Source organism: Aotus nancymaae, unplaced genomic scaffold (assembly GCF_030222135.1).
Source record: "Aotus nancymaae isolate 86718 unplaced genomic scaffold, 86718_ANA_hifiasm-v0.15.2.pri h1tg000025l, whole genome shotgun sequence".
In the NCBI taxonomy this organism is placed as follows: Eukaryota; Metazoa; Chordata; class Mammalia; order Primates; family Aotidae; genus Aotus; species Aotus nancymaae.
In genome coordinates this window covers 6,937,056-7,081,234 of record NW_026988438.1, presented here as the reverse complement: position 1 = coordinate 7,081,234, position 144,179 = coordinate 6,937,056, and the positions used below count along the sequence as shown (strand labels likewise).

Sequence of the window (144,179 nt, the reverse complement as noted above, 5' to 3'; positions counted from 1 at the left end):
ATTTGTGCAATTATAACCAATAAGAAACAAACAAGCAGCTCTCTATGCATGGGAGACACCAGGTCATAATATCAATAAAGTATCTCCTAATTTCCCAACTGATTTATGGACATTATCTCACCATGTGAGAATCAGAAAATTCTGTTACCACTTTGTTTAAAGCAAACACAAAAAACTTTCTACTGGAAGCATGCCAATTCTCAAGTATCATGTAAGCATTCAGAAGAATATATATTGATTGGAAGGTGATTAAGCTAAAATTAGTTTAATGAACTATAAATATTCAGTGCCTCTGATAGATATTATTTTTCTTCAAAAAGAAATATGTTATTTTAGCAAAACTTTCAAACATTGCTTAATTTGAAAAACATCTATCTTCATTTGGCTACTGCCTTTCCCAAATCTCTATCAAGTCTATGAATTAGTAACTTCAAGACTGTATAACTCACCATCAAATTTCCTATATCTGAGAAAGAGCTCTTCATTAAAACTCTGCTTCCAAAATGAGATTCAATCATGGCAAATGCAAAACAGTCCACATATGACAGGAAAATCACAAATGCAAATACAAACTAACTAAATTGTAGTTACTCTCCATTATACTTTTAGAATAGTTCTTGGAAAAGTCAAGCTTTTTCTTCAATTAAATGATGTATACAGGGAGGCAAATGAGAGCCAGAATCTAGGGTTTCAGAATGAAATAAGTTCTAGATAAATTCAAATCTCATCACAGAATCATTTAGCCAACAGCCCATATGGCCAGCTGCACCTTTATGAGTGTGACAAAGGCAGAGAGGTTTGAAACAGCTCAGCAAAAATTTTTTAAAGCACTTGGACATTCAATGTGGATAAATTACAGCTTATAAATTACATATTTATCTAAGAAGTAAAATTCAAAAAGAATTGCTTGAAAATTACATTCATAGCATATATGCATTCTGAGGTAGCTGTCATAAGAAAATGCAATTTAAACAATAAAATGTTTCTTGTAAAGTATTATTTTCAGAGAAATTAATCTTAATTATAATCAACATGTGGGAGGGTTGGGGTTGGGGGGTTGGCTGACAAGGGTTTCCGTATATTTGCCTACCTTTTATTGTCCTAGTTTGCCCTGGAAAATGGAAAGAAAAGACCATAGAAAAAGAATACCCAGATACTGGTTCTTATGGTGAAGATATTTGCAATATAAAAGGATTCTCATTGTTGCACTAGAATAAGAAGTATTGGGGGCATATAAAATATCATTTTCATAATGGCCTGTAATAGTGTAGACAAAAAGCAATGGACATCTGTCATGAAAAAGATTACTCCAATAGTCAGTATACATTTCAAGATTTTTAGTCTAACATTACACTGTTATTGATAATTAGGCATGTATATATCATCTGGCTGGTCATTTATATGCCATTGTTGTCCCTCATTTACTCAAGTCTCTTTAATTCAGCAAGTTTATTTAGTGAAACACATTCATAATAAAATATTAATGAAAACAGAATTTTTGAAAAATGGAAGACTGAGATTGATTGAACTTTTAACTAAGAAGCAGAATTCTGTATAGGTCTACAGTATTTGAAAACTCAGCAGATCCTTTTAAATGTAAACACTAAATGTATATAACTTAGTCTCAGAGAGGTAACTTAGGACATTAAGTTATAAACTGTGCAGATCCCATTTATTTTTCATTTACCCCATGATCATGACACTGGTCTACGGTTTGGTTTGGAGCTGAAGTTTCTTCACCTGTATCTAGAATTGGGAATGCCTTTGGGAGGCCAGTGGGCAAGACAAATACCATTTGCTGGGCAAAGTCGGGGTTTATCAACCAGAAAAGCCAAGATCAAAAACCACAGGCAAAATTGATACGTAGGTCATAAAACCAGAATTTTAGAAGAGATAGGGACAGGAGCAATCCTGCTGCATTTTGGACAGCAGTGATGTGTAGAAGATGGGTGGGGAAATAATGAAGCTGGCAGGAGAATGTAACAGGTGGCATGGACATCTGCTTTCAATGGCTACTGGATGTATCCTTCATGGAAGACCCTGGGGGTCTCTCAAAACCGTGATGGATGTAGACAGTGGGTGGTAAGTCTAGTTCTTTCTTTTTTAAAATTTTCCATACTGTCTCAATCTTAGATTTAGCCTTTTTGTTGAAAATATTCATAGAATTGTTATTTTCTTGCTGTGGTAAGCACAACATGAGGACAGACATTTAATAATATTAATAGCTAACATTTGTTGAGTGGTTAGTATCATTCAGCCAGGGAACTGAGCACTTTGAACACCATGCCTTATTTTACAAAGTAGCAATCTATTTACATTTTATTTCTGATGTAACTAAAGTTCAGTAAGGTTATGTGAACACCTGTTTGTAATTGTAATAGACAAACGAAACTCACTTTAACATGGTAAGTATGCCCTCTGCTGGTGGTTAATAGCTTCTACACCATCTACTTTTTGAAATGATGCTGGTAAACAAGAGCCCAGGACAATGTCTTCATGTGAATTAATTACTACACACTACTTTTATAACTCTGGTTTGCTATTCCTAAGGTCAACATTGCATCAAGAAGGCCATGAAAACAGGATATATTTCAGGAGAAGGAAATTTTTTATTAAAAAGTTATATTCCAGGACTGGTTTTCAAGTCTGGAAAGGAAATTGCCTTTAGTGGGGGTAGGATATGGGGACGGAACATTTTATTAAAGTGTCTTGAAATTATTATAAGTCGAAATGTGTTCTGGGGAAAGAGCTACATTTGAGACAGGATATTTGTGGCAATAATAGGAAAAAAGTATCTGTCTTCGGGATGCAGCATTTAGCATTAGGAAAAAATAAAAGACAGAAACAAAATGTCAATAACCAAAGCAAAACATACTTGTAATCAGATTTTTTTTGTTGTTGTTGCAAAACTGAGCAAGAGTGAGAATGAAATGGTGCCAAGGAAGCAATTTTTCCCACGACGTAATTGGAAGACCCAGCCATCATTCAAATCTTCAGATTTGCATTCCTCCAGTTTCATCTGAAGAGCACCAGATTCAAAAAGTAGTCTCTCATTTTCTTCCTTAGAGGAAAAGCTAGTGTAAGACTCTACCCATGACACAGGAGCTGACAGAAGATCAGATTTCTCGGTGCTGTGTGTTTCCATCAGCGAGATCGTCTGGAGGGAGTATTTAGGACCATCTACAAGGAAAAGCCAAGACTCGTCCTAGGAAATATGGCCTTCTCTTTTTCAGCTATTCCTCATGTTATCATCATGTCAGCAGAATTCTTCACAGGGATCACAGTAAATGGATTTCTTATGATTGTTAACTGCAATGAATTGATCAAACATAGAAAGCTAATGCCAATGCAGATTCTCCTAATGTGCATAGGGATGTCTAGATTTGGTCTGCTGATGGTGTTAATGGTACAAAGTTTCTTCTCTGTGTTCTTTCCAAACTTTTATGTCACAAAAATTTATGGTGCAGCAATGATGTTTTTTTGGATGTTTTTTAGCTCTATCAGCCTCTGGTTTGCCACCTGCCTTTCTGTATTTTACTGCCTCAAGATTTCAGGCTTCACTCAGTCCTGTTTTCTTTGGCTGAAATTCAGGATCCCAAAGTTGATACCTTGGCTACTTCTGGGAAGCCTTCTGGCCTCTGTGATCACTGCATTTCTGTGTGTCGAGGTAGATTACCCTAAAAATGCAGAAGAGGATACTCTCAGAAATACCACGCTAAAAAAGAGTAAAACAAAGATAAAGAAAGTTAGTGAAGTGCTTCTTGTCAACTTGGCATTAATATTTCCTCTTGCCATATTTGTGATGTGCACTTCTATGTTACTCATCTCTCTTTACAAGCACACTCATCGGATGAAACGTGGACCTCATGGCTTTAGAAATGCCAGCACAGAAGCCCATATAAATGCATTAAAAACAGTGATAACATTCTTTTGCTTCTTTATATCTTATTTTGCTGCCTTCATGACAAATATGACATTTAGTTTACCTTACAGAAGTCACCAGTTCTTTCTGCTGAAGGACATAATGGCAGCCTATCCCTCTGGCCACTCAGTTACAATAATCTTGAGTAATTCTAAGTTCCAACAGCCGTTTAGAAGAATTCTCTGCCCCAAAAAGAAACGATGAAGAGGAGGACCAGTGTGAACTATTTCTTTCCTTGATATAGATTCAATGGACTTACCTGGGTTTTGTGTGCTGACTCTCCCTCTCTCTGGTAATTTTCTGCCAGTGTCTGTCCCCCAGGACAAGTGAGGCACTAATACTCATGTTGGATGGGTGGGATATGTTGCTATTTCAGGACTTACCTACTTAAATCCATTGTGTTGGTGATACATGTAAGTAACAAGTACTTGCGCTGGAGTATACTTATATTCTAGAAATAAAAACATACTAAGACTTTATTTTGCTGACCAAGGTAGTTCTTTTAATCTCTTTCCAAGTCATTGGGAAACACCTGGCTTAAACAAGAAAAAGCGTCTTGATTTAGTTCAAGAATTGAAACAATAAAATAATTTGGTTTTAGGGGCACTTAACTATTTTTCAAAGAGATTCAAATTTTATGTTGAAACTGTCTGTCATAGCAATGTCCCCAGCAATCCTGGTTATGGTCTTATTTTGCTTTTGATTTCAGACTGGTAGATGATAAGATGCGAACTGAGCTGGCATGCATGTGCACGCATAAACATAATCCAAAGTCTCCATTTTTTTTTTTTTTTTTTTTTTTTTACAAAACAGAAATGTTTTTCAACTGTCAGGAGTACTAAACTCACTCCCAGAGAGAATGTTGAGGAGGTTGCTAACAGCGAAATCCCAGTGAACAAACGTTCCACAATAGGGGCCTTAACTTCTTTCCAACTGAGAATTTTGTCTGGAGTATGGCGGCAGCAAATGCATTGGAGGTCTAAAAAAGCAGGTCTCTGTTCACTATCAAAATCTATTGCCAGATTTGAAATGATTCTGCTTTTTGAGGATCTTGAATAGTCTTACTGTAGGAAAGAAAAATATGTTTTGCAATATCTGACATCACTTAGGATATCTGTTTAAATCTACAAAATCCATGCTAGATGTGGTGGCTCATGCCTATAATCCCAGCATTTTGGGAGGCCAAGGTGGGTGGATAAATTGAGCCCAGTAGTTGGAGACCAGCCTAGGCAACATGGCAAAACCCCGTCTCTACAAAAAATACAAAAACTAGCCGGATATGGTGGTGCATGCCTGTAATCCCAGGTACTTGAGGGGCTGAGGTGAGAGAATTGCTTGAAGCCAGGAGACGGAGCTTGGAGTGAGCCAAGATTGTGCTACCACACTCCAGCCTGGGTGATAGAATAAGACCCTGTGTCAAATAAATAAGTAAATAGACCTATAAAATCCTTATTGGGTCTTGAAGAGAAATGTACTGTTTTAATTGTAAAAAAATTTGCTATTAAAGTAGATTAAAAGTTGCTGGGGTGAGGAAAAAAAACTAAATATGTGTAGGAATACATGCGATGATTTGCTCTCAGATAAAATAAAATTTAGAATCTGTATTAGCAACTCCTTGACTGAACTCTGAGGGAGAGGTTCTGAAAGTTGACCAGACATGAGAATCCCCTGGAAGGCTTATTAAAACACAGACTGTTGAGCCCCACCTCCAAAGTTTCTGGTCAAGCAGGTTTGAGATTGGGCCTAAGAATTAGCCTTTCTCATGAGTTTCCATTTATACTCATGCCCTTGGTCTGGGGCCATACTTTGAGAACTGGTTTAGAGTCTCTATACTACAGAGATTAAGAACCTGGCTTCAGGCCAAATTGGATGGATTTGCCTCTTAACCCAGCTGGTTACTAGCTGTATAACCTTGGGCAAGTTGTTAGACTCTCTTTTTCTGTTTTTTCATCTGTAAAGTGAGATAATAAAAGTAACTACTCCCAGAGATTGCTGTGAGATTTTGTTAGGAAGTGTAAAATACCTAGAACAGTGCCTGGTCCACAGCAAAAATCAGTTAAGACAAAATATCACTTGGTCCAAAAACTTTCAGTCACCACCCTCAGGAAGGCGTGAAGATTATTTCTAAAACTTCTCCAGTGTTTTGAAATTGGACAAAGAGAACTAAAATTCTACATTAGTACTTTGAGAAAAAGAGGCAAAGTCTACTTCAGTTTGGAAAGGTATACAGGGTTAGTATTGGATGAGTCATAAAAGAGAATAAATGAGTATTTTAGAATGCTGTAAGAGGCAACTGACTAAATAAGGCGGTGAAACAGGAATTATGAATCACTGGAGGATGACAAATGGACAATAAGCATCTTAGGATGGGAGTGAATGAAGGCATCAAGAGGCAAGGGTGTGATAAAAGAAAGGAGAGAAGGCAAAGTGACCATTTGTCTGAGTCCTTTGGAAAAGTCACTGATGGTGGGATCCACACAGGTCTCAGCTGTGATGCACCGTGGTGTACATGGTGTGTGATAGATGCTTGAGCTGGTCAGTAAATATGGAACAAGATAATTCCTTCTTTGAAGTATCACTCACACTTAGTCAAAGGAGCATATTTTAATCTGTGTGACTTGAACACAGATCATTGAGGAAGAAGGTGTCTAACCATAATAAATTTAAGAGGCTCCTTAGGAAAACAAAAAGGGTGGAAACCCCCCACAAATTAAGAAGCAAGCTTTGAACATCAGAAGCAGTGACACAGACAACCTCAGACTTGAAAAGCAGCCAAATTTAGTATAGGTACGATATGATAGCATCACACATCATTAGGTGTATTTCACTCATGCATAGCCCTGCTTTGTAAACAAATCTACCATGAATTGATCTCTACTTCTGAAAGTGATCAGAAAGTCCCACTTCCCTATAGCAATCACTGATCATCTGTTAAGAAACATATATTCCAGAATTTATTGAGGTTCTGTGGTGCAATAAGCATGACTGTCCTAAAATGACACTGAGCGCTCACCTTGGGCTGCCTGAACACTGAGAAAATTAGAATTCAGGGCTGCTCCCTCCTCCTAGTGGTAAGGCTGCTTTCAAATTCAACCTACCACTGAATTGTTAGCCCTTTCCATTGAAAAAGAGGAATGCAACTTCACACAGGTCCCCAAAGTCACCAGGTACCAATAGACAACTTTCCCAAACAGCTCCTGTGAACAACTGGCATCCAAACTCAGTAAAGATGGTGCCCAGATAACCTGTCAGTCGGCCTGTTCTGTCTGCCTTCTCCCATTCATAAAACTGCTCTCAGGCTTGCTCTGTGGTAAAGGAGAATGACAAGAGGAGAAATTCTTAAACCCAAAATGTTCACCCACCATGTGTCCAACAGAGTGTCCTGGGCCTGGTTATTTACCCAGGGGATATTAAAATAATTCGACCACACAAACACACTTACTTTTTCCTCTTCTTTGGTTGCATATTTGTTACCCGTGAAAGCCTATTCCGTATCCCATGCTGTGTGACATGCCAGATGGTGGCCAAAAAGTGGCTGCTTTGCACAGCTGTTTCAAGGATAAACTCAGGCATGTCTAATCTCCAACATCCAGTCTTAAAGCACCTCACCTTCCCAACAGCTTTCCAAAGGGTGCCAGCTCATTTACCACTGCCAGTTCTCTTATTGTGCTGATATGTAATTAATATGGCTTAAAGAATCTGAATTTATGTAAATAACTATGTCATTTTATGATCTTCTCACTTTTCTTAAGCTTCAATTCTTTCCTATTTGTATGATTATTTCCAGTTTGGAAATCCCCTTTGATAGAGAAAGAGACAAAATAGGAGTTAGACTGTTTAGCTACATTACGGCATTAGTTAATATTATTTTTTCTTTCCAAGTAAAGAAGGTCTCTTGTTTTTATTTTCTTTCTTTGAACATTATTTAAAGCCCATTTTACTTCTTTTATAACTTAGAGAGTATTTCAAGTTACAATTATCTGTTATATGAAAAAATTACTACAATAAATTTTAACTTATTTCATTTGTACGAATATATGTCATTTAAATAACTTACTCAAAAACATTCATGTTCCTTAATGCCTAAAAATATAGAAATCAGAATGTCGAGATTTTCATTTGCCACAGCTTGATGTCTTCCCAAAGTTGTGCAACTGAGAAACTCGAAATTTCTGACTCTAAATTTCTAGTTTGGAAATTCAGAAATACATATTCAGGAATTACCTAAGAGGAGAGTTTTGGATGGTTCTATATAATTGAAGTCACTTAGCTACAAAACAATGTTTTCGTATCAGAAAATTCCAAGAATGCATTCATGAGAGCATTAAACAAAATTCCAGAATGTTGCTTATGCTGTTCATCCATTCAAACTCCTTTCCCTTCTTCTCCCCTTTTATTAAGTATTCCACTGCCATCAAGGGTCAGTAATGATCTCAGATGTTCTAACAAATCTTCTGAGACATTCTCAAGCTTCAGAGACCTTCTTCTCACTAATTTCTCATGAGAGTAACTGTCAGGACAAATCACTTGGCATTTAGCAATTTATCTTGTGATGTATTCTTTTAGGTTTGTATCTTTTCTAGTCAATTACTTATAATTTATTTGAAATCTGGAGTCATAATGTATTTTTGCACCCCAAACAACTAATAATAGTCAACTAAACATAAGTAAGTATTTGTATATATGCTTTGGATAAAGAACCATGTGTATCTCTATGCAAAAAAACAATGAGGCATAAATCAGATAGCATAAAGATAGGTTAATTCTATTTGGAAAGAATTAAGAAATGTAGTCAATTCAACTTTGCCGCCATTTGCATTAGGAAAAAAAACACCACCTTAAAATTGAACATCAGGGAAAATAATACAGAAAAAATTTATTTTGGCTTCTCACTTTATAAACTAGGACAAAATTATAAGTAATGCACTGCCACCTGGTGGCCAACTTTCACTTTAAATAAAATGAACAGATAAAAGAGAGACCAGCCAGTATGGATCTCTGTCTAGGAAATTTTATATTCTGTTAGAAAAATATTAGAAGAGAAACTAATACCCAGGTCATAGGAAATGCTGGGCCAAAGAAGAGTAAATAACTAGCCCAATTCAAATAAACTGTACAGAAAAAAATCAAAATTATTTATGGCATTTATAATTGGAAACTTGAATTGTGGATATTGATATCAATGAATTGATGTTCATTTTTTTAGACGTCATAATGTGCATATGTTTTAAAAATAAAAGAGTTCTTATATTTTGGGGGAAACATTCTGAAATAATTACTAATATGATGCTTCAAAACAATATGGGAAGGGAGAAGAGTTGGAGATATATTCGAGGCAAGTGTGTGAAACAAGATTAGCCGTGAACTGGTAAATTTTTAAACTGGATGATGGTTACAGGAGGATTCATTACACAATTTTATCTACTTTTGTACATATTTGAAATTTTCTATTTAAAAAAGCTTTTTAAAAACTTACCAAGAGATATGTATCTATTGAGTGTAGGATTTGATTAATAAAAATAAGGAGGAATCTTCCCCATAAATTATATTTGATTAATAAAAATAAGGAGGAATCTTCCCCATAAATTGTATGGCAGAGTCTGAGTGTGGCAGCTCACACCTGTAATCCCATCAATTTGGGGGGCAAAGTCAGAAGGATTGCTTGAAGCCAGATGTTTGAGACCAGCCTGGGTGACAGAGCAAGACTGTTTCTGAAAAAAAGAAAAAGGAAGCAAAAAGAAAATTATGTTACAATAATCAGTAGGTTGAGCCATAGATTGGAAGGAAGAACTTGTAATCTTCATTTGTTTTAAAAAATGTCCTTTGAAGAAATTAACTCAACCTTCTTAAACCCAAGTTGAAAACTGCCTCTCAGAATCATGTACCATATCAAATGTCAAACTCATATATGTTGTAAAGCAGATTACTAAACAATTACAAAATGTGAGTTGTCAAGACTTACTTCGTAAAACTGGATTGGAGTTCAATGATTCACATGCTCTCTTTCTGTGTACTTACTGAGTATTGAGCTTGTTATTGTGCTGCTTTTCAAACTTTGGAAATAAAAGGCTGAGATTTATTGCTTTGTTGCTAGGTTTTAGGCAACAACCAGAGGCCCTAGTTTTACTTTTCTTTTTCTACTCTGACTTGAGCTCTGTAGAAAATTAATTCGGTTTCTTAGCAACCCAGATGAGTAAAACTTAAATATACTTTGGCTTCTTTTGTAAAGCAAAGGATAATGTTTCCACTAAAAATTGTTAGTCTCTCTTGGCTTTACAGAAAAGATTTGCAGAGATATATTACTCTGAAACATTTATGAAAAGCTATCTTTCAGATGGTAAGGGAAGTAACTGGTTTGCTAATGAATGTTCCTGCCTTTTGTTTTTATTTTGAATTTTTGTAGTTGTCAAACTGACTAGATCTTTGGAGCCTATACGTTGTATAAGTTAAGGTATATAAAATGAATTCACTTATGAGTAAAGCAATTCATTTATCCATGATATAATAAATAAATAAGAAATTATGAAAAGAATGTAAGTAAAAGAAAGCCCTGCTAAAAGACAGTGCTGAGATTCCCTTTATACAAGTTTACAAATATGCATGAATTTGTGGTCTAAGAATTTTACTGTGAGCATGCTAGCAGATTATATTACATCTTTTATATTGGCAACATTAAGACATCAAGTGTATCTGTATCTATTTATTTTCCTATCTATCTCTACCTATCTACCTAACTCTCAAATATAATGTCATAAAATTAAACTCGGGTATGTAAGCAAAGGAACTTTAAATTTGCATATATTTGCTAACTAAAGAAATCTGTTTCTTTTTTTATTAGAAAATTATAAAAGCAGACAACAAAAATATTTAGTAAGTTTCCTGGAGAAAATATTCGAGAAAGAAATTCAAATGAATGTTTTTTGTATTGTCACTATTATGGTGAAGTTTTTCTATATTTAGAAAAAAATATGATTAGATGTTTCGGTTTTACAAACAATTTTCAAAAGGTGAATATAAATTCACAATTTGGCAAACATAGTTATTATGATTGAACTATATAAAATTTGCATTTTTGTAAGGTTGAAAATGATTGAATGACAATTTCACACAGCTCTAACTAAAACATGCAGAACTATGGGTAAAGTTTGTAGAGATAGAAATCCTTGTCCTAATAATTTTATAATCTAATTAGGGGTTTACATAAATAAATTATCCAGGTACAAGTCAAAATGTAGATTTGAGTTCCATTGTTGTATTCAGAAAAAGAAAACATGAATCCTATATGGAGATCTGAAAATGCCGGTGATTGGAGGCAGCATTTAAACTGATCCTTGAGGTATAAATATACTATCTTAGGTGGAGAATAACTCTGCTTATTGAATACAGATAAAGTCATTCTTTTATTTTCAATGAAACGTCTTGAACAAAATATAGCTTTTATAAAAGCAACATTTACTATTAAATCTTTAACTAAACGGGAATATTACTAATTTATTTTTTCCTTAATTTGTCAATCATATATTTCGTAACCTTGGATTTTCTATGCTTTAATTTTTTCCATGTAAAATGAAGATTGTGGTGCACTCTTCTATGACAGTCTGGACTGTCTTATTCAGCTGGACCTCCCAGTTGATTTATTTCTGCCTGGGAACTACAAACACATTTGTGATTCTGTGATTTATACATAATAGAAGCTTAATTTTACATACATATTATTCAAAAGGATAATATGTATTAATAAATTCATAATTTAAGGACAAAATAAGGTAGCATACAGAATTGAAACAAATTTTTTCTCTTTTAAAATGTGGCATAGTACGTTGAGGCCTTGAATGTACTTGCTTCACTTCAGATCACAATGCACCAGCTCAGAAACAGCGATGATTATGGCGCTGAAAAAATACAGCGATTCCAAGTTTGTCAGGCTATGGTGGAAAAGTCTACAATGTTGTATAACAAGTTTAAGAACATGTTTTTGGTTGGTGAAGGAGATTCCATAATCACACCAATGCTGAATAAATCTCTTGCTGAACAAAGACAATATGAGGAAGCAAATAAAATCAAAGATTAAGGGAAGAAAGTGACAAACAAAAAGTTAGAAAAGGAATGGATGCAAGGACTGAGTGAAAGATCTGATACTCAGGACAGTAATTACCCACAACACAATGGAGCCAGCAATGAAGAAAGCAGACAACCATGAGGCCAGCACTAAGAAAAAGCCATCCAGTGATGAGAGAGAGACGAAAATACGGCCGATGGATTCTACATTACATAGCAAGGCTGACATATCTGGAATGTAGAGAGCATATCAGAAGTTTGTGAAGTTCTCGTCTGTCATATTTAGACTGCTGAAAGTTTTAAAATTTTTATCAGCATAGGTTTTGATGTTGAAAACTTGTTTTGAGGGAGAAAATCTCTATATCTTTGTTTAAAAGTAATTAAACATTATCAGTAACTGTTCTTGTGCAGTAGTAACAGCTACATTATATAGTAAATATGGGACAAAATCCCTTTAGAAGATGTTAAACTGCATTTCCAGACATGGTTGTAGTATGTTTTTAATTAGTGCATATGTGTTAATGTGTAATTGCTAGTAGAACAAAGTTATATTTTTAAAACTGTTGCTTGTAGAAAACTTTCCAGTTTTCCCAAATACCATGGGTTTTGTGCATAGTTTCTACAAATCTTGAATTACCAGACTGTCTTTTCAGACCGTGGGTTTTGTGGAAGTTAAGCATTTTTATGTTAGATAAAATGTTACTTCTATATAAGTACTCACTCCTTTCTTTGACCCAAAGTTTTTAATCTCACCATCTACATTGTGCTACATTCTCCTGCTTCTTTGAAACAACGTATGGTCTGTATGCCTTTTTGTATGACCACTATTAAAAGACAATCAACTGACATGAACTGACTGAGAATTCTAAGTATAAAACTCGTGTTAATTTTGGGGAGTCATTTAGTCTTGTGACAGTGCATTCAGTGATCTTATGACTTCCCTTCAGAAAGCAGGCTTAGTATATCTAGGAATAAATCTGGCTTTAGGGCTCAGTCATTTGAGATCTTTTATAGGCAACCACAAGTAACTAAAACTGAAAACTAAATAAGCTTGTTTTTGAGGAATGGCTCAAGTTTCTAAGATTTTTTTTTTAAGCTGTACTCATTAAGGAAGTGACTAGGTAGCATTTCAATGGAAAAAAGCAATCCTTGTTGCTTATGTGTTAAATATGAGAAAATGCTATATAAGGAAACTAACCTATTTGAAAAAATGGTTATATTAGAAGAAAAAATTTATTTTCATTCTATATCATACATGTGGAAGAGTTGCAAAAATACAAACATGAGTCGCTCCATGTACTTTAATAGTTTTTGTATTGGCATGTATGGACTAAATCAGGGTGAAACCAATTAACACAAAATTTAAGGATATATTAACTAAAGCAGAGGCCCCCAATCCAAACCAGGCCACACAGCAGGAGGTGCGTGGCAGACCAGAGAGCAAAGCTTCATCCATATTTACAGCCACTCCCTATCACTGGCATTACCATTTGAGCTCCGCCTCCTGTCAGATCAGTGGTGGCATTAGAGTCTCGTAGGGGTGTGAACTCTATTGTGAACTGCACATGTCGGGGATCTAGGTTGTGTGCTCCTTATGAGAATTGAATGCCTGCTGATCTGTCACTGTCTCCCATCACCCCTAGATGGGAGTCTGGTTGTAGGAAAACAAGCTCAAGGCTCCCGCTGATTCTACGTTATGGTGACTTGTATAACTATTTCATCATATATTGCGTGGTAATAATAATAGAAATAAAGTGCACAGTAAATTTAATGCACTTGAATCATTCTGAAATCACCACCCCACCCCTCCTTAGTCTGGGGAAAAGTTGTCTTCCACAAAACCACTTGCTGGTGCCAAAAAGCTTGGGGACAGCTGAACTAAAGGATGGTGTTTCTAAGGTATTTTTTATATTAGGTCACTTAATATTTTTCAATAAGGAGGATACTTACCATGTTTTGAAACTATATGAATGTGGGAAGATGACTTAAGACTAGTGTTCGGGTGTGACATTGTATGGTTTGACCCTCTAGGGTAATTGTTTTTCTCTACAGATTAGAATTTTTGAATTATTTCAGTAATTAGATTTTTGCTTTGAAAAAGTCTTACAATAGAACTAGGGATTATCGTTTTGAGAGAACCTACATATATACTGTTCCTTATCTATTTGGTCCTAAATACAATTTTAACCTGTACAGATTTATTCTAGTTAATCCATAAGGGTCAACATGTAAACTTGTTTTGATTAAATATGCTAAATATTGTTGCTAAGTATAGTCAACCTAATCTGCTATGAAACATTAGAATTTATTTTTTCCATCTTACCGTATGTTCTTATCTATTAACCAGCTTACCCTCATAACCCCCCTCACCCACCTACTCTTCCCAGTCTCTAATATTCATCATTCTATTCTCTATGTGATCAAGCTTTTTAACTACTACACATGAGTGAGAACATGCAGTGTTCATCTTTCCGTGCCTGGCTTATTTTGCTTAACATAATAACCTCTCTATCTTCATCCATATTACTGCAAAAGACAGGATTTTGGCAGGGCGCGGTGGCTCATGCCTGTAATTCTAACACTTTGGGGGGCTGAGGTGGGTGGATCACCTGAGGTCAGAATTTCAAGACCAGTCTAACCAGCATGGTGAAACCTCATCTCTACTAAAAATACAAAAATACAAAAACTAGCTGTGATGGGCACCTGTAATCCCAGTTGCTTGGAAGGCTGAGGTGTAAGAATAGTTTGAACCCAGGAGGCAGAGGTTACAGGGAGCAGAGACTGTGCCATTGCACTCCAGCTGGGGCAACAAGAGCAAAACTCAAAAAAAAAAAAAAAAGACAGGATTTTATTCTTTGTCTTGTGGTTGACTGGTATTCTGTTGTGTGTGTCTACACATTTTCCAGTGTTCAATTGATGGATACAACTGGATTTTATATCTTTGCTAATTATTTTTGTTTTTTGTTTTTTTTTTTTTTTGAGACAGGATCTTATTCTGTCACCCAGGCTGGGTCACGATCCAGCAGTGGCATGATTATGGCTCACTGCAGCCCCAATCTTCTGAGACTCAGAACATCCTCCTAACTCAGCCTCCTGAGTAGCTGAGATGACAGGCGCATGACACCATGCCTGGCTAATTTTTGTACTTTTCGTAGCGACAGAGTCTCACCATGTTGCCCAGGATTGTCTCAAACTTCTTTTCCATTGGCTAAATATTCCACAGTGGGATTGCTGGATAATATGGTAGTTCTGGTTTTAGTTTTTTGAAAAATCTTCATTCTCTAGTAACTGTACACATTCTCACAACAATGTATACATAGTTTCCTTTTTTCTACACCCTTGCCGACATATGTTACTTGTTGTCTTTCAGATAATAGCCATTCTAACTGTGGTGATTTTGATTGGCATTTCTATGATGATTAGTGATTAAGAGCAAGTTTTCATATATCTGTTGCTCATTCGTATGCCTTCTTTTGAAAACTATCTCATCTTGAATTGTACTCCCAAAATTCCCATATGTTGTGAGAGGGACCTGGTGGAAAATAATTTGAATCATGGTGATGGTTTCCCTCATCTCATGGTAGTGAATAAGTCTCACGAGATCTGATGGTTTTATCAGGGGTTCCCACTTTTGCATCTTCCTCATTTTCTCTTGCCAATGTCACGTAAGAAGTGCCTTTCAACTCCTGCCACAATTCCGAGGCCTCCCCAGTCATGTGGAACTCTAAGTCCAATTAAACCTCTTTTCCTTCTCAGTCTCATGTATGTCTTTATCAGCAGCATGAAAACAAATTAATACAATGTCTAAATTTCTTGCTAGACTCTGGAACTTCTCAGCCATTATTTTACTAAATAGGTTTTTGAATACTTTTTTCCTCTCCTCACCTTCTGAGATACCAAAAATTTATATTTTCTTTGCTTTATAGTGCCCCATATATCATGAAGTCTTCATTCATTCTTTCTCTATTCTTTGTTTTTCATTTTTATCTGACTGGTTTACTTCAAAAGACCTATCTTCAAGTTCTCAGATTCTTTCTTCTACTTGATCTGTCATCGAAGCTTTCAAATGTATTTTGTAATTCACTAAATTAACTCTCCAGTTCTAGAATTTCCATTTGGTCTTTTTTATGATATTTGGTAAATTTCTCATTTATATCCTTAATTGTTTTTTCTGATTTCTTTGTATTTTTTTCAGCATTCTCTTATATCTTGCTGAGCTTATTTAAAAACAATATTTTGAATTCTTTTTCTGGGATTTTTGTGAAATTTTTTTGATTTGAGATCTGTTTCTGGAGAATTATTTTATTCCTTGGGAAGTGTCATATTTCTTGCCCTTTCATGTTTTCTGTGTCCTTACATATCTATGCATCTATTTTTTCTTTGAATTTTTTGAATTTTCTTTTGTAGTTTAGGGCTTTTTCCTGATTATCTATGATGTCGGTTGGGGTCATTTGGCTTTGATTCTGAATGTGTGAGGTAGTATAGTCTCTATATGGTTTCTTTGCCTACAAACAACGTTAGTGGTATCTGTCATTTCCTCAGTGGCTTAGGGTGTGGTCATTAGTGGAGGCTCTGGTGGAGATTTTCTGGGAAGAGAGATTGCAGGTAAGTCCGTCCTCAGGCCCAAGTGGTTGCAGCAACGGTCTGAGTGTACCTGTCCTTTAGCCCCCTGGGGGGTGTATGCTGGCACTGGTGTTAGTTGTCCAGTTGGCCATTTATCAGGCCTCCATGTATCTTGCCCAGATGATGGTAATGGCAGTGGTGGGCCAGGTGGGTGGACTGGTTTTTAGGCTCCTGTGCAGACAGCATGGTGTGAGCCTTGGCAATAGCAGTGGCAAGATGACCCTCTTATTCCTGAGCAGTGCACACTGGTGTTGGCAGTGGCTGGGATTGGCTGGGCAGATCCCTCCCCAAGCTCCTAGATGGCACATGTGAGTGTGTGTTTTTAGTGCTGGCAGTAAGGTGGGTGGGCCCATCTTCAGGTTCCTAGGGAGAGTGAATAGATGGTATAAGTGTTGGAATGGATAGAAGAATCACCAAGTCCTTGGGTGGTGTGCTCAGGCTTAGAGATGTGGTGCCAATCTGGAGTGTCTGTCCTCAGGCCCCTGATGGTGTGCAGGGGGATAGGCTGTAGTAGGCGAGCTGAGACAATATGCGTGGTTGGTATGGATACCTGATCTTAGGGCTCGTGCTAGAAAGCACAGTGGCCCTGCTGTTGGTATGGGTAGGCTGCTATCAGCAGTCTCCTACAAGCAGCGCTCAGGCTCCGGGAAGTGAACCCAGAGCCTGAGAGCTGCTTGTAATCTCTGGTAGCAGCAGTGACTGTAGTGGTGAGTGTGAGGAGCCTGATTTTCAGATGTGCCCTAGAGCACAGAAACTATGCTGTTAGTATGGGCAGGATTGGCACAGGGAGTCTCCAGTTCCAGGTTGCACTTGTTTCAGCTCCCTGCTGCAGTAGTGACTTCAGCATTTTGCAGAGAGTAGAGATGAGGATCGCACCCTCTATTGGTAGCCAGAGCACATAACCATACTGCCAGAGGAGCAGGGTCACCACCCATAGCCCAGACATGCAGCTCACAGCCTTACTTGCTCTTGGAGGCAGCAGCAGCAACAGCACGAAACAGACGTGAGAAAGAACCCCATCCTCTGTGAGCCAGCTTTAACACAGGTCACACTGCTAGTGGGAGCATGGTTGCAACTCACAGCCCCATACAAGCAGCCCTCTCTTGCCCATCCAGCCCCTGGTGGCAGCAAGAGCAGCTGCAACAGGCGTAGACCGTGAGGAGGAAAGAGATCCCATTCTCTATGCTTAAGTCCAAGCACAGAGGCGACTCTGCCAGCAAGGATGTGGTCACTCCTTCCAGCCTCAGTCAGACAACTCTCAGGCCTGCTTGCCTTGGCTCCCGCTGGCAGCAACTGCTATAGCACTGTGCAGGGGTAGAGGAAAAGATCCCACTCTCTGACTGTGAACCGAAGCACAGTATGTGACACAGTTAGACGTGAAGGCACTTATCAAAGCCCCAGACAGAAAGCGCTCCAGCTCTGTAATTTGGCTTTCTTTGTGCCCAGTGGCTGCCTCGTTGGTGTGCTGCACCATTGTTTTTTTCCAAGGAATAGTACTCTGTGGGACAGAAGTACTAGAGAACCCAAGCATCTATGGGCTCAGCCAGTGTTGTGCCTCTGTAGCCCTCTGGGTGGACACCAGGGGATATAAACAGAGGTTCCTAGGATGTGGAGATATGAGAGCTGTTATTCCCAGAGCAGGATCCAGAGTGGTGATGACTAGGCTCTCACAATGGTGCTATGCGGCAGCCACTTAGGTCTCAAGGGTGAGTGCGACCCGGTACATTTTCTATCTGGTACAGTGCCTTCACTGGGTCTCCAGATCAACATCCACACTACTCTTAGACCTAATGTGAGTGGAGAATCGCTCCCATGATTAGGATTGCAACAGTCCGCAGTAAGGATGTAAGCCAATGAGGGTCTTCCACTGACTCTTTCTCTGCAATAAGGACCTCCTATGGGCTCCCAGACAATCTTGGCCAAGCTGGCCACTTGCTTTCTTCTTCTTCTGTGTCTGGAGTATTTCCTGTGATGTCTCTGTTGAACTCCAGGGTTTGCTACTAGATGTTCTATCTGAAGTGTGATTATCTATTTGGTTAAGTTTTGTTTCTTCTGTCTGGAGAACCTGTCTCTACATTTGAGATATTTCTAGTTTCTTGATGAAGATGTTTATTGCTGTAAACCACCTCCTTAGAACTGCTGTTGCTGTATCCCATAGGTTTTGGTTGTATTTCCATTTTCATTTGTTTCAAGAAATTTAATTTTTTCTTTGACTCATTTGTTGTTCAAGAGCATGCTGCTTAATTTGCAGGTATTTGTATAGTTTCCAAAGTTCCTTCTGTTACTGATTTCTAGTTTTATTCCACTGTAGTCAGAAAAGATACTTGCTATGTTTTTAATCTTTTAAAAGTTTGTTTAGACTTGCTTTGTGGCCTAACATATGATCTAGCCTGGAAAGAGTTATATTTGTAAATAAGAAGAACATAAATTCTGTTAGCTGCTGGGTGGAATGTTCTGTAAATGTCTATTAGTTTTGCTCTAGAGTGCAGTTTAACTTTGATACTTCTTCATTGATTTTGTCTAGAAGTTTTGTTCATTTCTAAAAGTGGAGTTTTGGGGTCCCTTACTATTATTGTATTGCTGTCTCTCTCTCCCTTTAGATAAAATAATATTTGTTTTATGTATTTGGGTGCTCCAGTGCTGGGTGCACATCTATTTGCTGTTGTTATATCCTCTTGCTTCATATACTTCTTTATCATTATGTAATGGCCTTCTTTGTCTCTTTTTACATTTTTTAAAAACTATTTTATCTGAAATAAGCATAGTTACTTCTGCTTACTTTCGGTTTCCATTTGCCTGGAATATCATTTTCCATCCCTTGACATTCAGTCTATGTGTGTCTTTACAGGTGAAGTGAGGTTCTTGCAGGAAGCATGTAATTGAGGTTTTTTTAAATCCATTCAGTCTACATTCTTTAATTGGGGAAATTAACTTGTTTACACTGAAAGTTATTATTGACACTTGAAGACATACTCTCTGACTTCATTAACTGTTTTCTGATTGTTTTGTATATTGTTCTTTCTTTCTTCCCTTCTTATTATCTTTGTGGTTTGGTTGTTTTCTATAGTGACAAACTTTGATTCCTTTTTCTTTTTCCTTTTTTGTTTTATTGTTTTGTATGTTATTTTTTATTTTTTTGTGCCTTTACCTTTTTCATTTGTGTATCTGCTGTTATTTTTTTTTCTATGATTAGTATGAAATTTACATCTTATTGAAATCCATTCATTACCTGACCTTCTTCCGTAAACTGTTTCTTCTCCTTTATTTCCTATTTTAGTTAATAAACTGCCATATATTTGAAACAAAGCCCAGGATATTAGATTTGCTAAGCAGCTTATGAGAACAACCTCCCTTTCTCATCTTCATGCTACATTTTTGTTTAGGTTTTTAACTATCTCTCATCTAAATTGTTGCTACGTTGGGTTTGGGATTTTTTTTTCTTTTCTTTTTTTTTTTGCCTTAGCTTTCACTTTTTATCGTGAGGCTGACCTCCATACTGCTACCACGTGGTCTTTCCGAAATACAAATAACTTGCTAACTATTTTCCTGTTGTAATTTTTTTATTTGTTCTCATTTGTCTCTTTGATGAGTTTAAAACTTCTTAGTGTGGCATAAAAGACTTTTGATAATATAACTCCAACTAATTTTTCTAGTTTTTCCCATTATACCATTTTTCACTGTCTCCTCACAGAGAAGCTATACCCTTTGACAGGCTTCTTGCTTTTCTTTCAGTATAGCATACCCCATTATAAAATAAAAAGATGTGTATTAGTATTTGGAAAACAATCCATCATTGCAAAATGTTATAATTTTTTTTAAATGGACATTTTCAAAATATCTGAAGCGTAGTTTCCTTTCATTCGTTTACAACTTTAGTATATTGAAAACTAGCATGTAGAATTTTGACCCTCTATTTTGATGCTATAATGAAACAACACAAAATTATAGCACAAGACAAGGAAATTCATCCTCGCCGCAGGTCCTTATTTCCCAGGAACCAGCATTGTACTATTTCTACTTCACCAAATATATTTTAATTGGTAATTAGCCTTTCCAAGGAGACTTTGAACTCACTGAATCATCCAGTAACATATTGATAGTGTCATTAAATCTGAGAAGTGTAATAATGATTTCCTTGTCACTGGTTAGCTAGTCAGCAAAAAGCAAATCCATGATTCTCATCTATAAGTTTCAATACCAGTAATTACAATGTGCTTGTGATGGTTTAGGCAGCTACAGGTATCCTAAAAATATGTAATGACGAATTTCACATACTTTCTATTTCTAAGTGAAACATTATTGCCTTTCTTTACCACCTGGAATGTTTCTACTTACCTTTCAAGATCAGTCCAAATGACAGCTTTTGACATCACATCTATTTTCTTGATAAAGCTAGCTGACCAATCTCCTTGCTTCTCATAATACTTGTAATATCTATCCTATTTCACAGGTTTTATTTTTGGTTTTTATGTTTGTCTTTTAAGTAGTATCTCAGTTACTCAAGGACATGGATTTTATATCAATCATTTAAAAAATTACCAGCCCTAGTGCAGTGACTGCTGTGACAAAGGTTCTGAATAAATATTTGCAGCAATGATAACTTTTTCCTTCTCCTCCATACACATTTCCTGACATTTCTGAGCTTTTTCCTGCTTCATAAATCTTTCAAAGATTGACTTTGCTTGGAGAGAAAACGTTGAATACACCATTGCTATAGTGACAAGCTTCACCTATTTCCATGTCTGTTGCAGATTCCTCCATGTGAAAACGCCCTCCACATAATGTACCATGAGTCTCAGAGAGGCACAAGAGATAGGGATATTGCAAAAAGGCTGCAATATTCTTCACGACAGGATCTCAACTCCAAATGGAAAAAAAGTGTTCTGCAGCCTCCACAATGTAAAATGAAAGTTAATGTATGGGAAATAAAGCCACCTGATTTTAGCTACAAACTGTATACCTCTTTGGGAATTCCAGAAAGACCATCCAAACCCCTTAAGGAAGAAAAAAGGAGGAAAAAAAGCAGTTTTCCAGAAATAATGCTTCACTTGCCTAGCATAAGGAATCATCCTAAGAAGGTCATAGCTCCTAAATTTATAACTACATTTCCACGTCTGGATTCACAGGAAGCAAAGTTAATGTTTGTGAAGAGTGGACAATATCCAAAGGGTGTATATGTCAATCCCAAACCACATGACTTCCGACAGGTACAACAGAGAATTTGAATAAAAACACTTTAATATAGATAAGGGGAACTATGTATTGTTTTTTATTCATTTCTTAATGAGAAAAACTATTGTATATAGGAAAAAGGTGATAGAATGTGTATAAGGATACATCTTTTTTTTTCTCACAGAACAATGCAATTCAGATTTAGCAATAAATGATAGAAAAGAGAGTAAGAACCTGATTGTTTCTGATGAGGTTTATCTGCCAGGTCGAGTGACCATCTCTGATGCAGACTATCTTAGGTTTCAAGAGAACAGATTGGGTTTAGATCTGAATGGAGAACAGACATCAGTTGCCAAGAGTTTATAATCTAGAAATAATAAAACAAATGTGTAGAGTAAATTAATGAATGAATGAAAATAGTTTTAACTATTCAATAGAATAGGGATATTCTATTACTTTAATGAATCTTTTGGATGATCAATAATTTAAATAATATATGGGCAATAATTAGATTTATAATTTAAAAGGGTGATGAAGAATATGGAGATGCAAATAAGGTCAAATATGATTTATGCAAAATATAATTCCACTAAAATGTGAACATATTACATTCTTAGGTTTCTAATTTAGCACATAAAATGACTCTTGCTAGGCAAAGAGTTAAACAGTAGAACTAATAGTACAGGATCTAGAAATAGTGAGATAAAAGAATAAATGTATTCCAGTGGGAAAGTATAGAATAGTAGTTAAGAGCATGGCTTCTGAGATCAGAGTATCCCTGTTCTTTTACTTTCTAATAACTTTGTACAAGATACTAAGCTTTTTTCATTATTTATAATGTGGGTTAACAATGCTACATATTTTATACGGTTATTTTAAATTATGAATGAAAAATATGCAAAGCCCAACAGAATTTGAAATGTTGAGGTGTTCAATTAATGTTAACTCTATGAGCTATTAGGAGAAAATTTGGAAAATCCAGAAAGCCATAGTCAATAACTATCTTTACGTATTCAGGGCAGCTAAATAATTTGATTCATAGTAAATAACATATGTTGGCTTTTGGAGATGAGGAAAGTCATTTAAATATTAAATGTTACTGGTTTACTTAAATACTTTAGTAAGCCAGTCATGGTGGCTGATGCCAGTAATCCCAGCACTTTGGGAGGTCAAGGCAGGCAGATCATGAGGTCAGGAGTTCGAGACCAGCCTGACCAACATGGTGAAACTGTCTCTACTGAAAATACAAAAATTAGCCAGGCATGGTTGCATGCACCTATAATCTCAGCTACTTGGGAGGCTGAGGCAGGAGAATCACTTGAACCCTGGAGGCAGAGTTTGCAGTGAGTCGAAATCACACCACTACACTCCAGCCTGGGCGACAGAGCAAGACTCTGTCTCAAAATAAATATATTTTTTAAATAAGTACTTTACTAACCACAGACTTACAAAATTTGAGTGAATCAAACTCAAGGAATGGGGGACATTTTTATTTTAGCATAATTAACTTGCTTCTATAAATGAGTGAATTGGAAGCAGAGTGTTATAAATTATGTAACCACCAGATGTCAATATTGTCACAAATTAAACCTCAATGAAGGCTTTTTGAGAGGAACTTGGTTTCGTGTTGAATTCAATTAAGACTCAAAAATCTTGTATTAGAGAATCTCCTTCTTTGGAACTTTTAATACTGTTCTATATGCTTGTAGTAGGTGACACATTAAGAATAGAATCCTGTTTAACTTCTGCTTGATACTTTCTCTGTTTCATGCCACATTTACTTAGCTTTTGAGTAGAGACCTTTGTGATGTTTTATTTAATCAGTTCATGCAGTGTACGAATTCTATTTCAGTTAAAACTGGTTCACTTAAACCACTAAAACTGCTACTTTATGTATAGCTTATAAAAAAAACAAAAAACAATAGTAACTGTATTCAAGTTTGACAAATCATTTAGCTTTGTTCAATATTTTTGCTACATTGCTGAAATAAGTTCAGCTCCAGAAAAATAATATGTAATTCTGTGTGTCATAACTTAAGATCAAGTTTAGGATTAGGTTGCCAAATTTTGAACAGACTCCCTTAATTCCACACTGTTTAAGATAATATTTCTGATCTATACACAAAAGGGTAATTGAAGTACTCCTCTCCACCACAAAATGAATTGTTTGTACACTATTTAAATCTTAGATTATTCTTTCAAATTTTCATAAACAAGTTTTAAATACTACATTTGAATGCCACAACAAAATTGTCAAAATTACATTTTGCCAAGGAAATATTTACAATTAGGAAAAATCAAATTCCAACTACAATAAGAAACAATGTATGTATTGGTAATATTGCAATCTTTTCTTTACATATCTAGTACCAATCTGGTTTACCCGACTTTAAGACAACTTATGAAAAGGACCCCTTTGGATTAAAATTTAAGTCACAATCCTTAAGTACAGGTAAGCTGTTATGATGCTATGAATATTGCAAAAAATAAACTCTCTGCATTATATAATAGTAGTAGTAACTGTAAGAGCTTATAACTAAACAGGTGGATTTTATTATCATCTTTAATAATATGGTAAATTTTTAAATGCCTTTTTAATTATTTGCAACAATATATTTACTTTGCTATCACAACTGTTAATATATTATTGAAGATTATTTTTGTGACTCAATGTGTCACATATAGAGAATAAATGGACGGTAATGCTTAAGAGAATAAACTCTGGAGCCACGCTGTGCGACTCTGAATCTTGGCTTTACTGCCCCAAATCACCTAAACTGTCTATCTATTGTTTTCCCCACCTGGAGATGCAGATGATAACAACCGTATCTACATCATAGAATTAATGTGAGCCTTAAATATGCTAAAGGCACTTAGTAATGTATTAAAAAGCGCATGGAAATAACATACAAACAGGCATGCTGTTATTACTGTTATGGTGCCATTTGTTAAGTATTAATTCAGAGTTAATTTGTATTATTCAGCATTTCTTATTTGGATTACGATGGATAATATCTGAATGCTATATTTATATATTATAATTATATATAAATTAAAACAAAATGTCAACAGTGATTGTCTGTAAATAGTGAGTTCACAGTAACAATTTATTTCCTTTTTCAAAATAAGCAAATAATTTTATACCTGTAAAACTATGATAATTTATTTTAAAATAATGTACAAATTTTAGCATGTGTTATACTTATAAAAGTGTCATCTAGGTGTGTAATTAAAATGGAACATGTCAACTTTCCCAGTATATGCTATGTGTAACTCATTTTGGTAGAAAATGCCAGAGATACTTTATAAGGCCCTCAAGCTTAAAAATATTTTAAGTAAAACCTAAGGTAGAATGTAAATGTGAAATATACCAACCAAAAGGAGAAACTTTAGAAAGACACATCCAGAGAAATAAATGATGGGCTTGGAAGTGGAGTTTGAAGAAAGACAAAATTAATTCTGCCAGAACTGGCAGAAAAAATAAGAAAAGGTTTTTTTAGATTTATATCTATAAATTATTCAGTAACTTACCCCTTCTGGGTCCTGATCTCCAAAAATGGTACATCTGAGAGACATCATGAACAAAGACATGTGTCATTGCTAAGCTTTTCATTTGTCTTCATATCTCTAGTACATAGATGCCATTTATTGAAAGACGATAAACAGAAGAACACTACAGAAAAATTTATCACCCACAAGGGTCGTGAATGCACCTGGGATTCAAAACTAATTTTGACGAAAGCCCCATGGCCTGTTAGATCTGCTTCATATACGGTGAGTTTGACTTTCTCTGTAGCTGTTGGGAAATGCTTCCAGCACTGTTGTCAACAATTGCTTTAGTGCAGGAGTTTTTTATTCCTTGCAGTGTAAAATATATTTATGTCTTTAAAAATAAAGCATATAGTCTCTGCTTTTTTTTTAATGCAAATAGTGGATTATCTAAAATTTTGGATTTTCTTTTCTTATTACAAAGAGAATTGGTATAGTGGAATAAGGTGTTGATGAAAAAAGTCAAACTCTGTAAAATAGGTGAAGGGGTTTTTTTCAGAGCCAAATTGATGATCATGACCTGTAACAGTCTCAGGAGCTCCCGAGAACATGTGGCCCAAGGTGGTTAATTTACAGTGTGATTTTATACATTTTAGGGAGACAGAAGTTATAGGCAAAGATATAAATCAATATATGTAAGGTATACAGTGGTTTGGCCTGGGAATGCAGGACACCTCGAATCTTGGAGGCTTCCAGGTCATAAGTACATTTGAAGCAGGGCAGACAAGCCCAAAAACTGGGCATAGGCTGGGAAGGTTCATGGCTTCATCCAAGAAAGAATTCAAGGGCAGGCCTGTGGTGTTAGACAGCATCTTCTATTGAAGCAGCAGTGTGCATTAAGCAGCAGAAGCGGAGATACCTCATAGGCACAATCCCCGTGTAGCAGCTCAGGGGCACTTCTGCAGTCATATTTACACCCACTTTTAATTACATGCAAATTAAGGGGTGGGTTATCCAGAAATTCCTAGAAAAGTGGTGGTACCTTCCGGATGCTGCCACAACAATGGTCAATGGTCATGACACTGGTGGGGCTGTCTCCTGGAGAGATGCTTTCAATGACTCTTCCCTGTTTCAACCAGTCTTCCATCTGCTCTGGAGTTGAGTCCCACCTCCCACCTCAGATGCAAAGATTCTCCGACTGGCAATTGGTTGAAAGAGTTAGCTTTGTCTAGAGGGGTTAAGTAAGCTTGAGTTAAGGTAAAGAATGGGAATTGTGGAAGCCAAGGTTCTTGTCATGAAGTCGAAGACTCCAGGTAGCAGGCTTCAGAGACAATAGATATGAAGGTCTTATCAGACCTTAAAAGATATGAGACTGTCTGCAAAAGAGCGATAGCTTTGCAGGGCCATTTTGAAATACGCCAAAACATAGTACATTTAGGGGTAAAATACTTTTTTTTTTTTTTTTTTTTTGAGACAGAGACTTGCTCTGTTGCCCAGGCTGGAATGCAGTGGCTTGATCTCAGCTCACTGCAACCTCCACCTCCCAGGTTCAAGCGATCCTCCTGCCTCAGCCTCCCAAGTAGCTGGGATTACAGGCATGCTCCATCATGCCCGGCCAGTTTTTGTATTTTTAGTAGAGACAAGGATTCACCACGTTGGCCAGGCTGGTTTCGAACCCCTGATCTCAGGTGATCTGCCCATCTCAGCCTCCCAAAGTGCTGGGATTACAGGCAGAGCCTGCTATCTGTCATGTAATGCTACACTAGAGTCGGGTTGAAATGGGTATCTTATTGCTACAAAGAGTTGTTTGTCTGTTATTTCAGTCTTAAGGTCTCTGTTTTAATGTTAATGCTGGTGAGTTGCGTCTGAATTCCAAAGGGAGAAGGGTATAATGAGCCATGTCCCACTTTTTCTTCCCATCAGAGCCTGAACTTTCTTTTCCGGTCTCTTTGTGTCCCCTCACTCATGAGAGGGGGCCATTCATTTGGTTGGGGAGTGGAGGGCTTGGAGTTTTATTTTTGTTTTATGAAGGCTTAAATATTGTAAGAAATTTTTCCCAAATTTCCTCTTATGTCATTGGGAATCACCAGAAGTTCAGTGAATGACACTCACATGAGAAAGCCTGAAAAGTCAGCTCTGCGATACAATCATAAAAAAAAATGTTGGGGCATGTAATTTTACCCTGGCTGAAATTCTGCCCTAGTCACATAAGCATGTTTTGTAAGCCCTTTAGGTCTAAGCAGAACAAGATGTGAATCTGGATCACAGATACACTTTTAAAGCAAAGATTATTAAATAGCAAATTTTAACAAATAAACAATTAAAGTTAATACATGTCTGTCTGCTTTTACTCACTTTGTACCATCTTCCTTCAGAGACATAGAATGCGGCGTGAGGCATACAGTGCATTTATGGATCGTGTGGAAGAAAAGTTTACAAAGATATGCAAGAGCAGGTGGGCAAAAGAATTAGGATTTGTTGTTAAATAGTTTTATTAACTCTTTAACATTACTACTCAATTTTTATTTTAATGAAACATATTTTATCCTATAAATGCTCTACCGTCATAGGAACTGTAGGTGAAGTACTTGCATGGTGCTTAACTGTTTTAGGTGGAGCCTAAAAGAATCCAGTCTTTTTATCAAATAATTATTATTTGAGAATTTCATTGCAACCTGTTTTCTAGGTGCATAATCACCTCTTACAGCTCTCTTTATTCACATGTCAATGTCGTCTCTGAGAAGTGGGGAGGAGGGTAGATTAATGTCGTACATAGAGTTTGGGCTTTGAGTTTGATGAAATGAGTTCAAATTAAGAGTAATCCCCCTAAAATTTGTGATCTTGGATGATTTGCTTAAATTTTCTGAACCTATTTTCTCAGGTTTTTGGAGAATTAAATAAGATGACATATATAAACTGCTGGCACAGTCCCTCATATCTTCTTGATTCAATTATTACTATTATTGTGAATGATAATATAGAGATACGGCCTTACATGATCATAGAAAAGAAACATATTGCCTGTGGCTCAGTTTTCTCATCTGTAGGATGAGAGTAATAATAGTACCAACTCTGTAGAGACTAGTGAATGGCTACATTGTCTGGGGAATTACCCGTGGTTTGTTGTCTCATGCTGAGAAAGAATTCAGGGCACGGACACATGTGGGTGGATTAAGAAGCAGAAAATTTAATAGAAAGACAAAAGGAGAGAGGAGAGCAGCCTCTTGCCAGAGAGAACGAGAAACGTCAGAAAAAGAGGAAGGCAGGCCTACTGCAGCAGATTTTATAGGCAAGCTGGAGGAGGCGGTGTCTGATGTACATAGGGCCCACAGATTGGTTTAATCAGATGTCATATTTACATAGCATACAGGAAGCCTGGCCATCCCACCCTAACCTTATTATGCAAATAGACTTTCCACTTGACCAGCACCACCTTCTCTGCTCTTTACTATACAGGTGGCTGGTAAAGGGAAGGGAAGAGGGAGCCCCCATTTTGAAGATGCTTAGTCTCAGGTAGTTATTTTCTACCAGCATTCACTGGTGCCAGCGTCCAGCTTGCTTGTCTGTGTCTGCAGCTGCTTTTTGTTAGAAAATGATTTGGGGCTGCTTTGTATTAAAAAGAAAAACCTTACCAAGGACTTCCATATTCTATCTGCCTAAGTAATTTCCTCTTAACTCCTGTATCGCTATGAATAGTCAAAGTTTGTATTTGGAAACACTTGGAACATGGCACATGACACTTAGTAATTGCTACCTAAGTATTTTATGAACAACAACTCAAAACCATGCATTTTTTGTGTACAAAATAAAATATATAAAATGTCTAGGGACTAATGAAGTCAAGAGCTTTAAGAAAGATGAGAAAGAGAGGCTACTCAGTAAGATTAGTCTTTGGATTTGTATGAGGGACTACACAGAGTGAACAGCCGGCAGACAGCATTCTCCAAGAGGACCACGTGACAGATGAAAAAAGAGTAGACAGGTGGCCAGAAAGCTGTCTCCACATGGGCAAGAAGTTGCTTTAAGTGGTAAGTATGAAGTCGTCCAACTAATGATTTGGGATGTAGACTTGTTCATACAAAGTTTACAAAATGGTTGTCTTAAAATGCAAACATCCTGCCGTTTGGACTTAAAATTCTTAATTCACGTAGCATAGTGGGAGCTTCTCCTATATAGTGGATGTACTAGAGCTTACTAATTGGTGGCTCAACATTAGAAGAAAATGGCATGGTGGTCCATCACCAAACGTTTCTTTTTTAAAGGTTGTTTTTTGTTTTTTTTTTCTTTTTTGAGATGAAGTCTCGCTCTGTCTCCCAGGCTGGGGTGCAGTGGTATGACCTCAGCTCACTGCAACCTCTTCCTCCAAGATTCAAGCGATTCTCCTGGCTCAGCCTCCCAAGTAGCTGGGATTACAGGTGCCTGCCATCACACCTGCCTAATTTTTGTATTTTTAGTAGAGATAGGGCATCACCATGTTGGCCAGGCTGGTCTTGAACTCCAGACCTCAGGTGATCAACCCACCTCAGCCTTCTGAAGTGCTGGGGTTACAGGCATGAGCCACCGCACGCAGTCACTAAAAGTTTCTTAAAGTGGTTGCAGAAAATCATAGATCACTACTGCTGCCTGTAGCACTATGAATTCATAGCCTCTACCCGTTTTGAAAACTTCAACCTTCATAGGTGTCACTAGGAAACATACTTCAAAAGCAACTCTTCCTCAACATTTCACAGGCTTCTCACAATAGAAATGTTTTCATCTGAAGTCACAGTTCCTCTTATTTTTCCATTTTTTAAAAAATATTTAATGTATTTAGCAAACAGATTCCCATGAAGGTTTAAATGAAATGGCTTTATTTTTCTCAAATCATGAATTTTAAATATGCTGTGTTGGATCTCCCTCCCCTCAGCTTGAGAACAACTTTGGCAGAGCCTATAGATTTTCAACACTTCATTTGTACTAGCCCTGTCATTTCTATAATTTAAACGCACATTCAACTATGAAAAAGTTATGTAAGTCAATTTAAAAATATCTGTAATTTAAGATACGTTCAGCCATGAAAATTCAGGATAAGAAATAAATATGACTTCTATTTCACATTGCGCATAAAGAAATAAATACATGTGGATTATAGATCTAAATGTGAAAGGAAAAATAATGACATTTCTGGAATACATTCAGAGAATTTAATGATATCTTAAAAAGAACCACAAAAGCACTAACTGTTAAGAAAAAGTTATTGAACGTTCTTCTTGAACATTCAAACTACAAACTTCCATTGAAAACATCATTAGGAGAGTGAAAAGGCAGACAGAGAGCTTAGAGAGAAGGTATTTGCTACTCATGTAAGCAAGAAAATGGTTTGTATTAATGACATATAAAGAATTCATGCAAATAAGAAATAGGCATATAATCCAATGGAAAATAACAGAAGGCCAGGCATGGTGGCTCACTTCTGTAATTCCAACACTGGTCAGCCAAAGTGGGAGGAACTCTTGAGCCCAGGAGTTTGAGACCAGCATGGACAACTTTGGGAAAACCTGACTCTACAAAAAATTTTAAAAATTAGCCAGGTGTGGTGGTACACACCTGTGTTCCCAGCTACATGAGAGGCTAAGGCCGGAGATTTACTTGAGCCCAGGAAGTTGAGGCTGCAGTGTTTCTTCTGCTGCATTCCAGCCTGGGTAACAGAGCAAGACCCTGTCTCAAAGAAAGGGAGGAAGGAAGGGAGGAAGGGAAGGAAAGAAAAAGGAAGGAAACAGGGATTTCATACAAGAAAATCTCTAGATGACAAAACATGAAAATGGATTCATAAGTAATCAGAGAAATATGCAGTAAGATGCACAATGGAATTCTGTTGCACAGACACCAAAATAGCTAAAATAGAAAGATAGACAACCAGAAGCATAAGATTATTCATTCGTTTTCATGCTGCTGATTAAGACATAACTGAGACTGGGCAATTTATAAAAGAAAGAGATTTATTGGACTTGCAGTTCCAAATGGCTTGGGAGACCTCATAATCATGGCGGAAGGCAAGGAGGAGTAAATCGTATCTTACGTGGATGGCAGCAGGCAAAAAAAGAACTTGTGCAGGGAAACTCTTGTTTTTAAAAACCATCTGATCTCATGAGACCCATTCGCTATCAGTAGAAAAGCATGCAAAAGACCTGTCTCCATGATTCTGTTACCTCCCACTGGGTCCCTCCCACAACACATGGGAATTCAGGATGAGATTTGGGTAGTGACACAGCCAAACGATATCATTCCACCTCTGGCCCCTCCCAAATCTCATGTCCTCACATTTCAAAACCAATCATGCCTTCCCAACACTCTCCCAAAGGTTTAACTCATTTCAGCATTAACTCAAAAGTCCACAGTCCAACATCTCATCTGAAACAAAGCAAGTCCCTTCTGCCTATGAGGCTGTCAAATCAAATGCAAATTAGTTATTTCCTAGATACAATGGGGTACAGGCATTGGGATAATACAGCAGTTCCAAATGGAAGAAATTGGCCAAAACAAGGGGGCCACAGGCCCCATGCAAGTCTGAAATCCAGCACAATAGTCAAACCTTAAAGCTTCAAAATGATCTCCTTTGTCTCCATGTCTCATGTACCAGTCAGACTGATGCAAGAGGTGGGTTCACATGGACTTGGGCAGTCCTGTCCCTGTGGCTGTGCAGGGTACAGCCTCCCTCCCAGCTGCCCTCATGGGCTGGTGTGAAGTGTCTGTGGCTTTTCCAGGTGCACAGTGCAAGCTGAGAGTGAATCTACCATTCTAGCATCTGGAGGACAGTGACCCTCTTCTCACAGCTCCAATAGGTGGTGTCCCAGTAGGGACTCTGTGTGGGAGCTCCCACTCCACATTTCCCTTCTGCACTGCCCTAGCAGAGGTTCTCCATGAGGACCCTATCCCTACAGCAAACCTCTGCTTGGGCATCCAGATGTTTCCCTACATCTTCTGAAATCTAGCCAGAGGTTCCCAAACCTCAATTCTTGACTTCGGTGCATTCCCAGGCTCAACACCATGTGGAAGCTGCCATGGCTTGAGGCTTGCACCCTCTGAAGCCATAGTCTTTTTCCTCTTAGCCCTCTGGGCCTGTGATGGGAGGGGCTGCCACAAAGGTCTCAGACATCCTGGAGACATTTCCCTCATTGTCTTGGGGCTTAACATTCAGCTCATCATTACTTATGCAAACTTCTGCAGCCAGCTTGAATTTCTCCTTAGAAAATGAAATTTTCTTTTCTATCGCAGTGTCAGGCTGCAAATTTTCTGAACTTTTACGCTCTGTGTCCCTTATAAAACTGAATGCCTTTAACAGCAACTGAGTCAACTCTTAAATGCTTGGTTGTTTAGAAATTTCTTCTGCCAAATACCCTAAATTATCTCTCTCAAGTTCAAAGTTCCACAAATCTCTAGGGCAGTGGCAAAATGCTGCCAATCTCTTTGCTAAAACATGACAAGAGTCACCTTTACTCCAATTTTCAACAAGTTCCTCATTTTCATCTGAGATCACCGCAGCCTGTACTTTATTGTCCATATCACTATCAGCATGCTGGTCAAAGCCATTCAACAAGTCTCTAGGAAATTCCAAACTTTTGCACGTTTTCCTATCTTCTTCTGAGCCCTCCAAACTGTTTCAACCCCTGCCTGTTACCCAGTTCCACAGTTGCTTACACATTTTCAGGTATCTGTTCAGCAGTGCCCCACTCTACTGGTACCAACTTACTGGATTAGTTCTTTTTCATGTTGGTGATAAAGACATACCCAAGACTGGGTAATTTACAAAAGAAAGAGGTTTATTGGACTTACAGTTCCACATGGCTGGGGAGGCCTCACAATCATGGTGGATGATGAAAGACCTATCTCACGTGGCAGCAGACAAGAGAAGAGAGCTTGTGCAGGCAAACTCCCACTTTTAAAGCCATCGGATCTGGTGAGACTCATTCACTATTACTAAGGCAGCACAGGTGAGACCTGCCCCCATAAATCAATCACCTCTTACTGGGTTTCTCCCATGACACATGCGAATTGTGGGAGTTGCAATTCAAGATGAGATTTGGGTGGGGATACAACCAAACCATATCTATAGGCAAGGGTGTGGAGCAATTAGAGCTCCTATACACTGCTTGAGTGAGGAGAATTGGGCAAGTACTTTGGAAAAATATTTTGCAATATATTCAGAAGTTGAATGTATACACCCATATAATTTATGACATGAAATTTCATTCTAAATGCTGTAAAATTAACTGATATATATATTTGTATGCACTAAAAGATATATATAGGAATGCTTACAGCAGAATTATCTGTGAAAACCTTTAGAGACAAGGCCAATGCCGATAAATAATAGAACGGATACATAAAGTGTGACATATTTACACAATAGATTAATCAGCAAAGAAAATGAACAAAACGCTGCTATATGCAAGCAATAGGTACGAGTCTCACAAACATACCAAGGAGTTTTTTTAAAGCCAGATGCTATATATATGTACAATGTATACATATATAATATATATGTACAATGTATACATATATATAAATATACACATATATATACACACACATATCTGTATATGCTGTATTATTATTCCATTTATATAAAGGAAAACTCTTGTCCATGTGTAAGAAATCAGGAAATTGGCTTCCTTTGGTTTGAGGGGAAGGAGTACAATAACCTTCTGGGTCTTGGAAATGTAATGTTTTCTGACATTGATGTTGGTTACATAGATATATTCACTTTGTGATACTCTATAGAAATATTTATTTAATATCTATGCACATTCTACATGTATATAAAACTTTAATAATTTTTTTGATTGGGAGATTCTTTGTAATTGCTTTAAATTTCAAAAAGAAAGCAGGTGTCATTCATTCTAAACTAACACTCTAATCTCACATCCAATTCAAAATTTCTTTGCTGTTTTCCACAAAAGCCTGCCCTGTAGGATCTGGGGAAGAGAACATTGTCTCTTGTTTCTCTCTTTCTGTACCTGTCTCAATCACACTCCATTACTTCTTGATCTGCCTTTTATCTCCAAGGTGTTGGTGTCCAGAGGAGAAATGGAAGAAACAGGGGCAAAAAGCTCAGGTAAGAGAGACTACTGTAATCGGCCACGACATCCTCTGTGTGGCTGATGTCCAAATCATGACTGGCTTGTGGAGGACATTTTTGCGCATTATTCTCTGTCCTAGACAGAGACCTCATTCAGCACAGTCCTCTGAGAACCAACATCCAGCAACTTACCCTAAGTCCCTCCCTCAGCCCACTACCTCTTATAGGTCTGATAAGAGACATCTTATCATTGGTGGGATTACTCACAAGACAACTGGACCTCATCTCTTTTATTAATTCATGGTGTTTACAGAACCCTCTATACAGCTCACCAAATAGCGTGAGTACAGAAGACCCCCCTTTTCGTTTCTCCTTTCCTTCACATTGTGAGCCACTCATTTTTTCATCTCTAGATACAAAGTAGGCAGCATGCTCTATGATCAAATGCACATCCCTAAAACCTCTTGGGGACATTTATGAAACCACTTCTCTACCAGGAGCTCCTGAACCACCTTGTACTAAGGGGCCCCACAGGTGGCCCCTGCAGTTCTGTAGCTCAGCAAGCATTCATCTAGAGCAAGCCTGCTGGTTTCCTCCTCTCATATGCACCCTCAATCTTTATAAATGATAATCCTGAGCATCCATTAGTTGGCTTTGCAGAGATTATCTTTTGTTTTTTTCTCACAGAAATCAGAAATGGATATTCCTCAGGGCTTTCCCCCAAGGGTAATGATGCCTACTTTAAAAACAAGGCCTTCAGATGTTTGATTGTTGAATTCCTTAATTTGGATGGAATAGAGCATGTGAGTAGGTGGTCTGTCCTATTAACCTTTTAAAGAGCCCCATAGGGATAGGACTTCTAGCAGTTCCTCTATGGGGTCACCAAAACACCTGGGGTTTAGTCTAGGTCCTGCTGCTCAACACACAGAAAGCCAATCACTGAGACAATGGGTATTGCCAAGAAAGAAGGCTTTAATCAGGTGCTGCAGCCAAGGAGATGACCACTTAGACTCAAATTCATCTCTCCGACCCAACTAAACCTATGGGTTTATATAGCAGGGAAGAAACATAACAATGTGTAAGAAAACAAGAGCTAGGGAGGGGCAAGGATGCAATTATAATGAATGAGGGCTCCAGGCTTCTCACTGTCAGGATGTCACAATCTGGTGAGTTTCAGTTCTTAGATACTTTTTTAAGAGGCATGAAGGTCGTTTCCTGAGGAAGGAGCTCAAGTAAAACAAATGTAAGCTTCAAGCTTTAAGACCAGAAAGGTCAATTTCTATGTTTATCAAAAAGAACAGTTTATGGGATTATTGGGTTGGTTTCAATGGACCATAGGAGTACCTGTCTCCTAGTGTTAGCTTTGAGGCTTTTCCCCCATTTCAAGACAACAGAAAACACATCCCATTTCCACATCCTTTAAAAACTTGTAGTCCTTCCCTAAAGGAGCTCCTACCTCCTCTCACCTAAGTGAGAAGCCTCATTGTAATGCTTCCCTGCACTATTCTACCTTATTGGTGCTAATGGAGAAGGAAAAGTTGAATTGTGTAAGACAATGTATTTAGAAGCCCTGATTTTTGCAGCATTTAATTGGCATTTATATATCAAACTCAGCAATGTGCAATCATTTTCATAGGTATAACCTTTCAGTTGTCTTCTGACCATGCAATGTTTAGTCAGGTATTATAATTATTATTATTGGAGATAATTATTATTGTTGTTATCATTTTATAAGCTGAGAAACTAAAGTTTTCACTGGGAATTTAATGTTAACATCACTTATTCAAATGGCGCTCCACGACACCTTGTACTTGCCCTCAGCTGGATGTACCTGCTTTCTGATAAATACAAAAAATGAATTTGACTCTTTGGCCAACAGACTATATTTCTCCTTCCACATCATAGTTGTAATCATGTGCAACCATTCTTTTTTGTTATCATGCCTTTATGAGCTTCGTTTTAGTTATTTCTATAGTGAATAAGAGGATCAAGCAAATGGCATCTAGCATTTGCAGCCAAGTTTCTGTTCCCAGGAGAGATCTGTCAAGTAAGTCACCCTTTATAGAAGTTGATTCAGTGAGTTCTGCTCACACATTTTTCTTTTGTTCATTTTAATAGCTGATGGACCAAACCAGCATAGGGCTTCCTGAACTCTGGCCTGAATGTTCATCTCCTATGCATTTCCCAGTGAGGAATGAATTTTGGCACCTTCCTGGATTCTACGGAAAACTACACTCTGCTAGAGGCATGAGAAAGTGCTAAAACAACAAATGAAAGTTGCGTAATTTGAAATGCCCTTGTTACAACATAGATCAGAATCCAATCATCAGGCTTTGGATTTAGTCTGTGAAAGTTAGATCTATGAGTGCTGTTAATGTTGTGCTTTCTGTTAATACCCAAGCTTAAAGAGATGCCCCAGTCTCAGGTAAAGCTAACGTGAGACGAATGAACAACAATATGCTTACTAATTTGACCACCATGACCCTCTAAGGCCAGAGATTGCAACTGTTTGCATCCTTCATAGAAATAAGAATTATCTGGATGCAGCATACATTCTACTAAAGGATGACTGTTATGCTGGGTGGGGAAGTAACAGTTAAAAATCAAAGATTTTTACTCAAAAAAATAGAGAACAAGATAGCAACCAGAGCTGAAGTCATTCAAATATAAATGTGGCACTTTCTCAGGAGATATCATCCAAAGACAAAAAAAAAAAAATAGGAAAGTTTAATTCATGACACAGTGAAGTTCTCCTACAGTTTAAGTTGCTCCTAGAAATAGATTTTATGGGAATCACAGAATGCCAGATGGTTAGTGATAGTGTTTATTTCTGGGAAAAAAAAGTCTATGTATGACCTTTGTGTTCATGTATGCAAGGTGGCACAATCAACCTTTATTTAGTAAGTTTATGGTATATTGAAATCAATATTTGGATCTTCATTTTTCAGTTTTTTCAATACACTTTAAGACGCTTATCTGAGACACACAAGTATATCAAGGGAGAAGATCTCCAACTAACAGAAATAATAAATGTCCTTCTTAAAGATTATCAGGCTTGGAGAATTTACAGTTCCAACTAGAGGGAAAGGTCTCTCTTTTAACATGTTAAAACAATTTTCTAAATTTTCGTTTAAATATTTTCAAGGAAAGAAAACAAATGACTTGAAATTTCTTCTTTGTTTCTGATCAAAATTTGATGAATATAATTTCAATTTAATAAAAGGGGAGGGTAGTATTTAATGCTACTGCCAGTTTTATCGAATGGATTATCTTATCACCTTTCCAATTTCACTATGAAAACTACTGAAATAAAGACAAGTAAGTATTTAATAGCTCTGTTTACATAAGCAACATTAAGTGGAAAAATGAGGCAATGAAATTAAATCATTTCCCAAAGGATGTTTTGCATAATTTAAGTTCCCTGGAATTTGAATGTGTAATCCATGAAAAGAAATGTGCTCTTTACAAAAATAAAGGCAGCAAATACTGGATTAAATAAATCAGATACCTGAATTTACTCAGGATAAGTGAGTAGAAAGGTAGAAGTGCCCCAGGACTTAGTCCTTGGCCTGATCTCTCTCCTATCTGTGTATACTCTCTCGGTAATCTCATCCTTTTATTTATTTATTTTTTAGAAACAGAATCTTGCTTTCTTGCCTAGGCTGGAGTGCAGTGACACAGTTATGGCCCACTGTAATCTCAAACTCCTGGTTTTGATTCTCCCCCCTCAGCCTCCTAATGTCATTAATTCTTATTGCTTTAAATGTCATCTTCACACCCAAGACTTCCTAATATGTATACCCAGCTCTGAAATCTCTTCCAAACTCCAGACTTAGATGCTTATCTAGAGCAACCTACTTGACATCTCCTCATGATCTCTTATTAGACATCCTCTCAAACTCACCAGATCCAAAATTTAACTGTGATATTATTTTCCAATCCCTGCACAGTCTTGCTTATCTCAGTTAATAGCAATTCCATTCTTACACTTGCTAAGGCAAAAAATAAAAATAAAATGGAGATATCCTTTTTTTCATTTTTTATCTCACACTCTTTAAGCTGTTATATCATGAACTCAAGTTTCCACTGCCTTTAGTAAATACATTGACCCAAACCCTGTAATCTCTTGCTTTAATTATTATAATAGCTTCCTATCTACAAGTCCCCTGGAGGCAACATCCACCTCAGTCTATCCTCAACACAACAGCAGAGTTGTCTGTCTGACTTTTTAAAATGCAATTTTTATCATATTGTTCTTCTACTTAGAACCCTCCAATGTCTTTACATCTTAAGCCAAAGTTCTTCTAATGTCCTTCGCTCTGTAGTCCTGGTAATTTCTCTGTGCTCATCCTCAACTACCTTTCTCCAATCACTGGGCTCCTCCAACTAATAGAGAAACCTCATGAAGGAAGGAATTTTCTCATGTATTCACTGCTGTGTCCCAGTGCCAAGTAGAGTAGATGATGTACAGTAAGTAGATGCTCCCATATGGTTATCAATGAATTACTTCACTCAAATAGTCTGAGAGTTGTATAAAGTATAGATGACTTAGTTATTGATTCCCACTCTGGGGAGCCCACAAAAATCAGTCATCCACTAGCAGTTGAAGAGAACTAAGTTTGATTTGTAGGTAAGACCTTTTATTTATAAATTAATACCTCTGTGGAGTCATTTGCTCTTCCACTGTTTTGCATCTGTCAGGAATACTAAAATTTTAAGATTCTTGTTCACTGCACTTAAAGTGGAAATACTACCCCATGAGGTAAAAAATGAAACTTTTAGGGAAATGCTTGCACTTAAATTATTGGTAAGTCTATGTCTTTTCAGTAGAGCCAGACAAATAATGGCCTAACTTCAAGGCTTGCTGAGAACATTAATGATTAGCTGCTCAAATCAGCATGAAATAAATAGCCTACATTAACATAAAACTATGGTATCTATGCTCACATCCTTGCAAACAATAGAGAATAGCAATCCATAATGTCTGGTTATATTTATCTTCGTGTACTGTTTGTGAATTCTGGATTACCAAGGGACTTTCAGAACAATATTAGATTATGCCATAGCTGAATTTTAAGGAAAATATGCTGTTAGTTTACAGAAGAAGGGCAGTAAAAGCCAAGCTATATGTTTGTAATATATCAAGGACTTGGCTGCAACAAAGTATAATTTTCAAAGTCCGACAATAACTTGTATGTATATTATTAGTTGAAAATGAAATCTTTCAAGCCTTCTAAAATATCTCTTAAACTGGTTGCGGTGACTCGCGCCTGTAATCCCAGCACTTTAGGAGGCTGAGACAGGCAGATCACTTGAGGTCAGAAGTTCAAGACCAGCCTGGTTAACAAGGTGAAACCCCGTCTCTACTTAAAAATACAAAAATCAGCTCGGCGTGGTGGCCGTCACCTCTAATTCCAGCTACTCAGGAGGCTGAGGAGGAGAATTGCTTGACCCCAGGAGGTGGAGGTTGCAGTGAGCCAAGATCACACCACTGCACTCCAGCATGGGCAACAGAGTGAGACTCTGCCTCAATTAAAAAAAAAAAAAAAAAAAAACTATTAAATCACTAGACTGAACACATAGCAAAGATTTATAACTCTTTACTAAGGGACTCAAGAAGATGAGAAAGGTGGATAAAAGACCATTTTGAAATTCTGGATATTTGTACACGTGTTTAAAAAATATATTTATGGGATTTCTAGGTTATTTACAAAGCTGCTTATCTTTCAGGACAATAAAACCGTAATCGATAGAATTATCCTCTCCACCAGAGAGAAATCATTTGCATTCCTACTGGAATGAAATCTACCACATAATATGTAATTTTACCGTCAGGACCTTAGTTAATGATAAATAGTGAGTCATACAGAGCTGCATTCCTTTAAACCAGTACTCCTTGGATTTTCAATAATCAAACTGATAGCATTATCTGGCCAAAGTCTGAAAAAAATGAAGTCTTATATACAGTTTTTTAGGAGTATAAAGTTGTATGATATACTTGGGGAATACTTTGGGAGAATCTATTAAAATTTAAAATATAAATATAATTTGACCCATCACTTTCACTTCCAGGAATCTGTTCTTCAGAAAGAATGACACTCATATGCTAGGTAACATATAGAAACCTGTATCTTTAAGTATTACTGTAAAACAAAAATCCTGGAGAGAAAAACTAAATGTATGCCAATGTAACAATGGTATAGCTATACAATATAATAGAAGACAGTAATTTTTTTAATGAGATAAATCTGTGTATGCTTGCTTGAAAATGTGGTCCATGACAAGTAAAAACTTAAATAAAACAAAAATGCATACTATTTTGGTGCTATATATGTATGCATACTTATACATATGTACATTCATACAGGCCTATGTGTAAATATATATACATGCATGCACGCACACTTGCCTTAGTCTGTATCTATGTTTATAAAATAATAATAGCTAATATTTACTGTGTCTTTACCTTGTGCTAGGCACTATGCTCCACACTTTACACGAACTGATTCAATCCTCAGAATCATCCTATGAGCTAGAGATCAGTATTCTCCCTTTGTAAAAGCAATTTGCTCAAGTCACACAGTTGGTAATAGAGCTGGAATTTATTTCATACAGTTTGTCTCGAGAGCCTGCACCTCTTAAACTCTCTATTGAAAGTTCTCTAAACAGGATGAGCTTGAAAGCAAAAGCAGACCCCAGAGCCTGGTTAGTGTTGTCAAACTCATAACATCCCAAGGATCTTATTCTTTCCTCTAAGTCATGCATGAGCATTTTGAGGGTTCTTGTTGACTTTTTCAAGGCTTAGGTGCCTTTTGCTCTCTAATTCAGGTTGCTGAATTCTAACTTTGGTCTCTAAATAAATACTTCAATGGAGTAAAATGGAGGGTCTATGAATTTAAAATGTTAAGATTCTATTAGATAAGGAATGCAGCTTTTGGAGAAAATACGGACATTTGATTGACAGAAAAACCTTTCCATTGGAGACACAATAAGATTGATTTAATTCCAGGCTTGCTGATAATATTAATAATTAAGTTTAAAGCAATGAGGAAAAATGACCTGCACTTGCATAAAGCTATACAAAAATGGTGAACTAAAGATGAACCTGTTCCACTCTTTGGTCAAATAATTACATTAGCAATTGGTAAAGGCCAAGGTATAAACTGCTGCTTGTATTTCCCTTTGTAATATTTTTGAGTAAGTGAAAATTTTGAGCAAGTTATGAAAAAGTGACTATCTAAAAAATTAAACAATATTATTGTCCATGTTATATGGAGATTATCAAGCCCTTATTTAGGAAAAAAAATAATAATGTTTTCCAAAGCGAATTCAAATCTGATGCATGTTAAAAACCAAAGGGCTGGATGCGGTGGCTCACGTCTGTAATCCCAGCACTTTGGGAGGCCGAGGCGGGTGGATCACGAAGTCAAGAGATCGAGACCATCCTGGTCAACATGGTGAAACCCCGTCTCTACTAAAAATACAAAAAATTAGCTGGGCATGGTGGCGCGTGCCTGTAATCCCAGCTACTCGGGAGGCTGAGGCAGGAGAATTGCCTGAACCCAGGAGGCGGAGGTTGCAGTGAGCCGAGATCGCGCCATTGCACTCCAGCCTGGGTAACAAGAGCGAAACTCCGTCTCCAAAAAAAAAAAAAAAAAAAAAACCAAAGGAAGTAGTTTTAAAAAACTAAATATATTTTAGTAGATTTCAGGATAACTTTCAGAATCCTTCAGCTGTGTAGCTACATGCTGCATTTTTGCCTTTTTCTATACAGCAAATAATTTTCTAAAACTTGTTTTCAAAGCAATTATTGTACCAAACATATTCATTGCTATATATTTTAAATTAAATGTGAATGCTGTCCCAGAGCAAATAATAACTAATACCTATTGAACATATTTTATGTCTTCTAGTTATTTACATACATTGTATGCACAGTCCAATTGAATCTTTACAACAGTGTATCTATGTTTCATATATATGTGTTTAATATAGATTCATCATCACCATTTTACAGATGGGGAGGTAGAGGAAGTTACTAATTTGCCTAACATCACGCAATTAATAAGTGGAGCATGTGAAAATCAAACCCAGGTAGTTTTTATTTTTTAAATTGCAAAGTCCAGATCCCTAACCACTATACTCCATGTCTCTAGAGTTTACGCATGTTAATGGCAAGAAACAGGTTTCAAGTGTCTTTTCATCTCTAATTTTATAACTGGAAAACTACTATGCTAAATCATAGTTCCTAAACTACTAAGAATCGGACATATTCATTGTTCTACAAACTTTAATGCACAAAGTGAAACATGATTTTTTTTTAGTTGGAGAATACATTTTCTGTGTTTTCTAAGATGGAAGAAAAACTTAAGCAAAGATAATCACTATATTTTTATTGACTATAGAGAAACATTCCATTTTTTTCACAAGTTGACACAGAAGTTAAAATATTCAAATTTTAAACAGTTAACTTTCATTGAAACAGGACTATAAATATTTAAAATTTTCAATTTCATTTGTAAAACTTTTAAACTGCTCTTAACAGATGAGTGGAGAGCTTTCTGCAGAAACCATTCACTTTTAATTTCATAGTCCCAAAAGGGAAAGTTGAAGGCCAAGTTGAAAATCTGCTTAGATCATTCAAATGACACTAAAGAAAATGAAGCTCCTGAAGATGTTTTGAAGAAGTTCCCTTTCCCTAAAACAGGGGCAAAGAAGCTGAAAAGTTACATCCTCACAATAGAAAGCCTGAATGGCAGAGGCCTACAGAATTATTTATTCTCCTCAGCCTATCTACATTCTCTTTCAGATTTTAGCATTCACCGTTCAGAGTGTTTACATTTTCATGAACTTTCATAATAAATGTGGCAATAAATGCTACACTACTAATTTTCAAGTAGTGTTTTAATGTAGAAAACTCTTCCTAACAGTACATAATCATTAATTTAAACATTTCAATAAGATGAGCCAGTTTTACTTACTAATCTCCTTTGGGCAATTGTTCTCTGTGCTTTTATAAATTATTTTTTTCCTTCACAAAGTCACTTGACTATATTAGATACTTATTACATGACAGTTAGTAGTACAATTGCTTGATGAGAGAAGAAGCAACATCTGTAGACAAGATGTGTCCTACACAAACTTGGAAAGGAAGAAAGTTACAGCTGATTTTCTCACATAAGGAAAAGCAACTCACGCTTGACAGTTTAATTGTGCAATTGCTTGATGAGAGGAAAAGCAACATCTGTAGACATGATCTGCCCTACACCAACTTGGAGAGGAAGAAGTTACCAATGATTACATCACATAAGGAAAACCAACTCATATCTGCCCATTGTTTTGGAAAAGGAATACAAATGTCAGCCCTGAACATGGTAGGCCTAGTGGACTGGCGCCTTAAACTCTGACAAATGTATCCAGTCATAAACGCAAAGAGCTTTATTCATTTCATAAATATTTCAGATGGCAATTACAGTTAAATGATTTTTAAAACCACACAAAACCTAAGCTGATTCTTTTATTAAGAGAAACTGTCTACAATGGAGCCTTTTAAACATAAGCAAAAGTTGATCTAGGAGAACAGTGAACCTCTATATGCTCATCACTTAATATCAACAATTATCGGCCGGGCGCGGTGGCTCACACCTGTAATCCCAGCACTTTGGGAGGCCGAGGCGGGTGGATCACGAGGTCAAGAGATCGAGACCATCCTGGTCAACATGGTGAAACCCCGTCTCTACTAACATAAAAAATTAGCTGGGCATGGTGGTGCGTGACTGTAATCCCAGCTACTCAGGAGGCTGAGGCAGGAGAATTGCCTGAACCCAGGAGGCGGAGGTTGCGGTGAGCCGGGATCGCGCCATTGCACTCCAGCCTGGGTAACAAGAGCGAAACTCCATCTCAAAAAAAAAAAAAAAAAAAAAAAAAAAAATTATCATCAGTCACTTTGGCAATGCTGTATCATCTATCCGCCCTCAACTTTCTTCCTGGAATATTTCAAACTAAATCCCAGACATTGTATCATTTTATTCACAAATATTTCATTATATTGCTAGATGAGAAAAAAATGCTTTTTATTTTTTTACCTCTTCTTTGAAGGAATACATTCATACGCTATAATTTTTCATTGTTATTGTTTGAAAAATTAAATACTGCAATCACTTAATAAAGGCCATAAATGCAAGAGGATAGTAATTAAGACAACTAGAAAAAACCGAAACGGAACCATTTTCCTTTATTTTTCTGCCTTCTCTTACTTTAAGTACTTTCCAAACTATTTCCTTCTTGCTGCGTCTTTGATTCAAAAGGTAAATATGCTCAGTGTTTCATTACAAGCTTTGCAATTAGATAAAAAGTAAGACCAAAATAATACAATATAAAACATATTAGCCTTAACAATAAGTTAACTTTTTCTGTGATGTTCAAATGATTTGTGAAGTTTGTAAGGCTACAGGATTTCAGGTCTTAAGAACAAGTATTTTTCTGCATGTTGTTAAACCAGATGGCAATACAATAGTAAATTAATAACCAAGGTTTTACACTTCATGTGAAACCCTTCCTGAGCTAAAGACTATTCTTTGTGTCATATGAGCTAAAGTAATACACAGGAAAAAGTGGACCTAGAACCGGTACACTAATCTCTAATAATTCTTTATATTATTCTTCAGGCTCCCAAGATTTCTTTAAATCCCTAAGAATTTGGGGGGGATTTATAAATTTTGTTTTGCTTTGGGATCCTGGATTTTAAGTACACAGAATTGAACTGGCTTTACTCCTTGGTTCACGACTGACTTTTATTCTAACAGTGCACCTCCCTTCCTTTATATTTCATTTCGAGATTGTTTCCATTCACTATTGCATCATTCATCCCCTTCCCATCTCCACCAGGCATCCACTTACATGCAGACAACGTACACTCTTCCATACCACATTCCACATAGTTCACAGCCATTTGTAAACACATGCTTCCATAAAATTTGTTTTTGCTAATATGGGTGTGCTCTTAATTATGTAAGTGGTATTGTATTCTGTTGCATTACTATTTTATTCAAGTTTTTTTTGGATTTGTCTACATTGCTATTCCTTCCATGCTGTTTATTGCCTCTGACACTGTATGTTATATCTCTCATACATATCCATGTACCACGTTACTTATACATTTACCTGTGTCTTATCTCCTAGTTGCCTTCGACTTATTTGTACATACAGTATGCTCTGGCAGGGATCATTGTGCATGTGTTCTTGTGCATCTGTGAAGAGCATGTCTAGGGTACAAATACAAGAGTGGAATTTGGGAATACAAAGTATGTGCTTCCAGTTTTCACTAAATATTGCCAGATTGCTCTCCAAATGACTACGTCACGTTGGAGCTGCCTCTCTCAATATTGTAAGAGGTTTCTCATTTCCCCACATCCTCACCAGCCTTCGATGATGTATAAATTTTTAATCTTTCTCATTTTTAACAAACTGATAGCTACAAAATAGTGTAACAGAAGAAGTAGAGTCATAGTGGTTGTAGTGGTTAGGTGCATGGGCTCAAAGCAACCCCACCTAGATTCAAATGCTGGGTGTACCGCTTAATACTTGTGTAGCTTTCTGTCCCTATTTTCTAATCTGTAAAATGAGATAATAATAATACATAGCTCAAAAAGTTGCTATAAGTATCTGAACAGTTATATTTTAAAAGAATTTAGAATAATGCCTGGCCATTGTAAACACTCAAATATTGGCTATGGGTGATTCCTCCAATTAATAGGACGCGAGCACTGAGTACTCCTCATGCGTTACTGGCCATTCACATTGCTTGATATTGAAGCGGCATCATCTGGGGTAAATACCTAAGGTTTGTTGTCTCATGCCAAGGGAATCGAAGACGCAGAGTCACAAAAAGTGTGTTTAAGAGAGGAGGTTTAATAGGCGAAAGAAAGAGAAAAAGAAAATAGCTCTCTCTCCTGCAGAGAGAGAGGGGCGCCTGAATGGATCTTCCAGTTCTGTGGTGAAATACCTGGGCTTTTATAGACAAGCTTGAGGAGGTGACATCTGATTTACATGGGGCCCACGAGATTGGTTGGACCAGGTGTGCTGTTTGCATAGTACAGGAAGAAGCTGGCCATCCCACCCTAATCTTTTATTACACAGATAGGGTCTCTACCAGGCTGGCGCCGTGTTGCCTGCTTTTTCACTACACACGTGGGGGCAAAGCAAAGGGAAGAGGGAACCTCCATGCTGAACACACCTGGCTTCCAGGTATTCCTTTTCTATTGGCACAGCTGCTGGCACTTACCTATGCAAGCTTTTAGCTTGTTTATCTAAGCTTGCAGCTTGATTTTTCAGAATGCTTTTTGTTAGGAAAAAAAATGATTTGGGCTGCTTTTTTTCTTTTCTTTTCTTTTGAGATGGAATCTTGCTCTGTCACCCAAGCTGGAGTGCAGTGGCACGATCTTAGCTCACTGCAACCTCTGCCTCCCAAGTTCAAGTGATTCTGATGCCTCAGCCTCCCGGTAGCTGGGATTACAGGTGTGTACCACCATGCCTGGCTAATTTTTGTATTTTTAGTAGAGACGGGGTTTCACCATGTTGGTCAGGCTGGTCTTGAACTCCTGTCCTCAGGTGATCCACCTGCCTTGGCCTCCAAAAGTACTAGAATTACAAGTATGAATCACCACTGAAACTGCTTTTTATTAAAAGGAAACCTTACCAAGGACTCTTACCCTCACTATCTGCCTAGTTTCTTTCTAGCTCCTGTATCAATATTCAAAATTACTGTTCCGTAAAATTTATTGAATTTCTTCTTGCTGAGTTCTTTTTGTTTATGTGTATATTCTTGATATACTTATTTAATAGAAAATAATTTTATTTTTACACAATCTATCAGCCAACATTTTACTTCTTCTTTGTTGTCTTATTTTGAATTTACATCTTTAGTTTGATGTAGTCAAAGTTATCCATTCTTCCCTTTGTACTTCATGCTGTTTTGGGATTTTGTTTAAGAAAGCCCTTTCTTCTCTGAGCTCACAAAGACATTCAATTTTATAGATTTTGGTTCTTTTGAATTTCTATTTTGTTTTATATTACATTATTCTAATCATTTGATAATCACTATAGTTTCTTGTTAGTTCTTTGTATTTGTCAGTACATTGATTTCTTATTTACACAGTTACCATCTACAAAGAATGACTTTTTATTTTTCCTAGTAATTCTTAATAACTTATAAATCTTTTTCCTGTCTTTGAATTGTCAGACTTCTATACCCTGTTGAAAAGTAGTGAGATAGTGGATTTCTTAATGTTTTTTCTTATCATTTTTGCCAACCATAGATAAAATCCTCATAAAGCTTTTTAATATTTTATTAATACAATTTATTATTATGCCATTAGATTGATAAAGTTTCCTTCTATGTAGCCTTCTAAGAATGTTGAAAAAGAGGACTTTTGTTACTTTTTACTCTGGTAGGATAATCTTACTGCTTTTTCTTTAAACAAAACACATTTTTTGCTTGGTTGGGGAAAATTTTATTTATGATATTGGCATTGATATTCATAAATGAAATTGAACCATAATTACATTTTCTTGAATACCTTTATTGGGTTATGTAGCTATTAACAGCCTCATCAAAATGATTTTAGCAGCTTTTCTTTAATTCTGTTTTCTACAGCAACTAGTGTACAATAGGGAATAAAGGTGATTCACATGTAAAGCTTTTTGGGCCTTGTATTTTATAGGATAGAAGTTTTTGTTTTTAAAACAATGTTGTAAATCTAACATGTGTTTAAGATTTTATATTTTTTACTGCGTTAATTTTGGCATTTTATATTTTCTAGAACTATGTTTATTTTACCTTGAATTTCAAATTTATTGACATTTACTTGCCTAGAATATTATAACAAAAATGTCTTATATTTACTTATGGAAAGTCTAGAAATAAGAACTTTAAAAGATTCTGAAGTATTATTGACCACTATAACCTATGATCGAATGCTGAGATTATACAGTGTTCCCAAAGGGTAGATTAAACTAGTGCTAAAGCACAATCTTCAACTGATTTTTAATTTATGTGGAAAAATATGTAAGCGTTGATAAGACAGTTTTGGAAAAAAATAGTGAAGACCTGCCACAGCAAAGATTAAAGGGAAAGAAATAGTGTGACTAAAAAAGCAATCTACAGATAAATGAATAAATAAGTTAATAGATTAAATAGACTATTAAGAAACAAAAATTTTACATTTGATAAATACCTTTCAAATCAGTACATACACATGATATAGCAAATCTTGTTAAGAAATGTGGTTATAAATTTAGATTAAAATTATATCTTTACGTGATAACACAAATACATATTTCAGATGAGGTAAACATCTAAGGAAAAAATTCAAAGTTTCAAAATTATTGCAATAGAGTTTATGAGAATGTTATTTAACATCACATTAGGAAAGGTTTCCTAAGGATAAAACAAAGAGGGAAAATAATGTATTTGCAACCCATGTAAAAGGAAAAACTAATATACTTAACACAAAAACTAACACAAAATATGTTCAGATAATGTAAGGAATTTCCAGAAGAAATTAAAATAGTAACTGTATAGAAAAATGGTAAATTTCACTAATAATCGCAGAAATGCAACTTTTATAAAATGAGATATAATTTTCATGCATTAGACTGGAAATAACTTTTTAAGGAAAATTTGTTACAATTTAGTGCTAAGATAAGGGAAAATGGTCATTTTCATCCACCGACTTAGGAAATTCAGAAATCTATCTTACAGAAATAGTAACATGTATACAAAGAACAATATGTGTGGAAGGTTATTAATATATTATTTGAATTGATCCATGTAAAGCAACTAAAAGTACCAAAATAAGGAAACTGCATATTAATTAATACAATGAAATACAAAGCCATTATTTTTAATGAGGTAAAATCTATACAGATTTACCTGAAAGAATGTTTACAATCTGTTAATATGATGTTGTTTTAAATAAAAAAAAGCTGCATGCCGATATGCACTCCATTTTGGTTGAAGTACATGTGGGTAGATGAGTTTGTGTGTTTATGTGTGAATAACTACAATGTGCTTTTACTGAGCATTTTACTAGCTGGCAAGAACTATTTCAAGAACTTTATTTGTGGCCGGGTGTGGTGGCTCACGCCTGTAATCTCAGCACTTTGGGAGGCTGAGGCGGGCGGATCATGAGGTCAAGAGATCGAGACCATCCTGGCCAACATGGTGAAACCCCGTCTCTACTAAAAAATATAAAAATTAGCTGGGGCGTGGTGGCATGTGCCTGTAGTCCCAGCTACTAGGGAGACTGGGGCAAAAGAATTGCTTGAACCCAGGAGGGGAAGGTTGCAGTGAGCCGAGACTGCGCCACTGTACTCCAGCCTGGCGGCTGGCGACAGAGCAAGACTCTGTCTCAAAAAACAAAACAAAACAAAAAAAAACTTTATTTGTATTGACTCATTTAACCTTCATAACAATCCTATCATACAGGACTCCCATTTTAGAGCCATACAGTATTATATCATCATCTTAACTTTGTGTAAAATGTTATCAGAGCATATTCCTAGATTGTATGATTAGGGATAATTTTAATCTCATTTGTAGTTGGTATTTTCAAAATTGTCTTCAGTAAACATGTGTAATCCTGGTAATCAGAAAAAAAATGCCCTGTCGATACTGAAACAAAGAAACGGTAGAAAAATAAAAAGAATTCTCTTTCATCTTTACTGCCCCAAGTATCCCAGTGCCCTAAGACTTCTTGGGTGAAGCATATTGCCCTCCATCTTTCTTCATTGGGTCTCAGCTAGAAGCATGAGTACCAGCTGTCCAGGTAATACTTGTTAAATGGTTTATTTTAAATTTCTGTCATTTCAGGAGAGGAACTGGGTAGACGTGGAATGAGCCTCCCTTTGCCAAGCCTCAAAATATACTGTTCTCTGAAGTCTAAAATAAAAAATCTTCAGAAATCCTTTCAGTCAATTTGCTTACTCCATAGAGGCCTGTGATTTCAAGGAAGCCTCCAAATACTAAGGGGAAGCCAAGAGTTTAAGGAGTTACAGTCGAATTGCATAATTTCGACTCCTATAAAGGGAGGTTGCATCAAAAAGAGAATTGGCTAAAGGAAGTTGTTACTGGTTAGCAGAAAAATATCTTCAAGCTTTAACTTTGAAAAACAACCTTCTATTTGGTTTAAATGAATTAATTAACCTTATTTTTGTAAATATCTTCACAACAAAATGATAATCTGATTATATCTGACTTCTTCCATCATTTTCTATGGTTACACAGTTCTAACATTCAAGTATTGTTGACATAGCCCTTGAAAATCTGAAGTTATTTTTTACAAAGTGGTAAAGCCAGGGCTACAAATAAGCAAGCAAAACAAAATACATTGTTAATTGTGATTATTAGCAAAATAGAGACATTTAGAAAAATCAGGCAAAAAGAAGTTGACATAAGGCTCAAACACCATTAGCCTCAATTTTCTTATATTTTAGACTATATGATCTCCATTTATAAAAATATAATTTTAAAGGAAAAAAACATTTAAATCATAAATTTTCATGAGTCTTTTATCCTCAACTTTTGTTTTGGTTATAAACATTTTTCAATGTATAAACCCATAAAGTAATGATAATGTCTTCTGTGAATAATCAAACACGGGTTAGAAATTGCTTACATAATAATAAAATATTACATGATAATATTAAGAAGAAATGTCAAACCAGCCAACTATGACATGCTGTAGTAAGTAGGTTTACAAAAATAAACCATGTATCACAGCAGCAGACATTCAACAGCAATAAAACCTTCACCTTAGTACTGAACCTTGGACCATAATAATTCATGGCTCCATATTACTTTATAGTTATAGTGTTATGTGTAGTTTAAAAATAATTGACTCATGAAAGAGAAGGTCTAAACTCCTGACTGAAGCTTTTTTAAGAATGAGTGCATTTTTTTTTAGTTCTAGTGTGTTTAGTATGAGCAGGAAGGATGGAAATACACTTCCCTAGAATGTATTTTCACTTCTAAGTGAAGCTTTGATAGGTACTGGAAAAAAGCGTCCTTGCTGATTATCAACTGTGTTTGTTGATTGTGTGCTCAGGGCTTTGACATATATAATCTCTTTTAATCCTCATAATGCTCAGGTCTCCTGACTCCAGGTTCTATGCTTATATCCTGAAATCATTTGGTAAATCAAACATAAGTTATTACAATTACACAGGACTACCAGTAAAAGAAATGTCTTCTTAATTATATTATTTGATTATTTATAAATAAAAGAAAGCAAATAAATAGCACATTTGAAGGATTTAGCTCTCCTGAAGGAAAATAAAAGTGCAGTTCCTGTCTTTCATACGTTTAGTTTATCAATTCTGGGATCACGATGCAATGATATAAATGAAATGTCGCTAAACTCTGAGATTCTACTCCCTGAGGAATGAAGATCACTTGAAGCTGACCAGTTTTTCATTTTTACCAACCCGTTTTAGTGGATTGCACAATGAATCAATTATATTATTTAACATTGTTTATCATTCAGAGGATTAAGGTATGCAATAGTCCCCTCTAGGTATTGATATTCTAGAACACTTGCCTTGAATCCAGTCACATTGCCCCAAACCTCAAACCTCCTGACTCCTGGTTAAGACTTATTCACATTGGGTGTTTCTTCCTGGACTGAGGTTGGTAAATTGATGAAAATGTAAGTGTAATTTAATCTACAACAAACAATTCAATCATACCTAGTCAGCATGTATTACTACAAAGCCAGTGAATCAAATAGTGAGACATGAATCTCTAGGTGAACCTTCAAACTTGAGAGAGAAAATATCCTTTAGAGTGTGGGAGCTGCTATGATGATCTGCAGTGTTGGGACTGTTGGAAGCACAGAGGATGCTGGAATTTAATGGATCTGGGGGAATCATGACCCTAAAGAAGCAGACTTTAAAGAATTAAAAACTCCAACAGACAGATAAGGAACAAGGGCAATAACACAAATGGAAGGAAACTATTTGCTTTTAGGAAACTAGGGCATGAGAGAGGAAGAGAAAATAAAGGCCAGGAAAGGAAATTGGCACTTGGTTTTGGAGACCATTTTTTGTGTAAAAAGAATGGGTAGTCCTTAACTAGACTCTGGAAACTTTATTCTTTGAGGATCGAATTTGGAGAAATGAATTCATCACTTGTTAGTCTCAATGGAGTTTACTGCCACTTACTATGTACCAGATACTTTTCAAGGCTTATATGTATTTATCCATTTAATCCTCATGACAATTCTACAAGGAAATTTCTATCAGCCTCTCCATTCCACAGGTGAGAAAACCGAGACACATAATGTTTAGTAACTTGCCCCAGCTCAGTGAGCTGAAGGGTGGAAGATCAAGGATTCAACCTAGTTCAAAGCTGTATTGTAAGTTAGGACGCTCAACTTTCACTGCATGTCTCTACTGAAGATCAGGGGTGAGGCAAGAGAGTGGGCTACCAGGAATGGACTGGATTGTTGATTGAATATAAAGAGAGGGTGCTAGATCCAAATTACAATCCTGTTGGTGAAATTAGAAAAAAATAGATGTTTGGATAAAATGATAAGATTGTTGTAAATATGCTGAACTTGACCTGAGCAGGACCAGTCAGGTAGCTATACCTAGCAGAGAGTTGAAAGTTTAGATATAGAGCTCACTTAGCCAGAAGAGGACTAAGGTCAGGGGAGTGAGGCCCTTGCCTCCTGCACAAAATTAAAAGGATGACAAAAAAGAAAAAACAGAAGCCAGTATTTCAGCATATAAAATAGTATTTCAATGCAACACTTTTTAAATATCAAAATTAATGCCAAAACTATTAACTAACTATCAAAGTTTTAAGTAACGGCAGGATCAGTACTTTTCCTTTGTCTCAGCCTATACAGCACTATTTGAAACGTTATCTTTGAATCGTAATTTTTGCATTAATTTCGAGCTTTATCACCTTAAAATAGAATTTACCTTGATCGATGCTTTGTTGTCATTTGTGCCTCCCTACCTTTTGCCACCTAGGCGTGTGTCTTACCTGCCTCACCCTAGCTCTGGCCTAAGCTAGAAGGAATTTCACTTTCATCTATACCAAAGCTTCTTTTTATCTCTCCAAGAAAGGAATGATCCCTGAAATTGAAACCGAACTTGAGACACGTCTAGTTTTTAAATTATCTTAAGTCTAGAGCACCAGTTCTTATATTTTTTTCCCCAGGAGGAAGAGAACACATGATTTCACTGTACAGATAAGGAAACCGAGACATAACGGCTCCACGTTAAAACTAAGTTTTTAGTGCTGCATGGGACACACTAGATCAGAAGCTTCTCTAGGTACAACATGGAGAAAATAAAACTATAAGGTATACTAAAGTGAACAATACCTGGCCAAATAATTCAGACTGAAAGAATAAGTTTTTGGAATGAGCAAGGGCTTTTTAATGAGATAAAGAGCTTGAATTCCCATTCATCAGCTGGGTGACTGACCTGTGGCAAACTCCAAAGCTTCAGTTTCCTCAGTAAAATGAGGCTATCATATCCACCTCTCACTGTTTTGGTCAGGAGAAAAAAAAGAGAATGTAGTTAATAAAATTTATCCATCAGGATCTCAACTTAAAACAGACCATGCATGCAAAATAGGGAAATTCCAGGAGATTTTTTTATGGAAGCTATATACAAAAGTACAGAGGCAGAGAAAATTAAAGAAACATTCGAGGGGAGAGTTGCTATAACCCATCAGGAGAGAAAAGCCAAACACAGTTATTTGCCTTTAAAGGAACAGTGACAGGCCGAGCGCAGTGGCTCACGCCTGTAATCCCAGCACTTTGGGAGGCTGAGGCGGGTGGATCACAAGGTCAAGAGATCGAGACCATCCCGGTCAACATGGTGAAACCCCGTCTCTACTAAAAATACAAAAAATTAGCTAGGCATGGTGGCGCGTGCGTGTAATCCCAGCTACTCAGGAGGCTGAGGCAGGAGAATTGCCTGAACCCAGGAGGCGGAGGTTGCGGTGAGCCGAGATCGCGCCATTGCACTCCAGCCTGGGTAGCAAAAGCGAAACTCCGTCTCAAAAAAAAAAAAAAAAAAAAAAAAAAAAGAACAGTGGCTTTTTGCAGAAGGAGACAAGGACAAGGAAATAAATACTCTGACCTCACTCCTCCTTCTCCCTCTGGTCTCCAACCAAGCCTCAAGCTAGAGGACATCAGAGCCCACTTGATTTAGCTCTTGCAGATCGGCCTCAAGGGAAGATGGACGGATGCAGGATAGAGTAGGTATCTAAAGGAGCAAAAGGACGCTCACCACCACGTAATACATTCACCAGTATTGGAGCCCTTCCTAGATACAGACTGACAATCAGAAGGACTCAGTAAATGTGTCGGTGGCACCTGGGACGGAAAGAGGATTGAGGCACAATCACTCAGGAAGATCCAGGACACAGGCACCAGTAGAGAACAGCGGATGCTGCTCAATGTGAGATTCTGGCGTGGACACCCTGCTTCCTTGTGAACCAACAGCCCTCTTAACCTCTCTGCAATTTAGAATCCTCCTCTACAAAATGGGAATGCTGCTTCCTGGCATACGGTTTTCTGCCATCCAGAATTAAACATCTGCCACATGTTTTTGTCATGTAAAAAAAAAAAAAAAAAAAAAAAACAACTTTTTTTTTTACGTTTTCTGTGTAACAGACACAAATACCTTATTTGTCAACTCATTTAATCCAAATAACCATCTTACAAGGCAAATACTGTTATTTTCCCATCTTATAGATGAGGAACATGAGGCTGGCTGTATGTAGTTAAGTAACTTGCTGAAAGTCTCAGAACTAAAGATAGAGCAAGAATTGAATCAAGGTACTCTGTACCATAGCCTAGTGTCAAAGATCAGTAAGTGGGAGTAACTGGTTTCACAATTATCATCACTATCATGAAAGCTATTTTTTCAGGGGGTTATTTCAATTATAATACTGCATATGCATAATAAAGTATGTTCAATATGCTATTTGTAATACTGTACTGACACAAAATTTAAATGCCTAATGTTGGGGCTCAGAAACCATTACCACAAAATGTGACACTTCGACATGCTGAGATGAAGAAGCCTCAAGTTCCCTTTGACCTTTCTTCACCAGTCCTCTCTTCCCCAAAGCACAGGATGAAGCTGTTCTCTGAAGTTCCCTTATCTGCCTAAAGTCTGGACCCACCAAAGAAGAAAAGAGTTACCTCTGGTTCCTTCCCTGACTTTCCACAAACTGAACTGGTATTGCAGAAAGACTGAAGTCTGTCAACACACATGGACAGACTTTTGTCACAAACCATTGTCTGCTCTGCAGGATTAACAGACTTTGTCTCAGGCCATTGTATGTTCTTCAAGCCCATTGAATTTCCCTAAAAATCATTTACTAACCCCCAAATCACCCAAACATCCCCCATCTGCCTTTCCTCTAGTATGGATATATAACCATCTCTACCTCATTGGGAAGTTGGGCAATCACTCTGTGATTCTCCCCCATGCAGTCTGATAAATTTGTATGCCATTTCTCCTGTTAATCTGCCTTTTGTGAATTGGTTTTTCAGTGAAACTTCAGAAAGTAGAGGGGAACTTTTCCCTTGGCCCATACACTATGAACTGAGATAGACAAAATAAATTAGTGTGTTTATAAGGTGGAATACCATGTAGTCAGTAAAAACTGGCAGCTCTGTGAGTACTGTGTGTTGATACACACAAACACACACACGGGGGGGCGGAATTCAGAAAGGTTTTATGTTACAATTTCTGTTAAAAATTTAAAATAACTACATTACCGATATTCTTGTTGGCAATAGAGTGTCTCTGGAAAAATACATAAGAAACTGGTAATGTAATTGCCTTTGGGGAAAGCAACTGGATGGCAGGGTGAAATGAAGATAAATTTTTATTGCACACATTTTGTACTTTAAAAATTTTTTCCATGGTCATGTAATAACCTACTTAAAAACATACTTTACTTAAGGAAAAAAATCTAATTTTGCATTATTATTGACCTTCCAGGGACTCTTGTAATTTGAGAAATTGAATGAAAAAATTTTGACATGCATGAAATTCAGCTTTCTTACTCTATGCTTCCTGAGTGATTTGCTTTTTCAGTAACAGAATCTTTTGCCATACCAACTTGTTAAATGAATGCCAAATCAAGAGTAAGTCGTCCACTTGTGTTCTACAGTGCTTCACCCAGGCTGCAAAAGCAAAACCGGTAGATAAAACAATGAGAAAATTATCACCTTGAAACTAGGTAACAGGTAACCCAGAAGACAAGCCAAGCATAAAATTACAGCCACAAACAGCCCTGCAGAGAACATCTCAGGAGAAGGGCTACTGGGATTTTGTTGTTGTTTTCACCTTTCTTTGTTAAAGGAAGCAGGTGGTAAGAGAGCTCAACCACAGCTCCTGAACTCTTTGAGATTTACAGAGCTCTGTCCTCTGGGGTAAGACTAACATTCTTTCAGGTTTTCTTCCTTCCCAAGAAAACTGACATGCTGTTTTTCATGGTATTTTCAAACTGGAAGATCAACACAGAGAGAAACTTTGGTCATCAGGAATAGAGAGATTGCCCAGTGAAATTACAGAATCGATCATTAGGATGCTTATTACTAAAAAAGCAATTTTTAAAAGAAGGACGCATTAAAATTTTTGCAGTATGCTAATGTGGCACACTCCTCTGCTGCCTAACGGTAGGTGCTGCTATCAGCACAGGAAGCCTTGTTCTAAGAAAGAATTATTCTAGAAGGCCAGAAAGAACAGGTATTGCTCCACCCGGGTAAACGCTGACTCAACTCTGTATGGCTGGAGTGCTGTTTCCTCACCTTACCCCTCCTGCCAGGCACAACTGAGAACCAGAAATAACAGGATTAGCGAGAGTCGGGGAATACGCAGGACGGTGGTGATGGGTATGCACGGGGAGTGCCAATTGGTTTTAATCGTTAATGTTCTCCGTCTATTGCTAGAGAAAACGTCTTTCCTTGGAGGAGGCATTTGCACGAGTCACTATAAATCCCTCTGAATCTGAAGACTTGCGGGACGCCGATTCCGCTCCTGGCTAGGGGCAGGGCGTGGGAGCTTGGAAGCCAGCGCTGCGTTCCCCGTGGGAAGCGATCACCTCCTCCTCAACTCGCGCCTGGACACTTAGCCCCTCCCGTTTCATGGCGCCTCCTCCCCGGATGTCAAACCCTATAAAGAGACGGGGAATGAGGTTCCTCCTGCTGCTCTCCCTTTAGTCCAACTGCAAGGTCAGCGCTATCCGGCGCCCCCCGAAGCATCGCGTGCAGGAGCCATGGCGCGGGAGCTGTACCACGAGGAGTTCGCCCGGGCTGGCAAGCAGGTGGGGCTGCAGGTCTGGAGGATTGAGAAGCTGCAGCTGGTCCCCGTGCCCCAGAGCGCTCACGGCGACTTCTACGTCGGGGATGCCTACCTGGTGCTGCACACGGCCCAGGCGAGCCGAGGCTTCACGTACCGCCTGCACTTCTGGCTAGGTAAGGGCCGGCGGGCGGCAGGACCCCGACGAAGCCGAGGCGGGCGAGGGGACGACGGAAGGGTCTGGGATTTGCAGGCGTGGGAGCGAAGGGGACCCCAAACCGAGCTAGACTGGAGACCTGTCGCGCCACTCTCTCCGCCACGGGGCTGCGCTTTGGGGCCGGCCACTTTCTCCCCTCCCAAGTCAACTCGCCGGCTGCAAACGCGGGGCTCGGGCGTTGTCCGCAGTGGACTTACACCGTGAGTTTTGACCTTTGCCAGGTTTGGTTCCTGTACTTCGGAGATGGTGACTCTGGCTTCTTCCCCTTTCACCTTCAAGTCTCCAAACGCCTCTCGTCCAGGGGCGCTGTCTCAGCGCGCGCCCGGTGGCCAAGCCCCGCTCAGCTTCCGACAAGTTCAGTCCTGCTTTCCCTATCGGGATGGAGAGGAAGTTATAAAGTTTGGGGTTATCTGCTGCCGCTAGGGAGAAGTATTTTTCTTTTTCTTCACACATTATTTTTATTTGTTGCCTTGGGCAATGGCTTATTTTCTCTGTTATTGCGGGTATTACTGTTCTGGGCCTCTTTAAAACGGGAGTCTACCCGCACCATGCTGCTTGCAGGTCTAGTAGTTCTAATAGAACTCCACACATTTATTTCAGCACAGTAGAGCTCTGTTAAAATGAAATGTCCTAAACACATTATCCATTATTTATTAGGAAGCTGGCGTCCTCAGATGGAAGCAAGAAAAAAATTCAGATTTTTATATGTAAATAAATACTTCTATATGAGTGTTTGATATATATCTTTAGATATACTGCTTTGTTTTTTTAATTATTATTATTTATTTAACAAGAACACAGGATGGAACAGAAACGGCTCCTTCAGCAGTAGTAATTATTTTGAGCTGCATTCGTGCCAGGCTGTCAGGACACTGGGCCTTGTGTGTTCTTTTTCTACCTTCTACTTTTACTCGCAAACATCCTGAATGTCCAGCCTCTCCCCAGGAGGTCTTGTGCCAGTAGGCACACCCTGTCTAACAACGTGCCGATTCTCTGAGCCTTTTTGCCTTCTTTTAAAACTAGCTGGCCTGCCCAGTACTCATGCTTGTTTAGTTTTATCCCTGAGCTTAGGAGGAAAACACCCAAAACCACACACACATACACATTTTTAGGTCCATGAAAGCCAATATTGTAATTTCTAACATTTGAAGATTTTAAGAAACAAAATAGTTGAATAGTGACTGTGTAACCATTGGCAAACACCTGGAACAGGCATTTGAGAAAAGAGAAATGAAAAATACGTAGATGAAGATAGGACTTTTAATTATAACATTTGGAGTCAAAAATTCGTGTTAGCTTGAGGAGGCAGAGAAAGCTCAGGCTGAGTTCTAAATACATTTTGGTTTCTCGTTGCATTGCTATTATTCCTAATATAATGTTGTAATACACAGTCATCTATTTGGATTTTGTGCCAGAATACACTGGAACTTTAATACATAACCCATGTTCAAGAACGAATAATGCCAGATAGAATAATGATGTCCTTACAGAGGACTTTCCATCCAGAACTTAAATCTAGTATGAACACAATTCTTTAATTCTATACACTTTTATCTAAGGTGACGTCTTAACTACTATGTTTTGCATGGTTTACAGATTCACCTTAATTATTCACTTAATTATCTACTTAATTATCCACTTCGTACTCATAAATTGCAAAAATATACTAGAAAATGCTTTGGGGAGAAACATTTAGAATCTTAAAGATTTGCTAAAACTGAAGTCAATAACATGTTAATATCAAGCAAATTCATTTAGTAATTATTCAATAGGTCCAGTACTGTACAGGGCACTTTTGGATATGAATAAGTAATGAAACTTCTCTGCAAGTTCATCACCTCAAAGGCACAAAAAGACAAAAAGTGATATAACGCAGGTAGAATGTGATCGTTAACTGTGAAAGTGCAAAGTGTCTGTGGTTATTGGGAAGCAGAAGCCTTTTGAGAAAAAAAGAACAACGAGAGTAATCGGGAGGGATTTTGTGCCAAGAGAGAATCATGGAGAGAAAAAAAGCTTCAAGAAAAATAGTCAACAGGACCTTCAGATGGGATTGCCCAACAGCTCTTCCTACTTCAGCTCCCTAAGAAAACAGAATTGCCTCCAAAATTTAGGACTTAGTCTAGTCTAAGTCCTAAATTAGGATGAATCCATGAGAATTCACCAGAGAGACAGATTGAGACAAAGTTCCAGGAGGGAGAGCTGAAAATCCAGGAGAAAATTACATTTGGTTAAAGGAAATCAGTTGGAAGGAAGAGAAACTGAAGTTAAACTGAGATGAAAAAAGGTGCATAGCATAGAAATGAAGAAACAGGCCAAGTGGGAGGCAGAAATGAAGAAACAGGCCAAGTGGGAAACAGGAAGAAGTTGGACCTAAAATGAGAGAGAACACAGGGAAAGTCGTCTTTCCAGGTTTCTACCTCAGTGTTTCCATAACACTTGGCATATCTCAGATTATTTTATTGTCTTAACATTATATGCTTAAATGTATTAACATCATATGCTTCAGTGTAATGAAAGTTAACATTTATTGCAAAGAACTTAAACGTTACTGCATTAGTCCTTCTTTAAAAACATTTCAGCTTTGCACCTAGCAGTTTAAATGCATTTACCTTCTGATTCTAGTTCCTTATAGCACCAAATCAATGGACAAGTCTAGATAGTAAAACTGTTCCCTGTCACATCCCTAACCCACGCTACAAGCTCTTAACCTCACTCTTTCTCTTTGCCAGTTTTAAACTTTACATAAATATATTTTAAAGCAGTATACATTTATGTTATAAGTGGGCTGTACCAGGCCCTGTGCAAGGCCTTGGGAATCCATATACAACACAGAGAACTTACATGAAAGACTGGCTAGGATGCTAAGAAACTGGATCACTTACATTGCTGGGGCATGGGTGTGGCTACGTGCAATGGTACAGCACTCTGGAAAGGAGTTTAGTAGTTTCTTACGAAACCAAATATACTGCTATCATATTATCCAGAAATTGCATTCATAGGTATTTATTCCAGAAATATGTTTTTATATGTGTACATATAAAAACCCATACCTGAATGTCCACAGCAGTTTTATTTGAATAAACAAACACTAGAATCAGCCCAGATACTTCTCAACAGGTGACTGGTTAAACAAGTTGTGCATCTGTACCAAGCAATACTACTCAGCAATAAAAAAGAACAAATTATTGATATATCCAACAACTTGGATGAATCTCCAGGGAATCATGCTGAGTGAAGAAAACCTAAGAGGCTTTATACTGTATGATTCCATTTATATAAAATTTTTGAAGTGACAAAATTTTAGATTTGGCATTGCCATAGGTTAGGGATAGGGTAGGGAGGGGTTGATGTGGGCAGGAGAAGAGTGCATCATAAAAGGGCAACATGGAGCATATTTTTGGTAGAACTACGCAGCATCTTGATTGCGATAGCAGATGTATGAATTTACACATGCTGTAAAATTTTATAGAACTAAATGCACATACACACACACACACCAGTACGAGTAAAACTGAGAAAATATGAATAAAGTAGGTGGATTATATAAAAGTCAATATCCTAGTTGTGGTATTCAGTGCTATACTGTACTATATGTTAATATACTAAGCCATACTATAATTTTATAACGCGTCACTACTAGGGAAACTGGGTCTATTGATCGGTGTCTGTCCTTCAACAGTACCATTCTGTTTTAATCATGTTAGGTATAGAGTAAACCTCAGTATCAGAGAGTGATTCCTCCTACTTTATGCTTGTTTGTCAAGATTATTTTAGCTATTCAAGGCTCTGCGCCTAACTATATAAATTTTGCAATAAGCTTGTATATGTCTATTGTAAACCTAACTGTGATTTTGCTTACGTTAGGCCTATAGATCAATTTGTGAAGGATTGACATCATTATTATGTGGAGTCTTAAAATCCATGAACACTAAGCATTTACATTTACTTAGGTCTTCCTTGATATTTCGCATTGCCATTTTGTAATTTTCAGCATACAGATCCTGTACGTGTTTTTAGACTATATGCCTGAGTATTTCAGTTTATTTGGAGTGATGGTAAAAGGTATTGTGCCTTTAATTTCAGTTTCAGCATGTTCATTGTTTCTTTATAGAAATGTGACTGATTTTTGTGTTACTGATGAATCTTGTGTCCTGCTAACTTGCTCAATGCACTTTTTATTTCTAGGAGAGCTTTTTTTCTGGGCGGGGTGGAGGGGTGGGGTATGTCCCTTAGGGTTTACTAGGCAAATAATATTGTTATCTCTAAATAGAGACCTTTTTATTTCTTCATATTCAATTTGTATGCCTTTTTTTCTTTTCCTTACTTTGTTGCAGTGGTTAGAACTTCTTGTACTAGTTGAATAAGAGTGGTGAGCGTGCACACCCATTTTCCTGATTTTATGGGAAAAACGTTCAGTCTTTTACTCTTCAGCATTGTTCTACGTTTTCTGTCGACTCTAAATATCATTCGAAGATATTCCTCTCTATTCCTAATTTGGCTTATTTCATTTTATTATGAATGGCTGTTGGATGAACCTAGTTTTAAACGTCTCTTTTTATCTATGTTTTAGATATAAAATCATTACATCCACAAAATACTTATAGGAATTCGCAGGATGTACTCAAGTCTAATATGATATGAAATAACATGGCACAGCATAGTATAACAGAACATAAAAGACCAGTAAAATCAGTGTAGAGAAACAACAAATGGAAGTCATAAGCAGATTCATAGGGGAAAACTAAATTGATTCTTAAGCAGACTTTATACACAAAGCTCATAAGTTTCTAAATGCTTTCTGTAATTCCATCATGCTACAACTGAATTTGATTATAGTTTTGCATTCAAAGACTGACATTGGTTTAATACCTTAAACTTTTCTCAGGCGTTTATTCATACAAATATTCGCTGGCCAACTCCGTTACATAAGCATCAGCAAATGACAGCATAATTTAATTAACTTACTTTGAGTTCATTCATTAACTTTATGCCTGTTCACTTATATCCACTTAAAGAGATTCGGGTTTCAACTTGTAGTCAGGTGAGGATGTTTATGTCAAATACATCATCTTTAACACCTTTGATGTTAACCTTGATTCCAAGTCCTCTCTTAAAGCATCAAAAAAAATCTACATCTATGTCTTTACGGTATTCTCAGTTAGGGTTCTGACCCTAAATGGCAGAAGAATGACACTAGAGTCCTTGCAGATTGCAAAATTGCCTGTGTGTTAAATACTTAACTTTGATCACAGCACGTTCACAAAATTGTTATCATGTCAAGTAGTCTTCTAGCTACTGAGTTGTTGGTTTATTTTTCCCCTCAGAAGATACCGGTCTCCTTTGAGAGTAAAAGGAGAATTGTAAGGAAATCTGATTCTTTAATATAACTGACTGATTTCCCATCTTCAACTTTGGTGAATACTCTCAGTTAGGGTTGTTCAGGAGAACTATTAAATTATTACAGCTTCTAAGCCTTTATGCATCAGTTATCCATAAAGAAATTAACATACCTTGTCACCATAAAATTGTACTGCCAATGAGAACCTGAGTACAAAAAATACCTACAAGTGTACCGTAGTTTCCAAGAACCTGTGCTTCAGAGTCACACAAACCTACATCTGGTCCTTTTCTGCCAAAAGTTGCTTTATGACTTCAGGAAATTTACCCAGCCTCTCTAAGCCTCCATTTTCCCCATTAATCTGGTAGAAAACAGTTTCTGCCTTATGGGGTTGCTTGAAGATTAAATGAGCTCATCCATGTAAAACATCAGCACAGTGTCTGGCCCATAGGGGTACTATAAAGGTATAATGTTGGCTATTACTGTTTCTAGAATCATTTAAGATTTTTATTACAGCTTGGATGTAGTTAAGTGTTTGCAGTGTTTTCCATAAAATGTAAGTGCCCCTCTGGAATGTCCTTACTGTGACCTTTATGTACACTACAGACACTGGTTCTTAGGAATTGTTTTGACCTTAGTGAAGTTACCTGGATATGATCTGTATTACAATTGTGAAAATTAAATGTATGTTGTATGTCAAATACCTGAAGCAATACCAAGTACATTAACACTTAATGTTAGCATGCTGCTTCTTTTGCTCTTCCTTTATTCCAGAGATCATTATTTCATTCAAACAAAACCAATCAGATGGTGAGGTGGGGAAAAAAGATTTAAAAAGGGGGAGCCGGGAGCGGTGGCTAACACCTGTAATCCCAGCACTTTGGGAGGCCGAGGCGGGTGGAGCACGAGGTCAAGCGATCGAGACCATCCCGGTCAACATGGTGAAACCCCGTCTCTACTAATAATACAAAAAATTAGCTGGGCACGGTGGCGCGTGCCTGTAATCCCAGCTACTCAGGAGGCTGAGGCAGGAGAATTGCCTGAACCCAGGAGGCGGAGGTTGCGGTGAGCCGAGATCGTGCCATTGCACTCTAGCCTGGGTAACAAGAGTGAAACTCCATCTCAAAAAAAAAGATTTAAAAAAGAGGAAAAATTAAATTATATTCATTTTTTCCATTGCAAAAACCACTTATTTAATTATGGCTCATGAGGTTCATATTCCTCACAAACAGTAGTTAACATATTGACATATCATAAGAACAAAGATTTATCCTAACAAAGGCTAAACCAGTTATCAAATGTTTTCATAACTTGATCTTATTGACTGTACCAAATTAATGCTTACTGAAATCTCATTGGAACAGGTTGTTTTTATCTTCCTGAGCAACTTCACACAGCAGTGTTTCTTTTGAAAATTTTTAAAGGAATTGGAAAAAATAGAAACAAAAACAGGCCAAGCACGGTGGCTCACATCTGTAATCCCCAACAATTTAAAGCAAGAGGATTGCTTGAGCTCAGGGTTTGAGACCAGCCTGGGCAACATATGGAGACCTTGTCTCTACAAGACATTTTTTTTTTAATTAGCAAAGCATGGTGGCATGCACCTGTAGTCCAAGCTACTTGTGAGACTGAGGTGGGAGGATCGCTTGAGCCCCGGATTTTGAGGTTACGGTGAGCTCTGATTATGTCATTGCACTCCAGTCTTGGCAACAGAGCAACACTCTCTCTCAAAAGAAAAAAATATATTAAAAAATTGTTAATTATTAGCAAAATTATACATTATACTATTTTAGCTAAATGATCTTTCTGTAGAAGACTGTTTGTTGTATTGACACGTAATTGAAATGCAAATTTCTGGCATCTTTCATATCAGAAATTCTGCCTTAATCCTTTTACTTGCTTGATAATTGAGGTGCTGTTGTTCACTGTCTTAGGAAAGGAGTGTTCCCAGGATGAAAGCACAGCTGCTGCCATCTTCACTGTTCAGATGGATGATTATTTGGGTGGCAAGCCAGTGCAGAATAGAGAACTTCAAGGATATGAGTCTACTGATTTTGTTGGCTATTTCAAAGGTGGTCTGAAATACAAGGTAAGCAGCTCCCTGAGTTTCCATTTTCAACCCCTTTCTCCTCTTGTCCATCCATACCTCCTGTCTTCACAGAATGAAAATTCATTGAGGGCAAGGTTTTTTTGTTTTATTTTGTTTTTATTTTAATCTATTTTGTTCATGGCTATATCCCCAGTACCTGCTGGATACAAAGTAGGTGTTCAGGAAACGTTTGTGGAATGTGTGGTACAATATGTGAAATATCGTGAAAATTTAATTTGATAGGTTAATTTTTTAAAGAGCTTTCAGTTATGTCTTCACAAAATACCTCTTTAATATTTTCTAGCTATTTCAACAATTAAATATTGGTAATTTGGGTATTAATAGTTTTCGTTTTTGCTATTATAGAGAATCTCTGAAGTTTCTGCAAGTAAACTAAACCTTCAAAATCTCAGTTGGTCTGGAATATATTAATACGGTATTTATAATAATTATAATTTTAGTTACTGAAAAGAATTATACATGCACTTCCAAAATAGTGTGGTTGTATCTTAGAAGGGGTGCAGATGAAACTTTTGAGCTGAAAAAGTCTGCAAGTAAACTACACACACGCACATGCACAGTTTATACACACTGGTCTGAAACACTGATCAATTGGCTTTACTTCTGAAAATAAATCATCAAGAACAAATAGTTACATAGTCCTGTCCCTTTATGGCACCCTTCAGTAAAGGACAGTTTTTTTGTTTGTTTGTATTGTATTCTCCCAGTTAGCTTTGCAGACTGGCCCTCCCTTTTCCATTCCTGCCACCCACTACCACACACATTCAGTTAAAGTGTGAGGAATATCCTCCCCAGACTAACATTACAGAAACAAGCCTTTCCAAAATCAAACATGCTCCAGCAACAGTTCTGTACACCCCACTGCCCTGCCCTGTGATCATGCTACCCTAGTGAAGACATGAAACCTTAGAACTTCACTACAATTCTGACTGTTATACTGAGTCCACTTATTAAGATGACAAGGTTTATTTATACGTTTACCTGTTTAGAGTCTTGGTTGAATATTTTGTGATACTATTGAGATCAGAACAAACTTATACATTATAAGTTATCTTATGTCTCTTGAAATCATTATTTTATTCTAGGCTATGAACTACCCTAAATACAAATCTATTACCTCTCACTTTTTTTAATTCACATGAGCTCCTACAGTTTATGTCAAATGATCCTGAAACTTCCTTTATGTCATTGAACCCAACATTTTAAATAATTTGAGTCTTGTAGTTACTAAAAGCAGGTGCTGTGACACCATCCTAGTTATGAACCCATTTCTGCTACATACGACTTGTTTGCTTTAGGGCAAGTACTGAGCTTTCTGTTCTCAGTTTGCCCAAACAAACAATGAATTATTATAACAGCTTCCTCATACAGGTGTTGTATTAAGGAATAAATTAACTAATAAAGTAATTGTGGTTGGGTGTGGTGGCTCACGCCTATAATCTCAACATTTTGGGAGGCCGAAGCAGGCAGATCACCTGAGGTCAGGAGTTTAGATCAGCCTGGCCAATAAGGTGAAACACTGTCTCTACCAATAATACAATTAGCCGGGCATGGTGACATGTGCCTGCAATCTTAGCTACTGGGGCAGGAGAATTGCTTGAACCCAGGAAGCAGAGGTTGCAGTGAGCCTAGGTTGTGTCATTCCACTGTAGCCTAGGAGACAAGAGCAAAACTTTGTTTCAAAACAGTAGCACGTAGATGAAAACTTATATTTATTTAATTACATAATATTAGTTTATTCAACCAAGAACTGTGGCAGTCATTGTAAAATTATGGAATGGGAAATCATTATAGATATATATATATACACACACATTTTTTTTAATTTGAAGTTTTAATTGTCCTGAAATCAATATCTAATCTATACCAACTTTTCTTGGAGAACGGTGGAAATTTAAAGTCAATGGAAATTCAAAGAATGTGCTAATGACAAATTAGCTCTAATTTTCCTTGCCATTAAACGATCTTTCAATGACAGTTTTGTTTATACTGTAGCTCAGTTGTGCACATATAATTAATTATAATTAATTGTGGAAATAAAGATATGATTCGTATCATTTAATTAGAAAAAAATGAAAAGGTAAAAGATGATTTCGAATAAGAAGATGTAGTTGATACAGTTAATATTTTCTCTGAGGGGTTTCTTTAATTCAATGTGATTGTATTTCATTTTGTTTTGTTTAGTTTTCTTGTGGTTGTGGGTGCACAGTCAAGATACTGCATCTCTCCTAGCTTATTGTAAAAGCACTGAGACCTAGCATATTTATTAATAGAAGACCTCTTTACCACAAAATAAATAAGACATTTGATTACTTTAAATCTAAAAACAAGAACCATACGTAAGACCAGCCCACTCGTGGCCAGCATTCAACTCTCTTCTTTGTCCCAGCCCTGTAACAGTATGAACTTTTGGTTGCCTTCTTCTCCGGCTGCTGTCATCTGTACATGTTACCTCTGACCCTCCTCTAGCCACCTGTCACCTTCTTCCCTGAAATCTTTGCCTTCTTGCTTATTAATGATTTGGGGGTCATTAGTGTCCAAAGGGCAAGAGCTGTGGCTTCTTCTTTTTGTTTTTGCAGCAACATTTTATACGCTGACGGTTCTCAGTAAATACTTGCAGTTGTCAATAGAATGTTAAGACAGAAAGAATAAAGAGACAAAACAAGCACAATATGTTGATTACCAAGGAGTTCTCTCTTGTCTTATGCAATAGGCTGATATTTTATCTTGGCTTGACAGGTACAGTTTTGGCACAAACACTGGTGATATAGTTGTGCTTTGCTTTGTCTAGATAGACACCTCGTCAGTTTTCTCTTTGATTTTTTGTGTGTTTCCCTTTGTTGATCAGGCTGGAGGTGTGGCATCTGGATTAAATCATGTTCTGACCAACGACCTGACGGCCAAGAGGCTCCTACATGTGAAGGGTCGTAGAGTGGTGAGAGCCACAGAAGTTCCCCTTAGCTGGAACAGTTTCAACAAGGGTGACTGCTTCATCATTGACCTTGGCACCGTAAGTTTCATATACACACATCAATGTCTAAAGGAAAGTGAATTGCTTTCAGATCAAATCAGATGTACATGTCTTTGAAGAGAATCACTTTTTCTACACACTGGAAAGTGGGCACGTTTATGTGAAATGAATAATTGGCAAGTATTTAAATGACGCATAAAGTGGGACTTCAAAGGTTTTTGTTTTCTTGCATAGGTTTAGAATAATGATTTAGTTCTTCCTACCATAGAACAGAAATTGACTAATTTTTAATACATTTCCCCTTCTCTTTGAACAGAGCTTCCTCTAATTATTTTTGTCTCTAATTGTGCATGGGAAAACATAGCTTGAAGGGGAAACTGGTTCCCCAGCAACAAAAGGCTCTAGAATACAATCTGGACATAAGCTGAATCTAAACAGCCACCTAGAGAATTTTAAAGAAGTATTTTGACATACACATACACACACACCATACCATACCATTTCACACTTTTCAATTATCACAGGGTTTAGAAGAAAAGGCACAAGTACAAATATCAAGTATCATCTTAATGGCATGAGCAATGGTATATTATATCAGACTTACGTTTTCTTCCTGGAAAAGATGCTCCTCTAATAATCAGGTATACTTATTCATCACTATGATCATGACGAAGAAGGATTATTGCAAGACCCTTTGCTGGACCCTAGAAGTTAGGATATAAGTTGTATCTTTAAAACTCTGTAAGGTTTTCATAACAGAAATAAAGAGCATTTCCCTCCACTGAAAAATCATGTGCAGAGCAATGAAAGAAAGAAAGCACAGCTCTTACAAGGATCTCCTCTACCTGCTTTTCGTTATCATTTTCATCACACCATATATCTCAACATCCTAATTATCATTCCTAACATTTCTGGGCCAAAGGTTGTAACAGAATCATGAGCTGGCCTGCATTGCTTCAGTTAGCATGAGGCCTTGTCTATGGAATTTGCTCAAGGTTGCAAAGTTAGTAAATGGTGAAGCCAGGATTAAACTCTTAGCATATCTGATGCCCCACTAAGCATTTTGTTTTATTGCATCACCTGGGCAGTATTTTGGAATAAAGCAGTAGACAGAAGCCAAAAGAGCTTATTCTGTCTGCATAGAGGAGGGACACAAATGATTCTGAAAATAGAGTTACAAAGTTCTGTTTAAGCAATATTAATTTAACAATAGTACAGAGATTAAATGTACAAAGGTTATACATTGTTTGGAAAATGACCCCAAGATATAAACTGCATCAGTTTAAGTGAGCATTCTTCCATAGTTTTATTACTACTTATAGATAATCTTACTGTCTTGGATCATACCAGCTTGTATGCAAAGTTGAGATCACAATAATATAAATGCCCAAAGTACAATGCTTAGTATTACACGTAGACACCTACACTCTAAATGGCACTACTTTTGCTCTGAATCTCACAATAAATTTCATGGGAAAGTCCTCTTTAACGTCAAAAGCTAATTCATTCTCCTAACAGATTTAAGGCCTAACTCTAAGATCTAGGCGGAATACAGATACTGTTCCACCCTTTCATTCTCTCCTACTGCCAACCCCTACCTATACATAAATAAATAAATAAATAAATGGTGCAAATAAACATCCACAGCCACACGGTTCCGAAAGCAATTGCAACATTCAATCTCTCAAACCCTGTGCACAATAATTTTCTATCTCAACTTTCATCTCCACCACTTACACTCTAAAGTACTTTATAATATATAAATGCTTTTAAAAATAAAATGGCATTTTTATTAGAAAAAGGAGACCCCCTTTCTCATTCCAGTTGCTGTACTCTGAGGTTCCGATCTGTGAAAGTAGATATTTGATTAGGTGATTGCAAGGGTCCCTAAACAAGAAGGACACTTCCCAGTGATAATGTAATTAATTACTCCCATTACCTGAAAATATTTTTTTTCTTAAAAACACTTTTTATGTGTAATGTAATTGCTATGTAAATGCAATGATCTATTCAGTTATAATGAATGGCTTCCAATTCAGCTTTCTATGATTTTCGACAAATCATTAATGTCTCTAAGCCTTAACTTCATTTGCTTTTACATCTTGACTCTGATTTCCGATGCCACTTTAATCCTTAGCTGACTGTGATTCAGTCTCATCTGACACATAGTCACATCTGGGAAACAGCAGTTATCATCCCATTCAAAAGGGGAAACGAAAGCCTTAGGCTTTAGAACGTATGTGCAAGTCTCTTCACATTCATGCCAGTGTGTGGTGACCCAGAATGGGGGGTAGGTTTTTCTATTCCTACTTTACATTCTTTTCACCACACTATGCTAACTTGGTAGTATATAAGATAGTATGGCCTGGTAATAGAAAGTCTTGCAGCAGGTTAAGAATCTGCTGAATTCAGAACTGATGATGCCTAATGTGCTGAGATTCCACTGAAAGCGGTAGTATTCACTAAATAATTTATTTTGTGGAACAAATACAGAGTTTCCACAATGGGCCAGGTAGTTGGTTGTGATGGTAGACAGATTGTAGTTCTTGTGTTAATGCCATAGTTAATGCCAGTCTGTGGGAGTATGGCCTACAAATCCAGGCTCATATAATAGGGACAGAGACTCTAAGATTCCAGGGCATTCATCTATTTAATAGTAAATTATTTTTATCTTATATAGCTAATTATCTTTAATAACTTTCAAGTTCTCTTCTCCCATGCCTTGTAAAAGAGATATTTGGAATGAGAGATATTAGTTGCAGAGATATTGGTGCTTGGTTATCTCTTATATTTTGGAATTTTCCTATTCTCAAAAGGGATACCCTGGTGAGAATCAAGCCCCAGATTCCTAGATAAACTACGGCAAATGCTTCCAATATCTGTGTTTGTATTACTAACCTTTAACCAGTTTGTATGTTGCCAAAAGTTTCTAAATGGTGATAAGATCTTGAAACTACCTTGGCAACTTTATTTTGGCGTGTGTCACAATAAACAAAGAAATACATGGAACTAAAATTTTCTGTGCCATAATATTTTAATAGCAGTCCTTGCGCTAGTTATTTAAAGCAACCTTCTGCATTGGAGGGCCTAAAAGGATGACAGTCCAGTTTCTTCAAGTTTGTATTATGACCCCGGTATGAAACACTTAGGCTAAAAGTCCAGTTACCACTCAGCTAAGGCCACCTGGTCAAAACTAAGGCCGTGGATATAACCTAAATCCCATACCTTGATCAAAAGAGAAATCAGCTTTTTTGATCAACAGTCACTATTATTAATATGATATTCCATATGTCTTAGAAACATTTGTTCTTTTATCGAGTTTTAGATTATAGTAAATATTCCTGGACATTACAATGTAATCTCGTCAGCCTGAGGCATAAGATAGTAAAATTATCAGTTTAGCCAGTTTTAAAGTGAAGAAAACCATCAATATTTTGGAGAATGATTTGGACCCATTGTCTCATATTTAGCATATTTTCAGAAAATAATATGAAACATGGCTAGATCCTACCAATTTACGGAGTCAGGGAAAACCACTTTTGAAGGATATATTTTAATGTTGAATTTATTAGTCATGATTTTCCCACTATTTTTAAAAATTTTTTTTAATTAGTAAAATTACATCTAAAAATACTGCAAAATACTACCAGTATCTGCAGAATGTGAATGAAAGCCCATATTCTTAAGATTTGGGGTCTGGGGTTAACTCTTGGAAAGGTATGTCACAGTCAGCCACTAGTGAAGAATTAGGTTTCACAGGAGTAGGAATTCCTGTGGTGAGTTACTGATCCTGATGTTCCCCATGTTCTGTTTCCTTCTTGTTCGGTCATTTGTGCAGCTTTACCCTGTTCTCCTCACTATTTATAATCTATCACCCCCTCTCCCGTTGTTTAGTCATGCTGCTTCGAAAAAGCAGTCTCCATTTCCTCATTAACCAGTCAGTCTTTAACCCACAGTCTGACTTTCAATCCCACAGTTCCTCGGAAACTGTTCTGGCTCTGGGCGTCGATGACCCCTGCTAAGTCCAGTAAACACCGTGACATTAACCACTGGATTCTTGTGTTGCAACCCACACTGTTGACTTTCCCGTCTTCTGCAGCCTCACTCCTCCCCTGGCTTCCTTGTTTTCTTCCCTTTCAGCCACTCTTATTCTTCTTTTCATGGTCTGCCCACCCCTTCAAGTACTTTTTAAAAGGATTTTAATTATTGTCTCTTCTTTTATACATTCTTCCTAAGCAAACTTATCCCCACCCAAAGCTTCAACTGCTACCCATGGGTCAATCTAAACTTTAAGTCTAACTCAGACCTCAGAGCTCTTGCCTGAGCTCCAAGTCAGTATTTCAGATATTTCAGCTTATACGTGTCATGAGAACCTCAAACTCAACACATCTAGAAAATGACTTCTTCTCTAATTGTCATTATCTTATTAATGGAGCCACCACTCATTCAGGTTTTCAAAGCCAGAACCCAGGAGTCATCCTGACAACTCCTCCCAAATATTCCGCTTTCCTTTAACCGCTATCCTAGTCTAGTCTACCTTCTAATGATCTCTTGAATCTTTCCTGTCCTCTCCATTGCTGTTGATACTGTCTTAGTACCCTGTACCTGACACATTCCTTCAAGTCACCAGGCTTTTGCTTTTGCAGATTGATTCCTTTGCCTACAATACTCATCTCTTCTTTGGCACCTTCTAATGTGAAACCATGGCTGAGTATTAAAGTACAAATCATGATAATTTAAGAGTTGCCTTTCCTAGTGCCCTCAACCATACTTGGGAAGGGGTGTTTTATTATTGGTCTCGAAAACCAGAGGTTTCTAAAATTTCTTTAAACTATGTGGTGAGTTAGTAATGTAGCCAGACATCATTTGAGGACAGAAAATAAGGGCAAAAGTAAAACAAAGTTCAATGATGCCCTGGAGGAAAAGCAAGATTTCAGAGGCTGTGTTTAAAGGAGCACCCAAAACAGCCTACGTGATGTTGGCTCTACATGTGCAAAGAATTCAGCATAGGCTTGCTGCTCTTTTGTCCTTTTCTAAGTTATTATTCTAGTCAAATCTAAAATTTCATTAAAGGAGAATGTGAGGCCAGACCTCTTCCTCTTCCTGCCATATGTTGGCTCTGTCTTGCCTAGTTACCCAAATATGGAAATTCATTAAGATGTATCTTTAGACTTTAGGTTCTCTAAGTATAGTTTAAAAATGATAATGATTTGTGAGGTAAGTCCAGGAATCCTTTTTGTTTTGAAAGTGTAAAGTATGACTTATCTCATTTTTGAATAAACAAATATTTCTTTATATCTATTTTGTTGTCTACCCAAAACCAACCCAACTCAATATTTGTCAGTTGCTTCTCCCTGGCATCTGCATTCCCATTTAGTGTAATAGGTGTGGACCATCAGGAAACGCCCTCTTTCAGGTGCCAGCTGCCAACCTATCACTTTTAGAGAGACAATGTGATAACTGCCGAACCATCACCTGACATTCCTAGTGGTTGGAGGAGAGCTCTCTCCTGCCCTACTCATGCCTGTGTAACTACCGATAACAATATGCATGAAGAAGCCGTAACTCTTCATGTGGATGGAGCAGTTGAGTCACCAACTTATATGGCTGGCAGAAATGCTTTTTGTTAAAGTATGACTGTAAGCCTTTTTTTTTTTCTTTTCTGTTTGGCAAATACTAATAAGAGAATATAATTTCACCTGTGCTCACTGGTGCTACACAAAGAACCCTTCCAAAACTGTTTATCTGGTCCGGTGAGTGGCATCACTGCCAGCAACCAAGCTAGAATTGTCCAAGTCATTTGCCTTTTCCCTGTCCCTCTAGTGCACAGCCAATGGCATTACTGACCAATCCTATAGGCTTTGACCTTCTAAATATTTATTTCTTTTCCCTCTGTCACCACTGATCTGCCCTAATTCAAATATAGTTGCTTCCTTTCTGGTCGCCAAGCCTTCAGTGGCCCTGCATTTATCTTGTGTCCTTCATTCAGAGGTAGTTTGAAAAACATACAATGTCTTTCAATACATATGTAACTGATAAATATTAAGTTGGGTTGGTTTTGGGTAGACAACAAAATAGATATAAAGAAATATTTGTTTATTCAAAAATGAGATAAGTCATACTTTACACTTTCAAAACAAAAAGGATTCCTGGAGTTATCTCACAAATCATTATCATTTTTAAACTATACTTAGAGAACCTAAAGTCTAAAGATACATCTTAATGAATTTCCGTATTTGGGTAACTAGGCAAGACAAAGCCAACATATGGCAGGAAGAGGAAGAGGTCTGGCCTCACATTCTCCTTTAATGAAATTTTAGATTTGACTAGAATAATAACTTAGAAAAGGACAAAAGAGCAGCAAGCCTATGCTGAATTCTTTGCACATGTAGAGCCAACATCACATAGGCTGTTTTGGGTGCTCCTTTAAACACAGCCTCTGAAATCTTGCTTTTCCTCCAGGGCATCATTGAACTTTGTTTTACTTTTGCCCTTATTTTCTGTCCTCAAATGATGTCTGGCTACATTACTAACTCACCACATAGTTTAAAGAAATTTTAGAAACCTCTGGTTTTCGAGACCAATAATAAAACACCCCTCCCCAAGTATGGTTGTTTCTATAAATATCACTTGCTTGCTTTTATTTCTTGTAACTAGTGGACCAGACTAACTGCTAGTAACAGATTGTGTTTATTGTCTTATTTCTTCTTTTTCTAATTGTGCAGAATAATTTTGTTTTTCTCTAATAGTTTGTATATTAAGAGTTAATTATAGTTCCACAAAATTCTACTAGAAGATGTTCATATGCAATATGCACATCATCATCTTTCTGCCAGAATTTAAGTAGATTTCATTCCAAATTATTCATAAATTGATAATTTTATATTTACAGGGCTTTTTTTCCTTAACATTCCTTCCCTAAAGAAATAAGATACTTAGTGTTGAGTTGTTAAATGCCTTACGATCTTAGACAGTGAAATAGTTGCCCCTAAAAGTGTTTGCTTTACAATTTTCAGTGTCAGGCATACTTAAATCAAGTTGATGAATAGTTTTTAAACTATTTCCTGTTAAAGCATTATAAATAAAATAACTTAGACTATAGTGAAAACTTTTTGTTGTAGTAATAGGTATTTACCTATCACATTAATTCAGACTTTTTTTTAGCTTTATGAAGGAATTTATTTTTTAAGCTTACTCCCTAGAGGAAACAGAGTAAGTTTAATTATAGAAGAGAGTTTTTTCAAGACTGGTGCCAACTGAATACAAAGTTACCTTGTGCCAGAGTGGTGACGTAATCATAACTACCTACCTCTGAATAGAGTAAGTGTTGGGCAGTACAGTTTATTAATAGAACTCCACACATTTATTTCAGCACAGTAGAGCTCTGTTAAAATGAAATGTCCTAAACACGTTATCCACAAATGATGGAATATAAATTTTCAAATTTGATGAAATACTAAAATTCTTTTTAAGCTTTTAAAGCAAGTTTTAATGTACTGCTGCAACCATTGAATGAACATTTAATTAGATTGAATGAAAATGATGTTTTCAGCCTGGCACAGTGGCTCGCACCTGTAATCCCAGAACTTTGGGAAGGCCAAGGCAGGCAGATCGCTTAAGCCCAGAACATCAAGACCAGCCTGGGCAACAAGGTGAAACCCCATCTCTTCAAAAAAATGCAGAAGTTCGCCTGCCTTGGTGGCACACACCTGTAGTCCCAACTACTTAGAAGGTTGAGGTGGGAGGATTCCTTGAACCCAGAGGCAGAAGCTGCAGTGAGCCAAGATTGTACCACTGCACTGCAGCCTGGGTGATAGAGTCAGACCCTGTCTCAAAAAATAAATTAATTAATTAATTAAATAAAATGAGAGAGAGAAAGAGAAAACAGTGTTTTAATAATGACTTGTCAAGCAATGTGACTTTTAGCCATTTACAATTAAAGTTATTTTATTAAATTTTTTATCTCAACCATTGAAAAGTAAGTCTAAATAGGAAAATATATCACTTGTGTGTAAATGGTGGCATAAAATAAGGTGAAAATTAAAAAGCGAGAGAATACAAGTCATTCATTTTCATGTTGAATCAGAAATTTTCTGTAACACTTTGCTTAGTAATTTAGTCATCTTTAAGTTAAACAGAAAACTTCACTTTTAACGTTTTAATATTTTTGCATTTCCTAAATGTGTTTTTACTATTTTAAAGTTAAGTAACTTAGGGAAACTGTGGTCTCTAAGCAATGATGAGAAATTTTTTTCTATAACCAAATTTACCTCTGAATTGATATGCATGTAAAACTCCCAACTCACAGTAATATCATAGAAAACATTCTGGGATCCATAAAATATTTGTAGACTCCTATGTTAAGTAATAATTATGTTTGTAAAATTATCATGTTCTCGTTCACTTTAAAACACATTTTACTATGCTCTGATTATGTTTTACAGATGCTAATAAAATTTACTGTAATCTTATATAATCTCTTTGAAGTAGATGAGAGGTCACTTATACAACTAAGGTAACAAAAAACATCTGTTAAATGATTGTATAAATACCTAGTAAGTCAGTAGTGAAAGTTGCTAATAAACCTGAAAGTTCTAGAGAGCTAAGTTCTGATTACTTCGCTTTCACTTTAATGTAAAATATAATTATTAGAAGTTTGCTTTCTCAGACTTGCAGAAAAAATAATCACTTATAAAATATAATTAAATAAGCTAGGAAGAGGAATCTGAGAAAAACACTAGTTTGTATTTCATGGTGTGTGTGTGCATGAATATATATAAAATGTGAAAATGTGATATATATATATATATATATGTATATCCACTCGTTGATTGATGGGCATTTTGGCTGGTTCCATATTCTTGCAATTGTAAATTGTGCTGCTATAAACATGTGTGTGCAAGTATCTTTTTTGAATAAACTTCTTTTCCCAGATACCTACTAGTGGGATTGCTATACCAAACAGTAGATCTACTTTCAGTTCTTTAAGGAATCTCCACCCTGTTTTCCATAGTGGTTGTTACATAGTTGACATTCCCACCCAACAATATAAAAGTGTTCCCCTTTCACCACACCCATGCCAACATCTATTTTGTTTTTTAATTTTTCCATTATGGCCATTCTTGCAGGAGTGAGGTGATATCGCATTGTGGTCTTGATTTGCATTTCTCTGATAATTAGTGATGTTGAGCATTTTTCATATGTTTATTGGCCATTTGTATATCTTCTTTTGAGAATTGTTTACTTATATACTTAGCCCACTTTTTGATGGGATCGTTTGTTTTTTTCTTGCTGATGTGTTATTTGTAGATTCTTGATATTAGTCCTTTGTCGATTCTTGATATTAGTCCTTTGTCAAGTGCATAGTTTGGTAATATTTTCTCCCATTCTGTGGGTTGTCTGTTAACTCTTGGTTCTTTCTTTTGATGTGAAGAAGCTTTTTAGTTTAATTAAGTCCCATCTATTTACCTTTTTGTTGTTGTTGTTGCATTTGCTTTTGGGTTCTTGGTCATGAAGTCTTTGCCTAAGCCAATGTTGAGAAGGGTTTTTCCCTTCTAGAATCTTTATGGTTTCAGTTCTTAGATTTAAGTCTACTTGGCTATAAAAGGAACAAAATAATGGCATTTGCAGCAACCTGGATGAAATTGGAGACTATTACTCTAAGTGAACTAACTCAGGACTGAAAAACGACACATCGTATGTTCTCACTCACACATGGGAGTTAAGCTATGAGGATGCAAAGACATAAGAATAATACATTGGACATTGGGGACTCAGGAGGGTGAGGGATGGCGAGGGACCAAAGGTTACACATTGGATATAGTGTACACTGCTCGGGTGATGGGAGCACCAAAATCTCAGAAATAACCACTAAAGAACTTATTCATCTATACAAATGCTACCTGTTCCCCCAAAAACCTATTAAAATTAAAAATTAAAAACAAAAGCAAAGATACATGTAGGGAAAAATATTCTGATTTATAGGGTCAGTGTTTCTCTGTCATGAGTCAAGTATAAGTAAACTGTTTTCAAAACAAACAACACTAGTTTGTGCTCAGCAGAAAAGTCTACTGAGTTGCACTGGATAATTAGATGTTACAAATTCCCTGTTGTGCATGACAGGTGTGGTGTGCTCAGAGTACATCATACCTGGTATGCACTGGTTGAATGCTAGAATCGCTTGGGGAACTTTTGATAAACACAGCTGCCCAGAACACACCTAAGATTTCCTAAGGTAAGGGCTCACATCTATTTTTTAAAATTATCTTGCTACTCCATTATCTGATTTTAGTGCTCAGTGGCTAAGAGTTGACAGATGACTGGGAGCCATTTATTTTTACTCTTTATAACTGCTAACTTTGGCACGGTATTCAAATGACCTCCATATGTGAACCTCATAGTCCAATGATCAGATGTAGAAAAGAGGTTAAAAAGAAACAAAAGAAGTACACTATTCTTTTAGAAATAGGAAAGAAACACTCTTTGACCATAATAAATAACTGTATTTGATTCTTGAGAGAAAACGATTGCTAGACATAGTCATTTTTATTTTATTTCTTATAAAGTTTTGCATTGCTAAAATGCATATTTTTATTCTTAAAGAGGACTGTGGATTAGGTCATCAGGGATGTTAAGGGGGCAGGTCAGAGAGACTGTTGCAAGCCTACTTTGTTCAGAATTGTGCTTCTTGTACCTACAGGAGACACTGCTCCGTTTTAGGCACTCAGTAGATCATTTTTTGAGTGAAGAAATGACTCTCGGCTGGAAATGTAATCAGAGAAAAGAGTTCATTTCCCTGGATGTTTTATTTTGATGTTACTCATTTATTTACTCTTTTCAAAAATTGCAAACACACTGTCAAATGCCCAGAAAGTGGCAGCCTAGGTCCATTTCCCTCACACTGAACCACAAGTCTGTATGGTGAATTAATGAAATGTGTGTGGGAATGTTTTGAAAACCAAGCATGGTGCAAATGTATTATTAGCCAATTTTTCTACCTGTCCATCTCTCCTTGCTAGTTTTTTCTTATTTATCTCTGTATCCCCAGCATAATAAGCACTTAGTAATATATATGACATAAAAAAATCACTGACTTAGATTCAATAAGCATTGAAGGCTTTCTTTCTGCATATGCATGCCCTCTGACTCTCTTAAAACTGTTTATCTCTTTTTTGTGCAAACACAGAGACGGAGCTTGTGTTTTTGTTTCTACTTAAATGTAATGTATTTTTCTATGTGTTAATTGTATTCTTGATGATGTGCCTTCACTAATTTTCTAAATAAGTATTTAAACATTTTTCCTTATTTCTAACTACTGAAGAGGAGTGTACAGTATCCATGCAATGACATTTATGTAGCCCTCCTCTTATTGATGGGCATTTGTTTTGTTTCTTTTTTTTTTTTACATATATCCTATGTTTGAATATTTCTGTAGTACAGATTCATAAAAATGGAATTTCTTGACATTAAAAGCACATTTAATTTTTTGATAATGATGCTCAACCACCCTTACAAAACCTGTGTCAGTTTATACCACCCAAATAGTGGGTGATAATGCCCATTCCAACAGCCCCTCCAGGTTTGGGTATTGTTCAACTTCTCTTTCTTTCTTTTGGTAAACCCTGTTAATGGAGGAGATATTTTTTATTATTATTTTACATTTTTATTTATATACCTTCTGGACACTATACTAAAATCTAAACTATGTAGTAGTTTAGTCTAAGTGGTAGCTAATATAATCTCCACAATATATCACACTGATGTTCTGTTTCTACTTATTCATGTTTTGATATTAAAGTATAATTTTAACAGTTAAGTATCAAATTTTCCCTATGTATCATAATTTATATAACTATTATCCTATTCTTTAACAATTAATGCCTTTTCAGGCATCAATTAATGCCTCACCAATATAATCACATGGCAATAAAAACCCTTGTATGTGTGTGTGCTTTTATCCTTTTATGAATAATTTATTAAAGTAAGTGCCAGATAGTGATATTACTGGGACAATATCACTCTTTTTATGTCTCTTGATAAGGATTGTTAAATTGCTTTGCATATATCAATTCTCTTGATTTAACCATTCCAAAATGTACATATATATCAAAACATCATGTTATACACAATAAATATATACAATACGTATTTGTTAGTTTAAAAATATGAATAGTTTAACCAAAGTGTTATATCAATTTTATGATCATCAAGAGTATCTTATTTTAACAGATTCTTGACTACTTTTCTGAAGTATGGTATATTTATTATTTCAAATTTAATCCATATGTTTACTTTTATAAATTGTAATTTACAGATTATATACACAAAGAATGTAGATGTACATATTTATATTTTCCATGCTTAAAAACTGCTTACTTTATACTGCTAACTGAAAGCAGCAGGATGCAGAATGAAGTATAACAATTACATACGCACCTTAACAATAGGTCATTTAATTTTCCTTTTTTTTCTTAAACAATCATAAGTATTACACTGAGGCTGAATGTCTTTCTCATATTCTTAGAGTCAACAGATCTGTCTCTTTCTTTTAGGAAATTTATCAATGGTGTGGTTCCTCATGCAACAAATATGAACGTCTGAAGGCAAACCAGGTAGCTACTGGCATTCGGTACAATGAAAGGAAAGGAAGGTCTGAACTAATTGTCGTGGAAGAAGGAAGTGAACCATCAGCACTTATAAAGGTATGGGGACTCCTGTTGTTTGTTAAAGGGCTACCACTTGAAGTCGTGTGTGTGTGTGTGTGTGTGTGCGCGCGCGTGTATAGCCTTTCCTCCAACTGTGAAAGTAATCAACAAACACGAGTAACATGGACAGTCCTGTGACTTTTCAGATCATATTACAGCTATCGTAGACAACCTCAAAATATCATTTACACTCATTGCTACTTGGCAATTATTATTGCTATTAGATCTGTTCCTTACTAGTATTTAATGAGTTAATGAAAAGCTCATATATTACATTATCAAACTTTGAAATATATATATTGATATTTTAATAGTTGCATTTCAATGTAATTCATTTCCATTACAATACTTTGTATGTTTTATGCATTTAGCAAATATTTTTCTTTCTTTCTTTCTTTCTTTTTTTTTTTTTTGAGACGGAGTCTTGCACTGTTGCCTGGGCTGAAGTGCAGTGTGGTGATCTTGGCTCACTGCAACCTCCACCTCCCAGGTTCAAGCGATTCTCCTTGCCTCAGCCTCCCAAGTAGCTAGGATTACAGGTGCCCACCACCATGCCTGGCTAATTTTTTTGTATTTTTAGTAGAGATGGGGTTTCACCATGTTGGCCAAGCCAGTCTCAAACCCCCGACCTCGTGATCCACCTGCCTCAGCCTCCCAAAGTGCTGGGATTACAGGCGTGATAGTAAATATTTTTCTTAGAAGGGAACTAGTAGACTTCAGAAGTGGTCCAAATCAGTCTATAGTGCGCACGCACACACATACACAGTATCTTCATTTACAATTAAAAAAAAAATCATTCATTTTTCTGAGACTCTAATGCAACTGGTGATTTTGTTAGAGTCTGAAAATCTAAAAGCTTTTCAAATATAGTTTAAATTTGACCTTTCAAATGATTCATCCTGTCGCCCAGGCTGGAGGCAATGGCGCAATCTCTGCTCACTGCAACCTCTGCCTTCCGAGTTCAAGCGATGATCCTGCCTCAGCCTCCTGAATAGCTGAGACTACAGGCACTCAGCACCATCCTGGCTAATTTTTTGTTCTTTAGTAGAGATGGGGTTTCACCATGTTGGCCAGGCTGGTCTGGAACTCCTGACCTTGTAATTCGCCTACCTCGGCTTCCCAAAGTGCTGGGATTCCTGGTGTGAGCCACCACACCCAGCCTAAATGATCCATTTTAAATGGAGTTCTTTTAAAATTATTTAACTTTAAAAACTTTAAAAACATAGTCTCTCTATGTGAAAGTTAGTAATGGCTTGAAAGCAAGGATATTTTAATCAATTAAATGAGCCTGTTTTCATTATTCTGTATTCAATGCTGAATTTTTGGAACTTGACTAACACATTAACGTGCTCAACACTGAAATTCAAACTTTTCTGAGAGTCTTTTGAGAAATTTATCTTTAGTTTGAAGTATTTCAGATGTTGATCACACTATTTTCACACAGTTTTGATATGGTTTATCTCCAGAGTGACCATAAATTTATCCTCCAAAGCAAAGCACATTGTAGAGTATAAGGGGGCACTAAAGAGACAGGACACAACCATCATTAACAAGACCATCTCAGGAAACAGGATGGGTGCTCACCCTCCTTTCTGTATCTTTATTATTTTTAGAGGCTCATGTGCCTAAATAGGAAGACAATCCTGTATGTGGAAATAACTCTGTAACTAAAGTCACATTTTACTCTGAGCTTATTTTTACTGCAAATGTATTTATCATGAATGACTGATCATAAATTATGTAAAGCTTTATTCATGATGGTTCTTTTCATATTTAAAATAATCAGTGAATGTAAAGGAAAATTAAATATTTCACTAGCCCTAAGGTCCCAAACTTTATTCCTTGATTAATCCTTCTGTAAACATTAGTAAGAAAGCTTAAACAAAAACCAGAGGAAAAAATAAATCTATATGATTTATAGATTTTCATTAAAAAAAAAATAGACCAATAACAAGGTCTGAAGTCGAGGCAGCAATTAAGAGCCTACCACCCAAAAAAAGCCCAGGTCCAGATGGGTTCACAGCCGAATTCTACCAGACATACAAAGAGGAACATTCCTACTGAAACTATTCCAAATAATCTAAAAAGAGGGAATCCTTCCCAAATCATTTTATGAGACCAACATCATCCTAATACCAAAACCCGGCAGAGACTCAACAAGAAAAGAAAACTACAGGCCAATATCCATGATGAACATAGATGCAAAAATCTTCAATAAAATACTGGCAAGCCGATTGCAACAGCACATCAAAAAGCTTATCCACCATGATCAAGTAGGATTCATCCCGGGGATGCAAGGCTGGTTCAATATACGCAAGTCTATAAATGTAATTCACCACATAAACAGAACCAAAGACAAAAACCACATGATTATCTCAATTGATACAGAGAAGGCCTTCGACAAAATTCAACAGTCCTTTATGCTAAAAACTCTCGATAAACTAGGTATCAATGGAACGTATCTCAAAATAATAAAAGCTATCTATGACAAACCAACAGCCAATATCATACTGAATGGGCAAAAACTGGAAGCATTCCCTTTGAAATCGGGCACTAGACAAGGATGCCCTCTGTCACCACTCCTATTCAATATAGTACTGGAAGTTCTAGCCAGAGCAATCAGGCAAGAAAAAGAAATAAAGGGTATTCAATTAGGAAAGGAGGAAGTCAAATTGTCTCTATTTGCAGACGACATGATTGTATATCTAGAAGACCCCCTCATCTCAGCTCAAAGTCTCCTGAAACTGATAAGCAACTTCAGCAAAGTCTCAGGATACAAAATCAATGTGCAAAAATCACAAGCATTCCTATACACCAATAACAGACTTAAAGAGAGCCAAATCAAGAACGAACTGCCATTCACAATTGCTACAAAGAGAATAAAATACCTAGGAATACAACTAACAAGGAACGTAAAGGACCTCTTCAAGGAGAACTACAAACCACTGCTCAACGAAATAAGAGAGGACACAAACAGATGGAGAAACATTCCATGTTCATGGTTAGGAAGAATTAATATCGTGAAAATGGCCATACTGCCCAAAGTAATTTACAGATTCAATGCTATCCCCATCAAGCTACCAATGACCTTCTTCACAGAACTGGAAAAAACCACCTTAAACTTCATATGGAACCAAAAGAGAGCCCGCATAGCCAAGTCAATTCTAAGCAAAAAGAACAAAGCGGGAGGCATCACACTACCGGACATCAAACTCTACTACACGGCTACAGTAATCAAAACAGCATGGTACTGGTACCAAAACAGAGATATAGACCAATGGAACAGAACAGAGGCGTCGGAGGCGACACAACATATCTACAACCACCCGATCTTTGACAAACCTGATAAAGCAATGGGGAAAGGATTCCCTGTTCAATAAGTGGTGTTGGGAAAACTGGCTAGCCATATGCAGAAAGCAGAAACTGGACCCCTTCCTGACACCTTACACTAAAATTGACTCCAGATGGATTAAAGACTTAAACATAAGACCTAACACCATAAAAACACTAGAAGGAAACCTAGGCAAAACCATTCAGGACATAGGCGTAGGCAAGGACTTTATGACCAAAACACCAAAAGCATTGGCAACAAAAGCCAAAATAAACAAATGGGACCTAATCAAACTCCACAGCTTCTGCACGGCAAAAGAAACAGTCAATAGAGTGAATCAGCAACCAACAGAATGGGAAAAAATTTTTGCAGCCTACCTGTCTGACAAAGGGCTGATATCCAGAATTTACAATGAGCTAAAACAGATTTACAAGAAAAAAACAAGCCCATTCAAAAATGGGCAAAGGATATGAACAGATACTTTACAAAAGAAGACATTTATGAGGCCAACAAACATATGAAAAAATGCTCATCATCACTGGTCATTAGAGAAATGCAAATCAAAACTACATTGAGATACCATCTCACGCCAGTTAGAATGGCAATCATTAAAAAATCTGGAGACAACAAATGCTGGAGAGGATGTGGAGAAATGGGAACACTTTTACACTGTTGGTGGGAGTGTAAATTAGTTCAACCACTGTGGAAGACAGTGTGGCGATTCCTCAAGGACCTAGAAATAGAAATTCCATTTGACCCAGCAATCCTATTACTGGGCACATATCCAAAGGATTATAAATCGTTCTACTATAAGGACACATGCACATGAATGTTCATTGCAGCACAGTTTACAATAGCAAAGATGTGGAACCAACCCAAATGCCCATCGATGATAGACTGGACAGGAAAAATGTGGCACATATACACCATGGAATATTATGCAGCCATCAAAAACGATGAGTTCGCATCCTTTGTAGGGACATGGATGAACCTGGAAACCATCATTCTCAGCAAACTGACACAAGAACACAAAATCAAACACCACATGTTCTCACTCATAGGCAGGTGTTGAACAATGAGAACACATGGACACAGGGAGGGGAGCACTATACACTGGGGTCTGTTGGGGGGGAGTGGGGGGGACAGCGGGGGAGTGGGGAGTTGGGGAGGGATAGCATGGGGAGAAATGCCAGATATAGGTGAAGGGGAGGAAGGCAGCAAATCACACTGCCACGTATGCACCTATGCAACAACCGTGCATGTTTTTCACATGTACCCCAAAACCTAAAATGCAATTAAAAAAAAAAAAACCAGCACCTGGTAGATACAAAAAAGAATAAAGTGAAGAAGAGGCAGGTTGTTTGAAACAACAAATTATTTTTTTTAATCTGAAAAGACTTTTTAAATATAGTTTAATGAATTTGTTAAGCCTATAATCATTGTAAATGCTGGTGGTGAAATAGTGGCAGTAAAAATACTACAGGGAGATGGTAGGCAGATGCTGTGTTGTTGAACTGTTAGGTTTCTTGCTTTTTTTTTTTTTTTTGAGACGGAGTTTCGCTCTTGTTACCCAGGCTGGAGTGCAATGGCTCGATCTCGGCTCACCGCAACCTCCGCCTCCTGGGTTCAGGCAATTCTCCTGCCTCAGCCTCCTGAGTAGCTGGGATTACAGGCACGCGCCACCATGCCCAGTTAATTTTTTGTATTATTAGTAGAGACGGGGTTTCACCATGTTGACCAGGATGGTCTCGATCACTTGACCTCGTGCTCCACCCGCCTCGGCCTCCCAAAGTGCTGGGATTACGGGCGTGAGCCACTGCGCCCAGCCAGGTTTCTTGCTTTTATAAAATTGATTGCAAGCCTCTCTGGAAAGTCATACGTGCAATCATTGTTTCAGATTTTGGACCTAAAAAAAGAAAATCAGAATAACATATTATGTCTTCACTAATAAGTGTTTATTCATTGGGTTGGTTAAGAATCTACTTACTTTATTGTCTGGTTGAGGAGATAAGTATGCACTAGAAATAGTCAGAATGTATGGAAATAAATCATGAGGGTCCTCAGAGGCCAGAGAGCATAGAATGATATCACAATATGTTGGAAGACTTCTCATGATAAAAATCCTATTTTAGACTTTACAATATTAGCATCGTCTAGATTAACCTCCAAAGTTTCTCGCCCAAAATTGTGTTCCTCTTGTTTGTATAGGTCTTAATTGACAATATGAAAACAAAATAATGTATTCAGCCATTCTCTTGGAAAGCTGATGGGATATTTATGCTTATCTGGCTGTCATTTTAGTAAAAACTAGAGTTGAATAGGGAAAATAGTTCTTAAGTTATCTTTTAGAGATGTACTCTACTTAGTCTATTTAGGCAGAGTAAAATTTTAGCCTTTTTCCTCAAAGTATTTTGCAAAATACAATTATATGTTATTAATACTAAATTTCTTGAGGGAAGGTACTGCCTTTATATTTGTGTAGCCTTCACAGCTGTAACTCATTGATCACTCATATTTGGATAATTAAGACAATTAACTGTGAAATATGTAGTTCCAGAAACTAAGTTTGCTTGATTTTCTGTTTTCTAAAAGATAGTCTTGCTTTAAAAATTCCCTTGTTTTAGGTGATATTGTTGATGTAGACATGAACAAACTCATATACTGATTAAAATAAGTTTTAAGACCAACTGGATTTATATAGAAGGGCGGTTGGTATTTACAAAGGATAATTCAAATATTCTGCTCCTCTTATTTTTTCAGATGATAGTTACAACTAGCCTCTTGAAAAACGACAAACAAGTCTTGAGCTTATTTATACTTAGTGCAATACTGTTCCACATATTAGGCAGGCAGCATATACTCCAAGTAAAGTGCTCCACACAGTAGGAAACATGTAGCTGGTATCTAAAACTCTTCATCTGTGAATTAAAATGCATGTTACCTTACGTCCTTCTCAGGTTATGTCATCACCCCTTTTAAAATCCAGCAGTCACAAAACTCAAATTCTTTTCTGGCCAGGACAGCATGTAACACTGCTGCCCACTGCCCTGGATACTCTGATTGGCTCTTGCCTGCAATTCCAGTGCTGCCTCTTTGGGAACTATTGGGGCCACCACTGCTCACTGCTTTGGACTAAAGGTGAATGTGCACCATGAACTCCAAGGAACTACAGAGATACAGTGCTTTATTACTGAGTCATCTAATACATTTGTCTTATTCTTCCCCCAATCTTAATGTCAAAAGGATGTGCACATTGCTAGTGCTTCCAAAGGTCTTACACAATTTAAATTTACAGAAATAGGAGTGATTTTTAAATTTTAAAAATTTAATCATTGGAACATTCATACATTTCAGCATACAAAGTAAGACTACCAAATTAAATTGGAATTTGGAAGTTTGGATTTTGTCAACATTCCTTAAAGTTTATCTGTGGAAATGTTTGTCCTAAGTTTACTGGACTTGCAATGGATTTATATTTTCATATTTTAATAAAAATACAGTTGTACATTTAAATAATGATTGTTTTGAAAATGATACTACAGAGAGAGGAAAGAGCTTCATTTCTGGGGTGTAATCTTTGATTAGATAAATTAATCATTCTCTATTTATCTTTGTAGAGTTGTATCAAATGAACCAAAGAAGTACTAGTAATTGAAATGGGGAGCTTTGTGGAAATCCTCCTCATGACCACTTTGGAACAATGTATATAGTATTTTTGAAACTGTCTAAAGCTTTATAGGAAAATGGTATAAATAAATATACAGCTAGGCTGGTGGTGTACACCTGTAGTCCCAGCTATTTGGGAAGCTGGGACCAGAGGGTGGGAGGATTGCTTGAGTCCAGGAGTTCAAGGACGCCATGAGCTATGATCAGGCCTGTGAATAGTCACTGTACTCCAGCCTGGGCAACATAAAGTGACCCTGTCTCTTAAAAATAAAATCACATTGCATCTGGAAACAAGAGTGGGTTTTACTGGTTTCCTAAACATAAGATTAAGGTTGCTTTATGGGTTTGTAATACTCACACAAAAAATAAGTCATTTAACTATTTTTCTGTTGCTCTCCTACTTTTTTCATTCCTAGTCAAAACTCTGCACTTTGTAAGAATGGAAATTTGAGTTGTCTGACATATCAGTTGGGTTTAAACACTTGTGTGTTTTCCAAGTAGTTTTAACTCCCTTATTTATCCCGTGTTTATTTTCCTGGGACTTTTTGTAAGTCCTTGGGAAATTGAACAATGTCTTAAATATTTTGGAATCCCTCATTCATGTAGCATGGTGCCTGGCACACAGGCACTGCTCATCAAGTATTTGTCATTTGATTGAAATAACATTACTATGAGAATCGTTGGGAAAGAGGAGGTCCATTTACTAACTTACTATTCAAAGGTTTTTAAGTTAAAGGGAGCAAGTATATTTGCAACTCTCTCTAAATTAGTCCTGAGGCTACACTGCATATAGAAAAGAGATGAACTATCAGACATACAAGCAAGTAAGACTCTCTTGCTTTCTCCTCTTTGTTGCATTGTATTAATGCATTTTCTCCATTTTGGTTTACTGCAATAATACTTAGTACACACCTGAAATCCAAAGAATTACAGTAACAAGGAGTACCTGCCCCAAGGTTGTGATGCTCTCAGGAACACTATAGTTGCTATAGCTATTTAGATGAACCATGTATTGATGGCTTACTGTTTGTTGGGCACTGTTCAAGGCACTACTTATTTGTTGTCATTTAGTTTAATGAATTTGTTGTTTGGATTTCTAATATTGAATTTGGTTACACATTTTCTTCCTCACCAATTCATCCAGTGGGGGAGGCTGAAATATTCTGAACAAAGATAAGAAATTCATATAGTAACAGTTTACCATATGCTGTAATAAAGTGATAACATTTCAGATAATACCCCTCTGTCACACCAAAGTTCAACATGAAGACTTCTAACCTTACAGATAAGGTACCACTTTTATATAGTCAGTCCAAATTAACACCACTTGGCAATCATCTCTGAATGAGGTAATTTTCCCTTTAGCTTGCAGCTGAAGTGAGGGAAAATCGATAGACTCTGTAAATAGGACAATGCAGTTCCAAGACAAATGGGTTTAATGGGTAGGACAGGGGAGAGGGATGGATCTTCCTCCCACATCGATTAGCTTATCAACTATCTCAATTGATAAGCTAATATAAATATTGAACTATAATGGCAGGTTTCTATTCTATCCTTTTAGTATTCCACTTGTTACAATAGTGATAATATATAATAAAAAATAACAGTTGGACTGTATTTTTTCAGTAATTTTAGGTCAAGTTCATCTTATCCCTTGTGCTAAGAATTAGCCAAACACAGATAGAAAAGGGCCAGATCTCTGATTCAGTGATTCACAATTTCTTGCATTCATTTTGTAAATTAGTTTTTAAGTGTATAATAATAAATAATAATATTTACTTTATATCAGTTTCCTCTTACATATTGTGCTTAGAGTTAGCCAACCCCAGATATGAAAATGTTGAATCTGCAAGAATCAGCAATTCACATCTCCTTAGTATGTATTTGCTAATAAGTATTTGTTTAATATCATGAGGAAATATGCTCACATATTGGAAAGAAGTCCCTAAAATGGAGGCCATCTGGATTGTGCTTCCAAGCACTGTTTTTCCATAGTCTAGAATCACAGAGTGTTGGAATTGGGTTATATTGACAGCACTTGTATAAACCAGTTGTTATTGTATTAGAATTGCCATTATGTTTGCAGGGGTACCTAATGCATCAGAATTTCTAGAATAACATTATTTTGAAAATATATATATATATAACAACATGTTTATTTAAAAGACTATAAAGTGACTTAGTAAGGAAAGCATGGTTTGTTCACGTAAATACATTATTCTGCTCAGTGGAAACTAATAGGAAATTCCATAATCTACTAATTAGTGTTGGATACTAATTAGTTGGATATCCCATAATCTACTAATCATGAAAAAGGTACTAACATGCTGCTAAAATATATTAATATCTGTATGTATTCATATAGAAATTAATTGAATGTATTCACACATACATGTATGAATTCTGTGCTCATGGATAATTCTGGAAAAAATTCATAGAAATATATTGGCAACTGAAGTCATATACTATGCATCACAGAGAAATTAAATATTAATGCTCTATTGCAATGAATAAACTAAAAAGCAATCTGCTATCAAAAATACATTTTAATGATGTCTGATATACTGCATGTAGAGAAGACAAATATATTGATTAAAAACAGTTTTGCAACAAGCAGCAAATGCTCTACAATTGCATTGTGATATTCACTGTTATGGAACACCATTGCTAGGGGATGGCATGACTTCTCTCATCTCGTGTTCTACACGGGTAAATGCAAATGGCTCACTGGTTGGCTGAACTTTCTGTTTATTCCTTAATCTTTGTGTTACATTTTCTTGATAGCGCACGAGTGCTTCTTATTATTAACACAGGAATTAAATAACCTAGGAAATGAATTTTAATTGCTGCAAAAGAGCTAACAACTGCTACCCTGAAAACATTCAGCGCTAACCATAGAAGAAGCACTCTTCTATGGGCTTTACAGGATTTAATTTTTACAACAATTAATATGAAATGAAGGCATTTTTTTATTCCCTGTCTATGTTGTGTTCCTCCAAAAGTTGACTCTGAGACAAGAACTTGGGGGCAGGTTGTTATTTGAAAGATGATCCCGATAGCACCAAGTAGGAGTAAAGCGAGACAACATTTTGTTAACAAATGCCTTATTACAGTGAGCAACTGGGGCTAAGTCCCAAAGACACCCTCAGCCATGAGCCCTCAGAAGGCTGAGTGGTTGCTGGGTCTAGCCAGTAACTCCCAGCACTCATTGCTTGAGAATTGCTCCTTAGTTCTTAATGTCCCAGCACCTCCAGTCTGCCTTGTATTTAGACACAGTACAGGTCCATGGCTAGATAATGCCAACAGATAGAAAGCAGAAGACTTTGAGCTTTAAGACAATATCTACAACATATCTACAGACAGCTCCGCGGCCAGATAATGCTGCCATGTGGAAAGCAGAAGACTTTGAGCTTTAAGACATTATCTGCAAATGATGTCTAAGTTAGATCAAGGCGATATGGGCAGAGCACCAAGAGCATCTGCTACATCCTTACTTTACAGATGAGGAAAATGAGTCATAGAGAGGGTATGTAATTTGCTCAAGTAGAAACAAGAATAAGCAGATCACACCCAAGTGGTCTTTCTTACAGACAATGTGATCTTAAACATACAGAGCAAGGGAAATCCCAACTGCTGTGAAGTTATTTTATAACTTCAAAAACTTTGCCAGAAATTTTTGATAATTATGCCTCCCTCATTTTATACATTCCATATAATACTTGGTTTTAATAGTAGTGTTTTTACTCAGTGGACTGGTGATATGATTTGGCTCTGTGTCCCCAATCAAATCTCATCTGTAATTGTAATCCCCATATGTCAAGGGAGGGACCTGGTGGGAGGTGATTGTATCATGGTGGCAGTTTCCCCCATGCTGTTCTCATGATAGCAAAGCAGCTCTCACGAGATCTGATGGTTTTAAAGGTGATAGTTTTTTTTTCCTATGTACTCTCTCTCTCTCCTGCTGCCATGTAAAACGTGCCTTGCTTCTCCTTCACCTTCCGCCATGATTGTAAGTTTCTTGAGGCATTCCCAGCCATGCAGAACTGTGACTCAATTAAACCTTTTTTCTTCATTAATTAACCTTCACTTCAGTTAAACGACCTGACTTCAGTGTCAGGTATTTCTTTATAGCAGTGTGAAAATGGACTGATTCACCTGGCTTAATCCTTTGTTTTGTATCTCTTACTGTTAGCATTCAGCCCTTCATCCAAACTACAGAGGCAATAGGTTCAGGGAAATTGGGGTACACACTTTCTTGGAAAGGATATACATTTTCCTAATGGTGGCATAAAAGTTATGCAAATATTTTTATGTGGCTCCGAGTACCTGAAGAGCCATTTTTGAGTTTGCTTAATTAAAATATGATGCTTGGAAATTTTCTGGATTATGTAGATAAAAAAGAAGTTTTCCCAAGTCTTTTGCCATTAAAACAAAACTTGGCCAAATTGAATTAAAGTTATACATAAATCAGGTTTATTTACCTTCTCCTCAAAGGATGAGATAAAATTAAAGAAGTTCATGTAAATGTGTATATATGTATATTTATATGGTGATAAAGAGCAAAGAAAAAATACCCCTGGAGGTTTAGCTTATGTTCTCATCATAGGAATGCCCTATAGCTCTTCATCTTCCCTCTGCCTCAAAGGAAGAAACTGGAGAAGAAAAGTGGTTTTTTCTTCTCCATTATTCCTCTTGTCCAACTTAGCTTTTTATCCAACTTAGTTTTTTATCCGACTTAGATTATCAGAGGATAATATTTTCCAAAGTCAGTGAAAATAAGCAAGAAGTTACTGAGACTAATAATGTTACCAGAGACACCGTGGTGAAGCACCAGCCATGAGAGGAGGAGAACGGTCCTTTATGGACCCAGCGGTTTTGGGAGATGGGACCTAGTAAGAGATGATTAGAGCCCTCATGAATAGTTTGACATCATTATTGCAGAAGTAGGTTTTTTCTCATGAGAGTGGGTTTATTATTATGAAAAAGTGAGTTTGGCCCCTTCTTGCTCTCTTGGTCTCCACATTCTCTTGCCTTTCTTCCTTACACCATGAGACGAGGTAGCAAGAAGGCCTCACCAGATTCTGGTACCTTGATACTGGACTTCAGAATGTGGGAAATAAATTTATTTTCTTTATAGATTGCCTAGTCTGTGGTATTCTGTTACAGCAATTCCAAACAGCTAAAACACTGCACTGAAGGTCAGTTCACCTAAAGCAGGGATCAAAGCTAACCTGTTAACCATTGTAGGTTCAGCTCTTTCCCACAGAGCTGGAATATTATAGATATTCCACAAATAAACCTTACATAACAGATACATCTTGCCTCACCAAAGTATGGTCATGTATACAAGACTATATGGGAAAATATGATGGAAACACATAGGAGGATCAGATAATTAGTTTCTAATCAAGGACTAATGACATCATAGACACCACCATTGTGGAGAAACTTCAATGAAAGGAAGAGATTACTATATCGTATTTCTTCTCAGCATAATCGCCTATTCTTTTGTTGACTGCATAAAAGACTTTTCTCTAGGTTTTGCCTGGAGAGGGACATACAGATCTATATTCAATTTGTAGTTTAAATCTAAGATATAAGATTTTGACAAAGGTACATTACCAAGAGCTATAGACTGCTTTATAAAATCATTAGATCAATACATGAACCAATAATAAAGTGTAAGTCCCTGAGGCGGTGTGTAGCAAAAGGCCAGTGGTATGCAAAGGATTAGTCCCGTAATATGCAGGGTCATATAAGACAGAAAGAAAAATGCTTTGACCAGGGCAAGATTTGACTCTGCATATATAAAGATGAAGAAAGGATACAGGCTCTAAGTCAGAGTAATAATCACGTAATAATTGAGTTGTATTATTTATTACACCATTTTAAATGTGGAAACAAGATTGCAGAGACTCTTAGTAGTGGCTCCATCCAGTTCTGCCTGCCTGATCCTGCCAAATGAAGGGAGGTACCAAAAAGACAGGGAGAAATGCATAGAAATTAGGAACCCCAAAGGCAAATTTTGCAAGTATTCATTCAAGCACTGATCAGACAGAAAGGTCCAAAGTGGGTTTGAAGCCTTAGGGAAAAAGGTTAGGTGATATCTAGAGAAGGCAAATGTCCTAAAATCTTAATACCTGAGATTTGCCCCAAAGCAGCTCCCAGACCACCAGGCCCTAATAATTTGTCCAGGGGAGATGTGTTCTAGCAAGCTAATGTGAACCTCAGAAATGTTTGGCAGACCTATCCCAATGGTTGAGGTAGATAAACCAAGCTAGCAAAGCTGATGCCCCTGAGCACTTGAATCCCATCACCAAACCAGGCCCAGAAGGCTTTTAAAATATACAATGCATGGGCTTCTATCAGAATAAATAAATCAGAATTTCTAGAGGTTGGATTCAGACACTGGCATTCTTTTTTATATCAGCCCAGATGGTTCTAATATGCAGCCAGTGAAAACAACTGCCCTTATTCAATAAGATGGCATTCTGGCTTATGTCTTTTAATAACTTGTGATTTTGCTTTCTGTGTTATGGTAACTTGTAAGGTAACTTTCCATATTATAGTAACTTGTGGGGTAACTTTCTTGTGAGTTTGACACTTGTACATTTATCCTCTACTAAGCTGATATTACAAGAATACTGAAGATCAGTCCTGCCTCATGATAAGTTCCCCAATGCCACAGCATTCCCTGAGGCCTCTAGAGCTGCACTATCTGTCTGGCATCCTCAAGACATGAGTGACTAAGTTTACATTTAAATTTATGAAAATTAAACACAAAAATTCAGTTACTCGGTCACACTAGCCACATTTCAGGTACTCAGTAGCTACAAATGGCTAGTGAGAACTGTGTTGGACAGCACAGATACAGAAAATTTCATCGTTGCAGAAATTTCTACAGGACAGAACTGCGCTAGAGTTAAGCCTTTTGCAGAGGGCCCAATTCACTTTGTCTTTTCATCCAAATATGTGTATCACATGCTTTCCTTCCTTTAAAATACCTTCACCCACTCTTTAATCACCCTCTATTTTATTTATGAATAAAGGGTAGAGGTATTTTTGAGGCAGGGAACCCCATCACAGAGAGAACAATAGAGTGAATGCTGGAATCTCATATCTAGGGTGGAGCTGGCTAAACAGACCACAGCTTTCCTCAGAATCACCAGTCATTTTATATCTCTGTGGATCTTCCCTATTATCAAATATTTGTCTCACCTAAGGCATTTTATGTACATATACCATAACAACCAGGATTTGCTTCACTCTTACAATTTATTTCTATGCTCCATATGTTGCAGTCTACTGATTGCTTTTCAGTTAAGGAAAGGAAGTAAGATACAGAATTTACTTAGTAATTAAAATGTTCATTCTTGGAACCTGTGAGATGATTCTGTTTTTAGTGAAAATAAAAGCAGAGCCATCTACCCTACAATGATTAAGGTGAGAAAAATGAGATGCCTCATTTCTATATAAAGAGCTTTGAAGTAGAAGTTGGAAGGCATGGGGTTTACATATTTGCTTTAATATTTATGAGACACGGATCTAAGGCAAAACTCCTAACTTTCTTTAGTCTCATTTTCTTCATCTATCAGGTTGAAGTACTCATGATACAGGTCTTGCCTATCCCTCAGAGTTTGCTGGGAGAACATAAGGCCCTCAATGCTAAATGTCTTTAGGACTTGGCACCAACTTGGCACATTTTCATCCAGTGATATGTAGCTTTGAGTTATGTATGGTCCTTCCAGGTCATGGATCATCATTGTTTTCTTATGATGCATTACAAACATTTATTCTAAAGTGGCCAAACATTTTGACGTTTTTGTATAAAGAATAGAAACCACATCTTGAGAACAAGCCAGTGTAAATGTTGGAATTGTTTATCCAAAGTAGGTAGAGCTGGCTAAAAGGTAAAATAAATAAATAGAATAGATGTACATGCTGTGAAAAACTAAGGATTAAGAGGGTAAAACAGTATAGCAATTGTTTCTTAGCTGCCTGGTCCTTCTTTCTAAAAGTACTAATTTCCACATAGGTCTGCTTAAGTTTTAAAAGAAAAGTTCACCTTGGATCATAGTAGGGAGAGAATTAAACAAACAACAAGGGTGATCTTGAGACAGGTCTTGAGAACCTAGAAATTCTGAAGCTAGGAGACTATTAATCTGAAGCTAGAATTGTTTATTTGTTGTAATTATTTAATATAAATTTCTTCTGACTTATTTTGAATTGAACACTCATTGAAGGTAAAGAGTGAGTAGCAGAAAAGAATGTCTAAGCAGAGAACAAAATTGTATTTCACAAATTTCCAACCTCTTTAATATTTGGGAGTAGTGCCTTACGTTGTAAAACATTTCCATTTTATGTTACTAAACAAACATATCACTTCAACCTTTTATGTCTACCATGTCATGGTAGACAATCAACAAGCACTATTACTGTATTAATCATAAGTAACTGAATCAACTAAAGAATAATAATTCAGTTTTGCTTCTGCCACACGCAGTCAATGTAGGCAGAAATTACATGCAGCCTTAGGTAAAGCCCTGGGGAAAGACTGGGCATAGCTTCCACGGGGAACACTGAGGATGTCAGCTTGATTAGAGGAGGGTACAAAGTAGGGAATGCTGAGAAATAAGGCAGGGTAGATGACATTCAGCATCTGAAGGGGACTTGGGATTCAGACAGAAGTTTTGGGTCAGTGGGATCACCCAATTCAGAATAATCTACATTGCTGCTTCCTGGCCCTCACCATAGACCTGTTTATTGACTCTGTTAATATTGCCAGTATTCTCAACTGCCAGCCTGTTAATGGTTGGTAGTTGAGAATCTGTATTTTACAAAGTTACACAGGTGTTCCTTGAGTACACTGAAGTTTAAGAACCACTGTAGCAGTTGTTAAATATAAATCTTTTTTATTTTTTAGTAATTTAAAATGAAATTTTTAAATGTTTTCCAGCTTTATAAAGGTATAATTAACAAAGTTTGTGATATTGTGTTATTTTGATAGATGTTGAAGTTGTGAAATGATTACCACAATCAAGATAATTAACATCTGTCACCTCACATTGTATGATGAAAGTATTTTAATATCTTCTCTCAATAAGTTTCAAGTATAAAATATATTAATAACTATAACCATCATACTGTACATTGTCTCCAAAACTTATTTATCTTATACCTAAAAGTTTGAGTTCTTTCACCAACATTACCCCATTTCCTCTATTTTTCAGCTCCTGACAATCACCATTCTACCACTCTATTTCTATGAATTAGACTATTTTGGATTCCACATATTAATGAGATTGTGCATTGTTTATCTTTCTGTGTCTGGCTTATTTCACTTAGGGTAATACATAATAGGTTCATCCATGTTGTTGCAAATGACAAGATTTCCTTGATCTAGAGTCATATTCCTACAACACAGGAGTAATGTGAAATGAGGGGCCTTGCAGCCAGTGTCCAGGATAACTTTTAGGATGAAAAGATGAGGTGACGCTGAAGGGAAGTGGAATTGGCAGGAGCTATTACCCATAACAAGAAGAATGGGGCCGTTCACTAGGGTCTGAATAAAGGAATAGACAGGAATCAGTGACTAATCATTATCATTAGAAATAATAACAATGACTAAGTGGGTAGGAGGCTCAAAGTGGAGGAAAGGAAGTATTTAAAACTGACCACATGATTTTAAGTCCATATAAAGAGGAGCCAATAGAGATACATTAACACAAATGGAGAATTAAGAGTGGTTAGTTTTGTAGAAAATAAGTTTGGTCTGGAGTATTTAGATGATGGCAATACTTTTACATAGAAACTTACAGAAAATGATTGAAAGAAAGAGGTGCTCCAAACTTGCATGATAAATCTTGGCTAGAACAATAGACAAAATTTTTATGTAACATCCTCAAACAAGGCTTCTCTGTGCTTTTACCCTGTTAAATTCTTAAAATATATGTTATTTCACATACAAAGTATTACATGAGCTAAATGCCAATCATGTGAGCAACTGAAAATGAAAATGCTTTACATTCAGGCATGATCCTCCAAGCTGTATTTACAGTTTATATCAAAGATCAAAATGTATGTTGATAAAGTGAACATATTTAATTATGTTGCTCTTTCTACGCCAGATGTGTCCTTAAGCGCTGGACAATGTGGTTAGATATTCATTTATATACCCCAGTGACTTCAAGTATTTGATAAATGCTTAGTTGAACTCAATTTTAAAGTGATCCTTAGAGATGATACCTGACAATATACAGCATTTCTCTACCCCTGGAGTTAAGCCTGTTTTCGCAAAATCCCCTGGGTTCAATTCCCAACTATGCTGCAGTCCTTTGAGAAGCTAATTAAGATGCCTGGCTGAAAGGGAGGTCTGAACTGCGGTCTGAAAATTAAAAGTTAGACTGTGCTCAAATCCTGGACTGGTTCCACCCACTGGGAGGTTTCCTAGTATTAGATATGCCCTTAACACAAACTGTTTATTCCAAACTACTGCCTTTGTTGGAGAAGAATTAGAAAAGTATCTGTGAGAAGATGTTTGATGGCTCTTACAAGCTATACATTCTTCTAGCAAAAATGTGTTTTTTTAAAAAAGCTTTTCATCACAAGTGTTTTAGTTTTTTTGCTTGATCCTTTTAGTAAAAAAGAAAAACTGTATTACAATCATGTACATTTAGCATGTACAATAATTAAAACATTTTATTAATCATAGTATAAATACAAAGATGGGCATGTTCTCAGAGGACAAAAGGAATAGATCTATGTACATTTTTATTGTTTTCTGGTATTTTGCACTACATATTTTTATGTAATATATTGTAAAGAATAATGAATATAAAACACATTATGCAAGGAACTCATTGTGTGTTAAATATTTGTTGTATCTAAATGAACACCTTTGCATTTTCTAAACTTGAACTTATATCTACATCATAAAATTAAATTATTTAGAATAAATTTCTATTTGAATGCTGTCCTTAACATTCTATGGTGTTTGTGTTAATTAATAAATTAATTAAGGTACTTGTAGACATATTTTTATATTAATATAAAGAAATTCAAAGCAGATTCAAATGTATGTTCTACCAAACACTTTACTTGGACTTTTGGATTGCATCACATATGCACAGAATAGACAAATACATTTATTCATTAATTTGACAAATACTTACTGAGCATATACTATGTCCTAAGCACTGTTCCAAGTGCCAAGGATACAGCAGAAAACAATACATGATTTGGGCGATCAACAGCTTGCACTTTATTCTATATGTCAATAATTATAATAACATTTTACCCCCAAATAGTAATTTTCATCCAAGTATTTATTATAATAAACTAATAAAAGAGATTATTTCTAGAAGCACAGGTCATAGAAGACATTCTGCTGCAGAGCTGAAGATAGAGCTCAAATTTTAATTAATTCCTTCTAGTTTTCAGTAATATGGACGCCAAGGCTTTCAAATTTAGGATTTTCCTTTCTTGGAAATTCATATCACCAGCAAATTCAGTGCTCGTTTACTTAATGCAATTGATTGATTTGACCCATATGAAAAGGACTACCTTGTATGAATTAATGAGAAGTGTTTGAGTCTGGTCATTTTAATTGCAAATATTTTATAATCCATGTCTTTATAAATATAAGATGGTTTACTATTTTTCTAACTCTGCATCCTTTAATGGGCGGTCTTTATCTGTGCATCCACTGTTTACTTTTTCCAGGTCTTAGGAAAAAAGCCGGAGCTTCCAGATGGAGGCGATGATGATGACACTGTAGCAGACATAAGTAACAGGAAAATGGCTAAACTATACATGGTGAGTTCACTGTAACCAAATTTTATTGTTTCTACAGGACTGGATGTAGCTAGGGAGGCCTGTATTGGAAGATATTCCCTTTGCTGCAATTAAGAACTCTCCTCATTGTCCTCCAAGAGAAATGTGTAGATAGAATCAGTTCTTTGCTATTGTAAATTTTTTTAAATTAAGTTTTAATACTTTGTTATTTTTATTAAAAAAAAACAAGTATGTGAACTTATTGCTGTGACTTACATAAAATTCTATATTGTTGTTGTACTAGTTTGCAGCAATGTTTTGTTTGATATATAGTACTCAATACAGTGTTTACTTTATGGAGTAAAAATATTTTATAAGCTTTTTCTTAGAAATTCTTGATAAGAATATAAAGTCTTCGCCCTATTTAAAACATTGTCTTTAGCCATAACGAAGGAGTCTTTGTTATAGGAGGACTGAGCTACCAAATGAAACAGCTGGAGGAAAACCGGGTAAAAACAGTTCTGTTCTGGGTATTGACATACCTACTTCTGTATCAGCTCTATGGCACACGATTAGCAGCATGACTTTTCGCAGGACATAACCATTCTGGGTCTTAGGATTCTTATCTACACACACAAAAAAGAAAGTAGTTTCCTTCCAACTCTATGGTTGTTTATTTTTTGTTTGTTTTTTCTGTTGAGGGTAACAAAAGCTGCAAGAAACTCCACTTAAGGAGACTGCCACAATGGTATTCAAGTGTTCCCTCCCTTGCAACTTTCTAAGCATGTGATTTGGAGCAGATTGTAAATTCCATGCAGAATTTAGTCATTTTCTCATTTATAACAGCAAGAAACTGTATTTGCTGATCTTTAAGGGATTTTTGGCTTGGAAACTCTGTGATTTTACATGAAGACCAAATTAATAACTTGTGCAGTGTAACTTCCTTTTCATAATGAAGAAGTGGATTTTTTTCTTCCTAGATGTAAAAGGAAATATGGTTACCATTTCTGCTAAATACTGATAATTTTAATATGAGCCATACAGAAAGTGTTATCTAAATATTTTGTGACTGCTTTTAAAAATTACTATTTCTAAAACTCATTTTCAACAGCCCAACAGATATCTTTTATTTCACATCATCAATCAAAACTGTCCTCCCTCTTGGACAGCATTATGAACTAAACAAGTATTTTCAAATGGGAAAGTATTCATCCTGAAGCCTAGTTTCCTCTAGTGGAACTATGCTGTATTACATGAATATAAAGCGTAAAGTTCCTTTGAAAATAATTTGGGTTTCTTTACAAGGCTTGGAAGCAGAATCACCTGGGGCACTTTCTAAAACTACAGAATTTAGACTCCACCCTGGTCCTGCAAAACTCCACCACTGATCAAGGGAGGGCTCTGGAATCTGTATAATAGGTAACTAAACTATAGCCTCCAAGCTGGACTTTGAAACCAGTAAATTCTAACCTGCACATTAATCTCATTTTCAATTTTGTAAGACCACTTAAAATTTTGTTTTAATATTCTGTAGTCATTTCCAAATGTGACAGAAGAAATTCACTTTGATAATTTATACAAAGGGTACTGAAATTTCAGGACCTATGCTGAAAAAAATCTTTATGCATAAACTGTACCAATACCTTCCTTAGCAAAGTGCCTGGCATATAGTAGATAGTAAATGTTGACTGAATGAATGTTTAAACTTCATCTTCTTGTGTGTATATAATGATTTCAAGATTATTACCTTGAAATGATTGCTTTAAAATGCACCAGAACTAATCATGTAAAGTTAATTACATGGTGCTTAGGACATAAGAGCATCTGAATGGACCTCAGCCGTTATTATTATCACTACTCTTTTCTGCTATTTTAGGTACAGCGTCAACACTTAACTTTTTATTTATAGTTCCTTTACCCCAAAGGACTTTTAAAAAATTGAGTATAATTAGTCTTGTGGATTATTTCTATTTTCTTTTAAAAAGCCTTATTGAGATATAATTTATATATCATAAAATTCATACATTTAAAGTGTAAAATTCAATGATTTTTATTTCATTATATTTACCGAGTTGTACAATCATCACCATAATCTAATTATAGAACATCCTTATCATCCCCAAATGAAAACATGGAACTCATGGTGTTTATATTAGGTTTCAGATGCAAGTGGTTCCATGAAAGTGACTGTGGTGGCAAAAGAAAACCCCTTCTCAATGGCAATGCTGCTTTCTGAAGAATGCTTTATTTTGGACCACGGGGCAGCAAAACAAATTTTCGTATGGAAAGGTAAAAAAATTCCATTGACAATGCTGTATTTCACATTTATAGATATTTCCTCTATAAGGGTAAATAAAATATTTTTTTTGATTTTTTGAAAAACCTACCTTTCAATTAAGACTTGATCTGTAAATTTTTCACATAAAATGCAGCCATTTTCCTCCTACCAACATCATGTACCAGGGATTATGGAGTTTAAAAAAAAGCATTTGGGCAATATAAAAAGAATTGTTTTACAAATAACATTTCTTCCCATATTGTTAAATATGTTTAAGATACCAGGAAAATTCTGCTATTCTTTCACTACTGTATTTAAATTAAATTATAATTACATTTATTATGATACACAAGCATTTCTCATAGAATGTCTTCCTTCTCTGAAGTTCTTTCTCTTTAATTTACCTTGTATTTTAGGTAAAGATGCTAATCCCCAGGAGAGGAAGGCTGCAATGAAGACAGCTGAAGAATTTCTACAGCAAATGAATTATTCCAGCAATACCCAAGTATGTGTGAAAATGAACTGGCTAGAAAAAAATAGAAAACATGGGAGCTCATGACATCTCCATGAACCTCATGAAAGAGTTTGGTTCAAAGTGACATCTGCATGTGAAGTGATTCTCCACCTGCCTGTCTGCTGCAATCTGGTGTCACATGTCCCTCTTTATCTGTGTAGAGGTTAGACTTTTTTAGAAACTGCGCATCAGACTTTCCATAGGGCTGCCCATTTACTTCCTCCACAGTCTTTAATTCAAGATAGTAAACCACAGTAGATTTAGCTAAGAGCACTTATGAGTTATTATTCCTTAGAGCAAGTTGTGCAGACTTGGCCTGACATGCAGATGATACTTGTCTTCATCAAAATCAATTTAGACCATGGCTAATTACTCCTTTCCTTTCCGAATCTCTCAGCTTCATGTACTCTCCTCATTTTAATGTCCCTGCACAAGTAACACAATGAGATAATAATTTCTTCCAGGTCACAGATCTCTTGTGAACCTAATGTTAATTTTACTGCAGGGCTAACATATTAAAGAACTTGATTCTTCTCTCAAATATTCAAATTCAGTGGCAATTACTTTAGTTGTGCGAAAAAGCAATTTTGGTTTATATGAGCTTGATAGCTAAACCAGGATAACTGTTTCATTTCCTTAGTTCTGTCTCCACTGCCAGATTCATATTTTCCCTCAATTTCTTATTTTCCTGTTTATTATTATTATTATCTTAAATTGCAGATTCAAGTTCTTCCAGAAGGGGGTGAAACACCAATCTTCAAACAGTTCTTTAAGGACTGGAGAGAGAAAGATCAGAGTGATGGCTTCGGGAAAGTATATGTCACAGAGAAAGTGGCTCGAATAAAACAAATTCCATTTGATGCCTCAAAATTACACAATTCTCCGCAGATGGCAGCCCAGCACAATATGGTGGATGACGGTTCTGGCAAAGTGGAGGTATTTACCTGTTTTTGTTTTCGTCAAGTGCATTAATGCCATTGTATGTAGAAATATAACTTTAGGGCCGGGCGCGGTGGCTCACGCCTATAATCCCAGCGCTTTGGGAGGCTGAGGCGGGTGGATCACGAGGTCAAGAGATCGAGACCATCCCGGTCAACATGGTGAAATCCTGTCTGTACTGAAAATACAAAAATTAGCTGGGCATGGTGGCACACACCTGTAGTCCCAGCTACTCGGGAGGCTGAGGCAGAAGAATTGCCTGAACCCAGGAGGTGGGGGTTTCGGTGAGCTGATCGTGCCATTGCACTCCAGCCTGGGTAACAAGAGTGAAACTCCGTCTCAAAAAAAAAAAAAAAAAGAAATGTAACTTCAGGAAACTATAAACATTTTAAAATGTGAATTTTACTTGGTAATAAAGATGGTCCAAGACTGTTTACTAAGTCACAAAATTTAAAACTGGGGGAGCTGCTTGTGACCACGGAGTTCAAAAGCAGCCTGGGCCAGATGGTGAGACTTCATCTCTACTAAACAAATAGTAGAGAGGTTGCGGTGAGCCGAGATCGCGCCATTGCACTCCAGCCTGGGTAACAAGAGCGAAACTCCATCTCAAAAAAAAAAAAAAAAAAAAAAAAAACCACACACAATTTATGGAGCATTGAAACTGAGTTTGTTGTCTATTCCACTTTAGACAGAAACTACCAAAAATCTCTTACTCACTCTCCTGAACTCAAATCTGTTCACTCTCGGCACACCCTTTAATCATCTGAGTTAATGAGAACTGGATGATGTCACTTTCCCTTTTAAAATATCTTAATGGCAACCAGGTGCCCTGGCTCATGCCTGTAATCCCAGCACTTTAGGAGGCTAAGGCTGGGGGTCTGGGAAAGGCAGGGGAGATCACTTGAGACCAGGAGTTCGAGATCAGCCTGGCCAACATGGTGAAACCCCACCTGTACTAAAAACACAAAAATTAGGCATAGTGGTGCTCACCCATAGTCCCAGCTACTTGGAAGGCTGAGGCATGAGAATCACTTGAGTCTAAGAGGTGGATACTGCAGTGAGCCAAGATCACCCCACTGCACTCCAGCATGAGCAACAGAGCAAGACCCTGTCTCAAGTATATGCATATTTTAACATATATATATATAACACATATATATATTATAATATATATATATAACATATATATATTATAATATATATATATAACATATATATATTATAATATATATATATAACATATATATATAGGGGGTTTAATTAAAAATATTTACTTCTCACCATTCTGGAGTCTGGGAAGTCCAAGCTCAAGGTTTTGATGGGCTCAGTGTTTGGTGGACAGTTCACTTCCAGGATCATAGACCACTGTCTTTTTGCTGCATCCTCACGTGGTGGAAAAGGAGCTAGAGAGCCTTCTGATTATAAGGGCACTAATTTCAGTCATGAAGACTCCAGCCTTCTGACCTAATTATCTCCAAAATTTCCCACCTCCTAATATAATCACACTGGGGGTTAGGATTTCACCATAAATCATGGAGGGACTCAAGCATTCAGTCTGTTGTAGCATCTTTAGTATTTAGTCACAATCTACCAAGTCTTACCTGGGAAAGTAATAGTCTCCTATCTTAAAGCATAGGGAAGAAAATATATATGTTATTTCATAATTGAAGGAAAAAATTACTATAAAGTTGAGATATATTTCTAAGATGAATCTTGCAGTTTTTTTATTTCACTCGTGTGTCATCTTACTTCCACTAGTAGATCAAGTAATAGGTTAATTAATTAATTAATCACCAGGCTCAGAACTGAGCTTAATACTGTAGAGGAAGCAAAAGAAATATAAAAGCACTTAAAATGTCAGTAAATTGGCAAATTAATAAAAAATTTCTTTGCTTGATTTGTAAACTAGTTATAAAAAAATTTAAAAGTTATTTAATAACAGATTTGAACCAAAAATTATTTAAAGCTTATGAGAAGTATTATTAGATCAAGAAAATTTTAATTTGGTGTATATATTCCATTCCTTCCAGATTTGGCGTGTAGAAAACAATGGTAGGATCCAAGTTGACGAAAACTCATATGGTGAATTCTATGGTGGTGACTGCTACATCATACTCTACACCTATCCCAGAGGACAGATTATCTACACGTGGTAAGTTTATATCTGGCAAAGATCTCAGGTTCCACAAGAGCCAGATTTTGCTCCAAGGTATTCAATTCCATGCCTTACGGTGTAGAATAATCCTATAATCACCCCAGTGAGATTTGTATAGCAGGCATATACTTCTTTTTTTTTTTAACATGATTTTGACTGTGTTTTGCAGCTGCCATCCACAGGTAGCAGAAGTTACATAAAAATCATGCTATCTAGACTAGGAAAAAAGTTTCGATATCCTAAACCAGTAATGTTCTCCTAATAGATATATAATTGAATATCTCATCTTGTGTGCAGGCTAACACTGCAACAGCAAGTGTCAGGTACCATGTCTTCTTATTGTTAAAATTCACAAGGTCCATCCTAACTGGAACTGCAAAGTTGCAATATGGCAAAACCTCTAGGAGATACAATTTGTGATTCCATTGAGACCTCAATTTGATGCAATTCTTATTCTTTGTTTCCATTAAATTCACAATAATAATGGAAAAAATTAATATGCAATTATGTTTTCATCTTATATGGTTTTCCATGATAATTTGAGTTAACTGAAGTCTAAATTTACTTAAATAATTTAGAGTAAATACCAATGCCCTGCTCAAAGAGGAAATGACCAAATGTCTAACCAGGTAATTTATGTGCATACACCATGCTGGGATATGTCAAGGGACAGGGATTCTGCGACAAATTATATAATGTGAAATTCTCTAACTTGTTGTTAAGTGACATCAGGTAAAAATAGAATATTGCTAAGAAGGCTGGAAAAAAGAAAATAATTCTCAAAAAAGATCTTCAAGCAGAGAAATGTGGGTGTAAGGTACAAAGGCAGGGCAGGATCCTACCTTTGCTTATATAGTGATCATAACCTGTGATAGGTGTATAGAATATACATGCATTCAGTACTCTGCTTACATGGTGACATTTCTTTTTGGTGAATCTCACACACAAAGACAGAGTCGCACCCATCCCTATAGTCTGATCATGTACACTGTCCAGTGCCTTGAGCCCAGCCAATTTCAGGAGATGGGATGATACCGAAAGAGTGGTCTGGGAACCCAAGGCATCAGTATCTCCTGGGAGCCTCTTAGAAATGTAGACTCTCGTGCCCCACCTTTGACCCACTAAGGCAGAACCTGCATTTTAGCAAGGACCTCAAGTAATTCATACGCACTTTCATGATTGACAGGCACCACCCCAGGCAGTGGTTTAGCACACTGACTGTTTACTGGAATAACCTGGACAATTTCTCTTAATTCCAAATGCCCTCACCCACACTAAATAAATCAAAATGTCAGCTGGGGGGACTCCTGAAATTCTAATCTATATCACCACATCAATGTGAACCACTGCACTCAGGCTCATCTCTAACCCTATAGTCACTCCACATGTTGTCCAAGAAAAATGCATTTGGCTATTTAGCCCTGCAGTTAACATGGCATCTTAATAGCAACCTTTTTGTGGGCAGCATGTTTTCGCTGGCAACGTGCCAGATGTTTTCTTTTCCTTGTTTTTTTTTTCTTCCAAAAAAAAGTGGCACAGGGGAGATTAAACAGGTTAAGTAATTTAACTCAAAGTCACAACTGGTAAAGCAACATTTTAAATCTTAATCTATTGGTCTCTTTAAGGCACAAGTGTATCTATACCAGGTAGTTATGTCCTTATTTTGCAATTCCCTTTTCTAAAATTTTAATTCAGAAAAGTGTTTGCGCAACAAAATCATGGCATTTATAGGGATAAATTAATTAGTCCCAGTTAGCTTTTCTTTTACATTTTATTTCATTATCTTCCTCTTAATTATCTGAAAATCATAATTGATTGTGGCACTTAGATCAAATGAAAAAAGACTAAACAAGTAATGCAAAAGAGTGCTTTGAAAAATTAACAATTTGCAACCTATATAAATGCCTATGTGGGCATACTAAAATAGAATAAATCAGGTTACAAATTTTAAATACTAAATTTAAGTTTTAAATTGTGCTATTTCTTAAATCATTTGAAAGTGTTTATTGAGCATTTTATGTGCCAAACATTCTGCTAATTTCTGGAGATACAATGGTGGAAAAAAAATACAATCTGTGCCTTCAGGAGCCTATACGTAATGAGAAGCAGATAATTAATAGGTATTTTTAATGCACTATAAAGGATTTTATGTAAGATCAAGCTGAGTGATCTTTGGATAATTAGATACAGACCCTCTGCCATCCTCCTAGGCTATTAGTGAAAGGCTCTGCTATAGTTTGAATATTTGTACCCTCTAAAACTCATGTTGAAACTTAATCTTCAGTGTGGAAGTATTGGGAGATGGGGCCTTTAAGAGGTGATAGCCCTCATGAATGAATAAGTCTATTAATGGATTAATGGGCTATCATGAGAATGGGACCAGTGGCTTTATAAGAAGAGAAAGAAACCTGACCTGGCACACTCAACCCACTCACCATGTGATGCCTGCACTGCCTCAGGACTCTGCAGAGTCTTTGCCAGCAAGAAAACCCTCACTAGATGTGAACTCTTGACTTTGGACTTCTCAGCCTCCATAACTGTAAAAATAAGTTCTTTTTCCTTATAAATTACCCTGTCTCAGGCATTCTGTTATAAGCAAGAGAGAACGACGTAAGACAGGTTCCTAGAAAAAGTGACATTGAAGTGGGACCTAGACAGGCAGGCAAATAGGGAAGTTGTTTCAAGCAACGCAGGAAAAAAGTGTGCTGTAATCTGCTTGTCATAAAGTATGGCTGGAGCACATTTAGAGGGCAAAATATAAAACCAGGGAAATCAGAAGGAGCCAAATTGTAAATGGCCTCATAAACCATCCTGAGGAGGACGAACTTTATTTTCAAGATATTGAGTGCCCCTCAAAGACTTTGTATGGGGTGTTATATGATTGGTTTTCATTTCATGTCATTTCATTTCACTTCATTTCATTTCATTTCATTCAGACAGAGTCTTGCTCTGCTGACCAGACTGGAGTGCAGTGGCACCATCTCCATTCACTGCAACCTCTCCCTCCCAGGTTCAAGCAACTCTCCTGCCTCAGCCTCCCATGTAGCTGAAATTAGAGGCACACACCACCATACCTGGCTAATTTTTTGTGTTTTTAGTAGAGATGGTGTTTCACCATGTTGGCCAGTCTGGTCTTGAACTCCTGACCCCAAGTGATCCACCCGCCTCACCCTCCCCAAAGTGCTGGGATTACAAGCATGAGCAACCACGCCTAACCTGGTTTTCAATTTAGATAAATTATTCTGATTGGCATCTACAGAATTGATTGGTGGAGGAGGGCTAGCAGCAGGAAGACCATTGGGAATGTGTTGCAATAATCCAGCTGAATGATGTGGCCTGAATTGAGTAGTGACAATAGGGAAGGAAAGAATGAGACTATTTTGCAAGGTGGCAAGTTATTGGCACCAGAAGCACTGTTGATGGGGAATGGAGAAGACGACAAAGATGAGGATAACCCCTGGGTTTCTGGTCTGAGCATAAATGGGTAGTGTTTTATTTCCTGAGATTAAAAATCTTAGGTGGAAGACAGGTTTGGCCCACACTGTAACAGAATGCAAAAGGAAAAAGAAGACAATGAGAAGGCACCACATTGTTAATAGTTACTGTCTTTGGAAGGGAATGGAGGAGATGGTCATTTAGTTTTCTTCATTTCAATTTGCAATGTTCAACATTTCTATGGTGAGAACATATATATTTGGGGGATATCAAGAATGTAAGTTAAATACTTCAGTCCTTTTGTGAGTCTTTGCCATTTGAAATCATGGATGTTAAGTATGTAAGTTTGTTAGTGTTGTATGGTTTGTGGAACTTCAAAAGCTTCCACAAAGGTAGTGAAGAGGCTTTCAAAAAATAAGCAGTTCCACTGAAGATTGGCTTTCAAATTAAACAACTTTCCAGTTTACGTGATAATTTCAATAAAGGATATAAATAGGTTAACTTCAAGAGGCAGAGTTAAAGCTGAGAAACTAGAATTAAGTCCACTTCTGAATACACACAAATTGGTCTCTCTAAGTTATGAAACCACTTGTATTCTGAAGTGATGGGACAAAAATGTCAGCAGTGATCTTTTCTCTAAAACGTCAGGTAATTAAAATTGAACAGATGACAATGATCAATCTCTTAAGGTAGTAAATCCGATTTTTATGCAGCACTCATATTTAGTGAGCAACAACCACCACAGGTTTATAAAGAAAAAAATATGTCAGAGTATATTGCTTTGTTCAGCATAAGATTTCAAAATTAGAAACAAAGAATGACTGTGTTACTTCTTGATTGTAGTGGAATTCTTGAATCTGTGTGAATGGAAGTATGATACCTAGGATCAGGAAGAGAGGTTTAAGATAAGTAGATAAGTATTTATTAAGAGTGTCAGAAGGCAGAAGCTTAGTGATGTTTTTTAGGTTTGCTAGTTGAAATACTCCAAAAAAATAAAAGGAGCAAAATGAAGACAAAAGTTGGGTAACATTGTCTGTTTGGTGGTTGCATTTCTTCCCTCTAGAATAAAAGCAAAATGGAAAACCACCATTTTTAACAGCAGCTGGAAGCAAGAACTCAGGAAACCACAGATGTGACAGACTCTGCGGTGGCTAGTCATCACGCAGCTCCGTGTAACTCCCCACCTAGGTTTCCAGTGCACACAGAGGTGTTGGTTAGCACTATAGGCTCATGGAAAATGTAGGCTATTGACATTAAAACACTACATTTTTAGTAGTTCCTTTATTAGGGAAAGTGCTTTTTATTTTCTTATCAACATTTGTGTGCATTTTTTTTTTTTGCACTCCTTTGTAGAACATTTTACATCAACCATTTGCCTATGCTGGTCCAATGGACAATTCTGTGATAAGATACACACCCTGTCCCCAGTGTTTTGAGGGTGTGTGTGTGTGTGTGTGTGTGTGTGTTTCCCAAGATGGCAGATTATTTTAATCTGTTCTGAGTAAGGATCAGTTTACTGTCAAAATTTTAGAAGAAAAGATATATTACGTTGGTGCAAAAATAATTGCAGCTTTTGCCGTTACTTTTCATAGCAAAAGCTGCAATTACTTTTGCACCAATCTAATAGTTAACTTTCAAAGTCTAAATCCAAGTTTAGTATTCCTGCTGCTAACCACTAGTTAGATAGAAATGGAAAAGCTGGCTAAAAGTAAACAATGCTCAATGAGTGCTTTTACCACGTTTTGGGTTTTGTTTTGTTTTCTTTTATTGTCTTCTCTACAAGCTCATCAAACAGCAGATCTCCCACAAGTTACAGGTTAAAGTGAGACAGAGTTAACAGCCACAAGCTACCCTAGAAAGACAGGCTTACAGATGAACTGGACATAGTGATTGACTGACCCTTATCTGAGTGCTGGAAGCTTAGCTTCTTGAACAGCCTTATTAATAATTCCTTAAGGTTGGTGGGGCACGTTGCCTCATGCCTATAATCTCAGCACTTTGGGAGGTCGAGGTGGGTGGAGCACCTGAGGTCAGTAGTTTCAGATCAGCCTGACCAACATAGTGAAACCCTGTCTCTACTAAAAATACAAAAATTAGCAACTGTAATCCCAGCTACTCGAGAGGATGAGGTAGGAGAATCGCTTGAACCCAGGAGGCAGAAGTTGCAGTGAGCCTACTTCACACCACCACACTCTAGCCTGGGTGACGGAGTGAGATTCTGTCTCAAATAATAATACTAATAAATAGTTCCTTATGGAATTGCTAAAATGACAAAATGGGGCCTCTCCATTGTCTACTTCTCATTATTATTTTCTTGATTTTTCTGGGCTCCAGACATTTGGTACATTCTCACCAAATAGTCATAGAAAGACAAACTGCCCCTAAAATCTAACCTAGTAAGTTTGGCTCATATTCTCATCTTAGATGGATTATTTTTCACTGTAGAGATCTTTTCTTAAAAATAAGCAGCTCCAACCTGAAATCGGATGAACCTGATTACTTGGCTAAGTTATGTAAGGAGCAAAAGCTCAATTTCTTTAAAAAGGAGATAAAAATGCCTGCAACAAAATAGAAAAAAATAGCCCTGCAATATACAGTTCTAGACAACACATAGGACAATTCAATGTTAAGAACCTTGAAAAAAACAATAGCTTAACAGCTCATATCATGCTAAAACAGTTTCTTCTTGATCTTTAAGATGATCTTAAAACTCAAAGGCAAGGTAATTTATTTCACTTTCATTTTTCTAGGCAAGGAGCAAATGCCACACGAGATGAGCTGACGACATCCGCGTTCCTGACTGTTCAGTTGGATCGGTCCCTCGGAGGACAGGCTGTGCAGGTTGGGATATTTTTACCCCCAAAACTCACACAAGTTACAGTCTTGCTAGCTCAATGGATAGCTATAGGTCCCTCCCAAGTTGGGATAGAAATTTGACTTTTTCTTGATAGGAACTATGTTTTCAGTTTGAAATGCAAATATTCCTACTCTCATTCCAAACTAGTTCTCTCAGATTTTGGAAAGGAGGTAGCAAACAAACACAAAAACAAAAAACTATCAACAGATTTAAGATCCCAAAAGAATCTTCCCATTAGAATCACACCCTGTCAGTGATCGTTGCTTGACATTAAAACTGTTTTACCTTTATTATTGTTTCCAGCTGTTGTTTAACAGATGCGGTAGGCAGATTAATGCCCCCAAGGTGTTCGTGTCCTAGTCCTCAGAACCTGCGAGTGTGTTATGTTACAAAGCAAAGGAGCGTTAAGGTCGGAGATGGAGTTACGGTTGCTCATCAGCAGATCTTAAACTAGGGAGATAATCTGGGATTACTGGGTGGGCCTAGTGTAATCACCACAGTCCTTATAAGTAAAACAGAAAGCTAGATTCTGTTTGGGGAACAGTCAGCATGGGGAAGACTCAACCACTGATCGTTAGCTTTCAGGATAGAGAGAACAATTACATATTATATAGTTGCAAACTCCTAGAAGGAGGATATTGAACGTTCCCAACACAAAGAAATGATAAATGTTTGAGATGATAGTATGCTAGTTACCCTAATCTGATCACTATACACTGTATGTATCTCATGAATATCTACAATTATTGTTAGTCAATTAAAAAATAAAATTAAAAAAAAGAAGATGGAAGAGAGGCCCCAGCAAAGGAATATGGGCAACCTCTAGAAGGCAGAAAAAGCAAAGAATGGATTTGTTCCTAGAGCCTCTAGAAGGGACTATAGCCCTGCAATAGCTTGGTTTTAGCCCCATGACTAAATTGCTATTCCAGATTTTAGCCCAGTGATTAAATTAGCCCATAACTCATTTCAGACTTCTGACCTCCAGAACCGTAAGATGATAAATTTGTGTTGTTTTAAGCCATGAAATCATGGTAATTTGTTAGACCAACAATGGGAAATAAATACAACAGTACAGAACAAGCATAGATTAACAATTCTAATTAATAGGTAGAAAATAGAAGCATTTTCTTACACTCTGAAATCTTAAACAGGCGTAAGTTATGTTTTGCACAAATAAACATAAATAAACCTTGATGAAGTAGCATGAGTCCTTATTTTCCCTTTTAGGTACCAGAATCTTTACTGAAACAAAGTCCAACACCCAAAAGTGAGGGAGGAAGTGGTGGAGAGGGAGAAAGAATGAACAGAAGTGGGAGGGACAAAGAGAAAAGATAGGGAGAAAAGATAAGGGAAGGAGAGGGAAGAGAAGAGAGGGAAATCATGGAGGAAGAAATGAGACAGGTAGGAAGGAGGAGAGAAGAGGAAGGGCAAGAGAGAGGATGGTGTGAGAGAAAGGAGAGATGTATTTTTTTTATTTGGGTATTTCTGAAATTACTTGTCGAGAGTGACTGAATCCAAATTCAAAATGAAAATTTCATGTAATTATAAATGAGTCAACATTTTAGTATATCTATTTATCTAACTTATCTATCTATCATATCTATATCTAGAGACAGAGAGAGAGATTACAATAAAGGAGCAGGAAGAGATAATATGCTGCTTTATTTATTATAAAACTTTAAATGTTATACAATGTCAGACAATATCAGTGTCGAGTTCTAGATCTCCTCACTGTGTTTAAGAGACTGCTGTTTCTAGCCTGGTTCAACATTCTGTTCTCTTTTCTCAAGTGCTACTGCTCCTCCTTTTATATTTGTGGTAGAGTATCTGCTACTTGTTTCAGAACCCTTCTTAGTTACCATGAAAAAGTTTTGATCTTTGTTTATTTAATTCCTTACCGTATAACGGACATACAGACTTCAGGGAGACCTGATTTTCCTCTAGTGTGCGTCAGTGTGTCTGTCTGCTTTCTCGTTCATTCTGGGAGAGCGCACTTGCTTGTTCCTTGTCCTTACAGCTAGCTTAAGCTTTCTCTCTCCCTCTCTCTCATTCCTTCTCACTCCCTGTCTCTTCCTAGCTGGAGCTGTGCACACTGCTGCCTGTTTTCTGCCTGCCTGTTTTCTTTGGCCAGTTTTTGAGAAGGCATCTGTTCCCATGTGGTGGGAAAAGATCTTACAGACTAGAGTTCAAACTGAAAGCGGGTGTACACTTGGCCGGTGCGGTGATGTTTCTGATACAGCAGCATCAAACATTCCCTTCGCATGATTGTGCCTGTTTAACTTCCTCATTCCTGATGTAAGGGAGCTAAGATTCTATGTGGTATAAAAGGGCTTTTCTGTCTTATTTTCAAATCTTTATATGTGTAATTGCTTATTTAAATGTAATAATTAAATGGAGCGGCAAGTTTTAGACACTTTAGAACATAAAGTGTTAAGATGTGGAGGCTGAAGTTGGTCCTCCATTTGGTTTCCTTTCCATCTTGGCAAGAGTTAGTAGATACATAAAACAAGTTAAATCTAAATTTAAAGGTGCATATTAATTTTTTAAAAACAAATTAACTTGCTAATTTTTAATTAACAAATTAATAAGATAACTGAATTCTTTAAACGCACTTAGTTCTATGCAATTTACTTGATCTTTAAGGTATGCCTTACCAAACTAGTAAAAAACTTTGAAGATATGCATTGTCTTACATATTCCATAGTACTATATTTGATACATTAGATTAATGAATTCCCATGAATCCTAAATTGACAACAAAATGGTAAGTTTTAGTTTAATCACTAGATGGCAGTAGCTTGCAATAATGCATCAAAAAAAACTAAAGTCCTGTATTGCGGTTTTAAATGCTCCTTTGTAGAATATATTAACCATACTGAACATCTTTTAATCGACCTTTTTTCTTTCTTATTCTCCTTTGACAGTAAGGGATGGGATTTAATCAGTGGTTCCCTTTCTCTCGTGTTGGCAATTTAAGTTTTCTCCACGTCACGTGAAATGCTAAGCCAACACTTTCAGGTATTTGCGTGACTATAACTGACAAAACATGTCCATAATTTGCTGCTCACTTGTTTGAATGCCTACTAATTGAAATATATTTGTGAAGTCAATTATTTTCAATGCCCCTATGCCTTCCTATAATGGTACCTGCATCAGCGTTCCCATTCACCTGGTTTCTAGAAAAAGACAGACCAAGGGAAGTAAGACAACTCAATATTAGCATAGGGCAGAACAAATGAAAACAATGGGAGACTGACATGAAATTTGAACTCATTATGTAAATGCTTCAATAGTTTGTTCGAGAAATGGAAAATTCTAATCCAGCATTTGGGGTTAATAAATAAAAATCAAGCAAATAATTTCTCCCCCCCCTTTTTTTTTTTGCAATTTCCTTATCCTAAAAAGTAGTATTTTTAAATACTAAAAGGTAGTCTTGGCGTATATTAAGCATATTTACTATTACATTTCTATAGGTAAGAAAACATATTGGTTATTTTTGCCAGTTTTAATGCTTGCATAGAATCTTTGTGTATGCATAACTCTTTTATTTTACAAATGCAGAGATATAAAAATAATGAGTATGATCTGGGGTCATCTTATGTTGTGAAGCATTTGAATGCACATCTCTTAACCTTCTGAATCAGATCCGAAACACACAAGACCCTAGTACATCTGTAAATATCTGTAAGTGTTACTGGCGCCCTTGAAAGAGGAGTAATTTTCATATAAGGTCAGACACCAGCACTTTGGTGTTATCTTTTCTCTTTCGGAGATGTAGATGAACAAACTTACATTTTCATACTTTTCAAAAGCAGAAAGTATTGCAGCATGGTGATGTTTCCCCTGACAAGAAACTACTCAGGGACACGGTGCCTAGGGTAACAACAGATTCTTAAGTCAAAATGGAAAACTGATTATCATTAGCCTATATTTTCTGTTAATCATTATTCCTTCTGCTCTCGACTTTTTTTTTGTTTCATTTTCAAAAAGAAAAAATAACAAGACCTTTAGAACTAAAACATTCTTTCATAGCACTCTTAATTATATTTCTTGTATTCTCCTCCCCCATCAGATCCGAGTCTCCCAAGGCAAAGAGCCTGTTCACCTGCTGAGTTTGTTCAAAGACAAACCGCTCATTATTTACAAGAATGGAACATCAAAGAAAGGAGGTCAGACACCTGCTCCCCCTACACGCCTCTTTCAAGTCCGGAGAAACCTGGCATCTATCACCAGAATTGTAGAGGTAATGTCATGCATTCCATAAAACATGCCCTAGTTATGGACTTCCCAGTGGACCTGAGCCACCAGCAAATATTAGACTTTTGGCAAGTAAACTCCCTTCATTTCTATAATTAATCCACTGTTCAAAAATTTTAAAAACACTAAAAACAGGAGAGTTAAGTAAAAAGTAAAACTCCAGATACTAGTAGGCCTCACATTTTTCAGTTGCAATGAACCCAAACAAATGAATTTTAAGAATACTATTACAAATTAGCTGTCAAAATCATGAGGGTGCTTAAGCTCCATCCTGAAAGGCCTGAAGTGGATGGATCACGGGTGATGGTCAGGTGACTGACCACACCGGAGAAATTGTAGAGGGAAGGCCCTCGTTTGCACAAGTGTAACAAATATGGGAGGCATGTCCTGCCACATTGGACCAGAACTGTAACTTAAGTGGCTCAATGAGCTGTTTCTGACTGCTTCTGGGAGAGAAATCAAACCCCATGCAATGGTGCCACAAGATAAGAAGACCTCCAGGTATGGACAAGGCCAGCCTGCCCAGGTTTTTAAATGGCTGAGTGCTTTAACCTTAGGACAATCACCACTGAAAGCCCAGTCACCCCGGTCACCATTAAACTCCCACATCACTGTTACACTGCCTAGCACACTCCGCATATCAAGCCTAGAGCTCTTCCCAGCCTTCCCCTCCATACAAGCCAATAGCAGACCCATTAAGTCTGGGTTGATCATCTCATCCCTCCACCTGTGACTTCTCTAAGCCTCCCTCTGCCTGCACCTGATTTCTCTAAGACTGTCCTCTGAGGACAAGGCCCACTCACCATGGCCTCAGGATGGGGCTGGACAAGTTCCCTCCCTGCTCACTCTTACATCTTTGATTTTATCTTGCCTCTCTCCTTTTTAATCAGACTTTCCTTCCTCCAGACCTCTTGTGCTATCATAGACTGAACTGCCTGTCCTTGCCCTCTTCTTTGATGGCTTCAGCCATTGTCTCATTATTTCTGTCTCTCCGGCTTCTCTCTTCCAGCAGTCTTTTCCTTGACTGCATTTCATGTCACACTCACATGGTCCTAGATTACATTTTGCCATTTGCAATAACTATAGCTCCTCAGAAATCTGTTTCAGTCATCTAATCAATGACAACTATCTCCTTTGGCTCCTTTTCTCCAGAATGCACATTCTGACAATTCTCTAGGCCTATAGCTGAATCCATGAACGCTCTGCCTCCTTCACACCCCACCCTTCATGTTCTCCTTTCTCCTGAGATCCCCAGCACCCACTTCTCTCTACTGATAACTCTGATTCAGAGTTCAGAGAGAAGATAAATTATGTATAAATCACCTTATCCACTCCCCTGCAATTTCATCAATTTGTCTGCATCTGTATATATATTCTCTTTCCCTCTTTTTATGAAATAGATATCAAATTTTTATTTATATTTTTAAGTTCATAAATATATTAGAAATTTCCATATAATAAAGTATCTTATAAGTGAATAATATATACTATTATCCATAAATTAGCAATGAATAATATATTTGTGTAAAGTGATATATCAATAAATGATTTATTAAATGTTTATTACATAGACTATGGCTCCTATCTAAGGCCCAATTCCTCCCCTGACCATCTGGCCAACAAATTCTATCCAGGATCCCTTCCTCTCTTGCTTTCCAAAGGAATCTCCTGGATTTCTGTCTTTCCCATGCATTTATTCTGCTTCTAGTTCATCGTGATTGCAGGCAGTAATCTCCTTTCATTTCTGTATCATCGATTTATTTTTCTATCTGGAATCATTTACTTTGAACTACAAAAATGGCTGCAACAAAAACCTCCTGTCATTGCTTTAAAAACTGTGTCTTGACCTTGACCATGACCTTCTCCAGCTACTACATCATTTCTCTGTCCTTCTTAAGAGCACATATCATTGAAAGGTTTGTCTTGAGTGTTTTCACTCACTCACTATCTCTACTTCTTAAAGCCAGTTCTCTCTAAAGCCACCTCAATCAGGTGTCCATCCCACTAGTCCACTGAAATGGTTTTTATCTAGTTTGCCAATGACCTCCCTCATGCCACAATCAAAGGTCACTTCTCTGATCTCATTTTTCTCAGCCTCCCACTAGCATTTGCCAGTCAGCCTTTCCAGGTTTATTGAACACTTCTTTTTTCACTAGGTGAATGTATCCCCACACTTACCATGGTTTCTTCCTAACCTACTGGCCACTCCTCTTGGGGTCGTTTGCTGGATTTTCCTCTTCTGCTTGAACTCTAAGTCCTTGAGCGCTCCAAGCCTCAGCCTTGGTCCTTTCACAATGGTCTCATTCAGTCATATGGTTTAAATGCTGGCATATGTATTGATCTCATCCAGAACCTTCTGTACACACCTTCTGTGTTTAATTAACACTATTTTTTTGACATTTAAAAACTATCAAGATGACATTTAAACACTCATTATCTATGAACATTCTCAGTTGATTTCAGATGGGAAAGTCAACCAAAATGCACCATTGTTACATTCTGATCTCTTCCCCATTGGGTATTCCTTTATAAGACCTCATCAGCTGCTTGCAGTGCATCTTTTTCCCTCCCTGCAGCCCCTCAAACCAGCTTTCACATTCCTAGCCTCTCTAAAATGCACCAGTCAAGATCATTTTACAACTCTTCCTGTCTTCTTTTCCTGGCAGGCTAAGGCTTTATGAAGGTTCTGTTTTAGATCTCATTTCCTGATCTCACAACAGTCTAGGCACGAGTCTCTTGTCACCTTCTATCCATCATCCTGGCTCTTTCCTCTGTACCCATAATGAGATGTATAGATTAGAAATTGGAGGCTCTGGAAGCTAGACTTGGTTCCTGTAATTCTGCACCATCACATCTGATAGATTCCTTGGAGCTTGGTCTGTGAGGCCTGCTTCCTGCTGGGAGAGGAATTTAACCATTTTCCTGAATGTTCCCAATTCCTGGACATGCCTTTAAAACTTCCAACAGCCATTCCTTCCTCCTCTTGTGGTCTCTCCTTGGAAAGGCGCCTGACAAACCTGGTGAAATTCAACTCTCCACATTGTGGTTGCCTTCATCCTGGCAGTTCAGTGTGGTTGGCCAAGCAGCACCATTTGGCACAGCAAATCACCCCTGTCTTCTTGAAGCATTTTCCTCACTTGCCTCAAGATCACTACAGTCTCTTGTTTTCCTCCCTCTCAGCTGCTCCCCTCAGTCTTGCTTTCTGGTTCTTCTTCCTCTTTCTGGAATCACACATCACACTCATTCCACAATTATGCAGTACCACAGTCATATGTTCAGAAGGTTCTCATAGTGACACAGAGTCATAAATTCGCAAGTGACACAGACCAAAGTGCTCCTACTCTAAGGTTTAAAACACCATGGAGGTATCCCAGAGCTGCCTTGATTTAATGTACTGGGATAGGGCAGAAGGCTATGGATGCTTTGCCACAGTCACAGTTTCTGGGACATGTTTATTGAGGGAGCAACAATGAATTTGAATCACTGTTTTATTTTTCTTCATATTTCCAGATTGATGTTGACACAAATGTACTGAATTCTAACGATGCTTTTGTCCTGAAACTGCCACAAAATAGTGGCTACATCTGGATAGGAAAAGGTGCTAGCCAGGAGGAGGAGAAAGGAGCAGAGTATATAGCAGGTGTCCTCAAGTGCAAAACCTCAAGGATCCAAGAAGGCAAGGAACCAGGTGTGTGCTGTGGGGCCAAGGGCACTAACTAGAATTTATATTAATATGATGGCTAATCATCCTTTTTTCACCAAAAAGTCACTTTCTAATGGCTTATAAGGGTTAACAATCTCTCCATTAGTTGGGGTTGGTGATGGTACCTGATTTCTTTAAGTAACTTCTCAACATTGATGTCAAAGTGAGATAATATTTGTTCATATAAAGCAACAGCAAGCATATGTCCCTGAAAATGCACTGGATAACTGAGTGTGTTTTCCACAGAGGAGTTCTGGAATTCCCTTGGAGGGAAAAAAGACTACCAGACCTCACCACTACTAGAAACCCAGGCTGAAGATCATCCACCTCGGCTTTATGGCTGCTCTAACAAAACTGGAAGATTCATCGTAAGTGTCTTTAAACAGTGGGATAGAACCTAACAATGCTGGGAGGGGCATTGCCATGTGGCTCTGACACTGTCAGATGTGCTATTGTTCTGAATTTCAGTTTCAGCCTGCCTGCAAACCATGCTCTACACAGGTTGTTTTTTTTTTTTTACTTTTATTTTAAGTTCAAGGGTAAATGTGTAGGTTCATTACATAGGTAAACTTGTGTCATGGGGGTTTGTTGTACTGATTATTTCATCACCCAGGCATTAGGCCTAGTACCCATTAGCTATTTTTCCTCATCCTCTCCCTCCTCCCATCCTCCACCCTTTGATAGGCCCCAGTGTATGCTGTTCCCCTCTATGTGCCCACGTGTTCTCATCATTTAACTCCCACTTACAAGTGAGAACATGCAGTATTTGGTTTTCTGTTCCTTACACAGGTATTTTTAAGGGACAATGATGTAATGAATGTGAAAGCATTAATACTGTGATGTCCTATATAGATTAAGCTGCTCTTAAAAATACCAGCTACTTTACACCTCTGTGAGCATGCAGTTGCTGTATAAATATGTATGTGGTTGGATTTGTTAATTTAATAATTTGGCATTTTCTATGGGCAGCAATTGTTGTTTCTTATCAAACTATGTAAATTTTACATGTCAATTTCCCAGCTGAGAAAAAATTTTCACCATGTTGACTGAATTAAAAACATTATAGAAATATGATCATTGGACAAAATCACAGAAAGCTATATATGCAGTTGCAAATTAACTGAAATCAACAGGAATGTTCCATTCCATAGTCATTTACAGGCTTTGACTTCTAGTCAATCAGAAGCAAGTTCTGTCATCTCCCAACCAAAAATGTATTCTCTTGTTATGAACAAAGTGTAGTTTTACCTGTTCCCAAGCATACATGTCTTAGTTCAAGCTACTATAACAAAAATCCCATTGACTGTGTGGTTGAAACCACAAATATTTATTTTTCACAGTTCTGAAGGCTGGGAAGTCCAAGATCGAGGCACGAGCAGATCTGATGTCTGGTGAGGGACCACTTTCTAGTCTCCTTGTGTCCTCACATGGCCAAGAGAGCAAGCTCTAGTCTCATTCTTTCCTTATAAGGACACTAAGCAGGGGCACTGCACCCTCATGGCCTCATCTGAACCTAATTACCTCCCAAAGGCCCCACCTCCTACTACCATACCATTGGGGTTAACAAGGAATTCTGGGGGGAAACAAACATGCAGTACAAAACAGTACAAGAGCGATTTTACACTGCACTCTGGAATATCCTGGACCACAGCCTCTCACCTCAGTTTCAAAAAAAATGGTATACTCTGTTTGATGTACTGAGTTTTTGGTAAATTTTTCATTTAAAGAACTAATTCCTCCTTTATATAAAATTTGATCTACAGATTTTGGTCAACATGTCCTAGTGAATGAATGCAAACTTTTTCAGCACAGGAAAGAAAATTTCCCATGTACTTTGGCAGATACTTTGATTACTAGAAATAAAATTATTTGAGATGAAGTGGTTCAAGTCCCACTTGCAGCTTATAAGTGATTTGACCCACAAGTTAAAGATTTAAACAGTGCATTGAGATAAATACTTGGTTGCTATATACCACAATTTGTTCACCTACTTTACAGGAAATCCCTGAACTTGCTATATTTTATAGATTTGTCATCAGAAAAATCTGCTGTTTTATTGTTTTGACTGTTAACTTGATATTGCATCCAAGCAACTTATTTTTTAGCATATGCTTCTACAATTTTCTATTAGCATTATTTATCAACATTGCTATAAGTAAGTTGTTTGTTTCCAAGAAAGTTATGTTTTACAAAAATAAATACCTAGCCTTTGTTCTCAGTTGGGTTTTAAAAAAATCTGTTAGTCTTTGGCTTTTTGTTATGCACATATATTAGCCTTTAGGAGAAATATACATTTCCTCTGCAGCAATTCATTTTCTTATTTGATGTTTGGAACCCCTTCTGCTCCCTTTATAGTTTAAGGAAAAGGATTGTTGCTAAAAGGTATTTGATCTTATAATCACTATCACAAAGTAGACTTTACATGTGTAGATTCCTGTGAGGCAGCTACAAGGTAGCAGAGACTATTAGCTAAAAACACAGCTTTTAGAACCAATCTGCCCACATGTTGTCACTTAACTGGTGGTAGTACTTGATGGCTGTGTGACTTTAGGCTGGTTACGGAGTCTGGGCTGTATTTGTCCCAACTGTAAAATGGCGGTAATCAAAGTACCTACTTCAAAGGGTTGTGAAAATTAAATTAGCTGATGCATATAAAAGATTAGCACAGTGCCTGACACCAAGTAAGTGCTATTTAAAGTTTTTCTTTTTTAAATCATTATGTGATTGGTATATGTCCTATAAAAAGATAATATAAACAAATTATTTGCCCCCTAAATAGCCAGGGCTTTTTGTTTTGTTTGTTTTGTATAACAATCTCAAAATCTCATCAGACTGCAACAAACATGAATTGTCATGGTGAGATATCTGCATGCTGCCTGGAACTAGGTTTGTCTAAGCTGGGTGCATGCTTTAGGTTTATGCATATTTTTCCAGGGACAAAGCCAAGGACACAAAAGGCCCCTGATGAGTCACCTTTGCTAATATGACATGGTCCAAGGCCCCAGTCAGCTCCACTACACTGCAAAGTTAAATGGCAGAGGGAGTAAATAAAGAATTGGGAACCATAATCCAAACTCCTGCCTAAGGATCAGAGGGTTTTCACCCAGAATTCTGCAAAAATGAACTTTACATTAATACATGCCCATTGGTATTGGATGGATGAAGCTAAACCTTCCATTACCCTTTAATGCTAACTATAATGTAACACAATTTAACCCATTAAAAATAAAAACAAAATTTTGTACGTGCAATATTATGTTATAATGTCATCTTATTGAAAATTTTTGATTTATTAAAATTACCAGGCCTATTGACTTTTTAAAAGTAATCTTGACCTACAAAATGAAAGATAACTTAATACTCAGACCATAAACTCAAATAATCTTTGGGAACTAGATAGGCAACATAAATCTGTGAAACAACTAGTCATAAGGGACTGGAAGTACAGAGGATTGTGTAAGCAAATTGACTATATATGTGGGCATTCAAATGTGTCAACCTTAAGGATGAGATTTAGAAAACATGATTAATTATATAGTTTATGGAAATGCAAGGCTTCAGGATAGCCACCCGGGAAACACTGACTCCAAATGAATGGGGTCAGCATTTTAAAGTGGAGGATTTCACGTTTCACTGACCATAAGCAGAGACAGAGAAATTTTAGCAGAATTATGTAATTTTTTCATATAAGACCAGTGCATACTTACAGTGATTTGATTAGTTACAGATTGCTATTAAAACATTTCAAGGAAGAGTACTTTCTTACTCTGTGGGGAGTGATGATCTGAGGGGGGTCTTATCTCTGGCACCCTTTGGTATTCCTGATTATTTGCAGAAAAAAAGGCAAAAGTTGGAGTGCATGCCTCAAGACTCAGGCCACATAGCCACATTCCTTTTAAAGCTCAGAACATTTTAAGGTTCTACCAGCTTTATATTTTAATTACTTAATTTCACAAATGTGATGTTTATATTAAACACTGTGCTGGCCAAATAAAATACCATCAGTTTGTAATGCCAAATTATTTAAATTTTTATTACCTGAAAAAGAAGGAAAAAATTACTACTAAATTTTATTTTCACTATACTCAGAAAAAAAAAAACAGAGCATTTGTATCCTATGTATTAGAAAAATTACTGCTTTACTGTTTGCTCATATAGCTTTTTATAATTTTCAGATTGAGGAAGTTCCAGGAGAGTTCACCCAGGATGATTTAGCAGAAGATGATGTCATGTTACTAGATGCTTGGGAACAGGTAAAACTACACTTTGTTCATAACAAGAGAATACATTTTTGGTTGGGACACGACAGAACTTGCTTTGAGAAATGGTAAGTCTAGATATAAATGAGCCTAAAGATTTAGACTGTATTAAAATACACACACACACACACACACACACAGAGTAAAAAATGAAACTAATACATATGGCAAGTTGATTTCTTACTATGAAAATATTCCAGAGCTACCATCTTTGGTTTTACAGTTGTAGGCAAAAAACGTATTTTTTTATTTATTTGTAAAAGTTACTCATTCCTAATTTGTTTATAATTCATTTAACTAATAAGTGCATTAGTGTGTACAATGTCCTGGGGGTACAATGCCATTTAGGAAAGTGACATATCCAAAGTTTCTCTTGAAATTTGACAGGAAGTCATGGGTACCCCTCCCTTAGGGAAGAAAACAGGCAAAATAGTTTTGAATCTACATGATAAAATATGTTACTGTTTTACGTATCTTAATTTTCAAGAAAATTAATGGTGATTTGACATGCCACATCTGATAGTTTTTTTAACGTTCACGTAAATTAACAGTGAAAGAGAAAAGTAAATATATTATGAATTAAATGATATAGAACAAGTGTGAAATGCTTATCTGAATTAGGCCCAGTCTTAGAGTCAAGCACAGAGATTGTTCCTTTTAAGTTTGTTCCCAATTGATAAACCATTCAGTTATATCACACCCTAGCTTCTGATCTACAATGACTATATTTGACTTGATGGCCCAACATCAGATTCTTGCCAAGTTAATGGATTACCTATTTCTAGATGAGATTTAAATCTCCAGGTCAATAAAACACTCTTGTGTATTTAAGAATTTACACAGTTGAGTGCGCAGTGGCTCATGCCTGTAATCCCAGCACTTTGGAAAGCTGACACGGGTGGATCACGAGGTCAGGAGTTCAAGACCAGCTTGGCCAACATGGTGAAACCCCGTCTCTACTAAAAAATACAAAATTTATCCGGGCGTGGTAGTGGGTGCCTGTATTTCCAGCTACTCAGGAGGCTGAGGCAGGATAATTGCTTGTACCTGGGAGGCAGAAGTTGCAGTGAGCCGAGATCACCCCACTGCACTCCAGCCTGGGTGACAGAGCAAGACTCTGTCTCAAAAATAATAATAATAATAACAAAAGAATTCATGCTTCCTTACTGATATATATTTTTCTTATTTGTAGTCAACTCTGTTGTTTCTGTAATCATAGATACTTTTTAGAATATTTACCATGCCATCTTTCATTTTTTAAAATCATACTTTTTATTTACACTACCATGCTGTCATGGTTTGTTCTGTGCCCTGCACACAAATATTTCAGCACTTTCAGTATGAATTAGAGTACAGTCTAAACATACCAGACCAAAATTGCTCTGCCAACAAGTGATTTTAAAGTGATTTCAATGGCCGGGCGCGGTGGCTTACGCCTGTAATCCCAGCTCTTTGGGAGGCCGAGGTGGGCAGATCACGTAGTTGGAGACTAGCCTGACCAATGTGGTGAAACCCCATCTCAAAACAAAAAGTGATTTCAATATAAGGTAATTTAGGAATGTTTTTTCATCATTAAAGTACCCAACCCACACATTTGACAACGAGGATATATACAGATTGCATAATTGTATCACTTTTTTTAAAAAAAAAACCTTACTATTTAAACACTAAACATTATAGCATTTTTGCCAACATCTTATAGGGAGGGCACGCTACTAGAGGAGGAAAACACTAACCTTAAGTCAGAGGTTCCTAGAGGGAGTCTGGGATCACCCGTCAACAAGCTCTGTGTCTAGATGTGGTCCCTTCCAGCCGATGTCCACATCTAGGAAATGGGGATAATGACTGTGTAAGTAAGGCCAAGAGAAAATCTCCCCTTCACTGTCCAAAGGGTCACATAAAAATCAGTTGATAAATGCAGATTAATAGGAGAAAAGACACACAAATATATGAACGTGCACAGGAGTCATACAGAATATAATAACTAAAGAAATGGCCAGATGGTTGATGCTTTCGTACCATTTTGAAGTTACAGAAAGAATGGGGAATTGGAGGAGGGCAAAACTGGTTATGGGAGATAGAGAAGAGGCCTTGCTAGGAAAGGTGGTAGTGTTACAGATAAAACCTCACATAAAGTATAGATGGTAAATGTTTCTTTCAAACCTTTAAGGGTGTCAGACTCTCAGTAAATCTTCCCTAGATCCCAAAAAGGGAGGGCCTCAGAGAAAGCCCGCTGCATCGATGCAGATTCTCTACAGATGCAAATCTCCTTCCACAAAAGGCAGATTTGCAGGGCTATTTCTGTTTGCTAGTCCTCTGAACAGCTATATTGAAATATGTCAAAGAAGTGTATTTGGTGGGTCAAATGGAATTTCTATTTCTAGGTCCTTGAGGAATCGCCACACTGTTTTCTGGGCATATATCCAAAGGATTATAAATCGTTCTACTATAAGGACACATGCACACGAATGTTCATTGCAGCACAGTTTACAATAGCAAAGACCTGGAACCAGCCCAAATGCCCATCGATGATAGACTGGACAGGAAAAATGTGGCACATATACACCATGGAATATTATGCAGCCATTAAAAAAGAGGAGTTCACATCCTTTGTAGGGACATGGATGAACCTGGAAACCATCATTCTCAGCAAACTGACACAAGAACACAAAATCAAACACCACATGTTCGCACTCATAGGCGGGTGTTGAACAAGGAGAACACATGGACACAGGGAGGGGAGCACTATACACGGGGGTCTGTTGGGGGGAGGGGGGATAGTGGGGGGGTGGGGAGTTGGGGAGGGATAGCATGGGGAGAAATGCCAGATATAGGTGAAGGGGAGGGAGGCAGCAAATCATACTGCCAGGTGTGCACCTGTGCAACAACCTTGCATGTTCTTCACATGTACCCCAAAACCTAAAATGCAATAAAAAAAAAAAAAAAAAAAGAAGTGTATTTGGAGGTGAAATATTTTCATTTCCTTTGACTGCCGTCACACCCTAGGGGGTGGATGAAAAAACAAAATCCACCCAATCTGTTGTTTTTGTGAAAGATCACTTTACAAACTAGAAAACACCATGTAAACATAAAATATCCAAGTGTGAAATGTGAAGTGAAACTGGTTGAATGTAAATTTAGATGTCTTCTGATGAGTGTGAACACTGGGAAAGTGATGGTACCTCTCTGGGTCACCATCTCCACCTCCCTAACTTCTGGGGATGTTGTGAGGATTCAATGACCAGTGTGTGTGTGAAGCACTTTGCATAGGGCCTAGTACTGAGTCAACATCCCAGAAATCATACATATTGTTCTTGTTTCATTTTTCAGATATTTATTTGGATTGGCAAAGATGCTAATGAAGTTGAGAAAAAAGAATCTCTGAAGTCTGGTAAGCTGAATTGATGGACAATTATGGCAGTAACCTGGCACTATTATGACCAAGTGTCTGACTGCTCTTTGCCACTGTGTCTTAAAATAATACAATTCAAAATCAAGAAGTAGCATTCAGCCTCAAAACTAAAGAGTAATGGGATTTTTTGAACTGAAGAATTTCAGAAAGGGCACAAGAAAAAATATGTTTTGTTTTCTAATTTAGAGTAGAATTATATCAAGGTAACCCAAAAAACTTAAATTCACTTCAACCTTTGTTTTATTATGCAAAGAGTAAAACCTCTATGACTGTGATAAGTCAGATTTTTTAAACTTCCTTTTGACTAATGCTGTTCTTTCTGGCACAATTTTCCTTTTATTAAAAAGTATAACAATAATTATGCCACAAGGACAGTTCCATAAAACTTGGAATTCTTTCAGGCATTAATGAGACTCGTATGATGCCTTTCATGGCAAATGAGAGAAATCAAATGAAATCGTTTTTATTTGTCTACCTGGTCAATGGAAATTTAATTCATTACCTTCTTTTGAATAATTTTATTCAAAGAATTTTCATTTTCAATGTGGTCAGTATTTGTTCTTCAGGAAATTTATTTTATTACTTTTATTGGAAGAATTTTCTATCTACAGTTACTTTAACCCAAACTAACTGAATTTATATGTCTTTACAACTCTTTTTAGCCAAAATGTACCTTGAGACAGACCCTTCTGGAAGAGACAAGAGGACACCAATTGTCATCATAAAGCAGGGCCACGAGCCACCCACATTCACAGGCTGGTTCCTGGGCTGGGATTCCAGCAGGTGGTAAATCCGGTGTTTGTAAAAAGCAAACAAACATTACAAGGCAGTTATCCCATTGGTGTTTTAGGAGAGGAAAAGAAAAAGCTTTTTTGTTTATTTGTCTTTTGAAAATTAAGGCCGGGGTGGTGGCTCACGCCTGTAATCTCAGCACTTTGGGAGGCCGAGGCGGGCAGATCATTTGAGGTCAGGAGTTAGAGACCACCCTGGTCAACATGGCAAAACCCCATCTCTACTAAAAATACAAAAAAATTAGCTAGGCATGGTGGTGCACACCTGTAATCCTAGCTATTCAGGAGGCTAAGGCAGGAGAATTGCTTGAGCTCAGGAGGCTGAGGTTGCAGTGAGCCGAGATTGTGCTACTGCACTCCAACCTGGGCAACAGAGTAAGACTCTGTTTCAAAAAAATTAAAAATAAAAAATAAATTAACCTCAACCAAACACCTATTTTTTAATGCTTAGTTTTGGTTTGAAATTCTTCTTAAACTGGAGTTTTCTTGTATTAATATATTAAAATAACCTAAAGGAAACTTTCGTTATGGGCCAATATTAGCTCTTCTGGAAACTGATTTATATCTTTTTTTAATGACTTTTAAACATAAATTACTATGCACAATCTAGAGAGATTTGTCAGGTAGGAAATTTTATCATGCAGTAGCCATTTGTCAAACTTGTTTTTTAACATGCCAGAGAAGAAAGCTGTAATGCCTTGGAAGTTACTCTCTTTATTGTGTCCAAAAGATGTGTATACTTGTAGTAAGGTTTATGTTAAGATGGTTTTAACAATTTGTTGTTATTTTCCTTCTTTAATCAATGTGACTTTGATGCCATTAACTCCTGAGTGTTATTTTCTAAGAGGAATTTTATCTTTTTTTCAACCTTTTTAAAAGCCCTTGAAAACACAGTTCTTTCATGACAAAGTGAACTGTATTGTTACCCACTTAGATATATATATTTGACAGTAAATGTTTAATATCACAAAAGATACATATAGAAAAATTTCACTAGTGCTGTTTTTCATTATTAAAATACATCTCTTTGAAAGTTTTGTGTTACGACATTTTATTCAAATTTGATGAGTTAATTACACTATTAATTTTAAGGTTAAATATTTCTATGCATAAGTAGATTTGAGTTTAATATTTCTTAATTCATCCTCATTATGTGGTCAAAATAAACAGCTGTTCCATGGTTATATAATTATGAAAATTTTAAAATATGAGATTGCATGTGAAATACAGGTCCCCAGAAAATAGGAGTTGGGACAGAATCTGGAGCCCCAGTAAAGTAAAAATTGAATTTGGTCATTGGGTAGAGGACTGGGTAGTTGAGGGAAGCTACATTTCATGGGAAGAGGAAACAAAGCAGGGAAGTGATCTGAGGAGTTCTCTGGGGAAATGAAGGGCATATGTGTTTCAAATTTGGTCCTGGCATGGAGAAGTGGGCCCAGTTTGATTATGGCCTAATGGTAAATGCTCCCGTGAGGTCCTGGGGCTTGCGTGGGAGGTAAGAAAGCAGAGAGGAGCTGCACTTCCAGGCACTGTTCATTCAATAAACATTTATTAGGCATCTATTCAGTATCAGGCACTATTCCAGGCACTTTGGATTCAACATAAATGAAACAGACAAAATCTAAACTTTTATGGAAGTTTTTATACCCTAGGGAAGAGGCAAAAAAAATCCACACATAGATATATTATGAAATATATTAAAAGATATGTCCTATGAAGAAGAAAATATAGGGAAGGAGGCTAGGCAACACTAATAGGATGGTCAGGGGAGGCCTGGATCAGTAGGTGATATCTAAACAGAGAATCGAGGCCAGGTGTGTTGGCTCACACCTGTAATCCAAGCACTTTTGGGAGGCCGAGGCAGGCGGATCATTTGAGGTCAGGAGTTCAAGACCAGCCTGGCCATCATGGTGAAACCCCATGTCTACTATAAATACAAAAAGTAGCCAGGTATGGTGGTGGGCACCTCTAATCCCAGCTACTCAGGAAGCTGAGGCAGGAGAATCACTTAAACCTGGGAGGTGGAGGTTACAGTGAGCCAAGATCACACCATTGCATTCCAGCTTGGGCAACAAGAGCAAAACGCTGTTAAAAAAAAAAAAAAAAAAAAGATATCGAGTGGCGAATGAACCTCAGGGTTACATGCAGACCGAAGGAGTACCAAGAGCAAAGGCTTTGAAAGGAAAGCATGATTGGTAGAATGAGCTGAAGTCTAAAGAAAGAGAAAGATTCTGGAGTTCTCTTCTACTGTCACCACTGGACTAGAAAAGTTTTCATCACAGCCTGAGCTGTGAGAATGCTGCTTTTCCAAATCCCAAACCCAGAGACTCAGAGGCAGTGATGGTAACAAGACAGCAGCATTAGTAGCACAAGCACTGTGGTGAGGAAGTACCTATGCCCTTTGCCCAGCCTGAACAGTAGAGGTGAACACAGACATTGCCAGCAACTGTGTCCTAGAAAGGGTCAGCTATGGAGTTGGCATTTTAATTTCACACCTAAAGTTGATGTGGCTTGAAGAAACACCTGCAACACAAGTAAAATCCATATAAAACAAAATCAAAAACAACCTACTTCTAAAAAGGTGAACATTTGCAGGATTAAAGAAAATTATTCTAGGGAGTGTTCCATTGTTCAATGACACTGTGTAGTCTTAAAACTCAAATTACATGTAATTCCTCATAGAAAATAGTTCTTTGGATTTGAAATGCAGTTTCATACAGCCTAATTAACAAATAGAAAAGTTTCATAATTACTTGTTTTTCTTTGGTGGAGCTAATACTTATTAATTTTTGATATGAAATAGATTTCTTTCTTCTCTGCTTTTACTCATAGATTTTGGGGATCAGAAATCACAACAAATAGATTTAGCTTCAGCTACCAGTGCTTTACAGACCCTTTCTTGCCCCAAACAATATAGCACACTCCTAGGTGTTTGAAATTTGTGACTAATAAATAAAATATATATATATATTTATTTATTTATTTTAATGAATCCAGAAAAATTAGTCAGAAATAATTATTCTAGTAAGAAATAATAAGTTGGGCACAGTGCTATGTGCCTGTAGTCCTAGCTACTTGGGAGACCGAGGAGAGAGGAAGTTTAAGGCTGTAGTGAGCTATGATAGCAACTGTGAACAGCCACAGTACTCCAGCCTGGGCAACACAGTAAGATTAAGATCCCATCTCTGCAAAAATAATAATAATTATAAAAGAGTAGTACATCTCAAGAATTAAAATAAAGAATCAAGTTATGGCATTACTTTGAGCAAAAGAACAGGAAACAGTACCCAGGTAAAATCAACAATTGTTTTGCGGCCTTAGCTATTATTTGTTTGCTTTGTTTTGCAAAATAATCAGTGAACTGGCTTCAACAATTTCTGGATTGGATAGGTTATTCAGAGGGATGTAATACTAATCAAAATGAAGAAAAGAAAATAGTATATGCAGCATGGGTGTGTTGTAATTTTTTTAAATGTATTTTCAAAAATTGTCTTGCTCTGTCTTCTTATTTTCTCTTCACTATGATGACCTCCCTTTTAGTTTTAATGACTTATGCTAGATTTTTTAAAAGTATAATATGTATTATACATATTCTCTAAAATTTTTTTTTCTATTAAATACCAACTGAGCTTATTGTGCTACCTAAAATATTCATGATGCAATGCTTTGGTCTTAAAGGAAAAAAAAATTAAAAGATGGATTCACATCTTACTATATGTGCCTGGTAAATTCCATGTCATTCAGAAATTTTAATGTGAAAATAATGTACAAATACATAAAATTACATTGGAATAGAGAAATCATCTCTCAGTAACTGACAGAACAAGAAGAATCTAAAAGACTTGAATAATACTTTCAACCAACTTAATCAATTTGATATTTACTGAACACCACCAATAATACCAGCATGTATATTTGTTTTTTAAGGGAACTTAAACTATTTACCAGGACAGAAAATATTCTGGGCCATAAAACAAATGCCAACAAATTAAAAAGATGAAATCATACAAACTGTGCCTCTAATCACAATGGAACTAATTGAGAAATCAAAAACAGATATCTGGCAAGTCCTCAATTATTTGGGTAAAAGAAGAAATCACACGAAAAATTAGAAAATATTTTTATCTCAATGAAAATTAAAACCAGCCTATCAAAGTATGTGGAATACAGCATACAGCTTACCTAGTTTTTCTTTTCTTTTCTTTCTTTTTTTTTTTTTTTACTTTTTTGAGATGGATACTTGCTCTGTCACCCAGGCCGTGGCTTACCTCATTTTTAAAAGGCAATATAGGCCAGGCATGGTGGTCCATGCCTGTAATCCTAGCACTTTGGGAGGTCGAGGTTGGGCAGCCTGACCAACATGAAGAAACCCCATCTGTACTAAAAAATACAAAATTAACTGGGTGTGGTGGTGCATAGATGTAATCCCAGCTACTCAGGAAGCTGAGGCAGGAGAATCACTTGAACCCGGGAGGCAGAGACTGCAGTGAGCCAAGATCCCGCCATTGCACTCCAGCTTCGGCAACAAGAGCAAAACTCCAACTCAAAATAAATAAATTAAAAGGAAATTTATAGCATAAAATGCTTACATTAGGTAAATAAAAAGCCCTCAAATCAATAATCTAAGCTCTTACCTTATGAAATTGTAAGATAACAAATTATATCTAAAATAAGAGAAGAGGGAATGATAAAGAACAGTTTTTCTATTAGAAGAAATTAATAAAGTCAAAGTTTGGTTCTGAATTATAAAATGATAAAATTCTAGCCAGACTAATAAGAAAAAAGGGGGAAAACATAAATTACTAATATCAAGATTAAGAAGGATACCACCACTGATCCTATGGACATTAAAATGTATAAGAGAAATAGTTTATGCCTATAAACTTGACATTGATGAAATGGACAGATTCCTTGGAAGGCAGAAACTACTAAAGCTAACTCAGAAGTGGACAGATAGTCTAAGTAGGAAAATGCACACACACACACACACACACACACACACACAATAATGACATTAAATTAATCCTAGCAGCTTGTGAGGCCAAGACAGGTGGACTGCTTGACCCCAGGAATTTGAGACCAGCCTAGGCAACATGGCAAAACCTCATCTCTACAAAAAAATACAAAAATTAGTGAGTGCCGGTGGTTCCAGCTACTTTGGAGGCTGAAGTGAGAGGATCATTTGAGAGGTGGAAGTTACAGTAAGCCAAGATTGCACCACTGCACTCCAGCTTGGGGAACAGAGCAAGACCCTGTCTTAAAAAAAGAAAGAAAAAATTTTAAAAAATTATAGTCAAACTTTTTTTTTTTTTTGAGACTCCAGGATTTTCCTCTGTTGCCTATACTGGAGTGCAGTGGTACGATAACAGGTCACTCCAACCTGGACCTGCTGGGCTCAAGCAATCCTCCCACCTCAGCTTCCCAAGTAGCTGGTACTCACAGGCACATACCACCAAACCAGGCTAATGTGTTTTTAGTTTTTGTAGAGATGAGTCCTTGCTATATTGCCCATGCTGTTCTGGAATTCCTCGGCCTTTTAGAGTGCTGAGATTACAAGCGTGAGCCACAGTGCCCAGTCTAAACATCTCACAGAGAAAATCCAGGCCTATTTGCACTTCACTGGTGCAGATTGGGAGGCAAAAACACATTTAAGAAAGTAATAAAACCAGTACTCCTCATAACATAGATGTAAAAATATTAAAAGTTCATCAAATTGAATCCAGCAATATATAACTGGATTTTATTCCAGGAATTCACTTTAACATTTAAAAATTAATCAAAAACTTTCCATACTAGCAGACTGAAAACTATTTGAACATCTGAATAGATACAGAAAAGCAGTTGATAAAATTCTGCAACCAATCATAATAAAAATTCTCAGCAAAGTACAAATAGAATGGAAGGTCTTCCATCTTAAAAAGAGTATCTACAAAATAATGTACAACTGACAGCATACTTCAGAATGGAAAACTAAATGTTTTACACTAAGATATGGAAGAAGAGATGGATGTTTGTTCTCATCCCTTCTATTCTGTACTTTGCTGGAGGTCCTAACCTGTCTAACAAGGCAGAGTTTCTCAACCTTGGCACTGGAGACACATAAATAATTATTTATTTTGGGGGGGCTGCCCATTCATTATAGAATGGTTAGTAACACAGCTGGCCTCTGCTTGCCAGACACCAGGGGCATCCTCCTCTTCCAAGCCCCACCTCCTTGGTTTGTGTCCACTTTCTCCACCTTTAAAGCCAGCAAAATAGCATCTTCAAAATCTATGACTTCTTATCTGGCCTCTGTTTCTGCTGGTCACATCCTTTTCTCTGTCTCTGATTCTCCTGCCTCTTTCCTTCACTTGTAAGAATCTTTTGCTTACGTTGTCCAATAGTCAACATAATCAATGGATTATTGAGCCATCAGATAATGCAGGTAATCTCCTCCATCTCAGGATCCTTAATTTAATCACATCTGCAGAGTCCTTTTTTGACATGTAAGGTAACATTCACAGGTCCTAGACATCTTTGTCACAGTATGTAGACATACTTGGTGGGATGTGTTTCTGCCTGGGTAAAAAGGTGTACAGTGAAGCTAGTATTCTATTCAGTTGGTATATTAGGTAAAAACTGGTATTTTGAAAACCTGGTCGATATTCCTACTCTCTTCCATTAACTCTACCATCAGCCTGGACCTTGATTGATTGATTGATTGAGGCAGGATCCCACCTTGTCACCCAGGTTGAAGTGCAGTGGTGTGATCATGGCTCACTGTAACCTTGACCTCTACAGGCTCAAGTGATTCTCCCACCTCAGCCTCCTAAGTAGCTGGGACCACAGGTGTGCACAAACACAACTGGTGAATCTTTGTATTTTTTTGTAGAGACAGGGTTTCATCATGTTGTCCAGGCTACTCTCGAACTCCTGGCCTCAAGTGATCCTCCTGCCTCAGCCTCAGCCTCCCAAAGTGCTGGGATTGTAGGTATGAACCACTGCGCTGACCGCCTCACTTCTAAAATAGAAAATAATTGGGCCAGGCATGGTGGCTCATGCCTGTACTCCTAGCACTTTGAGAGGCCAAGACAGGAGGATGACTTGAGCTCAAGAGTTCGAGACCAGCCGGGGCAATATGGTGAAACTCCATCTATACAAAAAATACAAAACTTAGCCAAGTGTGGTGGTGCGTACCTGTGGTCTCAGCTACTTGGGAGGCTGAGGCGAGAGGATCCCTTGAGCCTGGGAGGTGGAGGTTGTGGTGAGCCATGATCATGCCACTATACTCCAGCCTAGGCAACAGATTCAGAGCCTGTCTCAAAAGATAAGAGAAGGGGAGAGGAGAAGAGGGGAGGGGAGGGGAGGGAAAATAGTGGCTGGGGGAAAAATATAGTCAATATTTCATCTCGTTCATAATCCTTAAAAAATTGATGTTCTTGTTCCAACCTGACAATCTTTCATACTTGGGCAGAAAATAAAAACTGACATATTGGGCTCATATAAGGCTGTGGCTGTCTACACAATTACAGTAACACTACCTGAAATACAAAAGTATGTATGGGACCATTATGGAAACAAAGGCGTGCATAGGATATTTGTTGAGTTAAATCCAAAACAAAATATTTTAAACTAAAGATCTCATTTCATAAGATTACTTTGAGTTTCAGATTTTGAGAGTGATATTTTCCTATTCTCAGTTACAGGACATCTGTAGATGTTATGTATTTTACAATCCAGTAAAGACATTGCTAGAAAGGTAATATTCTCAGCAGGTCATCAGTCAGGGTTAGCCAACAGGCTTCTAATGGTACATAATATTTAACCCAGGTTTGATAAAGAAAAATCATTATTTTGAGATTTCAACTTCTGAATACAAATGTGCTTCAAAAAAGGTCATGTTTTATAAGGTCAGGTATTATTTTACATGAACTTTTATGGAGGGCACCAGAGAGACATTTATTTTACAGTCTTTGAATCAGCTGCATATTTGTGTCTGCATTCTATTCTTTCCTTTATAATGTCTCAGGCTCCAAGAGGTCAGCAGTAACTCAGAACAGAAAGCTTATATAATGCCTAACTGGCCTCTCTAGAATTCATACATATGATTTCTATGATGACATTGCTAAAAAGAATAGGTCACCATCAAACATAGCTATAAATATTTGTCAAGGAATTTCATAAATGGTATGGTAGCAAATCATTTCATATTTCAGCACCAAAACTGCCACGAGCTCAGAAGAATGTGTAGACAGAAATGGTCACAGAATAATGATTCCCCAAATTTTAATGAAAAAAAGTTAACAACAAAAAAGCTGAAAATTATGTCCTATTTCCTAATAAGGATTACAGATATTCTATAGCTTGCAAAAATATGTTATGCTCCTAAAATTATGAGATGTATGGGTTTGTTAAAAATATATTTCATACTTATTTGATTTTAAGGTAATAACTGAGAACAAAAAGAAAGGGTGTAATTTCATTCAATTATCCAGGCATGGTTATTCACCCCCCAGGAGAGTAAACTTTCAATAAGTCTTGGTGAAATCAGATTCTTTCCTGGGCATTCCCAAGTTGACACCTAATAGCCAAATATAACTTACAGATTACTGATGCAGTTGGAGTTTCATTGCTTTGTCTGAAAACAGTGTGGTTGATTCCAATAGCAATGCAATACTAGAGAACACTGCATGGTGTCTTGATAGGTTCTTTCATTACAAGACCTCTGGAATAATCCTGGCTCCACTGTTATAGTTAGGCCAGATAATACTAGGTGAACCACTTCATTGCTCTTTGACCTCAGTTTCTCTAGTGGTTAAGCATGTATTTTGCCTGCCTACTCACCTCAAAGAAACCAGCACAGCTGCCTGAAGTCAGGAGGAAGTAGTTGTGTGGCTACCCTGGTTAAGCCAGCTGAAAAGAGAAGGAAGTCATCAACAGGAGCATGGCACAGTCTCAGAATATACAGAATATGATGAACACAGAGAAACTGAACAAAACCAAATTATACCAACGTCAAAAAGTGGATATGATGAGGAAAGGAATTATAAGCGTAAATGTTCAACTACACATGGAAATATTCCAAAAAACAAAAAGGGGTGAGGAGGTAGTGGGAAAAGCTCAACGATTCCCCAAAATAAATAACAAATAAAACAGTAATGCTGGTGAGGGTAGAGTGGTGGTGAAAAATTTGAATGCCAGAAACTATTGCTAGTTTGTAGTACTTTGTGCATGATGAAGTTTCTTACATATGCAGAGGTGAGAAGTGAAAAACAGGATGAAACACCTGTGCAGAAGTTAGAGGAAACTCCTTCAAAACATAAACACAAATTCATCTCTTGTAATAATATTATTAACTGCTTTACATACTTACTATTCTCACCTTTTGTATTTATTTTAGCCTTCTGCCATCAAACACATCAGTAAGAAATTTAGATTTTACTGAACATTCCAGTAAGTAAAAGGTAGAAGTTTACAGAGATTTATATATATATATATATAAAAATATATATATTTATATATATATCTGTGTGTGTGTGTATATATATACATATATGTGTGTATATATATATATTTTATTGTGTTTTAGGTTTGGGGGTACATGTGAAGAACATGCAAGATTGTTGCATAGGTATATACTTGGCAATGTGGTTTGCTGCCTCCATCCCCATCACCTATATCTGGCATTTCTCCCCATGTTATCCCTCCCCAAGTCCCCACCACCCGCTGTCCCTCCCCTAGTTCCCCCCCACAGACCCCAATGTGTGATGCTCTCCTCCCTGTTTCCATGTGTTCTCATTGTTCAGCACCCGCCTATGAGTGAGAACATGCGGTGTTTGATTTTCTGTTCTTGTGTCAGTTTGCTGAGAATGGTGGTTTCCAGGTTCATCCATGTCCCTACAAAGGACACAAATTCATCGTTTTTTATGGCTGAATGGTATTCCATGGTGTATATGTGCCACATTTTCCCTGTCCAGTCTATCATCAATGGGCATTTGGGTTGGTTCCAGGTCTTTGCTATTGTAAACAGTGCCACAATGAACATTCATGTGTATGTGTCCTTATAATAGAAGGATTTATAATCTTTTGGATATATACCCAGTAATGGGATTGCTGGGTCAGATGGAATTTCTATTTCTAGGTCCTTGAGGAATTGCCACACTGTCTTCCACAATGGTTGAACTAATTTACACTCCCACCAACAGTGTAAAAGTGTTTCTATTTCTCCACATCCTCTCCAGCATCTGTTGTCTCCAGATTTTTTAATGGTCACCATTCTAACTGGCGTGAGATGGTATCTCAATGTAGTTTTGATTTGCATTTCTCTAATGACCAGTATGATGAGCATTTTTTCATGTTTGTTGGCTTCATATATGTCTTCTTTTGTAAAGTGTCTGTTCATATCCTTCGTCCACTTTTGAATAGGCTTGTTTTTTTCTTGTAAATCTGTTTTAGTTCTTTGTAGATTCTGGATATTAACCCTTTGTCAGATGGGTAGATTGCAAAAATTTTTCCCCATTCTGTTGGTTGCCAGTTCACCCTAATGATTGTTTCTTTTGCTGTGCAGAAGCACTGGAGTTTAATTAGATCTCAATTGTCTATTTTGGTTTTTGTTGCCAATGCTTTTGGTGTTTTAGTCATGAAGTCCTTGCCTATGCCTATGTCCTGAATGGTTTTGCCTAGGTTTTATTCTAGGGTTTTGATGGTGTTAGGTCTTATGTTTAAGTCTTTAATCTATCTGGAGTTAATTTTAGTGTAAAATGTCAGGAAGGGGTCCAGTTTCTGCTTTCTGCACATGGCTAGCCAGTTTTCCCAACACCATTTATTTAACAGGGAATCCTTTCCCTGTTGCTTTTGTCAGGTTTATCAAAGATCAGATGGTTGCAGATGTGTTGCATTGCCTCCAAGGCCTCTGATCTGTTCCATTGGTCTATATCTCTGATTTGGTACCAGTACCATGCTGTTTTGATTACTGTAGCCTTGTAGTATAGTTTGAAGTCAGGTAGCGTGATGCCTTCAGCTTTGTTCTTTTTGCTTAGAACTGACTTGCCTATACAGGCTCTCTTTTGGTTCCATACGAAGTTTAAGGTGGTTTTTTCCACTTCTGTGAAGAAGGTCATTGGCAGCTTGATGGGGATAGCATTGAATCTATAAATTACTTTGGGCAGTATGGCCATTTTCATGATATTGATTCTTCCTAACCAAGAGCATGCAATGTTTCTCCATCTGTTTGTGTCCTCTCTTATTTTGTTGAGCAGTGGTTTGTAGTTGTCCTTGAAGAAGTCCTTTACATTCTTTGTTAGTTGTATTCCTAGGTATTTTATTCTCTTTGTAGCAACTGTGAATGGCAGTTTGTTCTTGATTTGGCTCTCTTTAAGTCTGTTATTGGTGTACAGGAATGCTTGTGATTTTTGCACATTGATTTAGCAATCCTTCCCCCAGAACTTCTATTCTTCACTGAAGCTGCTCATTTTTCTTTTTTCTTCATTCATATCCCATCCTCATTATCCTAGGTTTTGCCAGTGAAAAGAGTCAAACTCTGTAAAATATTTGAAGAGATTTAATATGAGTGACCATGGCCCATGACACAACCCTCAGGAAGTCCTGAGAACATGTGCCCAAGGTGGTCCCAGTGCAGCTTGGTTGTATACATTTTAGAGAGGCATGAGACATCAATCAAATATATTTAAGAAATACTTTGGTTTGGACCAGGAAGGCAGAACAACTCAAAGTGGGTGGCTTCTAGGCTATAGGTGAATTTAAACATTTTCTGGTTGACGGTTGAGTTTGTCTAAAGACCTGGGATTGTTAGAAAGGGAATGTTCAGTTTCAGGTAAAGGTTATGGAAACCTAAGTTCTTCTGAAATGGCTGCCCTTAGAGACAGTAGATGACAAATGTTTCCTATTGAGATCTTAGTGTATCTCTTTAGGATTGGAGGGTCTAGAAGAAAAAGATGTAGCTATGTAAATAGAGATTCTTTGCAGATGCAAATTTTCCCCACAAAGAACAGCTTTGCAGAGCCATTTCAAAATATGGCCAAGAAATAAGTTTTGGGGTAAGATATTTTGAGTTTCTTCTTCGTCTTATAATGTTATGCCAGAGTCATGCTGGAAAGTAAATCATGATATATAGGGTAAAATAAAACCCATCTGAGGGCATGACTACCCCACACCCCTTAGACAGGAATTTGGGCAAGATGAAAAAAAAAAAATCAGAGTTTAGTCCTCACCTTCCAGCTCAAGTCTACCCTTTAACATGATCATGCACAAAACAACAATCAGAAGCTTGCTGAGCTGGCAAAGGCTGCTTGTCTCCTTAGAAGGCAGAGGGAGGGGGAGGACTGCAAATCTTGTAATCTAATAATATTTACTTTATTGCTGTCATAATAATTATACATGCTGTATTAGTTTCCCAGGAATGTCCTAACAAACTTGTTAGTATAAAACAATAGACATTTATTCTGTCACAATTCTGGAGGCCAGAAGTCCAAAATCAAGGTGTCTTCGGGACCATGTTCCCTACAAAGGCTCTTTCCCCTACAAAGGGGAAAGTTCTTTGTTGTCTCTTTCAGATTCTGGTGGTTCCAGGCACTCCTTGATTTGCGGCATCAGAACTCCAATATCCAACTCCTTTATGTCCTTTTTCACTGTGTCTTCACTATAAAGATAGCTGTGATTGGATTTAGGGCCCACCTAGTTAATCCAAGATGATCTTATCTCAAAACTTAATTTAATCACATTGAAAAAAATCCTTTTTCTAAATGAGGACATGTTTGGTTTTTGATAATTAGGACATGGACAAATCTTTTTAGAGGCCACAATTCAACCCATTATAGATGCTCATTGTAAAAAAAAGTAAATAAATAAAAACCCACATAAAATAGAACACACGCAAACACACAAGCCCCAAAAATACAACACTGCAGAGATCTAGAGGGTTTTCAGTTTGTGAGAAATCATTGAGCTATACACACTTCACTTTAACCCTTTAGAGCACACTTATAAAAAGAGTCTGAGAGAAACCTGTCACTTCTTCCACCATCTGAAATTATAAACCGGGAAATGGACTCTCACCAGATACTGAATTTGCCAGCACCTTGACTTGGATGTCCCAGCCTCCAGAACTGCGAGACATCAATTTCTGTTGTTTATAAGCCACCCAGTGTATAATACTCTGTTGTAGCAGTCCAGATGAACTCAGACAGGTAGACAATAGGGAAAATAAAATCTGCAAAGGAGTCTGAGTGGAAGACAGTAAGGGAGGAGGGGAGAAGGAAAAGACCAGGGTATCAAAGAAATCCAGGAAAAAGAGAAGGTGTCAGTACTGTCAAAGCTGCTGCATAATCAGGGAAGATAAAATCCCGGAAATATTTCTTAGATTCAGCAAAGTGAGTTAGCAGAAAGAGCTAGTACAAGAAACTCTTTCTTAAAGAAGTTTGGGAGTAACCACAATGGAAAGCTCAGTAAGTACTGTGGGATCTGGGGTTGCAGAAAGTTTTTTTTTTTAAGAATGCAAAAGCCTTGAAACTATTTACATGTTGCAGGGAAACAGCTAGTACAAATGTAAAGTTTTAGAATGTGGCAGAGATTTAAATAAGAGATGGTAGGTACTGAGAAAAAGCAGGGGTAGATAAGCTCCAGGCACTGAAGCAAGACTAGCCTCAGGCAGATGGCTCTTCACTTCCAGTGTCACTGGAGAAAAGAATGGTGCCACAAAGTTTAATGAGGTGTGATTATCTGCTGAGTGAGAAAGGACATGGTATATTTGAACATTTGAGGCAAATAGAAAAAGTTTAAGATAACTGTTAAAACGCACGCTCTGAATGAAGGGACCCGCCAAACAGGCTTTGTGTGAGGAATATGGCTGTTTATTCACCTGGATGCAGGCAAGTTGAGTCAGAAAAGAGAGTCAGCAGAGGGTGGTGGGATAGGAGTTGATCTTATAGATCTTATAGATCTTATAGGCAGTGGAAAGTTACAGAAATTACAGTTTAGGGGGGTTTCTGCAAGCTGGGAGGGGGTCGTAGGGTCTGGAATCACGAGGTTGACCAAGGTCAGTTACAAAGTCCAATTGCCTTATCAATTGAGGCAGGTATAAGGAACAATAGAAGAATGTCTCAAGTTAATTAGGTGCCATAGGGGTTGATCATTCTTCCCCTTTTCATGGTTTTCCAGTTACTTCAGACTATTTCCAGAAACTAATCTAGAGTGTACATGCAGGTCACAGAGGTTACCATGCCGGCCATGAGGCAGTCAGTTGGCCTAAAAGACCTTACAATAACCACTAAGGGAAGAAAGAGATTTCAAAAGAAAGAAAAAAGTGGAGGCAGGGTGGGGTGGCAGGTGATGTTGAGAGCCCAGATGTGTTCTATAACCATGCATTTGAAAAAGTTCCAATTATTATGGGTGGATAATTAAGTTACTTCCAGCAGCATTCCAGGCCCATGAGGAAGGCAAAGACACCATGTCTCTTTGTTCAGATTTTCAATTGCTCTTATTTTCCCTTTTTCAAGTGTTCTACTACAAAATTTATTACAAAATCTTATACCTCAGGAATTGAAATTTTATGTTGCTGAAATTTACATATAAGAAAATATATAGACAGAAGAATTTTGAGTAAGGGAATAACATATTTGGGAAAGAATCATTCATTTAAACCCCCTTCTCCCATCCTCTCTATCTATCTTAGAAGTTACATTCTTAGTGCATGGAAAGATACTGTTCACAAATAAGCTAAGTAACCTAAAAAACAATGTGGGATTTTACATATTTCACTGAATATTTTAGACTGTTAGGTCATCCAGCACTTTTTGGCCAACATTTTCTCTACTTTTTGACAGCCCATCTCCTACAAGAACCTAGAAGCCAGTGTTCCCATCTGTCCTTGCAGTTAGTGGTGAGAGTTGGGAGGGGCAAAAGTGTAGGGCCTAAATACCACCTGTCGAATGCAGGCATTATCAGGCTTAAATTTGGAGCCAGGGACACTGGCGCTGTGGGATCTACTTTGATAAGGACAGGGGTTTATGCACCCAGTTTATGGAGGTGCCCATAGCTGAGGCTGTGGCAGTCATGTCCAGGACTCATCCTCTGAAATTCCAGTCTATGGTGGCATTGTTCAATAATGGTTGCAGGTCTGTCTTTGCTGTCAATTAATCAATAGTCAAGCCAGAGCATTGTTTTTGACTGTGCAGGCTCTAACCCTGGCTCTCTGGCCCAAGAGCAGATTCAGGGAGCTCCTTATCATCTTTTTAAGATTTTTTTCTGCTTAACTAACCAGAACTGATTTCATTTGTTGGCAGCTAGGAACCCTGACATACACACACAGACCAGAGGGTTGGATTTCAGGGTTTCTTAAAAAAAAAAAAAAATGACCTCTCCATATAGTCACTTCTAATTCTGACTTCAGTGAAGGCTGTGGTTCCAGGACATCAGTGGATAAAGCAGAAAGTTCCATGATCTCAGTAGAGTCCCCAAAGTAGCATTCACAAATAATTTCAGAAATATCAAAAATTTAAGAAAAGGCCAGCAACATTTTCTCCCTTCCATATGTGAAATGATTTATTATCAGAGATCCTCAGGATGGAAAAAGAAAAGTCTGGCCCCTTTAAGTCATTTAGAATCGTGTGTATAGAAAAAGTACAATGGAAAAAAAAAGCAAATTAAAATTTTAGTGTTCCTACATATTAATTAAATAATTTGGTGTGTTTAGGGCTAAAATTATAAAGAAAAATAATATGTGGGGAGATACATGATGACAATGATTAAAGACAAGTTGTATTTATTTTGAATGTTTTAATAAATAGCTAGGATATAGTCATGTGTTTATAATTCT

The 144,179-nt window shown here is 37.1% G+C and overlaps 2 protein-coding genes across 2 annotated transcripts; both read left to right on the top strand.

Moving 5' to 3' along the window:
* Positions 1-21,492: 21,492 nt before the first annotated feature.
* CUNH7orf78 (chromosome unknown C7orf78 homolog) lies at positions 21,493-32,062 on the top strand. Its single transcript, XM_064380291.1, has 5 exons — positions 21,493-21,810; positions 24,143-24,227; positions 25,407-25,549; positions 27,640-27,719; positions 32,008-32,062. Exons 1-5 carry the CDS (start codon positions 21,508-21,510, stop codon positions 32,060-32,062), a joined length of 666 nt encoding a protein of 221 aa, XP_064236361.1. The 5' UTR covers positions 21,493-21,507.
* A 25,178-nt stretch (positions 32,063-57,240) lies between these two features.
* On the top strand, positions 57,241-129,401 carry SCIN (scinderin). The gene is made up of 16 exons (XM_012450728.2): positions 57,241-57,835; positions 65,149-65,303; positions 68,173-68,334; positions 80,847-80,996; positions 99,718-99,810; positions 101,925-102,057; positions 102,463-102,551; positions 103,281-103,496; positions 105,530-105,651; positions 111,840-111,930; positions 116,019-116,189; positions 119,714-119,891; positions 120,153-120,274; positions 124,082-124,159; positions 127,496-127,556; positions 128,240-129,401. The coding sequence occupies exons 1-16, from the start codon at positions 57,637-57,639 to the stop codon at positions 128,365-128,367; spliced, it is 2,148 nt and encodes a 715-aa protein (XP_012306151.2). The 5' UTR covers positions 57,241-57,636; the 3' UTR covers positions 128,368-129,401.
* The last annotated feature ends 14,778 nt before the right edge of the window (positions 129,402-144,179 follow it).

Excerpts from the sequence above, each read along its gene's own strand:
- SCIN (XM_012450728.2), top strand. The coding sequence starts at position 57,637 with ATGGCGCGGGAGCTGTACCACGAGGAGTTCGCCCGGGCTGGCAAGCAG. Across the intron at positions 102,058-102,462 it reads ACAAATTTTCGTATGGAAAG|GTAAAGATGCTAATCCCCAG; the intron begins GTAAAAAAATTC and ends CTTGTATTTTAG. Across the intron at positions 105,652-111,839 it reads GGACAGATTATCTACACGTG|GCAAGGAGCAAATGCCACAC; the intron begins GTAAGTTTATAT and ends TCATTTTTCTAG.
- CUNH7orf78 (XM_064380291.1), top strand. The coding sequence starts at position 21,508 with ATGAAAGTTAATGTATGGGAAATAAAGCCACCTGATTTTAGCTACAAA. Across the intron at positions 24,228-25,406 it reads GTCACAATCCTTAAGTACAG|TACATAGATGCCATTTATTG; the intron begins GTAAGCTGTTAT and ends TCATATCTCTAG. Across the intron at positions 25,550-27,639 it reads TTAGATCTGCTTCATATACG|AGACATAGAATGCGGCGTGA; the intron begins GTGAGTTTGACT and ends ATCTTCCTTCAG.